The sequence below is a fragment of the Oratosquilla oratoria genome, chromosome 1, assembly GCF_046742065.1.
Source record: "Oratosquilla oratoria isolate Oo_2021 chromosome 1, ASM4674206v1, whole genome shotgun sequence".
In the NCBI taxonomy this organism is placed as follows: Eukaryota; Metazoa; Arthropoda; class Malacostraca; order Stomatopoda; family Squillidae; genus Oratosquilla; species Oratosquilla oratoria.
This window is the reverse complement of record NC_134777.1, coordinates 133,022,511-133,166,689: the sequence shown is the minus strand read 5'-3', so window position 1 is coordinate 133,166,689 and position 144,179 is coordinate 133,022,511. Positions and strand designations below refer to the sequence as shown.

Sequence of the window (144,179 nt, the reverse complement as noted above, 5' to 3'; positions counted from 1 at the left end):
TTCTTCTCCCTCATCACTTTAACTGTGTCCTTAGTTTGTTCTTTCACCTGTTGTTTTACTATATCTCTAAATTAAATTTTGTCGTTCTTTTGGACTTTTCTCCAACTCTGTATCCCTTTTGCTATGGACTCTTTATTCTCTTTATTGTTGTTCTTTAATTCGTCATTCTCATCCTTTACTTCTTTTAGCTGCCTTTTTAATTCTTCTATTTATTTAGGTTTTGGTTCTCCTTCTTTAGTTCTTCCAATTTATCAACTCTTTGTGTAATCCGTGTAAGTTGACTGAACCTAACCTCCCACTATTCGTTCATTTTCTCTAGCTTTTCCTCTAGGTTTGCTAATCGGGGGAGGTTTGCATCTCCTCCCTCAATAAATCCATGGAAATAATTATCTTCATCTACCATTGCGCTACTCTTATCTATATTTCTATTTTTTACATTTTTACTAATCTCTTCGATTTCATCTCTATCGTCTGCGCATCTATTGACATTCCGACTTCCGGGACCCGTTCGTCCCGTTCCTCTTTTCCTTCCATTTTCCTCAGTAATCCCTTCCCTTCTCCTTTTTCCTCACCTTCCCACTACACCGCGAGCTTTCCCCTTCCCTAATACAACACAGGTACTCCCTCGTCGTTGAGATCCACGAAATTTGAAGTTTTTCCTGGAGTTCCAAACTTAGCTGTCACTTCGTCTGTCGTGTGTGTGTGTGTATAACCATGGTATTGGATCACGTGTTGCATTTGCGATCGACAGCTACTGTAAGAGGCTGGTAGATAAAGGTAGACAAGTAGGCAGATAGAGGGGTAGGTGGTGAGAATTTAATTTTTAAGAGTTAGATATTTGGTAAACACAAGCAGCGACGGAGTTGCATAATCTCGCTCACCGTCTTAAAGTTTATAAACAACCGCTAGGGTACAGATTTTAATGCTGTGACAATATGTAAACTACGCTATTCCGCTGCGATGTTGAGGTTGCCTGTGTAAGCAGTTTTGCTTATGATGTAACAGTCTTTCTGATTGGAGAAGGGTTGAGAAAAAATATATATTGGTACATGGGAGAAAAGTCACGCCCTTGGGGGAGGCACTTATTTGTGACAATCAAGATTATAGGATGAATTAAGTAGTGACGTCGGAACAGAGGTGACTTGGTGAGTAGATTGGGGATCCCAGGCGGGACTCCTCTGGTGTACCTAAGACAATAACGTTGTAGAGAATTAGTGAAGAAACGAAGAAAATTCTTTCCCAGTTTAATTTACCCCACCCAGAAACATTACTAACTTGATACAGAAGATTTGGTGAAGGAAAATGAAGGAAGAAATATATCATAGAAGGGAACAGTTAATCTGAATTAAACTAGTAATTACGGAGAGACCGGAACTGAAAGTGATGGGGATGACCGCTATAGTCAGTGCAACGAGAAATGACCGCTAAGGCGGGGCTAGGAGATTTCCCGGTGTTGCCACACATGGGCATCCAAGGCGAGAACGTACGAGTGTGGATATGCAATGTTTTCTGTATGCAGTGTGAGGGGGGCGGGGCCAGAGATTAGATGTAGCGGCACCGTCGCTCTCTCTTGCTCATATGGCATGTCTAGACTCGAGGAAACGAAACCTTTGTATAGAAAACATTGCTTTGATTTTTACCTCAGTGGTGGTGTGTGACAAAAAAATATATAATTATATGTGGCAACATTATAAAATTATGAAATAGAATTATAAAATAAAATAAAATTATAAAATAATTATATGTGGCACCACAGGGGGACTCCCGGTGCTCCGCCCTAACAGCCATTTTTCGATGCAACGAATATAATATCCTACATTAGAGCTCAAGAGTTCGTGTATGGCCCTATCTATGGGTTATGTTGTGACCTTGCTCACCAAGGTTGGAGTACCGGTTTGCAGTGTGGCGATGCTGAAGTTTTCAGCCTTAGGCGGGACTCGAACTTGTATTGCTGGATTGGCGGTCGAGCGCGATACTCCACACATCATCGAGCAGGTGTGTGTTATTTCCCTAGTTGTATCTTACGGGCAGTGGTGTATCTTACGGGTTCGTGGTGTCTCGTCTCTGTATCCCGCAGTGTCTAAATTGTTCCTAAATTTGTGTATGGTTTTTGCACACACCATCACCTCATCCAGTTTGTTCTAAACATCTACCACTCTGTGGAGAAAGCTGTTCTTTCTCAGGTCTCTTCTATAACGGTCCTTTTTGAGCTTCCTTCCATGTCCCTTTGTATTTCTTGTGTTTGTGTTTACAAAATTGTAGTGTACAGGAATGGAGCAACGCTTGTTGGATACCGTCTCCTATTTTCCAAATGTGTGCAAGATTCACCATGGTCTTGGATCACGTATTGGACTCGTAATCGACAGCTATTACCCTACCGGAAGAGAGCTCAGAGCTCATAATATGACCGATCTATGGGTAATGCTGTGGCCTTACATGCACACACACACCCACTAGAGTTGAAGTAACGACTTGCAGAGCAGCGATACTGAAATTATGCCCTGGGCGGGATTCGAACTCGGACCGCCGTAGTGGCGGCCGCGAACGCTACCACTGCGCCGTCGAGTCGTGGAGTATGATTCACCATGGTCCTGGATCACGTGACTCATGATCGCCAGCTATTTCCCTCCCAGAAGAGATCAGAGCTCATAAGTGCGTGCGTGTACATTTGTGTGCGCGCGCGCTCGTCTACCAGTTTTGCAATGTGAAAAATGCACAATAAATGAAAACTTAAGGAAATACCTAACATTGGAAGTAAATTATATAATACAAAATGGACACGGAAACGTGCCGAGTTGTTTTTCAAGCGGTATGAATTACTCTGTAGTAGGCTTCAGGAAGAAGCACATTTCCAATACAAAATGACTGGTCCAAAGCAATTCAGTATTACGCACTGAACACATATGTGCCAGCCGGCCGTGACGTCTTGCATGTGTAGTACGGGTACAAAGAATATTCAGTAACAAATAGGTATGAGGTTACCAACTGGCTGTTGTTATAATAAAATTCAACTTATGGAGGAAAATGTTGAGCGTTCCCGACTACTGCGTGCGCGCCGACAGGCGTTCGTCGTACAGTACTACGTCGCACAAGCCGTTACAAAGATTCAAACAGCAAAAGATCTCGTCCCTTCCGGGTATGCTTGCGGATTGAAAATTGGGTAGAGTAAACGGTGGGAAAAATTAAGAATTACTGACGATCTCACGATGCTGAGAAGTGAGTGAGGTGGGACTCCATATATATCTCGGAGTTTGTCATTTGTGCGTGAACATGTAGTTTCCAAACATTTACAATGAGGTTAAAATTATTTTGATTCATTGGTGTTTGATCTCTTGTGGACAGTTTTGTAAAAATGATTTCTTGTGATATTACTATAGTCCACACTAAAACTGTGTTCATATCAACGAAGCCATGGAACATTTTAAAGGTTTGATTATGACTAACATTGCACATTCGGTTTGTGCGGGCTCGCTCATTCTGCACACTCTTAAAAGAAAAAGTAAACTATCTTGTATACGCAAGTTATACAAAACAATATGATAACTAATAAACAAACAACAATTGTTTTCAAGTCACGTCAAGTAGGTTCAGGATGTGACAGCTCGGCAAGGAAAGATAGGATGTGGGGAATTTGGAAGGGAACAGACTAAGACAAAGCAACATTACCACCTGCTTCGGACGCCGCCGTACACTGTTGCAGCAGTATCAACCAATTCAGAAGTCCTACTTTGAGGCTCACTTCACACGTATCGACTTCTCGCCGTGCGCTATCCACGACACGACGCCGTGCTTTCAAACATGGGTGTCAATAGACATTTACAGACGTCACAACCACGTGTGAGAGCGTCCATAGACACCCCAATGATTATTTGAGAGCACGGCGTCGTGTTGTGGACGGCGCAAGGCGAAAAGTGGATACGTGTGAAAGAAGCCTTAGTCGACATCTTCATTTAGCCGAATTCGGCACGGTAACGCAGTTCTCCTTAACCCATTAAACTCCGATGACAAGATGTCTTGTCATTTGGTCAAATAAAACAAAAAATCATAAAACACCAAAATGTTTGATCAAACACCAGAAAAATATGACGTCAGTCCTCGCTTCGCTGCGAGCGAAGCGAGGATTGACGTCATATTTTTCTGGTGTTTGATCAAACATTTTGGTGTTTTATGATTTTTTGTTTTATTTGACCAAATGACAAGACATCTTGTCATCGGAGTTGAATGGATTAAGAGTGACTGATTAACCTGTATGTAACAGGTCCCTTCTCATGTTACAGCGCAAAACCCACCGCAGGATCCTGGGTGACCACGTAACACGAATGCAAACCCAATGACCTTGAAAAACAGTCCAGACCCAGACATACAATTTGTTTCCCTTTGACTGCGGTCACCGTGTTGTATCAGAATGTCATCATAGGCATAAATAGATTTGCCCTCCCACGCCACAACAAACAGTTGTGGCGTGGGAGTACAAGCACCCACTACCTTGACACTGGGAGGCGCGGGCGGCCCAGGCGATAGGTTCATGGCTCAGGGCGAGCCCGAGTTAATGTTCAAATCGGGCAGCTGATCCTCAGGCCTATTTCCTCATTTCTTTAATTACAACTCGATGCAAAAGCTTGAAGGAAAAGAAAATACTGGATTCGTCAACGTTATGCCTTGATACCCTCACACAGTGAGAAAAAAAAAGTTAGTTCTTAATAGTACAGATGCAGTAAATTATATATATATATATATATATATATATATATATATATATATATATATATATATAGTTGTTTTGCAGATTTGCCCACTGACATCAGCAAGCGTTCCTACGCATATACCTTGGCTGCCACCAATCTATTTCATTCAGCTGACGGAGGGGGAAGTGACCGACTTCCTACCTTGTAAGGATGAACTGGAGGGCATGTTAAATGAACAATGACAAGCGGTCCGGAATGAATTGGGATAATCAGATATTGTACAATTGCAAGTCACTACGCTGAAAAATACGAAATCCTTTCAAGTGGTGAGTTGGTGATGGTAGCGATGGGCGGGTATTAAGGCGACGGTGGGGGGGGGGCTTGGTTGTGGTGAGTGGATGGGTGGTGGTGATTGTTGAAGAGGGTGGGGCAGTGCGTGGGTGCGCTTTGTGTCGTCATCGGGAAGTGTAGTTGGGTGAGGAGGGGTCGGTGGTGGCGGAAGGGTGGTGGTGATGGTTAAAGTGGTGATGGTGGTGATGGTGGTGAAGATTGTGCCCCCTCCCCCCGGCATCTTCGCGAATCGTGATGCTGAGGTTCTCGCCAGTTTGTGGCGCGTTGATCAGTGACGCAGACCCGACCAGACCCACCACACTATCGCATCTAATGGCATCTGTAGCCAGACTCTCTATTCATCTGTGTGCGCGCGCACGTACGAACAGGAAATAAAAATAGCTAAATAAATAAAAACTAAATAAAGGATAAAAGGGTCCCGAGATTCTTGATTATGGATCTTCTGAAAATGGGTAAAGCATTTCAGTGAAAACAAGAAAAACATTATTGAAAACAAAGTACACCCCAAATTGGAATATGCACGTAAGGTGTGACCTATATATATATATATATATATATATATATGTATGTATATATATATATATATATATATATATCTGAAAACAGAATAGAAAGGGCAGCAACCACGACGCACTAAACGATGAAAAGATCAGAAAAGAAAGAGGCGTCACCCTTAAAACTTGTTCTAAAAGGTGTGGACAAAACTGGGAAAAATCTTAGTACGGTTTTGTATTTACTGGCCGATATCCAGTGCTTCTATCCATGGGGCCGAAGAAGAGGTGGAGTCAAAAGTTGGTCAAGGGGAGGTTGAAATGGAGTAGCAAAAAGTAGGGACAAAAGTGGTCACTTTTTTTTTTCAAGTGGGGTTAAGTTTCCCATGTAATAGAGCGCTAATACACCCATGCGCGCCAGTCACAAGAGTGTGCGTGCGTACGTGTCGAACAGTCTGCATATGTGCCCGAGGTCGATCCCCAGACTCGGGCTCCCTTCCGTAACAATTTCTTCTACTCATCTTGGTGACACCCCATCGGTACCCAAGGTATCCACAGTAATTATCAGTCTCATTGTACAATCTCCCCATAACTTTGTTGCAAGTCTTAACCCGCCCTACTTCCTCGGTCCTAAAATGAAAGAGAGGTATGGAAGCCGGATTAAACGGAACTTTAAAATCAACGGCGGAATATCGTGATTAAGCACACATGTGATTCATCGGACGCTTTTCCGTTATCAGACACCTGATACAACGGAAATGCCGTTAATAGGACGTCAATAACGACAATAACATACCAGATTTGGTTAAATTCGTTCACCAAAATTTCTAGTTTGTCTCGGCAAACACTGCGGAACAGTTTTCTAAATTTATGCAATCTTCACCCCCACGAGACATTTTCTTACGGCGGCTATTCATATGTTAATGGATGCACTCCCCCCCCAAAAAAAAAAATCCTATTTCTGTTCTCTAATACATCTTCACCAGAAAGAGAACAAATACCCATCTTCCAGACATGTACCTTTAAAGGATCGAAGATAAAGAGGCGACAGGATTATATGCTCTTATCCATTCGAGGACTTTTCTTATGCCACGCTGATATGATTACAGTAATCAAGTCACTGAAAGGGATAAATTCCATTGACAGAAGAAACCTCTCGATTAAGGATGTGGGGGCTTAAAGACGTCATGAGAACAAATTCTGGAAGACAACATGTCTAAAGGATGTAATGCAATACAATTTTCCGTATGGATGCATAAATACTTGGCGTAACTTAAAAGGTGACATAGCCCAAGCCGTAACAATACACGAATACAAATATAAATATAACTGGAAATCGAGGATATAAATTAAACTGTACATGAATCCGAGGCTAGGTAGGATCAAATTGGAACGTAGGAGACGGGACCCACCGAGCGTTGCTCCTTTCCTGTATACCGCGGACACACACACACACACAAACTTGGAGAATAGGAGACTGTATACGACCAAGTTGCTCCTTTCCTGTATACTACAATTAGGCAAATGCGCACGCACACATACAATCACACACACGACTCGTGGCGCGATGGAAGTTCCCGGCTGCCACTACGGAGGTCCGGATTAGAATCCCGCCCAGGGCTAAAATAATTTCAGTACCGCTGCGTTGCGGGTCGTTACTCCAACTCCCGTAGATGTGTGCGCGTAAGGTCAGCATTACCTAGATCGGTCATACATGAACTCTGAACTCTTCCGGGAGGGAAATAACTGTCGATCACGAGTCCAACACGTGATCCAAGACCATGGTGAATCACACACACACACTCAGACCGCCACGCCGCTTCTGTACCTCTTTGGGAGCACTGATAAGACGCCAGGTGAGCACCACTACACGAAGAAGGGACCCACAGTGGAACATCGTCGACGCTTATTTTTATTTTACTCTTTCTTTTGGCTGATGCGGATTTGTTCTACTTCCACCTGGAACAAAATAATTTTTAAAAAGTTTAAGATCACCACCATTTATCACGTTATGAAATGTCCTTCCCATTTTAGCATTTTCCTGAGAGAAGAGGGGTGCAAGAGCGAGAGAGAAAAAGAGAGGGGCAGAAGGAAGAGAGAGAGAGAGAGAGAGAGAGAGAGAGAGAGAGAGAGAGAGAGAGAGGGGGGGGGAGAGAGCTTGACAATACTGTCCCTTGGAGAATTAGACGCGATCGGCTCTGTGCTGTCTCAATTCTTCACCGACCCGTTGATGACTTTATAATCTACTTTGTCGGTGACATCTACCTCCCAAAAACCGATCGATTTTGTTTTGCGTTTGGCAACCTTCGACAAGGTTGTTAGTATCTGGAAGCAAAAGATATGACCAGATTTATTTAGTTTTCTATTCGCTTATCTTTCTACACTGGCCGAACGGATTAAAGCGTCGCCACTTGCAGCGGAGGTCGAAGTGACGGCAGTTTGAACCCTGCCACCAACGAGTTGGACCAAGGTCACGGTTAATCAAATTCCACGCTAAAATGTCCTCTGCAAGGGGCACCGTCCTAGCCTCCTGATAGGGGGAGTTCGCGATGTTAAACCAAATAATGTACTTACCTACCTTTTAATTTATTTAAGATTGAAATTAACTTTCTTGGCGGATGTTTGTCGTGGCTGAACGTTTCTTGTTGATATAGTCGGTGTAAAGCCCGTGTCCACAATCCACTTCTAATCAGATCTACCTCGACCACCTCCGTCGCTACGACAACTTCGTGTATTATAATCTGGATGAGGTGGTCAAGTCTCCACTTTTGAGATTTCGCTTTATATATTCTCTCCATTAAATTGTTCATTTCTCACATTGCTTATCAAGATGAACGTCGCCACGTCGGAAACCGAGGAGACTTAATCCGGTTGAATGAAACGGTCTATCGTCGGTCCCGTAGCTCCATTCAACAAGCATGCCCCCGCCGCTCCTCAACGGATTAACCGGGGCAGAATTCAAACCTCTTCGCGCCGGTGACGCGCCACTGACGTCATCTACAGTTTCGACTCCCGCAGGGCCGGCTGGTTCAGGACTCGATAATAATCGAGGGCAACCCCCATCCACCCTCTACTCCTCGAGCCCCCCGCCCCATGCCCTCTTTGTAGCGGGGTGTCAGAGGCTAAGGTGTTAATTAAAGACAGAGTCAAGACTATCAGCTTCTGACAAGATTTCCTTATCAGATGAAACCCGCTCCTGTACATCTATGTATGTCAACAGTTCCATCGGAGACAAATGCTTGGCAGAGACAAACAGACGGACACACTCAAACACACACAGATAGAGATGGGGAGGGAAGAGAAAAGGAGAGAGGGGGGAGAGAGAAAGGAAGAGAGAAAGAGAGAGAGGGGGTGAAGGAGGGAGGGAAGAGAGAAAGAGCGAGATGAGATAAGAAGAGAGGAAGGAAAGAGAGGGAGTGGGGGAGGAAGGGAGAGAGAGAGACGCCCCCTGACTACTAGCGATAGGGTAATAATGCAACTAATCTAATCAATTTGGTTTTCCTCGACGGTGGGACTTGTTCATTGTAATGCAATTGGCACATGAGGCCTAACAAAGAAGTCAAAGCCTTTCTGGGAAAATGAGCACATGAAACACGAACAAAGCACGAATTGTTTGATATCCGTTGTCAAGTGCAGTAAGCAACAGATTGCATTGTTTTATAAAAAGCCTATACCATGCTATTTTGACTACTTGTCTAGTGTCTTCAACATTTCCTTAACATGGAACTATTTGATACAGCATCTACCCAGGCGTTAAGTACAGCCGTAACATATTCGTTAATTTTCCTGTCGAGCAAGTCTATCAAACTCGTACTAGCCATCTTCGTTTCACCGGTTCGCTTGCACTACATGCACTCAAAGTGAAACACAAACAATTATGATCTTATTCCAGTAGATTCGTCTATACCCAACATAGATCCATCATCACAAACACTGCCACAACACGTGCAGCAATCCTATTCCCAAAGAAAGGCAAGTGTGCACAGACAGGCCTCGCCATCAGTGCTTAAACGGTCATACGGATTCTTGCTTGGAAATATATATTTGGCGTATACTAGTTACCCTCAATGCAAGTGCCCCCAAGTTATCACTTTACAACATAGCATGACGCAAAATGTGAACCAAATTACCACCCTAAATTCCAACTCTCCGCTGCAATCACTTGTTATATATGCAATCCATTCACGGATAAACAAATAGAAGTTATGTCCCGCAGTCATTTGAACTTGCCGGGGAGTTTGTCGGCTTCATGTCGTGTTATTATTATTGTTGCAATTATCATTACTATTACATTTATCTATGCTAATGTTCATTTTGCACATGTTCATTTTGTATATATAACATCTCCAAGGAACTTCATCCAATGAAAGTTATCGATTACACTCACACTGGCTCGCATGAAGAAGGTTCGTTCGAATCTATTATTGTATCACATGTGCGAAATTTCTTTCACCAATATTTCTCGATACTGTATTTCAATTAGGATATAAAATACTATGAACTTATAACATTGCTATTTGGGTATCCACGCATAAATTGTTTGAAACCATTCATAGTAAGATGACTACTACTTTGGCACTCCTTGAATGACTCAGACGCGTGGGCCCGTTTCCGTAGTTCCCTACAACGCCGTCCAGGATTTGAGCAGCATGACTCATGGTTTCTTCGAGATGAAATACTTTCATCGATGCAACTTGACTGCACAAGATAATAGCAATCACGTACTTTTATTAACGCTGTGACGGATCAGTAATATTTTACCTCCCCAACCCTGCCCCCACAGAAAAAAAAAAAAAAAAAAAATCTTCAACGTATGGTAATTGTGCCGCGGCATTTTATCGCATTAGCGGGAAAAGGCCACCAGATAGTCAAAGGAAATGTTTGGTGTACGTTAAGATAAATTTGGCTGTGCTAGATAAAGACAGTTTCACTTTTTTCCTAATGGATATAATGATCCAGCATGGCATCTATGGTGTCATCGGAAAAATATAAGGTGTGACTCATCCGTCTTGAAACACGTGCTTTGCTCGTGATGTGGTTTCAAGAAAAATTTCCGCCATAAACCGCCAAAGCGAAGTCATAGTCTGAATCTGGCTAAAATTAACAACCACTTTTCTTATCTATTATATAATTATAATGTAAAAATTATACTTGGCCAATCAATGACAACGATACCCGTAATAGCCAATAGTAAAAATAACAGACCTGTCTTGGATCACCGTAAGGAGATAGTTGCATTTCGGATTCCAGTTTACTCGAAGACTTTGTTCGATATTGTTGCTCGTTATGTATCATGCAACACATTTCTTCTCTCCCTTTCGTTATTAAGTCTTGGTTTAGCATATTGTTCTTAGTCCAATACATATTTTGTACAGGCAATACCTACATTAAAAGTCAAATGAAGATCTAGACAATAAAATAGAAACAAATTACGAAAAGCTTCAATTATCCAAACAGTTTACTATAAAAAAAAAACATTTGAATGATGCAGAAGAGAGCTGGGCTAACACAGGAGTAAGATTACAAGAATACACAGACATTTGGCATGGCCCAGGTACTCGCTGCTCAACCGACAGAACCGTGAAAACTCCACTAAATTACCTTACTTCATCTCTTCACGTGGAAGGTGGGGGGGTAATCAGACTCCCCCCCCCTCATTCTTCATCCACCTACCCACTTCGTACCTTAGAATACCATTTTTCACATTATACGACATAATGATATATGTATACAACCGGTAATATTCTTGGGCAAATGTATTTTTCTATTGTACATACATATACATACATATATATACATTATATATTATATATATATATATATATATATATATATATATATATGTGTGTGTGTGTGTGTGTGTGTGTGTGTGTGTGTGTGTGTGTGTGTGTCTGTGTGTGTGTGTGTGCGCGCGTGTGTGTGTACAACACTGAATGTCCCAGTGCCTCCGCGAGTCTCTCGATATTGATGGCTTAGAATTAGTGTATTGTGGTTGATATGTATGTATATATATATATATATATATATATATATATATATATATATATATATATATATATTATAAACCTCAGTTACACCACTACATTATCAAACCATTCTTCAACTCCAAATGCACCATCTATTTCATCCATCCTCACTAAATAGTGCAGGGGGGGGGGGTTCAGCTTTACATTCCTAACCACCAAACGAGGAAGACCAAATTAAGACTACGTTTGTGTCATACTGAACACTCCAGACTACGACAGATTTGATGATAAAAACGAATCGTTATCATCGACAGAAAACGTAAAGCCGGGTCCACACTTGTTGCATTTCCACGTATCGTATCATCTTTGCGTACTATCTAGTGATACCATACGGTGCAACAGGGTATTGTACCCACTTGTTGCGTATCCGTATACAGCAGGCGGATACGCAACAAGTGGGTACAATACCCTGTTGCACCGTATCGTATCACTAGGTGGTACACAAAGATGATACGATACGTGGAAATGCAATAAGTGTGGACTCTGCTTTAGCCTCAGAGTAGAGCGTTGCTTCTCGATCGGCCTTAACGGTTCCTCCGAGCAAGCACCCCCTACCCCCCATGCAACCCTTCATCCCATTCCAAACACCTCTTGATATCAGTCAACTTCCTTCCGCCACGATTTCTGCTGGCGTCCCTTTCATCTCCTTCACCGAGGAGATAACTCTCTGAGTGGGATCAACACCAGGGAAACGTGCCACGTGCACATTTTGCCGGAGCTGACGTTTACAAAGTATGTTAGTAACAGCCCAAGACAGTGTCGTACGGAGGGAGCAGCCGCTAGTCAGATACAATGTTCTATCAGCAACACCCTCATCGTTCTCCAGAAGAATTTGGTCCCACAGACGTCGAGACTCCCCTAAAAGTCGTACAGATGGACAGACAGCACAAGCAAATTCAAGATCGGATCTTAGTACTACAAGAATATCGACAACGCCATATGTTCTGGGAGCCCATAAAACCATGGGCAATGACAATCCTTCGAAGAACTTCATGGTTATTATCTACCACTGTTATGCACTATACTACCCAGGCATGCGAATCTTTCTAAGACCTCAATGGCCTCGCCAAATGTTCCCAAACGCCCGATCCTGTTTTGGTACAAAAGGCCTGGAATTCTTGCGGTCACGCCTCCCTGTGCAGAGACTCTTGGGCTGCTGCGAACCTCCCAACGAATCCACATTAGTCAACAACTCAGTCCAGTACCGTCTTTGCAGGTGTTGAAAACTGTCGGTGCCAGGATGTACCTGACTCGCTTGAATTATAACGGGTAATTTTCACCCGCAGACTCCTCAATGATGTTTCAAATTTTCTACCAACCTAGCTTTTAATCAAAAGAAACACAGATGGCAAAATCAACGAGTAGTTGACAGGCAGTATGATAAAAAGGTAACACAGGAAGAAAACATTTCGAGGTGTACAAGTATATGTAACTTGATGCTAGTGATACAGTTTTTTTATTATTGTTGACATCATAACCGTCACAATAAATGTATAAACTGAAATCGATGTGGAAACTTCGATTTTTTTTCTAACATTTATTCTGACCACGATATTCCTCCATTTTGTTTTTCTTTCAAAAAGATATGCACCCATCATATTTGGTAAGTGACTATTTCATTTCTTGTTTGGTGAAAATCCTTGGTGCCAAGACGCACAGTATGCATCTTGTACGGACAGCAGAGCTGCGAGAGAATGAAAGGAGGTGCTGGTTGAAGGTAATGTTGCCAGCGCTGCTGAAATTTCTGAATATTTACTGGAAAATATTGACTTATCGTTTGAATTCAAGAATATATATATAATATATATATATATATATACACACACACACACAGATTATTGTCGAGCTTTTCCAATCGGAGACTTCAATCCCTTCGACCCCAGAAGTAAACATTTATTCATCGACCCCTGGGTATTGACCACTTTGAGAACCCCTGAATTAAGAGGAAAGAAGCTTGCACCTCATTCATAGATGACAAGACTCTTTACCCCAGAGTACAGGCCACATTGGGTCAGTGATCTTCGCAGAAATCCTAGCAACCAGCAGATGCACCCAACGAAGCACTATTTTTTTCAACAAGGGCAAACCCTAATGAAATTCACGTTGGCTTTCCACAAGAACACGAAGCTCTAGGATCCGATCAGCTGTTGACTGGACGAGAACTACCAAGGCCTCTGGAACCTTAGATGAGAATGAATCTGTGCCAGCAACAGATGGGCAATACAGAGCAATGTAAACGCGGTAATTGTTGCCGTTCTGTCGGTTCCTTTCCCCATTCTTGTCAGGGACGACCAGACCCTTTTACCAGTCAGGGGGAATGGCACCGGACTGACAAACAGCAACTGATGGATCATGGTTTCACTCAAGCTACTGAACATCCACGACTATTTCCCGTCCTTGTAGGGTCGCCACACACAGCAAACAAGCGGATTAGAAACTACTAGGTTTGTGGCAACCAACCCATTGGGAATTCGTCTGTCCTTGCGAGGATACTGCCTTTCTTCCATTTGGGTGTCCAACACGTTTGAAACCAGAGCCAGTTTAGCTGCCTACAACCCAACTATGCGGCACGTTACTGCACTGGGTTACGGGAGTAAGGCAATTGTGACATCCAGAAGAGATCAAGTGCCTCCGTTAAAACACGAACCTCTTTGTTTGCTTATGACGATTACAGTTTATTCGACGTTAACGCAAGTCACGTGGGTACTTTGAAAATTCACTCACCCTTACCACCTCGTCCACTCCCAACGTGACGTTACAGTCGAGCTTGCCAAGGGTAAAATGACGCCTCTTGGCAACCGTTTCGGTAAGTACAAGTAGTTTCATATTGATGAAGTACGGTAGTTTTCTTCATGGGGGAACATTCCTTCAACGACAATCTCGAATATTGCGTTCACGGCATTAAATGAACCCTTATACTCGAGGTTCGTTCTTTGTCTAAAAAAAATTAAACTACGAATGGCCGTAGTACATAAATTCCATCTCTTGTTTACATCTGAGATCCTGAGAGTTTTAGATATGATCCCCAACTTTTAACGGTGCCAAAGTCCACGACCTCGGAGGCTATGGCGTACGTCGGTTACACACATTTTACGATATATTTATATATCAATTTACTTTTAATTAATTATCCATTTGTTGTTTCATACTTCTCGCACCCCGACACCACCTTAGTGGGCAAGAAATTGTTGTTCGTGTGTAAAAGTTCAGTTCACTGACGGTGTCTCTTTCAAGGTCGGTGAAAGTGAAAATCAAGAGGGCACGCCACTGGCATGACAGCCACGCTGCATTCAATAGTCAAAGCCACTGCCACAGTGCATGAAACGGAGGTGGACTGGGTCGTCATAAATGTGGAAAACTGATAGTTTATTATATTGTGCTGTGTACCAGCACAATGTATTTGTAATGTTAATGTTGATGCTGTGTACTAGTGTAATGTATATTTGTAATGTTGATATATGATGTACCAAGTATGCATCTCCCTAGTGCAACATGTCTGATGTCCATTCATGCAATGCCATCTGTATGGCAACATTACACGGGTCCATAATCTCGCTGTTCAATTTACTCAGTAGCCGACCAGCTTGTGTATACTTGACATTCTTATGATTAATTGCCCAGCTAGAATGGAATTTTTCTTACAGTCTGGAGTTTTCTTCCACCCTCACAAGTACCGCATGCTCTTTAACTCTACAAGAAACATATGGTCAGCACCGGCAGGCACAGTGCAAACAACTTTCCATACTTAGATCGAACACCTCTTAGACATTCTATCGTCTCAATTATACAAGAAATAAATACAAAAATATAGCCGCTTTACATGTGCATAAATTGTATTTTATATGGAACAGCTTCATGCAAGAAACCATTGACTCAAAATGTAAGACTGTTCTTGTAAATTGTACACGAGAACATCTGGACATTTTGAAACCCGTGGGATCTTTTGTGTATTGGCATTCCTTTCGAAAAACGACCTGCCAGAGAGCGTTATAGTAGGTGCGCAGGTGTTGCTTATAGCTACCGGGACTACCCGAAGCCTCCTACAACTATGTACTATGTTGTCGCTGACTGATAAGGTAATCACGATAGTTTATCTGGCGGCAAAGCTGGAGCTTAAACACAACATGTCACAATCCCGACAGGATCAACCACATAATCAGCCGTGGCCGTTGGCAGCGTCGACTGCTGGAGGTGGCGTTCACCTTCAGTAACAATGTTACGATATGACGCGCCCAACTGATAACCTCATCATAAAAAAATGTATGGCGTCAACTCGATTGAGAAACTAAAACTTCATGACATCTCCTCCCCTTTCCCCCCAATTAACAGACTAGGAAGCTGGGCTGAGGAACGGAAGAACGATCGATCAAGAGAAGGAAGCAAAGGGCAGCATACAACCAACTAAAGGGACGTCAGCAGGAGCGCGAGGAGAGGGAGGGAGGGAGGGGGAGGGACACACAAAGATGAAGAGAAGAGGAGGGAGGGAGGGGTAGATAGAGAGAGGGGGGAGCAGAGTGTAAGCAAGGAGAGTAAAGGGGGAGGGCCTCAAGAAGGATGTTGTAGTGGATGGGGAAAGGGCAGGAAGAGGCAGGGGGGGAAAAGAGAGGATGGAGGAAGGGGGCAAAGAGGACGAGGGACGGGGCGGGGAGGAGAGGTGGGAGGGACGGGGCAGGCAGGCCAAGAGAGGTGGGAGGGTAAAAGCAAAATGAAAACGTGAATATTGAGATAAATATTGTTAACGAGAGAAAAATGGCCGGGGAAGAATTGAACGGGGATAACGATGATAAGTAGACAATGGGGGGAGAGGCGAGTGGGAAGTGAAGACAAGAGCCCCACCACCCCCCGGAGTGGGAGCTAAGCACGAAACACTAACGGGGGAGGGGGGGGCGGATAAGCGGGGATACGAGGAAGGGGGAGAGGAGGGAAAGCAGGTGGCAAGGGGGAAAGCGGGAAGTGGGGAGGAGGAAGAGGAGAAACATAGGGAAGGATGAGCGATGGGAAGAAAGTGAAATATGAAAAAAAGGAGGAAGGAGAGGAAAGAATAGGAAGGAGGGGAATAGGGAAAGGGGAAGAAACAAAGCGATGGGGAATTAGGAGGGGAGCAGGCGGGGGGAAGAAGAGGAAGCGGGGAGAAGAAGAGGAGGCGGGGGGAGATGAGGCAGCGGGGAGAAGAGGAGGCGGGGGGAGAGGAGGCAAGGGGAGATGAGGCAGCGGGGAGAAGAAGAGGAGGCGGGGGGAGAGGAGGCAAGGGAGATGAGGCAGCGGGGGGGGGAGAGGGATAGGAGGAAGATGGGTGAGTAGGAGGAAGGGAAGGAAGGAGGAAGAGATAGGAACAAAATGGAGAGGAAGGAAGGAAGGAAGGAAGGAAGGAAGGAAGGAGGGAGGGGAAGGAAGGAGAGGGAAATGAAGATGAAAATATGGAAGAAAAGGAAGTTTGAGAGGAAGAGGATTCGGCTGCAGGAGGCAAAAGAGGTCATCATCGTATCAAGGCAGGCTAGAACTCCCAGCGGTGCCAACTGGCAAATTTTAGGTTTCAGGTGGAAATGGGCAAACACTCGTTTACCAACAGAGTGTTTGAAACTTCATGGATGGGGGTGACTGGTGGTACGGGACATGGAACTGCCTAATATAGGCCTTAGAATCTCTTGCAGTCTCCTCCATTCTTCGGTACTTCTGGGAAAATCTACTAGGGAGGGAAGGGAGGTGTGGCATTGAGTCTGGAGCCACAACAGACCGGGCAGAAGTTATAATGAACGTCGCGGGACAATGGAGGGGTCGTCGTTTTAATCAGGCGACATTATTCAGGCTCACAGCCCTGCGGCGGCGCGGTGCAAGCAGCAGCAGGGGGGCAGCAAAGAAGGCCATCCCTGAGGGCCCAATGGAGCGGGGAGGACACTCCATCATTTCTCGATATTCGTGCGACTCCCAATCCTGTTTCTCCCAAATCCCACGCCGCAAATGAATAAAGAAAACAAACAAAATAATAATAAATGATAACACTAATAATAAAATTATGAGTTGACAATCATACTTTATTTCTCTAATATTTCTTCTGCCAAAACAGTGTTGGGAGTTTTTATACCCAGATTCCTCACATTACACTGAAATGTATAATCGGTAACAGAAGGTCATGTCCCCTCTAAATTCTTGTCTGGGGTCCCAGGTCGAAAATCACTGGAATGGGACCAGAACGGATCAGAAGTGGTGTGTGTGTGTGGGGGGGGGGCTGCGTGCCTGCCTGTGACGTGGCAAGACAACCCCGGGCAGCCCCCCCACCCAACCCGCCAAGAATCCCCGCGGCCCGGATTCGCTACTTTCACGATCTTGTTTAATTGATATTTGCCGAAGTCCCAGCTTCGGAATACCATGTTAAAATTGTGTATTAGCACGATTGCTGGTGATGCAGTGAACAACGTTTGAAAAGCGTAATGCCTAAGACTTCCCCGCCAACGTACTCCCGGTCCTCGCCGCTGAAAACACAAACCATTGATGGTCAAGAGCCACGAGAGAAAAGGAAAACGGGAGAAAAAGTACATGAAACCTGGTGCGACGGAGGAGCAGGAAGGAGGAGGCGAAGTAAAGGAAAGAGATGAAAGAAGAAAGCCAATGTGGTAGTGGAGGTTGTGGGTGGGTGGAGGAGGTGGAGGTGGCGGTGGTGGTGGGTGGGTGGAGGTGACGGTGGGCAAGTTTCTCAATCGGCTGCTGGTACTCAAGGTCACCGCCATATGTAGGAAAGCCGAAAGTACAAGCCCGAACTAGGTTTGGACTCCAAAAGTTAACAGGAGAACGATCGAGTGCAACACGACCGCAAATCCAAGAACATAAGAATGGAGGAGACTGCAAGAGACCCTAAAGCCTACACTAGGCAGTTTCATATCCCTTCCCACCCGCCACTCCCATCCATAAAGCTATCTCATTTTCTCTACTATTTGTTTCAGCTCTCACTACATGGTTATCAAGTGTTCCATTAGTTAACCCACTCTGTGGTTGAACCAGTTCTTGCCTATTTCATTTCTAAACCTAAAATTGTCCAATTCAAACCCATTACGAGTCCTGCACTGCTGTCTTAATATGGTGACCGGGCGGGGGGGGGGAGGGGATACTCCTAGCAGGAAGGCAAAGGAATAACTTGGGAAGAGTTAATCCGGGTAGGCGGCTAAACGTGGGAAGGAGTCGGCTGCCCACCTCTGGATTTTATTCCAACCGAAGACTGGATTTGATGCATACGACGACGACGACGACGACGACGACGACGACGACGACGAGGAGGAGGAGGAGGATCAAAAATCGCCCGTTCCCTCGGTTGCATAGAATTCATGTCCTCATCCGAAACTACTGACGACGAGGGAAGTCGTCGACTAGTTTTCCATACCTGAACAAACAACAACACACTTCCCTCCATACTCCAAGCAATCAGGTCATGGTTTCATGTTCGTTTAAATTAGCAATATCATGGGATGCGCACCCACACGTTCTGTCCGCGACCACACTCGCTCACTCACACAAAGTGAGAGACTATGATGATGAATAAAGAAAAAAAAAATCGCCCCACTGAAATATGCTGCGGTGGTGTGGTCATTACATAAGAATGCATATAAATAACAAAGAAAGAAAATAGAAAGAGAGAGAGAGAGAATCAAAGTGCATCAAAAAGGGACCGCAAGTCTCGTTGACTAAATATAGGAAGAAACTGAAGCATTAGAAAACTAAGGGAAGGGATAAGGCATTATTCAAGAGACGGGGTCAAATTTGCCCAACGCCTTCAAGTGGGTTTGAAAAACCAGAAACTGAAGATGAGGCGTTTGAAAGGACATTAAAAAAAATATATACATACAAATAACCAGTGGAAAAAATGGAAAATGTAAAACGAGTGAATAAGCTAAGTCTGGCCAATGGAAGAGCAAGGACGGGTACACACAAGCGAAGCTGTACACTATATTATGTGAACACACACACGCACATACTGTCTGGATAATGTGAATAAATGCAATTTTCTGTACAGATGCGTACACTCCTAAGAACCCTTGATGCATCCCAAGTTGAACACCCCACCCACCCACCCCTCCCTCCCTTCGGTACATTAATGACGAGCATGGAGCTACAAGCAAACGACGTCAGGCAAGGCTGGGACAAAAATGACAACACCTGGAGGTAAACTGTCCGAAAATAATACAATAATACCTGCAGTAGCGCTTGTCACTTCACAAACACGGCCCGCTTTCCACGGCCATGAACCATACACCGCCTTTCAATTTATTTCGAGTCGCTGAATTCATTCCTCCTGTGGACCAGTTCTTCTGTTATGAGACGCTACAGCCACCGCAGTGCGTTAACAAGGCGGAAGTACCGAGCCAGGAGTGCCCGCACTCAAGACGCTATGACGCATTATTCGATGCTGCGCGAAGCACCTTCGGCCAAGGACCACATGGGGCGCAAGTTCATGAGTCTGCAACCCGATAACTCCCCACCACCACCTTATGTGGTACGGCACGCCTATGCGGCAGTCTCTCGCTCACCGTCCTTACCCCCTTCAAATCAAACTCCTCTCGTCATTTTACAGCGATGGTTCACAATTATCTTATATATTACGTCCCTTTTTTGCTTCCAGCAAACTCACACGACCCCTTTTTTGTATTCACATGCAATTACATCGTTTCTGTTTATATCTAAATAGAAAACTGGTTGGGGTGACTGATGGAATTATACTTTGCATGTATGTAACGGCAAATACTTCTTGGCATCCTTTTATTATTCTTATTAAACTGATTTTTGAGCAGATGGCATTACACCCACCCACCCTTATATCCTCCTCACACCTTCCTTTGGCAGGGGAGCGTCCCCCTAGTTTGGGAACCACTGTTTTACAACTTCCAACGTAGTCGATCCTACAGACTGAACAGACCATGGCGCAGAGGAGAGGGAGGAAGGGGAGGGGGACCACAAGAAGAGTGGAAGGAGAGAGGGGAGCGAGTGTGTAGTGGAAGAGGGGGAACAGCCACGGAAATTGAAAAAAGCATAGGCCAGCCCCTGTAGCCTCGCAAGAAGTTTATTAACAAAAGTAATGCCTAAGTTCAACATAAAACATACGATGGCCAGACTACATAAAACCATGTTAAACCACGACCGAAACGGAGAAACAGGATATGCACAAACTGGGCAACATTAAATGATATCTTGGCAGAGGAAACGAGGGACTGGAGAACACAGAGTACCGAGTGGAGTCACTTGCCCTTTCACGAGCGTTGCTCTCAATTTTGACTCGCTGGCTAAGGCCGGTGTCACACGCCGCCGCCGCCATTGTGGCTTCTTGACGAGTGCTAAACCAAATTCTCCCTCAAGATTCATTAGACTCGAAAGGTTTAGTATTCCGACTTCGGGAAAATGGTGGTCGTTATATAAAGGTGTAGATTTAGTCGCCAGGTGATTTTATCAGGATAACTGAACTTGTCCATCATCTGACTGCATCTGGCGTTGTAGCAAAAGCAGCACTCGTTATACACCCTTCAATTTGGTCCCGTTTTAAAACTTAGGATTTGTAATATAAAATAAACACTGATCAGCAAATGAGATGAAATAATTTAGACTTCCCCAAAAGTAATTTGGATTTATCTCGTTACATACAACTACCCCTCAATTTGAACCCAACAGCAGCCGTGCAGAAGTCACCCTGCAGACTTGCCGACAACTAGTCGACTCCTATAAAACTCACTTATTTTTCTCAATATTACCGTAAACAAATTAACTGCAACTTACTTTATCGTACCTGCAATTTTGATAACCATTGGCCATGTCAATATGAATAAATATTAGATATATTGACACGACCACTCGAGCTACGTGACGTCAAAGTGAGGGACCAAATCATTTCTGTATCCTTCGAAGCCAAATGACGAACGATTCGAGTGTCATCAAAATTGTATTAGTTGACAAGCAAGTGTGTATGTGTGCGCGAGACTAGTCTTCGATCACATGCTGTATTCATGACCGACAGCTATTCTCCCCCACCCCCCGATAAGAGCTCTTGGCTCATATATGGTCCGATCTATGGGTAATATAATCCTACTTTTTACACACACAGAGTAAATACAGTATCGCTGCGCTTCGAGTCGTTACTCCAGCTCTCGTGGGCGGGGAGTTGTGTGTGTGTGTGTGTGTGTGTGTGTGTGTGTGTGTGTGTGTGTGTGTGTGTGTGTGTGTGTGTGCGCGCGCGCGCAAGGTCACAGCATTACCCATAGATCGGTCATACGAGCTCTGAGCTCTCTTCCGGGAGGGAAATAGATGTCGATCAAAAAAATATCTCACACACACACACAGAATATCAAGAAAATATACAATTGGAACCAAGGAAGTAAAGAAAGTAGGATCCGAAAAAGACTTGGGAGTTATTATCACAAACGACTTGTCCTATGATACACAGATTAACAAAATTGTCGGGGAGACTTACAACTTGCTAAGATCAATAAAAGTGGCTTTTGCTTACCTGGACGAAGACATGATAAAAAAAATATTGGTTACATTGATAAGGCCTAGACTAGAGTATGCGGCGACATTGTGGTCCCCCAGTACCAAAAAGAACATAAAGAAAATAGAAAGAATCCAAAGAGCAGCTACAAAAATGGCACCTGCACTTGCGTAAACCTATCATACGAGGAGAGATTGGCTAAACTGGAGCTACCAACACTGGAGCAAAGAAGAGAGAGAGGCGACCTACTGACCATCTACAGAATCATGAAAGGCACAGAGATACTTGATAGAGAAGAACTACTAAACTGGGACAAGAGAAACACAAGAGGACATGGAAGGAAATTAAGAAAACATAGCTATAGAAGAGAACTGAAGAAAAACAGTTTTCCACATACAGTTTTAGACACTTGGAACATACTGGATAATGAAATAGTAAGCGCAAAAACCATTCACGACTTTAAAAGCAAACTAGACACTGAGAGATACAATGGTGGGACAACACGAGCATAGCTCCCCTTCCCGCAAAATACAACTAGGTAAATACACACACACACACGCTGAGCTGGGAGTAGTTACTCCGACTCTCGTGGGCGGGGAGTTGGGTTTGTGTGTGTGTGTGTGTGTGTGCACGTGTGTGTGTGTGTGCACGTGTTAGGTCAGAGCATTACCCATAGATTGGTCACATATGAGCTCCAAACTCTTCCGATAGGGAAATGGCTGACGATCACGAGTGCAACACATGTTCCAAGACAATGATGAATGGTGAATCACACACAGACACACACCATACAATTTGTGGCACAGTTGGTAGAGTTCCCGGCTGCTACAACGGAGGTTCGGGTTCGAATCTCGCCCAAGGCTGAAATAATTTCAGTATAGCTGCGCTGCGGGTTGTTACTCCAACTCTCGTGGGCAGGTAGTTGGGGGTGTGCGCGCGTATAAGGTCACAGTATTACCCACAGATCGGTCATATACGAGCTCTGAGCTCTCTTCCGGGAGGGAAATAGCTGTCGATCACGAGTCCAACACGTGATCCAAAGACCACTGTGAATCACAGACCATGGTGAATCACACACACACGTACGTTACCTACACAAATATTGGCAAACTTCGAAGTGTTCCAACTAGGAAAACTCCATTGAGGAATTTGATCAATGTAGTCCTAGGGGGAACGAATTACAAGAAAAAGGTTCCAAGGTAGATGCAACTCTTCCATGGAAGAAGTAAAATTACAGAGTTGAAAAGATTTAGGGGTTTAATCTCCCCCCACGAGATAAGATTACTTGATCTAGAGCGAAAAAAGTGAAACAAACCAGGTTCAGAGGGCAGAGATTACTAATAGAGGGAAAAAAATCAACACCACGGATAAGAGCAAGGATAGGCCAACAACAAACACGGATGAGATAATTAACCTTTAAAGATGTCATGGAGTGACAGAAGAGATAGCCTAGAAATAGTAATAAAATGTATATAAAAAACCAGCAATGTAATTGACAAGACTAGATGCATAATACCCTTTGGCTGGTGAGAAGACCACATCAACTAATGGAAGTTATGCCAGGAATAGATCCAGTGATTATGGAAATTACCTCTGATTCTAGGGAGGGACTCTGATGTAACACATCAGATTGATAACATGATTAGGTTGGGTCAGCATAATAGGAATTGTGTGTATCCAAGGACAATAAAAATTCAAGGTGCAAGCCAAGGCAAATGAAGTAATCAGATAGTCCTGGAAATTACTGCAAAGTTTAAAAAATAAATAAATAAATAAATAATATATATATATATATATATATACACAGACGCTCCTCTACTTACGTTCATTCGTTTTACGTTTTTTCGATTTTACGTTTGAACTGACTAAAAAAAAATGGTAAAAAAAAAAAAAAAAAATTGAGTGAATTTTTTAGTTTAGCACGCTCTCCGTAGCTCAAACGATACTTACGCATGACGCTGCGTCCATTGTTTACATGGCACAAACGACAGACTGAACGTGCCTTGCCTCGCCTCCTCCTCCATCTCAATTTATGTTGCTTGAATTTAATTTATTTGAAATTAATGTTATTATTTTACAATGTTAAGTGTATAATTAATGATTTAGGGGTGTTTTATAAGATACGGTAATAGAATTTACGGATGTATAGTAGAGTAACAACTTACGTTCATTTTCAACTTACGTTCGGCCATTCGGAACGTAACTAAAACATAAGTTGAGGAGCGTCTGTATATATATATATATACACACATATATATATATACATATACATATACAGTCGTACCTCGGTACTCGACCATAATCCGTTCTGAGGTGGTGGTCGAGCACCGATTTGTTCGAACACCGAAACCAATTTTCCCCTTATCACTGTCTTTCTTTGGACCCATTATTAAGGGCTAGAGCAACACGAAAAAGTTTAAATCTGGGAAGAAATACTCGAACAAACTGCGTACGTCTTACTCCGCTGGCGGTCTGAGTCGAACTGACGCTTACCCGCTGTTCGAGCTAGTCGAGTACCGAAAATCTGTTCGAGGTCCGATGCATTTTCTACTCGAATTTTTTGGTCGAGCACCGATTTGGTCGAGTATAGAGGCGGTCGAGTACCGAGATACGACTGTATATATACATATACAGTCACTATACGAGTTACAACCACCCGTACTTACGACCACATCTAGCAGATGCCTATTATGAGTTTACTGTACATGTCTGGCAGCACAGCGCGTAAGATAGTTGTGGCAACCAGCATTGCGTACGGCAGTTATGGCAGAGATGGAAAAGTTGCTATACACGTGGTTGGAAGATAATAGGCAAAGAAATGTGAGAGTGACGTTGCAAGCAGTGCAAAGTAAGGCTACAAGTTAATTTCACATGTTGAAAGAACGTGCAGGTGAAGAATACGCTTCACATGAGTTCATAGTGAGTGCTGGGTGGTTTCGCTGCTTTCGAGAGCGTTACCAGGTTCACCACATGTTGTCGAAAGGTGAGGCTGCTAGCAGTGATGCGCCTGCAGCTAAGGCATTTGTGGAAGAGTTTGATAAATTATGGATGAAGGATATTTATGTACTTACAACCATGTCTAGCAGATGCCTATTATGAGTTTACTAATACGAATACAGTACACTATAATAAGTATTTTCTTAAACTTACCATATTATATTAACAACTAAGCAACTGAAAACAATTGTATACAACTGTAGGAGAGAAGCCAAACGAAGAGTATGGGATCCAATCTATTTAACGTTTCGCCCACCAGGGCTTCTTCAGAAATAACATAGTGGACAAACATCTGACTCCTTATATAACCCGAGCTTGCGGGGAGAAACGAACATGAAACTGGTGTTAAAAAAAAAAAAAGTAGAGACTGAACACCTCACACCAGGCTTAATGACCCCCTTATGGGTCGATAGCCTTAAAAAAGTCCACTATGTTGTTTCGGGAGAAGCCCTGCTAGGCGTAACGTTAAATACATTGGATCCCATACACTGCGTTTGGCTTCTCTCCTACAGTGCTGTTGCAGTCGTTGCTGCTTTTACTCAATGCTGTATACAAAGATAAATGTACTGTACCTATATTTCACATTTAGAATGGATTGAAATGGATGAGAAAAATAGATCTTAAAATTCACATATATTTAGAGTACATACAACAAATGAAGAATTAAGAAAAAATTATTAAAAGGAAACTACAATCTAAAAACTTAAAAATGGTAAGCAATGTTATATTAAATATGTGTGTGTGTGTGTGTGTGTGTGTATACAGGTGTAGTATATACATACAGTAACTGCATACGTATATATACTGAAATACAGTACAGTATTAAAACATTAAAAAAATTATAAAAATGAAACTAAAAAGCATTGATAAATAAACAGTAAACAGCTTGTATATAATAATATTCAATAGAAAAAGTTACTTAAAAATGCAACAGATTGATATCATGTATCCTAGAGTAGAACCTTCTTGTCGGTCATTTTGAATAGGATCCGACTTACGACCAATCCGACTTACGACTGGTTGATCGGAACCTATCTAGGTCGTAACTTGGATAGTGGCTGTATATACATATATATATATATATATGTATATTATATATATATATATTATATATATACACATATATATACACACATATACTTATATATACACGCATATATACATATACACATATATATACACACATATATATATATATACACAAATATATATATATACATATATATATATATACATATATATACACACACACAAATATAGATATATATATATACATATATACATATATATACATATATATACATACATATATATACACACACAATATATATATATATACACATATATATACATATACATATATATACATATACATATATATAGACACACAATATATATATATATATACATATATATACACACACACACAATATATATATATATATATATATACATATATATACACACACAATATATATATATATATACAATATATATACACACACAATATATATATATATATATATATGTGTATATATATATCTATATGTATATATATATATATATATATATATATATATATATGCTAATGAAGTTGAGCAAGCAGACACAGAAGCTCTTACAGGAAGCCAAAGCCAAAAATTAAACTACGATGGAAGATTTTTTTTTTTTTTTTTTTTTTTTTTTGTTGTCAATCACAATGTGTGGAAATTGTAAAAAAAAAAAAAAAAAGTGCAAAGGGAACACTACAAGGAACCTTAAGTGTAGCATGTGCCAGAGTAGCCAGGCTGGGAATAAATGACTACTTAATGATTAACAAGGTATTTTGTGTTTGGTGTAAACCACTCCCCAAAATTTCTAATCTACAGTTAGGGAACAATTGAGGCCCCGCATGGAGAAGTGTCCCATGCGACACAATGGCCGGTTTTGAATTACGCACATATAACACTATTTTGGCCCTTCTACTTCAATCCGAGCATGTCGAAAAGGACAAAAACGTGACCTGCAATATGGTTGAAACGCTCCTAAAACCTCACGCTCGCTCGGCCGGCGCAGCAAGTCGAGACTTGGCGTGGAGTAGTGTGGCAAGCACCCGGCCGCGGTGTTGTCACACTCATGCCATCCAGAAGAGCCTACAGTCCAGACTTCTTTGACCTGTCCACATTCAACCTCCCCATGAAGTACCAATATGACAGGTTGCTCACGAGGGAGAAGATCACTGACCTAGTACCTGACTGACGAGTTCAACGCCCAGGCCGATAATCGTCAGTGGTGGCGGGACCTGTTGCTTCGGCAGCAGGACTTCCGCAACCAAGGTGCTCAGGTGTCCTCCAACAGCGAATACGATGCTGATGACCCAGATAACATAAACATGGAGTATGATAGCGTGCCAGCTCCTAACATGGCCTAGCATGTAGGTCATCTGGTTTTGTTGGTTGTTTGTTTGTCTATATGTTGTTTTTGTTTTGATCTCTCTGTAACTCGCATCAGTGGTTTTGTCTTGAAAAATACATTAAAACAATGTTTTCATTATGCTCGTAGCTTCAAGGACAACAAAGTTATTCATGTTTTACGTTTCCAAAACTTTGGAAGCGATTTCTGGCATTTTAAAAATTGGCGCATGGGACACTTCTCCACGCGGGGCCTCAATTGATGCACCTCTTGGAGAAGAGACAGAGGATATAATGGGTGGAGGGGTAATGATTGTTGTGAGAAGTGACAAAATTGGATGAAGCAAATCTAAGCAAAGGCAAGGCTGGAGCAATCCACCAGAAAATTAGTACTAAAGGGCATAATAAAAGAACCTTCACGGTGGCATATGTTCCCCCAAAGACAAGAGCTTGGAATGAAGCCGAATATCAAGAAATGGTACTGGATATGATTTCTCTTAAAGAAAACTATTGAACAATGTAGCAATTCAGTCCTTATTGGAGATCTTAATTGCAGCAAGGTCAGCTGGGAGGAAAGGGAAGCAAGTGGCAAAGCAGATTTCTGGGGAAATACCCTGTTAAGTAAAGCAATGGAGAACACAACATCAGCTCCTTGAATCATGGCCATAAAAGGTTTCACCACAGGAAAATGTAGGAGACAAGTTTTGAATTCTATCAAAATTTCAATTTCTTTCAATTGAAGTGACACAGCCCTTAGTGCAACATCACAGTATAAAGGATATTGACTTTGATGACCTTGTGCAGGAACTCAATGTGCCTAGCTTGCCATCAGACACCATGCCTCCAAGATGCTGATAGAGGTTCTCAGAAATTCATCCAAATCTGTGGACTGTTACCAGAAGCTGTCTTCCCCTGTCAGTCACTGCTGCTATGGCAGAGACCTTTTCAAAATTTATGCTAATCAAAACTTACCCAAGGTCTATCATGTCACCAATGTGTTTTATTAGTCTTTCTGTGATAAGTATTAACCACACAATCACATGACAAATTTATTATATAATTGATAACAGTGCATGAAGAAAGGGAGACAAGATTCTAGATATATAGCTCAGTTCACATGTTTTCTTGTTTGACATTCAATTGTATAATCTGGTTTACTTTTTTCTTTCATATAATTGCTCTGTTGTGTTCTACTTGTGTTATTTCATTGTGTAAATACACCATGGGCAATACAAGATTAAGGCATTCTGTCTGTACATCATCAATAATTTATGTTTTCTAAATACAGGTAAATCTCCATACATGTACGTTATGTTCCCTTTCCATGTTTTCACTTTAATGTAGTCTATTACTGAAGCGAAAGTATTCTAGTTACACGATTTCTCAGATTAATGCTAGGTGAGAACCATAGGTTTTGCATTCAAACATCCATGCTTAATACTGGGGGGGAATCAAAAGCAATGTTTACATTGCTACATCAATGGTACCAATAGACAATCCTCATAAAGCACAGGAACTAGCTAGAAATCTTCAATCTCAATGTGGCCCTTACTATGGTTAAACAAACTATCATTACCTCCATGTTTTGGGAGCACACATACATCACACAATCACAAATAGTTAACATCACTTGACTCGTACCACACGGCTTGACAGCACAGTGCACTCAACATGTGATCAGAGTCCAAATTCTGCCTAAGGCTGAATTTTGCAGCATCACTGCACTACAAGCCAGCACTCTGATGGACAAGGAGTTGGGAGTTTGTATTTACCTAATTGTAGGATACAGGAAAGGAGTAATGCTCATTGGGTCCTGCATCCTATTCTCTAACTTTCTAACATACTAAGACTCAAAAGTATGTAGAGTTCCAACTTAATCTATATATTTCATTTCCAATTATCATATCTAGATTTGAATTCATGTACTGTTTGAGCTTGGGCTACATCACCTAAGCTATTCCACATATTTATGCATCTACATGGAAAACTTTCTTCACATCCTTAAGATAGGTGGTCCTTCAATATTTACTCTCATGACCTCTTAAAGCTCTCCCTTTTCTAATCAATCTCCTTTGTCAATGCAACCTATTCCCTTTAGTGACCTGAATACTTAATATCATCTCTTTTACTTTGATCTTTCAAAGCCGCCAGATTGGTTGTTGTCCTTTGTATTCACTTGTTCTTTCTTATATCTCCCTCTTTGTGTGAGGACAATATTACTGACACATATTCCAGTCTAGGACATATCAGGGTTTTGAGGAGTTTTTTCATCATCTCTCTATCCATATTGTGGAACACCACTCTTAATCTTCTGCAATAGTCCATATGTCTCTCCCACAATCATGCTGACATGTGTGCCAAGTGAGAGGTTGTCTTTTAACAACACTCCCTTCTACTCTTTTGCTTTTGTAATGGGTTCACTTCCCAAGGAATAGTTTAACCACTTCAGTATGATGATGCCTCCATAGGCATCATGAGGCATGAGTGGGTACACAAGGATGCCGATGTCAATCTTGATTATGTATATGAGGCCCCGCATGGAGAAGTGTCCCATGCGACACAATGGCCGGTTTTGAGTTACGCACATATAACACCATTTTGGCCCTTCTACTTCAATCCGAGCATGTCGGAAAGGACAAAACGTGACCTGCAATATGGTTGAAACGCTCCTAAAACCTCACGCTCGCTCGGCCAGCGCAGCAAGTCGAGACTTGGCGTGGAGTAGTGTGGCAAGCACCCGGCCGCAGTGTTGTCAAGGTCAAACTCATGCCATCCAGAAGAGCCTACAGTCCAGACTTCTTTGACCTGTCCACAGTCAACCTCCCCATGAAGTACCAATATGACAGGTTGCTCACGAGGGAGAAGATCACTGACCTACAGTACCTGACTGACGAGTTCATCGCCCAGGCCGATAATCGTCAGTGGTGGCGGGACCTGTTGCTTCGGCAGCAGGACTTCCGCAACCAAGGTGCTCTGGTGTCCTCCGACAGCGAATACGATGCTGATGACCCAGATAACATAAACATGGAGTATGATAGCGTGCCGGCTCCTAACATGGCCTAGCATGTAGGTCATCTGGTTTTGTTGGTTGTTTGTTTGTCTACATGTTGTTTGTATTTGTTTTTATCTCTAACTCACATCAGTGGTTTTGTCTTGAAAAATACATTAAAACAATGTTTTCATTATGCTCGTAGCTTCAATGACAACAAAGTTATTCATGTTTTACTTCTCCAAAACTTTGGAAGCGATTTCTGGCATTTTAAAAATTGGCGCATGGGACACTTCTCCACGCGGGGCCTCATATATTTTTGTAGTTGTACACAAGTTACCTCCGGATTCTGTGAATTGGTTTGATCAGCAGTAACTTTTATATTTTATAATACGAGTAGTGTGATGCATCATACATATGGCAGTCAATGTTGTGCACAAAAATTTGACTTGTACTGAAGTGGTTCAGGATGGCCTTTTGCTGCTATTGCCCATTTCTAGTATTTTGCATTTTTTGGTATTGAGCTTCATTTCCCATTCTTGGCTCCATGCAAATATGGTGTCAAGATCTTTTTGCAATTGTCTACCATCCTCTTCATATTCCACTATTCTAAAGACTTTTGCATCATCTGCAAACATGTTGGCAAAACTTGTTGTTCCTTCCATCATGTCATTGACAGACAAAAATCATGTACATGTGTGTGTGTGTGCACATGTACAAGGTCACAACATTACCCATAGATCAGGCCATATACAAGCAGTGAGCTCATCCAAGAAAGTAATAACTGTCAATCAAGCCCAACAAATGTTCAAAGACAGGTGAATCACACACACGGGAATGAAGCATATTTAAGTTGCCAACTGGGCATTGCAATTGTTTATGCATATTCAAATGTAGCCAAAAACCTTATCAATATTTGAATCTAATAGATTCTCATGCGTCTTGGGAATGCATGCACATGCTCTCACAAGTTGTGTTACTCATGACTTTTACATTATACTCTTCATTATAAAAAACTCATTCTTAACAAAGGTTACTCTCTAGAAACTTAACCCCTCTCTTATTTCCATTGTTACATATGGGGAGATTAAATCTGTTGACACAAGGTTTTTGGTAACATATCCCTCAAGTAAATTGAGAATTACCTGTACACCTAGGTCTCTTAAACACTCACCAACCACCACTTGTGCAGAGGTTTGGGCCCAAGACACACTTCAGGAAATGGTGGCATTCTATGTCCTAGACCCAAACGTTCACACAAGTGGCAGTTGGCAAGTGCTGAATTAAGAGACCTAGGTGTATATCTATTTTTGTCATTGCAATTATTTCTTTTAAGTTTGTACTGCACTGGTGTATTTTTTTGTCATAATCAATAAAATGTATGTGCACTGTTGAAATTTGTCTACTTTCATTTGAGGTAGGGAGGTGGGGGACCATTACTGGGGTTTCACCAGGACACCACACAAGCAAGAAGTGCCATTGAATACCATAAATGCATGAAAAAACAATCATATGAAACAAGCCAATCTTTCATAATCCCCAAGGAATTCATGACCTGTTGGAAACCCATGCCATAAGCTATTCTGGGAATTTATATACAATTATGATCACAGCATGACCCATGCTGCAGTTCCCATGTCACTGATTTTTCTTTCTTTGGCGAGTACATGCTTACTCATTACCAACTACAAATTCAACCTTCATGTTAGTAAACAAAAGTCCATGATACATTTTCACATTTTTGTAGCAAACTGAATTTCACCCATGTGTAACACATATTCAAATTATTGTACAACAATGAATTTACACATTACTCACAGTCTAGTAGAATATTTTATCAATTAAGTCATCGGTTCATATGAACTCAATACAAAATCCAATTCATTAAATTCAAGTTTTACTTTTTTCTCAAATACAATTCAACTCCAATTCAGTAACTTTTAATCAACTCGGATCCCCAGCTGTCTTGCACAAATGCATTGAGATTACCAGAAGATTGAGGTCTGCATACAGTAAATTCCAAGGAATGATAAGAATTTATGGTTCTTATGCTGTATATAGACCTGAAATATTCCAAGCAAGATTCTTTTCTTGCACTAAGTGCAAACTGATTATGTAACAACCTTATCAACATAATGTGCCACAGCAACCAAGATCCTACAATCATATATATAATTTTTTTAAGATAACTGCACAATTACCAAGATCATACTTACCATGGGTGAAGTGGGTGATATTAGAGTATACATGTTGGTGAAATTCAAAGGGATGGATCTGACTTTCCCCCTCCCCCTCCTGTGTTAAATGTGACCAAACATGTTACCAACAATCCCTTGTACATCCACACTGAGTTAATATGAGCACTTGGTGATTAGAATAATTTTTGACAATTCATTTTGCCATGTTTAGCACCAGGAGGGATGGGGGTTTCTGTAGGGACCACAACTACCAAGCTGTACCCATATATACATTAAATTAGCTACTCCACAACTTAATTTTTAAACTATACATAATATGGAAAAATATCTCCAAGAGACCTGTATTTCTCTTCTCAGAGATCTATGGCCCCACCCAATATCCATGGCCTGTTACCTGGGAGCTATGGGTCTCTTACAAGAGACACCTAGGGCAATGGAGTGACAGATTGAATCTTTCCTTGACAACAATTATTTTTTAAGTTCTTGACCTCAAATCAAATTCTGGGGCTATGGGTGTGATGATTACAAATAATCTGAAATGTTAAGGTCATATTCTAGATATAGTTAAAAAGGCCAATTAAGAGGTGGATCTAATTCAAAGTTCATTTGATTATCTCAAGTATTTACCTTCAGCATTTTGTACAAAACATGCAAGACCACATTTGAAATATACAGTTCAAGTTTGGTTTCCAGTGACAACACTGAATGGTTCTGAGAAGACCTACAAAACTAGTACCAGAGATCATCGCTGACAATTCTTGAAGACAAGACTATTTAATGTTTTAAGATTTTAAATAGTTATGAACTAACTGATAGCTCAAAAAGTTTCTGGCTAAATAAAAATGAACCATGGTGACTGAGAAAATGTTAAAAAAAAAATGAAGAAAAAAAATTCTTCTGAAAGTGGTGGACTGTTGACATTGCTGACAATTGTGATTAAATCAACCACAAAATATTTTCAAGAAAAATTATGATAAAATATTTCAAAACAAGTCACAAAATAACTGGAGGCAAGCAACTAAGCACCAGCAGGTGTATATTTAGCTTTGCTTGATATATTTATGAATCCCTTTGTCATGGTGCCAAACCCCCCACCCCCAACACACACACACAATCGTCCTCCATTCTCAAAATGAGAGTTTACAATAACTCCTTGTGAACATTCAGAGGGGAAGAGCTGATCAATGGAGCACATAAAAATTCATGCACATATTCTAATGCCCTTTCCTTTCCCTCCTATAATGGACAGGGGACAGCCACTCCTGTAGGTCAACCAAGTAAGAGACTCATCCCACATCCATCTGTTGTCCTTTACTCTGTGGATGAAGGGTCATCCCCGTCTCCTCTCCCCCACCCACCACATTTGCTCTAGTCAGAGACAATACTGGAAGACAGTGCCTTCACAGTAGGGCCCAACCCCTTCATCACATGACAAACCCCCCCTCTCCCTCATCCACTACAGAACTATACAGAGCTGATAAAAAATTCTTTGGACTACATCACTTCCTCATCCAATTACTTAGTCACAGACTGATTCCATAAGAACCCTAATGGGTCTGTGACATCAGAATGGCAGTGAATACTGGGTACAATTCCAGAATCATGCAAGCATGGATATTTAACATTCAATTTGCATTGTCCAACAGCTCCTAACCTACCCATTCCATTGAAAAAATAATTTTTCAAATGCAAGAGAAGAAAAAAATGGATTTGCATGATACTGGAACAGAACTGAATATCGATAGTATTTTGACTTTGGGTACTGGACTCTGAATTTATATATTCTTTTCTTGGTTTTTCCGAATTTTAATCCAGCACAAGACATTTGGCAACACACTACATTCACCACCCACTCTGATCTGAATTAGTTTTTCACAACTTGACTGAGAGAAATACTGTCCAAGGTCCAACTCAACCCTTGTGACTTGTCTTAAGTATTTTATTTTTTACAATACTGTTTTCACCTTCTCCAAGATCAAAGGGATCTATTCCCTAGTATATTATTATATTCTTACCTGTGACTCAGTCTACATTCTTTACATTTGATAATTTCATCTGTACAAGTATGGGCTTGAATTGTTTGTAAAATTATTTTATATTATGATGAAAAAAATCAAATAAAATCATATTTCGTGGCAATCTTGTACATTTCAATGAGATCACCTTGAGATGATCTATATGCCAGTGTGGGTAGTTACAGTAGGTCTTCCATGCAAGGAATCCGCTTCATTGCTTTCCTCTACAAAATTCCCATTGCCCCTCCATTCTTTACAACCACTCTCCATTCAATGAAGGAAAATACAAATCTGAATCATGGTTAACAAAATGCATTTCATGACAAATAGGTCATCTCTTCTACCAGCTTGGAAACCACCAATTTAAAATTTACACAAGTATGAAGACAATCTAGCAATACTCCAGAAGCACGCATACAGGGATATTTAACCTGAAACTTACATTCTCCAATAGCTCCTAACCTCACTTAACCATTCCATACAAAACTTTTATATTTCAAATGCAAAAAAAAGGAAAATGTATTTGTATGTTACTGGAATAGATACAATAATTCTGAAGAGGAAGAGAAGCCAATGCATCCAGAATTGCCCACCCATAAACCCCCACCCACCCACACACAACTCTAGTGGCTAAATCAATTTATCCATGCTTGTCTTCACATGAAAATGTCAATTTACTAAGCACATGCATCCACCCACTTTTCCAACACCAATTTAATCTACCCAATTAACAATGTGTCCTTAATTGTATTCTATTGTTCTCATTCAGTAGTCTACCAATCTTCTAATTCGACACCTTTCTACAGCCACTCCCTAATCTATGTCGAGCTTACGGTTAGTCATCCATTTCATTCTAACATTTCCTGGCCTGATGTGCACACCCACTAGCCAGCAGTCTAGTCCCTGCCCTTCCTCCCTCGCCGCCCCTTTCTCTCTCTCCCATTTGGCCTTGCCGCTTTCCAATAAAACCTACTGGCTACAGATAATTAATAAATCCCTTCACATTTGCAACCCGACAATTGACTTTCCAAGTTGCTTGCCTCATTAACGTCACGGACGACTTAGGTCACTTGTCTCCATGGTAAGTTTTGAAAACTTACGGTAACTTTTTTTTCTGTTTAAGTTAATTCTAACATGGGTATTTCGTGATACTGTCAAAAATGTGTAACGACATATACTCCCATTTTTGGTGGTACTTCGTTTCACCATATTTGTGCAGAATGAAGTACGCTTGCCAAAGGGAAAGTCTTTCTGACAACGATCACGAACACACAATCCACTTTCCCAGTGGTTTCGCCTGGAACTCCATATACAATTGTTCATAAATATATACTATTGTAACAGCTTTCAACCGTGCCATTATCATGTTAGTCATCCTTCTTACCTTTATAATGAGCTCCACTTCAGGCACAGACCCATTTTCCTGACCGTTTGTTTCATCAGACATGCTTGTTGGAAAATTAGATGTAGTCACAACTCTTCACAACAATCGCCAAACTGACACTGCCTCGGACACGATAAGTTCGAAAGAAGATAAGCAGGTTGTCAGAACGAAACTTTCTTTCACAAATTTCTAAAACACTCAGATACTTCAACATCTATAGTGACAGTAATATTATAACGATCCATAGACTCACAACTGGTGGTCTCCTTTATATAGGACAACTCAATGAATATACAAGAAAATATTAATTTCATTTCATGTCCAGGCAGTCTGGTGTCTACTTTCTTCACGCATGCGCACGAGTTTCTTACAAGTAACATCAGTTGCCATTGGCTCTTTATTTGGCGCAGACTTCAAAAGTATTTCCTTTAAAGAAAATGTTAAGGCCTAGCTTTAATATTTTGTCTAGGTGTTTATTTTTCGCTCTCCTGCATAGGCCAAATACTTTTTCAAAAGATCCTCCTATTTTTTTTAATATGTTATATATAGTCTAAGAGTTAAATTGTAGTATAATCATAATGCTTTTACGATTTTTCTCATAGTATTAGTTTTTATTATTTTCAATTATCCCAATATTAATCGACTATATATTTTTCTTGTCTACCTTCCTTGTAAGGGGAAAAAGCCTTTGGTATATGTATATATGTATGTATATTTTTCACTTAATGGGTTGTTATAAAAATAAATTGCAAATAACGCACTGAAATTGTATTTACTTAATTGTAATATACAAAGTTAGAGCTATGCTTATTCACGTCTCTATATAACCCCAATAAAGAACATGAGTACCAAATCATCTAAGTATCCACGAACAGAAAAAAAGTATACCAAACCTACATATAAACAGAAAATGAAGATGACCTGAACTCTATAGACCAACATAAAAATCCTCACACTAGTCGTGACACAAGATACTAGGCGGCGTGTACCCAGACAGGCCATGGTGATAACACCAAAACTACAAAACAACTACAAGGCAAGTCAAACTCCATAGACGCAAGAATGCATGACAAATTATGTTGGCCCTTTTTAAGTATGCACTTGAATATATCACTTAGAAGACTTATTGTATGAGTATACCACTTTCCAGCCATTTCTAAATTATTGTGTTCAGTTATCTTCATTTACTAAATGTATTGACTGGCGTATCAGCAGAGTGCGGCATCCCGTATCCTGGTGCATGAGAGTGGGATATCCACCAGGTAAAAATGGTATAAACCAATTAATAAATCAACCAACCAATCAATCAGCCATTTCGATTCCACTGCTGAACAAAGACATTTCTCGTGTCATTCCACGACTTGCAGGAGTACGCCAAACTGTGCCACTTCACTCATGCAAACTTCTCTATCACTACCTGTCTGGTCTGGGTTTGCCACGCTTTACATCTCGCGACATCAAGTCAGTAACGCACTTGCCCATCATGCCTTTACACCAATTTCCTTGCCTACTCCCATCTCTTTTGTCGCCTTAATATTACTCCAGTCTCCTCTCTCATCCAACTTGCTCTTTCGTCTTTCAGAGTAATTTCCATAATTTATCTTTCCATTGTCTTCTGTGCACTCAGTTTTATCTCCTATACTTTCGTCAGTTTCCTAGTCTCACATCCGTAAATTGCAGACGATATATACTTTGTATTTCTGACATACATGCAGAGCCTCTCATATCATATTTACCAGACATTTTCTAATCAACAATGATATGCCTTTTTACACTATTCTCGTTATCTTTAGTCAGTTGGAGCATCTAGACGACATGTGTGTACTCACTATTGATTATTTTTACTCTTAAGTTTCGAGATAAATATACGTTTATCTTGATACCTATACTCTGAGACTTGCCTTGCTCAGGTCACTCAGTAAATCTTGATGAATTCTGTTGTTTCTTAATTAAGAACAATGCCATCCGTAAATCTGAGGCGATAAAAATATTCCCCATTAATCTTCAAGCCTTCCCCTTCCCAATTCAATCTTTTGAAAATCTATTTCAGACAAGCTGTCAATAACTTGAGTGTTATTGTTCCGCCTTACTGAACTGTATTCCTTTTTAAGTAAATATATATTTTTCTTGTATATTTACGTTTCACTTTTAAGTGAAACGTAAACATACAGGGGTGGAAAGGGAGCTGGGAGATAGGGTTGATGAGAGAGTATTAGGATGGTTTGGACACATGGAAAGAATGAGTGAAGAAAGATTAGTAAAAGAAGTGTGGAAGGCGGAGGTGGAATGAATGAATATGAGGGGGCGTCCTAGGATGAGATGGATGGATGGGGTGAAAGGGGCTTTACAAAAGAGAGGAATGTCTGTACAGGAAGGACGGGAGAGGACAGAAGATAGGGGTGAATGGAGAAGGGTTGTGTATAGATGATGCTGTGACGCATGAGGGGGAGTGGGTGGGCGATGGGGGGTGAGGAAGTATGTATGAGAAAAAAATTGACGCAGCCCGAAGGAATTTCTCCCCGTCTTCTCCTTTCCTGCATGAGGGGACGGAGAGGGGGGGTCGCCGAATTTATAAAACGGCCTTGCTGTTGAATGTGCTGTGTCTTGCGACACTGCCTCTGACCCAGGGCAGTGGACAGGATGCAGGGATGACCCGTCATCCAGGAGGTGCCAAGATAGGAGGGAGGGAGGAGGGTGGAGGGGAGTGGAATATATGGGAAATGAAATGGGTGGGAGTGATTTCTATGCCTTTTTCTGCCTTTTTCTCTTTTCCCCCGTGTAAGGGGGAAAAAGCCTTTGGTATATGTATGTATGTATATTTACGTAGTCAAATTACAGCAGTACCCTTCATATAAATGTTCCCGGGAGCAGTTATATTGCGTTCGTTTGCACAGTGAATTTAGTATTGTAATTTCATTGATTGCATTTTGTCGATTGCTCGATTAGTTGATTCGTCGTCTTCAAATGGTGTGCAGTCGAGTAGTGTCTGAAGCTAACATGTTCCGTTGGTTGGTGTTCATCTAAAAATTTACCTAGTCTCTGTAAGAATCTTGGAAAATAAATATTTTGCATAGATTTGATAGCAAATTAGATGGCCAGATTCCGGCTTTACACCGGACAGTCCTCTATTGTAACATCTTGTCCTTATCCATCACAACCTCAAATAAATAGATAAATTAACAAACATTTAAAAAGCCATTAATAAACCTATGAATATGAAACATTAATTCATAAATAAGAATGTGAAAACTTACGTTACCACATTGTAAAGTATTTACATACTAAAAATAAAAATATCAATGCGTGAGTTGCATCTCTCACAACGGGCACGACGTAGTGTGGTTGGGCGATTAATTTGCGATTTTGGAAATCCAAAAAACCTTAAAAGAAAGCCTTCCTTTAACTCTGACTGGATCTAAGAGTTAGGATTCATTGCTATAAGCAGAAAGGAACAGTTTCATATTTTTGTACACTGTGTCGCTGTGATGTGGAGATAGGAATTAAGGGGGAGGCTGCAGTGCTTATTTTTATCTTATTACGTTCCTCTCTCTAGCCTTGCTGGATAATGCTCCTCTGTCCACCCTACAATGACAAGACATTCATTTTCATCGGCCACTTTTTTCATCCTACGTATGACAAGAGTGCGCTTCCAAGAACATATTTTCTCATACCACAGAATGGAAAATGGGATCCTGCAGGGAGGCGTTCTTATTCCTACTCTCTTTAACGTGCCCGTGGAGAACCTGGCCCTCCCCGACCTTGGGGAAAATGTCCGCCTCCTCTGTTATGCGGAGGATCTCGCGCTGGTGGTCATGGAGACTGCTGCCTCCTTCAAATGGATCAGCGGGTGCACAATCGCCTCTCCCAGGAATGCAAATGGCTTGGATTGAAGATCTCGACGGCCAAGACCAAAGCAATGAGCCTGAGGACGCGGACCCAACGCCTCTCTCTTACTCTTCAAGGTGACATACTTGCCTGGGTGCCCACAATCACCGGGCATCGGGATCTACTCCAAGCTCTCCTTCACTCCGGAGGTCTGGTACCTCCGTGAAGCCACGAAGAAGAGATTAAGTCTCCTCAGAGCCATGGCGAGACCCCGGCTGGGTGCTGGGGACAAGGTCCTCCGGACGTACTACATTCAAGCGGTTACTTCAGTAGTGGACTGTGCCGCTGTGGTTCTCATATCCTCAGATCGTGGGAAATGGCCGGAGACGCAGATTTAGAGAGAGTCAGAAAGACGGGAAAAATCGTGAGAAGTGAATTGAAACGGGAAGATGTAGTATGAGAGAAAGAAATGGAATAGATTGTAGTAGAAGACAAAGCATGTGTAAATGTACATGTGGGCGTGTTTTTTTTTTCTTTTTCTTTTTTTGCGAGATGTGTGCATCCTATGAATGGACTTCACACCCGCATGTAATAATGAATATGCCGATGGAAAATATTCATTTGGTTATAAACGATTTCTCGTGTATAAGGCACGGGGAAGAGGCGCAGAAGACAAATCAGTAGGAGTGGACGGTGAAGTCTGTGTGTGACATTGTCTTTCTTGATATCGGGATGTCGTAAAGTCACGTGAAGCAAGTGGCCGGAGCCTACTCCTTGACATATTTTTTGTAATCGATTACTTTGTTTACTTTTAAGACAAGTAATCAATTAGTAATCGATTATTTTTACCTGTAAAAAATTATGCAGCGGTATATTTGTAAAGTATAAGGTACACATTAATGGTTTTAGTGTAGTTTCTCTTTCTCAGCCTTTAACCCGTAACTTTTAGTATTTATTAAGTTTAGTTTTATATAAACTCAACTTTGAGGACTGACAATAAAGCGAATATTTGTTTTTCCAAACCAACATCAATAATGCACTGCGAATTACGAATATTCACGAAAAAATATTTTATGAATCAATATGAATAAAAGTGATATGTTATTTTTGTTCATTGGCACAGAGTATTCCTTTTATAATAATACACTTAAATAAGTAATAGTACTGGAATTATTTTCTAATATACAATGTAACTCGGTATCAATTATGAAGTAGGAAAATCAATATTAACGACTTTTTTATTAATCAATGTGTGATTGTGTGTGTGCGTCTGTGTGTGCATTTACCTAATTGTAGTATACAAGAAAAGGAGCAACGCTCACTGGGTACCGTCTCCAATTCTCTAATTATTTATCCGGCCTAGCTTCAAAATCATGTACGGTTCCAACTTAATCTATATCCTTGATTTTCAATAATCTTATATAGATCTGAACTCGTGTATTTTTTGAGCTTGGGCTAATTATCACTTCTTAAGCTATACCAGATGTTTATGCATCTATATAAGAAATGTATTTCTTCGTATCCCTTAGACATGTGGTCTCGTAGTGACGTGAGCGTCCTGGAACTCCACGATGTCAAGTTCCCTTGGACATTCGTCATAGCAGCGGTACAGCAACCCATTCTTGGCTACGACTTCCTCCAGCACTACAATATGGTAGTTAGCTCCAAAGAATAACGGCTAGTACCACGGCACAACAAGCATACCAGGAACCACCACTAACGCAACTTCCCACCAGATATCGTCACTCCAGCCCGATGGCGATTATGCACGCATCCTGCAGGAGTTTCCCTAGCTAACATCGCCAGACAAGACCAACACCACCACCACCTCTCACAACATCATGCACCACATCCAGACATCTGGACCGCCAGTATACAGCAAGCCTCGACGACTTTCCCCAGAAAAGTTGGCCGCTGCCAAACAGGAGTTCCAAGAACTCCTAGACCAGGACATCATCCAACCATCGGAGAGTGCTTGGGCATCACCACTCCACATGGTTCCCAAGCCATCCCCACCGCCCAACCAATGGCGGGCTTGCGGTGACTACCGTCAACTGAACCGCATCACGAAGCCCGACCGCTACCCCATCCCTCACGCTCAGGACTTCCACTTCAAGCTTCACGGGAAACAGGTCTTCTCTAAGATCGACCTGGTCAGGGCGTTTCATCAAATCCCTGTAGCGCCGGAAGACGTCCAGAAGACTGCCATAGCCACTCTGTTCGGCCTCTTCGAATGGAATATGATGGCCTTTGGCCTCCGGAATGCCGCCCAGACGTTCCAGAGGTTCATAGACCATGCCCTGAGAGACTTCGACTTCATCACCGTTTACATCGACGACATCCTCGTAGCCTCCGATACTCACGACCAGCACCGCCAACACCTCCGCCTCCTCTTCCGCCGCCTCCAAGATTATGGCCTCCGGGTACACCCGCCCAAGTGTCTCCTCGGAGTTTCATCTCTCGACTTCCTCGGACACCGTATCTCAACGGCAGGCCTGTATCCTCTCCCTCAAAAAATCGACACCATAAAAGACTTCCCACAGCCAACATTCATCAAAATGCTCCGACGATTCCTAGGAATCGTCAATTATTACCATATGTTCGTCCCCGACGCAGCTGCAAAACTCGCTCCCTTGAACGACCTCACCAAGAACCATTCCAAGCGGTCGGTCAATCCTGTGAAGTGGTCTTCCGAAGCGACCCAAGCATTCGGGCAAGTCAAGGCGGCAATCGCTGAGTTCGCCCCGCTTGTCCTACCCGGTAGCTCACGCCCCCACATTCCTTACCACCGATTCCTCCTCCTCAGCAATTGGCGCCGTCCTCCAACAGAAGATCAACGGCCAGCTCCAGCCTATCGCCTTTTTCTCCAAACGTCTGGACCCTCCTCAAATTCGCTACAGCACCTTTGACAGGGAACTGCTAGCCATAGTCTCGGCCGTCAAGCATTTCCTTTACTTCCTTGAAGGCCGGCCTTTCGTCATCCTTACAGACCACAAGCCACTCGCCCATGCCCTAGACAGGGTCTCCGACCATCACTCCCCAAGAGTCTCCCGGCAGCTGTCATTCCTCTCCCAATTTGATGCTCGAATTGAGTATATCAAGGGAGAGGATAATCAGGTGGCCGACGCCTTGTCTAGAATCACCTCCAGCATCCTCCCTGACCACAACATAGACTACTCACGCATCGCTGCATCTCAGAAGAACGACAGTGAACTCCGCCTCCTACGTATGCACGACACCTCATCCTTACAGTTAAGACAGCTTCCTAACAACCCCGTACCATTGTGGTGTGACGTCTCAACAGGCAAACCCCGCCCGTACATCCCCGCCTGCCACCGTAAGGACGTCTTCTCCTCCTTCCATGACCACAATCATCCGGGCATCCGCGCGACACAACGCCCATCACGGGTCGAGTCGTCTGGCCAGGCATCAACAAGGATGTCAGACAATGGACCCGGACCTGCCTCCCCTGCCAGACGGCCAAGGTTACGCGCCACGTCCACGCACCACTCCAGCGTTTTCCTACACCCACGGCACGTTTCCAGTCAGTCCATGTGGACATTGTGGGCCCCCTTCCACCTTCTCGTGGCATGCGTTACCTCCTTACGTGTATCGACAGGTACACCAGGTGGCCAGAAGCGATCCCCCTTCCAGATATATCCGCCGAGACGACCGCCCGTGCTTTCCTCTCCGGTTGGGTATCCAGATTCGGCGCACCTCACATCATTGTCACCGACAGGGGCCCTCAGTTCGAATCTGATCTATGGTCCAGCCTCCTCAGGTTCCTTGGCACCAAACGCAACCGGACTACCGCTTACCACCCCCAAGCCAATGGACTCGTGGAACGGTTCCACCGCCAACTGAAGGAGTCGCTTAAGGCACAACCTTCATGCGACTGGGTCGACGCCCTTCCCCTGGTGCTTCTCACGATCCGCGTCACACCGAAGGTCGACAACGACATTTCCCCATCTCAGCTACTTTACGCTGAGAACCTTCGCCTCCCTGGGGAAATTACCACGCCTGCCGTCGGCGATCCTGACCGTCACGCCCTCCTCCAACTTATCAAGGAGACATTCGCCAACACCCGTCCAACACCCCCTCGCCCACCACAACCTCAACCGGAGCACCTTCCCCCGGCCCTGTCTACAAGTGACTACGTCTTCCTCAGGCGAGACTCCAAACGAACTGCTCTTCAACGCCCATACGATGGCCCCTTCCGAGTCCTCACCAGATCAACAAAACACTTCGTGATCAACCGAGATGCCAAACCGGATCGCGTCTCCATCGACAGGCTCAAGCCGGCCCACCTTCCTACCACTCCCCCTACCAAAACTCCAGGGCCACTACAATACCTCTTACAACATGGTCCTAACCCCATCCTCACCACCGAACCAAGTCATTCCCCACCCTGCGAAAAACTCTCCCCTCCAAACCAATACTCCCCTCCTCCCCCTAACTCCCCACCACCACAGCACCTGCAGCAGCCCCCCCCAAAAAAAAAAAAAACTCACACAGATCACGCGTACGCGACGGCGAACCCTTATCCTTCTCCTATCCCACAACCACACCCTTCTACAACTGTTCCCGGCACCCCCCAGATCTTCCCCACCCCACGCCCCCGCTCTACCATGCAACGCAACAATTCTCACCCAACCTTATGTCTCCACAGCTCCATACTCAACCGACCTCCCATCGCCAGGCTTCGGACCTCGACAACACCACCCTGCACTCGAGCCCCCCTCCATCAAGGCCCTCCTCGCCAGACATGCCCCCTGACGGCATGACCACTCGTTCGGGGCGATTGATCCGAAGGCCAGACAGGTTCAAATACGTGGCGCGCGTCGCTCCCTATCCTCCTCGACGCCCGCTTTTGAAGAGGGGGGGGGGAGTGGTGTAGTGACGTGATGCATCCTAAGACCCGTCACACACTAATCAAAGAAATCTTCCAAGTTCCTGAAGTTGGCAAGCGTAGTTCGCAAGGGTGTCCCTGCCAGCCAGCGGTCAGCCAATCAGGAACTTGGAAAGCTCCTCACATTCCCCCCAGCCTCCTTTAAAAGGTCGGCGTTTCGCCGAGATGGGCAGAACAGTACCGACCAGACCGACCAGCGCACAAACTACATCTCGTCCAGTCTTCTAGCTGTCCCATCGAGCCTCGCCGTCATCATCTGCTACCGCCTCGCTGACGTTAGGCTCCACGTCCAGCTACAACCATAAGCTCCACTAAGCTGTGGCCTTAGTCCGAGCTTCTCCTATATTTCTCATGTGACACTTCTAGTGTCGCACCTTGTGGCTAATTACCAAAAGAAAGAGATTAGATATTTTGTGTTGATTTTCATTTGTCCTGTCGTTGTTCCGAACTAAAACTACTACAGTCTTTCTTAATTTGCTCCCATGACTTCTTAAATTAAGTCCTCCCATATTTAATCAGATCTCTTCTGTCAACGGAATCTATCCCCTTTATTGACTTGAATAATGTAATCATATCACCTTTTTCTCTTCGATTTTTGAAAGTTGGCACATTAATTTTAGTCTTTCCTCGTATGGTTTATCCGCCAGGCTGGGGAACAGTTTGGTTGCTGCCCTTTGTATTCTCTCGATCTTGCTTATATCCTTCACTCCATGCTGCTAACATATAACCCAGTCTTGGGCAGATTAGGGTTTCGATGATTTTATTATTATTATTTTATCATCTCTTCACCCATAGTGTGATACACCACTTTGATCTTCTGCAGTAGTTAGAAAATTAAATATCAGTTTTGTAAATCATAATACATCAAAGTAATACTTTTTTCTTGACGGAAATCGGTAACAGGAAACGTTGCTAAAAGCTATGCACAAACGAAGTCGCGTTGACTCCTTTAGATGCCATCTTTGTTTTGATAGATTCTGAAATCAATGACGACGACAACCCCGATGACCTCTATAATTACAGGTACTGCATTAGTAAATGCAGGTTAGGTAGGTTATATTAGAACAGACGATTTTATCGCGCTTTAATTTCTTCGACCTCCGCACCAAAACAAAAATGGCGTCTCAAGCAGTCGAAGCGGCTACATTTGTTTGTGTATAGCAGCTTTTTTGTTACTGATTTCCGCCAAGAATAATGTATATTGTGTTGATATGTTATAATTCATAAAATTGTGATCTGATCTTTATTGCTATATCGCGTAGGTGTGCACTTTTAGAGAATTAGTAACTTTGTTATTATTATTATTATTATTATTATTATTATTATTATTATTATTATTATTATTATTATTATTATTATTATTATTATTATTATTATTATTATTATTATTATTATTATTATTATTATTATTATAATTATTATCATCATCATTATTATCATTATACGTTTTTATTCTTCCGTTTTTATTTATGAATGCTGGAGAGAGGGTAGAGTGCCGGAGGACTGGAGGAGTACCTGTATAGATCCTCTTTACAAGGGAAAAGGGGACAAGTGTGAATGTAGTAGTTTCAGAGGGATTAGCTTGTTAAGTGTAGTTGGGAAGGCTTATGGGAGGATCTTGATTGAGAGGATTAGGAGAGGAACAGAAGGAGTAATTGGTGAGGAACAGTGTGGATTTAGGACAGGTAGAGGTTGTGTAGATCAGATCTTTGTGGTAAGACAGATATGTGAGAAAGCTATGGGAAAGGGGAAGGATGTTTTTTTGGGCTTTTATGGATCTGGAAAAGGCTTATGATAGGGTAGACAGAAAGGCACTGTGGGAGGTACTGCAGATATACGGGATAGGAGGAAAACTGGGAGCTGTCAAGAGTTTTTATGAGAGTAGTAGAGCTTGTGTCAGGATTGGAAATGGAGAAAGTGAGTGGTTCGAGGTAAAGGTGGGACTTCGTCAGGGATGCGTTATGTTGCCCTGGCTGTTCAACTTATACATGGATGGGGTGGTGCGAGAGGTAAATGCAAGGGTAGTGGGTCAGGGATTGGAGATGGTTAAAGAAAATGGAGAAAAGTGGGAGGTGAGCCAGCTGTTGTTTGCGGACGACACTGCGCTTGTGGCAGGATTGAGGAAGTTGGTGGCAGAGTTTGGGAGAGTATGTGATAGAAGAAAGCTAAAGATAAATGTGGGTAAAAGTAAGGTGATGAGATGTACAAGGGGTGAAAGTGGCAGTAGACTGGAAGTGAGCATTAAAGGAGAGCGACTGGAGGAAGTGGATAGTTTTAGATACTTGGGTGCAGATGTGGCAGGAAAAGGTGGAGTGAAGGTGGAGGTAGAATGTAGATTGAGAGAAGCGAGTAAATGCCTTGGTGGATTAAAGAGTGTAATGAGGAATAGACATTTGGGAATGGATGCGAAGAGGAGACTGTATGAAGGAGTGGTTGTGCCAACAGCACTGTTTGGGGCAGAAACATGGAACATAAGAGAAGAAGAGAGAAGGAGTTTGAATGTGTTTGAGATGAGGTGTCTGAGAAGTATGATGGGGGTTACTAGGCTAGATAGAGTGAGAAATGAGGAGGTGAGGAGGAGAACAGGGGTGGAAAAGGAGCTGGGAGATAGGGTTGATGAAAGAATATTAGGATGGTTTGGACACATGGAAAGAATGAGTGAAGAAAGACTAGTAAAAGAGGTATGGAAGGCAGATGTGGAGGGAGAGTGAACATGAGGGGACGTCCTAGGATGAGGTAGATGGATGAGGTGAAGGGGGCTTTGGGGAAGAGGGGAATGTCTGCTGAGGAAGGATGGGAGAGGACAGAAGACAGGGGTGAATGGAGAATGGTTGTATATGGATGATGTGATTGCATGAGGTGGAATGGGCAGGTGTGTGTGTGTGTGGGGGGGGGGGTGATGTAGTATGTGTGAGCAAATTTTGACGCAGCCCGAAGGGATTTCTCCCCGTCCTCTCCTTTTATGCAATGGGGTGACGGAGAGGGGGGGTCGCCGATTTAATGAAGCGGCCTTGCTGTGGATGTGCTGTGTCTTGCGACACTGCTTCTGACCCAGGGCAGTGGACAAGGTGTAGGGATGACCCGTCATCTAGGAGGTGCTCAGATAAGAGGGAGGGTGGAGGGGTGTGGAGTGTATTCAGGGATGGAATGGGTGGAAATTATTTTATGCCTTTCCCTTTTTGGCTACCTCCCTTGTAAGGGGGAAAAAGCCTTGGTATATGTATGTATGTGTATGTGATGTAGATTACGCCTTCATGGGAACAAACTTGTCCGGTCCTGAATACCACGGATGAGATAGTAATTTATTCAGATATACAGGGTGCGGCTGATATAACTTCCACATTTCAAAGGGTGATTGAAAAAAAAAAAAAAATGGTTCGAGGTATCACTAAAAGCATTGTATTTCCCATATATATATATATATATATATATATATATATATATATATATATATATATATATATATATATATATATATATATATGTATATATATATATATATATATATATATATATATATATATATATATATATATATTACACTAGGTTTTATCAATCATATCGTCCAAATGGTGGCCTTGACGGGCGATACACATATGGAGCAGTTCTTGAAAGTTTTCCATCATGTCGAAAAATCCATGCACGACCTCTTCACAGCCCAGAGGTGACCGTTTGGTGTGCTGTGTCGTCTATCGGTATCATTGGGCCTTACTTTTTTGGAGAAGGTGGTGTCACAGTTATTGTAAATTCCGACCGATATTGCGACATGTTGGAGAATTTTCTGCGGCCGAAAACCGAAGAGTATAGGGAGGAATACAACCCAGAGGACTTCTGGTTCCAACAGGACAGAGCTACGGTCCATACAGAGCAGGTCGCCCTTGCGAAATTTTGCAGATGTTCCCGGGTCGAGGGGTCTCTTTATACGAGGCATTTTCCGTGGCCATCGCCCTCGCCAGATTTAAGTCTCCGTGACTTTTTTCTGTGGTGCTACCTCAAGGCGGAGGTTTTCAAACAACGCCCTCGGTCTTTGGACCAACTGAAGGAGACCACTCGAGAAGAAATTGAAGGAATCTCGCCCGACATGATAGTGAGAGTAATAGAAAACTTTCAAGAACGGCACCAAATGTGTATCGTCCGTCAAGGCCACCATTTGGACGATGTAATTTATCGAACCTAATGTTATATATATATATATATATATATATATTATATATATATATATATTTCTGGTGATACCTTGAAACTTTTTTTTTTTTTTTTTTTAAATCGCCCTTTGAAATGTGGGAGTTATATCTGCCGCACCCTGTACATACATAGTGCTAATTGGGAAATTCTACGTTCATTAGGATATTTTTAATTGGTATTCAAAAGATGTTTGTTCGTGTTTCGGGTAATTCGTGGACAACACACGGTTTCATTCCATCCCTTTTTGGCCGTTTAAATGTTACGTTGCATTCGCGGGATCGGAAGCAAAGGGAAATAAGTAGGTTGAAGTCCAAATCAAGTCTGTTTTACTGATCTATGAGATAATGATTATTTAGATTTTTCACAATACTTATACTTTATAACTCCTTCTTAATCTGTACTCAATGTCACATAGATATGATCAGGACCGGATTTACATGTTGTGGGGCCCCGGGCCCTATCAAGTTCACCCCCCTCCATCAAAATGTCCCATTTTTCATGAAACGTGCTTTAAACCACCTCGGAATTTGTTTACAGTCGTTGCCAGATTGGGCTACAAGTCGCAAATTGGGCTACTTTTGAAAGCTCGGCGCGACTTAAATTTGAGTTTTGCGACTTGCGACATTTTGGGCTACTTTTGAAGTAAGTTGGGCTACTAATGAGAAGACTGGTAGTTATTATTTCTGCATTCATGGCATATTTTTGGCGACAGCTGGCATTTTTTTCTTGGTAAAACCAACCAGGCAACCCTAGTCCGATTTGAGACTGCTACGTACGATGAAAATTAACAGGAACGTATTCAACGTGCCAGATCGTCCTGCTCGCTTCTCGGCCCGCAGACGCACAGTACGAAATGTACGTATTCGAATATGAAAATTAACAGGAACGTATTCAACGTGCTAGATCGTCCCGCTCGCATCTCGGCCCACAGAGGTTCAGTACGAAATGTACGTATTCAATTAATCAGCCTATGTGACGGTCGATTGAGGATCATAGTGTTGTGAGCTCCACAGATCTAGAAATGAAGAGGTGGTCAAACTACTCGAAAACGTTTCAGTCTGCCTGGTTAAAGGCTCCCCTGTTTGAAAAATTGTTAGCAGAAGTGAAAGAGGATGGAAAGAAGGCATGTTGTAAATTTTGTAGAGCGGACATGAGAGCTCACAGAACGGATTTAAAAAAAAACACAGTGAGTCGTTATACAAACAAAATGTATCGAAAGTAAGTGACAAGCAAATGAGCATCAAGTCTGTTCTATCAAAGAAGGAAGATAAACTTAGTAAATTTGAAATTCGTCTCTGTATATGTGGCACGTCATTCTTCTATTCAGTCAATTGATCATCTGAGTGAACTCTTAAAAATAGAAATGCCATCAACATCAAGTGCGACCTCCTGCAATATATATATATATATATATATATATATATTATATATATATATATATATAGATATATACATATATATATATATATATATGTATATGTGTATATGTATACGTATTTTAAACACACACACACACATATTACACGGCTCGGTAGCGGATTGGTAAGGCACTGGCCTCACAAGCCGGAGAACCGGGGTTCGATTCGCCGGCCGGGCGGAGATAAGTTGGGTTTGTCTCCTATCACGTGTAGCCCCTGTTCACCTAGCAGTGAGTAGGTACGGGATGTTACTCAAGGAGTTGTGACCTTGCTGTCCCGGTGTGTGGTGTGTGAGTGGTCTCAGACCTACCCAGAGATCGGCAAAAAATGAGCTCTGAGCTCACTGCCGTAGGGTGGTGTCTGGCTGTCTCGAACAGAGGCTGCAGCGGATCCGAGGTGAATACATATATACATATATATATATACTTTTATATTGGGCTACTTTAGCCAGAAATTTGCGACTTTTAGTCCTGCATCTCGCGACTTTCGGCAGTTTACATCTGGCAACCCTGTTACAGTCACAGTGCCGCTCGACTCTTAGTCACAGTTAGCTGGTTAGTCGTTTTCTTTGTCACGATACACAAAAAAGTGTTTATACTATCGTAATGGAGTCAATGCGGGGCCCTGAGCCGCGGCCCTATTGGCCCTGCCCTAAATCCGGTCATGGATATGATACATGTAATGAGTAGTTCCCATCCATAGAAAACATTGGCTTGGGAGTAAGTATGTAACGCCCCACCCCCCCACCCCGTACACGTATGTACGCCCCTTTTCCCTTGACTCTGTGTATCCCATTGCATATGAACCAAAGTTTGCCAATATCTTTGCCTTGAGTTACCAGACAAGAATAACCTACGAATACAGAAGAAGCGGTGTGTGTGTGTGTGTGGGGGGGGGGGGTTAAGTATTTAACGCTCTCGGTGGCACGAGGGAAACAAGTGAGGTTACGGTGCTAAACCTTCCGGCCACCTTGTATCATTCTATTTCTACACATGATAATCACTGATTTGGTTCTATTCCCTGATATCTAACCTACTGCATCCACCAATTTATCGTTGGGAGAAGGCAACTCTCGGCCACAATCCCTTTCATTTACATCGATTTTGACTGGTTTCTACGGCCGGACACGCATGGTTACTGGCGATCACTACGTTCCTAGCTGCGAGTGAAAATGTGTTGTCTTTGTGGTTTTTCTTGAACTCCCTATCGGATCTGTCAATGGGCGGACTCGTAGTTGAATGCATATATAAATTGACTAACTACTATGTTTCAAATATTCCCATAATCTCCAATATTTTCCACTAATACATTTGAACCTACTTGCCAATGGGCGGACCCGTAATTGAATGCCTTACCAGGGTTGCCGCGTTTTCTACACTGTCGTGTAGAATGGGATAGTGTTGCCATACCGGGGCATACATTTTCCTCGGACGTGTGCCGACTTTCATAGCAAGATATAGGCCTACTTGTCAAACTTTGACAAAATGTTGGTTCTATTTTTTCATATATTCTTGAATGTATATAAGGCCCTCATGCCCTAACATATTCAGTGAAATATAAACATTCCTTTTTACATTATTATCGCAAAAAGATAGCTGAAACTTTAGCGTAGAATTTTTTTCTACACCGTAAAAACGTATCTTTTGGGGTAGAATATATTGTAAAGAGGGGAATGTCTGTTGAGGAAGGACGGAAGAGGACAGAAGACGGGTGAATGGAGAATGGTTGTATATGGAAGATGTTGTGATGCATGAGGTGGAATGGACGGGGGGATGGGGGGTGAGGTAGTATGTGTGAGCAAAATTTTGACGCAACCCGAAGGGATTTCTCCCCGTCCTCTCCTTTATATGGGGGGACGGAGAGGGGGGTCGCCGATTTAATGAAGCGGCCTTGCTGTGGATGGGCTGTGTCTTGCGACACTGCTTCTGACACAGGGCAGTGGACAGGGTGCAGGGATGACCCGTCATCTAGGAGGTGGTAAGATGGGAGGGAAGGTGGAGGGGTGTGGAGTGTATTCAGGGATGGAATGGGTGGGAATGATTTTATGCCTTTTCCTTTTTGGGTACCTCCCTAGTAAGGGGGAAAAAGCCTTGGTATATGTATGTATGTATGTTCCATTAAGTCATATTTTGATCTACCATCTATTATTTGTTAACTAGGTATATGATTTTTAAACAACAGCTTGAGTTTTTAATTTTTTTGAACAGCCCGCTGATATGTAGAAAAATTTTCCTTGCGCAATTTTGGTACAAAATTCTACGAAACGGCAGCCCTGTGTCTTACTCCCGCGTCATACCCACCGGGCTTCGGGCGTCTATGATTGTGTTTGCCTCCTTGTTGGAGTCCCCATCTGCCACTTCGTAAATTAAGCTAATTTTTCGCTACTTCGTTCTGTATTATGGTGTCTAGGTGATCTAAAACGCTAAAAAATACTTCTCTACTGGAATCCAAAACTGGGTGGTGGGAATTTTTCTCCACCAAAATTTACGGTTCCTAATCGGAACCTCATGACGTAATGGAGGGGTGGAATATGAGATGCCATTTCACCAATCCCTACCTGCGATTAGTCACGTATATCTTAAAAAATGAACATCCAATCAAATTCCTGGCCCAACAATAGTGTAGTAATTCTTCTCATTATAGTATACAAAGTATATGTGTTATAGTATAGGCATTCTTCTCTTTATAGTATAAGCAGTAATTATTCCCTATATATTAGAAGTAATAATGGACTATGGACTAGCTAGGACATACCAGCCGCTCGCGCGGGACCGGTTTGTGTGGGAGATGAAGACTGTCTGTAAGAAAATGAAAAGATAGTAGTGTATAAAACAGGGCTATTGTCAATAAGAGCTTTTTGCGTGGGCAATTAACTAAGGGCGATTGATGGTGGTGGCTCGGGAGAAACGGGCAGGGAACTTGGACGGCGGCGCCCACGCCTTCGATTAAAATCACCAAAATTGAGAAAATTGTAGGAGGTGTAGTAGTAGAGAAAGGTTAAAAAACAGAAAAATCTTTAGTGGGGGGTAAACTGAAATGAGAAGATTAGTATAAGAGAGGGTTTGAAAGGAAGCAAAGTTTAGTCGAAGAAAAAGTACATGTAGATGTTTATGTGTGGGGCGTGGTTATGCTCGTGAGAGGTGTGTATGTATCTTACGAGAAGTGAGTAGAGTTCACTTTCCGCGTGTGGCGTTACTGATTAACCCCAAGCTAGGTAGCGCGTTCCTGATTAACGCCAGGTGAGGCATGAGCGTTCCTGATTAACCCCAGGTGATGCTTGAACGTTCCTGATTGACCCTAGGTGATGCTTGAGCGTTCCTGACTAACCCCAGGTGAGGTTTTAGCGTTCCTGATTAACCCCAGGTGAGGCAATGGGCGATATCCGAAGCGTGGTCAAGAGAGTGGATCCAATGGCAGTGCGAGGGGGGCAGACGGGCGAGTGTTGGTTTACCTCCTTCCTTCCAAGCAAAACTTTGAAAGTAGATAATTGCGTGACTCGGGAAATGTATGTATTTGTCAGAAGTGTAAACTCGCTCATCAGCGTCAGCGAAGAGGCCAGGCGTGTGCGGGACGGTCGACAGGAGAGGTCTGGCACATCCTCTCCCATGACCGGCCGGCGAAGTGTTAGGGACGCTAACTGAGAGTTTGATTGAAGGGTGAGGATTGACCTCTACTAAGCTAGCGAGAAAGTGTGTATGTATATATCTTTTCTTCCAAGCACAACTCTGAAAGCAGAGAATTACATGACTTGGGAAACGTGTGTATTTGTCTTAGGTGTAAGTCCGCTTGCCACGTCAACGAAGAGGTCAGGCTTGTGCTGAGTAACTCCGTGATGACAACAATGTCGTTGCTGATTGTTTATCGTGCTCAACATGCGCTGTATCACTCGATGTCTTTAAATTGAGTGGTATTGATCAAAGACAGGAAACAAATGACGAATTGGCAATTTTCAAGCTTAGACTAACTAAGTTGACCTTACCCTCTAACTTGACACTCTTCGACCTTTTGTCTCGTTATCAGTACGAGATAACGTAGCCTCTTATTTGCATAACCTTTCCCATCCCGGTGTTCAGTCCACCTCTAAATTAGTGAAACAACACTACTTCTGGCCATACATTGACAAAGATGCGAAGAAATATGTCAGAGAATGTCTAAAATGTCAACAGCCTAAGACTGCGCGCCACACCATACCTGTTTCACCTATATCTACTACTGACCGTTGATATCATTGGACAACTGCCGCCTGCTACCCTTCCTAACTATCCTTATCCTCTCCCAAACAAATATTTATCGACTTGTATCGACCGAGCGACTCGTTGGACTGAAGCGATCCTCCTCATCGACACCACTGCCACTTCAATAATAATTTCTTTCATGGGTGGATGGATATGTCGTTTCGGTGTCCCAACTGCACACCATCACTGATAGATGTTCCCAGTTCGAGAGCGAACCTTTCTCTGAGCTTTCGTCTATCATTGGTTTCCACCACATGCGTACTGCTAGTTATCACCCCCAAGCTAACGGAATGATTGAACGTTATCACCGCTCTCTGAAATCTGCTCTTCGCGCTAGGCAGGATAACTGTTTCTATTCCTTACCCATATTCCTCTTTGGCCACAGGTTGACGACTCACGTCACTAAATTTTCCCCCATTTACCGCAGTTACCGGCGGTCATATGTTGTGTCCTTCCGTTCCCATCACTAAGGAATACACAGCCACGTTGGATGACGCAACCATCCTCCACCTTGTCAAGGAGATGCAGTCCATCAGTTTTCATGACCTTGTGTCCAGTGACTGTCGTACACTACCTCAACCATATGTGCCTCATGACATCACTCTTGCTCTAAGGTTTGGGTGAGAGTTGACAGAATTCGCAAGAGTTTGGAGGCTCCCTACTCTGGTCCTTGTGTCGTTCTCCGCCGTGAACCTAAGTCCTTCATCATTAGTCTCCCTCAGGGCGAAACTTAGGTTTCCATAGACCCATTAAAACGGGTTTTTCTTCCTATTACTAGTCGGACTCAGTCTCGCATAAATGACGCCCCAGTGCCCAGCGCACCTCTCATGACCGACGTCACTGACTCGGCCACTTAGAGCACGACTGACCTTTCCTCCCTTCTCCCGTCCTTCCCTGCGCTACCCCTTCGGGCAGCGACCGTCCGCTTCCGTGATCATTCTGACTTTTTCAACTATTGATCCTTTTCCTTTTCCACACGCTCCACTCTTGAGGGTGGGGGGAATGTGTGTAGTCATTCTTCTCTTTATACTAAAGCCATTCTTCTCTTTATAGTATAAGTAGTCATTAGTCCCTATATAGTATATGTGGTAATTAATCGCTATATAGTAATTGTTTTATGTATGTAGCCTGCGTAGTCATTACGTAATTGTTCTACGTGGTTTACGTGCGCCATCAGACCTACGCAGTTCCCACATACGTACTCCGTCTTGCGCTATGGCCATATCTGTATTCCATAGGCAATCATATATTTTGATTGATTTATGGAATTTTTGGCTCGAAGGCCAAACGCCGGAGCCGGTAGGCCATTCAGCGCATATTTATCTTTTAGATAAAAATTCAAGTAAAACGGTTAAAACAATAAACATTCATGAACACACATCAACAACATACGCTCACAAGCATTCATATACACAATTTTAAATTTCATAAAATAAATTTATGTCTTTTAAAAACTTTAAAACATTCTTCACACGAGCTTCCTCCCCTAAAATTTATTTAAAAGATAAATCTGTTAAAAAAAATTTGCCCTGCGCTTATTAGAGAATGCTCCACTTGCCATAAAAAATCTATGAGTGATGTAGGAATGGCCAATTCTTAATCTTGTCAAGACAATACTTGACCTTCTGTCCAAAGGAGGACACTTCCAAGGGTTCACCAAGGGGTGAATCTCTTTTAGTTTATAATTGCCGTCCAGCCTTGTCCATTCTTCTTGCCACTTCCCCATTGTGTAACAATGAATCACTCCTTTGAAGTCCGTATGTGGGTCTTTTCGGTCTGTTACATGGTTGAGCCTAGTGGCGGCTTTGGCTGCAGCATCGGCCTGTTCATTTCCACAGATACCCACATGGGACGGCACCCAGCAAAAGTTTACTTTTATTTTCTTTCTGTTGTTGATTAGAATTAACCAGTCCTGTATTTCTTGGATTAAAAAGTGAAGAGGCCAAAATGTATTTACAGAGGTTAAAATGCTCATGGAGTCTGTAAAAATAACAACGTTCTTGTTGCATGGAACAGAATTAAAAAAAAATTGAGGGCGTTGCTGACTGCCTGCAGTTCAGCCGTAAAAACAGAGCTAAAATGGGGCAATTTTCTCTTTAAAACTGTGCTATCTGATACAACAGCACAACCAACACCATCTTGGGATTTTGATCCATCTGTATAAATAAAAATTGCATCAGCATGTACTGATAAATGTTCTAAAAATTCACTTTTTAGCTCTACAGCAGTTCTATTTTTCTTCTTTTTAAGAGGACATATTTCAGTGAGGCATCGGTTCCAAGGAGGGAATTTGGGAGGCGTGATCTCAGAAATTGTATTAGGAGCAAGTCCTACCTCCTCTGTCCCAACTTCACATCTCACTTCTAAAGGTTTTGGCAGAGTACTTTTCCTTGGAGCTCTGTCTACCGGCTGCTTTACAAATTTGAAGTTTGGAATCTGTTTGGATGTCAAGACACGAGATATATATCTGAGGCTTAATTCCTCCCTGCGAATATACAGGGGAGGAATTCCTGCGTCCACATACAAGCTATCCACTGGAGATGTTCTATAGGCTCCCGAACAGATCCGCAAAGCCATATTGTGGACTATATCAAGCTTCTTCAGTGAACTTTTACATGCCGATCTATAAATTTGACATCCGTAATCCATTTTGCTAAGGCACAATGTTTGGTAAAGCCTTATTAAAGTAACACGATCTGCTCTCCAGTTGAAAGGAGACACTAACTTTAGTATATTAAGTCGCTGTTTAACAGTGTATACAACCTCGTTTATGTGATTTGTGAATGTCAACCTTTTATCCAAAACCAGACCCAAGCATTTTACTTCATCTTCATACGATAATATGACACCCTCTAAGAATAGTGTTGGTATTTCTTCCTTGCGTCTTAGTCTGGAAAACCTTATGGCTTTGTTTTTTTCAGCAGAGAATCTGAAGCCCCTGCAATTAGCCCATGCTGTTGCTAAGTTAATAACCTCTTGAATCTTTTGGCTCGTTTCTAATGTTGTCGATTTGCTGCACACAATAGCGAAGTCATCAGCATATGCCAATCCATGAACTCCTGTGGGAACTTGTTCTAATAAACTATCAATGGCTATGCTGAAGATTGTAGGACTCAGAACACTTCCTTGGAGAATCCCTTCCTCTTGAAGATATGCACAAGAGAAAGAAGAGACCACTCGGACTTTTAGATAACGGTCAGACAAGAAGTCCTTTAAACAATTGAACATATTACCCCCGATACCCCACTCTGCAACTTGCTTCAGAATGCCTCCCCGCCAGGTAGTATCGTAGGCATTTTTCAAGTCAAAAAACACACCAATGCTAGAGTTCTCAATTGCGAAGGCATTCTCAATCTCACGAGTGATAAAAAGTAAGGGGTCCAGAGTGCACTTATTTCTTCTAAATCCAAACTGTCTGTTAGATAGGAGATTTTTAGATTCCAAAAACCAAATTAAACGCGTATTAACCATTCTTTCATAGATCTTACAAATGCAGCTAGTGAGAGCAATAGGTCTGTAACTTTGTGGGTCATGAGAGTCTTTTCTTGCCTTTAAGATTCCTATGATGATTGAAGTCTTCCAAGATTTAGAAGATCCAGAAGACCAAAATTTGTTCAGCACATTTAAAAGGAATTTCTTCGACGATATGGATAAGTGACCAACCATGGAATAAAGAATGTCATCCTCTCCAGGAGAGGTTGGGGAGGATAAAGATAAAGCATGATCCATTTTTTCCAAGGTGAAGAGAAGATTATATGCCTCCGAGTTTGTATTGGTAGGAGGAATAATCGTGGTCTTGGCTCTATTTCTTCTTAAATTATCTGAATAATGTAGTGGGCTTGAAATATCAGCATAGTGTCTTCCAAAAGCCTCTGCTACTTCTCTTGTATCTGATATAAAAGAGTCATTTATCTTCAGAATGGGTAATGGAGATGTAGTAAACTTTCCTTGTAATTTTCGAATCCTATTCCATACTAAGGTAGGGGAAGAGTCATATTTCAATTCGCTAATATATTTAATGAAGGATTCCCTCCTTGCTTTCTTGAAGATTTTCTTCTGCTTTGCTCGAGCTCTTCTGTACGTTATCTTGTTGACTAGACAAGGGTATCTCCGATATCTCTTATAGCAAGTTCTTGTAATATTTCTGCTTAAAGCACATTCATCGCTCCACCAGGGGACTACTGGGCGTTGAGGTTTACCAGCTGTCCTAGGAATGGAAGAGAAAGCACCAGAGAGTATCATGTCTACCAGGTAGTCATATGCATCAGAGTTACTACCAAAATCACTAGTTTTATAATTAATCTCTGTGGATCTCCTAAATAATTCCAAATTAGCCTCTCCTATCTTCCATTTAGGTAAGCAAGAGGAGGGAGTGTTCTTTAAATATTTGATATGGATAAGCCAGTGGTCGCTACCATGTAAATCTTCATCTATTGACCAACTGTAGTCTAATCTTAAGGCTGATGAACAAATAGTTAGGTCTATAGCAGAACTTGAGTTGTGAAAGACATCAAACCTAGTTTTGGAACAGTCATTCATCAAAATGACATCGTTATTATCAATAAATTCTTCAATTATATTGCCCCAGGGGTCACACCTTGATTCACCCCATAGAGGATGTTTGGCGTTAAAGTCATCCATTAGAATAAAAGGCTCAGGGAGTTGGTCAACCAAAGATTGTAGGTCATTTAACTCAAACTGACGGGGGTGGTTATATACGTCTACGAGTCGATCTTCCAGTTCAGGTTCCAAATATAAAGAACATAAAGTGATCCATTTAGTGGTAAAGATTTGTACTGCACAAGCCTGCAACACCGAATGTAGATGGACACTTCTGTGGTTTACAGATTTCTTAACAATGATACCAGTACCTCCATGGGCACGGCCCCCAATCATAGATCTGTAAAATTTATAATTAAGTCCAACATTAGGGGATAAATTGCCAAGCATAGTTTCTTGGAGACAAATAGCAGACACATCATGTTCTTTAAAGAGAATCCCAACTTGCTCTCGATGAGAATTAAAACCTTGAATATTCCATTGAATTATGGACACTATACTGTTTTATTTTTCTTTTTTGGGTCTACTGGTCTGGTAAGAGAAGTCTGGGAGAGGGTTTACAGGGTGGGTTCTTTTCTAATTTCTTTGCTTTCGCGGGTGGCATCCTCCTCTCTGACAATGGTCCGACCGACGATGTAGAGTCCGGGTTATTAGTTTCTTTCTTAGATTGCTTATCACGATTTGGGGAAGAAGATGGAGATGAGGGTGGACTGTGGAGTCTTTTACTGCGCACAGCTTCAGACTCCATAGCTTTGCTTCTGTGCGCCTCAACTGAGTGAGGCACATCAGCCCGTGATCCCTTTATTGGGGAGCCCCCCAAGTTTGGAAGGTTTACTGATTGATAGGAGGCTTTATTAAAGGAACCCTGTGGGGTCCCAGCAATGAGAACTTTAGGTGCCCCTCTAGATGGGGCAGGAGGCATTCCCTCAACTGGGGATGGGAGAACCTCCGCAGAGGAGGGTTGACGAGTACTACAATTTCCAACTTGTGGAGAAGAACGATTAGTTCTAGTAGTGACTCTTTCACGCTGAGGCTTGTGTTCAGCATTTCTTTGATCCTCATTGCTTCTGTGCACCTCTACCGAGTGAGGCACACTAGTCAGCAATCCCTCTACTGGGGAGTCCCCCAAGTCTGGAAGAGAGATTGCCTGAGAGGAGGCTTCATTACAAGAATCCTGTGAGGTTTCTACAATAGAAACCTTAGGTGCCCCTCCAGATGGGGCAGGGGACACCCCTTCAACAAGGGGTGAGGAAACCTCCGCACGGGAGGCTTCAGAAGTACTAGAAATTCCTACTTGAGAAGAAGAAAGACCATTAGGTTTCATAGTAACACTTTTACACTGAGGCTTGGGTTCAGTGTTAACAGAAGAATTCATATTGGCATTTTTATTTCTATTGGGTTCTACAGTTGGCTGATCCACTTTACTATTTGTTTTAACATCACTGTATCTTTTGGAATTACTTAATAGTCTTTTAGCATGTCCTACATTTATATGTTCTGCATGAGCTTTTAGTAGTATTTCCTGTTCCTTCTTATAAATTACACAATTCTTATTTCTGGCATCATGCTCTTCTTTACAATTTATACAAACTGTTGGGCGGGAACAATCCCCATGTTCAGGCTGAGCACATATCAAACACACTTTATCCCTTGCACATCTGCGGGAAGGATGGCCAAAACCATAGCACTTAAAGCACTGAAGGGGACGGGGCTTAAACTGCTTCACATAAACAATCTCTTTTTCTATCTCTGCATAATGAGGTAGATCTTCACCACAAAAACTTAGTATAATCATAGAAGAACGAGGGATTTTAGCAACATTCCAAACATTAGTTGGGCACATTTCTAAAATTTCTTCTTCATCAAAGTCATACAGATCTCTATTAAAAATTACCCCTTTGGCATAACTAAAGGTATAGTGGGGTTTAACTTCCTTAATGTCCGATTTCTGTTTCAAGTTAAGCACCATGGCAGCTTGTTCATAAGATTTTACATGAATTAAGGAGGAATTTCTTCCAAATCGTGATACCTGTGAGTTATTCAAATTACCAGAGCCAAGGTGACTCTTCAAGAATCTTCTAAACTCGAACAAGTTAGCACGTTCTTTTGCAAGAGTGATAATGAGCCACTTAGCTGGGTTGGGAGGTCTCTGCACACTTTCCTTCCTTTCCTCTACCGGGATTTCTGGATAAAAAGATATCCAAGTTAGGTGGCACTCTACCAACAAGTTGGGCTGAAGATTCATTCTCATTACAATTATTATAATCCAAGCAGGCAGCAGCTGCATCCTGATTAGAAAGAAATGAGATCCAGACTAGCCAAGTTTTAAAGTTGTCAGTTAGTTTAACTCTGATCTCTTTAATTTGTCCAAATTTACGGAACTTTTCATATAAGTCTGTATAACTCCTATCAAGAGAGACATATTGTAAATGTAAGATTCTATGACTTTTAGGGGCAGTATTTGATTGATTGATTTTATCGAAGTCCTTTTTCAAGCCGGAGTCGTCAACTGGGGTTTTTTATTTTTGGTGAGTCAATATTGTCAACTTTAGGATTGGCAATATTAGGAGAGGGATTGGGGGGTTTAGGAGGAGGATCAGGTAGTGGTGGAGGTTTAGAACATTCAGCTTCAACAGCCGCCATGATCGTGTATATTTATGAGGCCACACCATATATCAAGAAATAAAGAGCAGTGCATGGAAGAAGATACTGCAGTTGCCTGATGCCGCACGCAATAAAAGAAAAGTCTCTGCAGAGTCGGGAAGTTCCAGAAACGACTATTTACATATGCAGGGCCTCGGAGGTGAGTTAGAGACTTTGTCAACCCGGGGTTTGTCCTCTTTTGTTTTGTCCCAGTTAGGATGGGTCCGGCGTAGTCACTCTGCATGTGTACTGGATAGGGAGAAAGGAAGTCTGCAGCCTAGTACCTACCTCACAAACATGCATTCCCCAGTCGGTGGGCTTTCAGCCCTCGCAGGGAGTAGTGACCTCGCGGTATACATCCCCACTTGACTGGGTTCAGACATGTAGCTTGGAAGGCACCAAGATACCAGAACCTTCCTTAACAAGTATTAGAGAAAGATGGTGAAAAGGAGAGTAGGGTAGCAAATATGAAGGATAGGGATAGGGGAATTCACAAAGGAAAAGGGTGAGGGACCCCCTATCTATTCACTACCCCAAAAACCTCATCCTAAAACAACGGTCATAGGATGAGGGCGACAAATCCTACGAGTATTCCAGTCCATAATCAATACCAAGCTAGGGTCGTCAACAAAAAGACTTTTGGCTCGGTTTTCGTCTGGTAGCTCGGGGCTGACCTCTCCAGTATGGTTGTACCTGGCTGGCGCAGCTCAGCCCGTCCTTACTACACGGAACCCCCCCCCCCCCACTACATCAAAGTACTGGGCCTCGGGGGGGGGGGTCATGTATTTTGTATAACGTTACCCCTAATAATTTTGTATGCAGGTTCCTCATTTATATATAAGCGTTTCCCTTGTTATATTTATTTTGTTATATATATACCTATCTATATTGTTCTACGTACAAATCCCACCTGGCAATAGGGTGCCAGAATGAGTGCCATACCCCCTACCCTATGCTTCAGACCTACGCCTCGGCAGTGTGCGTTAACCTCTTGTAGTGGCCAGTAATTGCTGGGTCGAAGAAAAACAAATGTACTACTTGTGTTTCACTTACCACGCAGAATTCCTGTCACCACCACAGACGCCATCTTTGTTTTGATAGTTTCGGAGGTCGAAGACGACGACGATCCTTTTGACTTCTAGATTTACAGGTACCGCGTGACTAATCGCAGGCTAATTAGATAGGTAGGTCGCCGTAGGTAGGTGAGAATAGACGAATTTATCATACTTAATTTCTTCGACCTCCGCATCTACCAAAACAAAGATGGCGTCTCGAGCAGTCGAAGCGGGTACATTTATTTGTTTATAGCTTTTAGCAACTTTTACTGCTATTGATTTACACCAAAAATAACGTATATTGCTTAGATGTAATATAATTTACAAAAATATTATTTAATTTTCTATTGCTATATCGTAATAGAAAATTTACCAAGAATAGCTTGTTGTTTAACGTATATATTTCTTGATATCCCATAGTATGGATTTCAATACTTTGTAGATAATGCATGTCAGCCTTGCTGGATGATAATTGCTCACATTGGATTTGTATCCTTTCTAAGTAGCACTGACATTTTCCATCCAATTTCTACTTGTCAGATAACAACCTTCCTTCAGCTACCGAGCGTTTCAAAAGATTGACCAATACTTCACTTTGCTCATCTTTTAGTTCCCTCAAGATTCATACATTGTCAGGACCAGGTGATTTATCCATCTTTAATTTGTTGAGTTGCCTTATTACTGCCTCATTAGTTATAACAACTTTTTCCAGTGGATCTTGCAATTGGTATGGATGGTAATTCCCTGGTTGGTTCCTTAGTGAAAATGTTGAAAGGAACTCTGATTTATCTGTGGTTTCTAATATATTTTTTCCATTGATTCTAATCTTCAAGTCTGCAATATTGGTTATTCTTTTGAGTTTGCTCTTTATAAATTTGCTTTGTTCAGAAATCTACTTCTCTGCTCCTCATAGATTATTTGTCACGGCCCCTGCCTTGCTGTGGCACTTAAATTCTGTGTATTTACTGTGTATCTTGTCCAGCATGTTTTTATTTTTTATAAGGATTATTGCTTCTTTATTTAGTTTAACCATTCTAGTATTGTTATGTAATGAAGTGCTTTCATATAGCATACTGATACTTGGGACAGTTCTGCCTCTTTCAACTTTTTTTTGTGATTGCCATCCATTTTTGTTCTACTTCAATCTTCTGAGTACCTTCTATCCATTCAGGAGTAAATTCCACTCTTGTTTTCAAATAACTCCCTTTATCATAAAAAGATTATTATTTTGGAACTTTTTTGATGCAGCAGATATAATGGAATTCAATCACACAGTGATCACTTTACTCAAGTGGAGATGATAGTTCAAAGGTGCTTATCATGCTTTCTTCATTCATAAAAACTAGGTCCAAAAGATTTTTTTTTTTTATCCTCTGTCTTGTTGGCTCCAGGATGTGTTAGTGCAAGTTTGTGTTTCAATAAATAGATTCTTCACTTGTATCACTTATCCCTGGTGTGTTTCAATTATTCCAGTCTGTTTTTGTGTAGTTGGTCTGTAATCATCAATAACCACATTAACATGTGTAACTATATTACAATATGTTAATCCCTGAAACAAAATAGACAAGTCAAGTCAATTGTAGAATCCCCCCCCTCCCACACACTAATGAACTGTAGAATCTCCACCCAAACTACACTCAATTGTAGACACCCCCCCCCCCACAAACACACACACACTAATCAACTATAGACTCTCTAGCCTAATAACGTGGCTAGGTTAGGTCAGGTTATGTATGTATCATGAGTAATAATCAGTTGTAGAAGATTAGGTTAGAATATGTATAATGAGCTGTAATCAACTGTTGAATGTCCAACCCAACAACACTCAATTGTAGTCTCCTCCCCAAGCATGCATGTGTGTGTCTGTGTGGGGGAATTCAATAATTGGTTTAACAAATCACATGCACATGACTGAAGATGTCCACAGACTCTTGGTACCATTTCAAGTTGACCATCCCTCCCCTAGACCAAACAACTGCAAACACCTTCCCCTTACTCAGCATTATGTCCCAGTCACCTGAAGACCCCACAATGGGAAAGTTACCCAAACTAAGTGCACAATCTTGCGAAGTATATCTTAAACATTCTCATGCCTTCCAGAAGACACAATCAGTATAAGAGAACCACACATCACATCAAGACACATTTACTGGTAATTACTAGATTAATGGTAGAATGCCTATGTAAAACTTTACAGTAATACAAATGTAATTACTAGTTGTAAACATTATGCAGAAATGCAGATCTCCTGATTAAAGATGGGAAGGCTTTAGAGGTCATGGGTGCAGATTAAGAAAGACCACATGTCTAAAGGATTTGAAGAAATATAGTTTTCTGTATAGATGCATAGATACCTGTAATAGCTTAGGAAGTGATATGGCTCAAACTCAAACAATACACAAGTTCAAATCTATGATAATTAGAAATCAATGATATAGATTAAGTTGGAACTGTACATGAATTTGAGGCTAGGTAGAATAAATGATTAGAAAATAGGAGATGGGACCCAACAAAAGTTGCTCCTTTTCCTGTATACCACAGTTAGGTAAATAGAATTATGTAAATACATGCATTTCTGTGTCAGTAGCTGTGCCGCTAAAATGGGATTGCACCCAGGGGACTTAATGCCCCTGGGTGAAGTAGAAAGTTGCCAGTAAATGTATCCAAGCACATTCAGCTGGGTTTATTTCAGTCATTCTGTATCCACAAAGCATACCACCCAATGTAAGCCCATTTGTACACTGCTACGTATGTAGTGGCGGTGGTGTAAATGACCAATACATTTACAAGTCTCCCATTATCAACAAGTGTGTTGTGTTCTTTTGTGATGCCTTCTCTATGAGTCTTCTTAGACTGGTATTATTTTCAGGGGTGCTATTTGAACCTTAAAATACACATCCAATCACAGCTAGAAGTTGTATCAAAATTCACACAGATTCCTGGTAATATAATTCAAGGGTTACTTCTCTACTCTTTATAACTCATCTTATATAAATGACAATACCTCTTCCTTATTCATCATCAGTAATTGAATATAATTTGTAGCCATTCAATTTTATTTTGTCTTCTGCTACCTTAAATCTTGCCATCTTTGGCTTCACTTCAGCTAACAAAATAATGTATGTTTTCTGACTGAAGTATTCTAGCTTTCAACTGATACCTTGTTTGTGAAAACATCATTTGTATACCAGCAAGTTAACAATTCTTTTTGATCCTCAGCACCTTTCTTTTTCCCATAGGACCTCTCACCTGATAGATGAATTTTCCCGATTTGTCTTCATTTTCCTTTATGGGTTTGTCTGCAAGTTGTTTTTGCTTCTTTCTCTGTGTTTTTATCATATATTATAATGCCACATCCACATAATCCTCATTCCTGATGAGTTTCTTCATCTCTGCACTTGATTTTTTATTTTATTTTATTTTATTATTTTTTTTTTTTTTCTTCCTTCCTTCCTACCAAGCCTAATAACCTTGTGGATGCTGATATTGTTAGTATATAACTTTGTACCTGTTTCAAGCATTAAAAACTATGAGTCTTATTGTCTTTGATGTCCTTCCATGGCATTGCTTTCTGGAACTCTGTATACCACTGTGTTGTTCTTTGTTTCCTCTTCATCTTTAATTTCTTCTAATTTGTTTTCCATTATTGTATACCTTCTACTTGAGTATCTTTCTTTTGGTTTTTGTGCAGTATATCTACCCTATTTTTCAACTTTCTTACTTTATCCTCATGGGATTGCTTCAGTTCTTCCTGCTTGGTTTGCATCTTAATTACCTCGCCACTTTCACTTACTGCATGTCCATCATTGACATCAATTAACTTTACTTCCATGATAACCTGTCTGTTTAGCTGTACTTAGTTGATTTCCATTTTCTTCAATTTATTGAATATTTCAGCACATCCTTTCTTACAATTTCCACAACTTCAATGAAACTGGTCCCCTCCTTTGTCTGTAATCATATACTTATACACAGCACTTAGGACCTTTTCACACACTGTGTGATACCACAAATCACAAATGTCACATGTCATTGCCCCATCCTTGATCACTATACCACACTTACCACTTTTCACCATATCCTTGCTGGTAACTACTCTCTTTTTACCTTCCACCAAGTCCTTGGGCTTGGCAGATTTCTTTACATCTGTACTTGCCATGTGTGCTATTTGCAGATCTACTGCTGCAGACTCTAAATGAAGCCCAAACAGCTTATCAACTCTCAGCTGATGAATTTTGCTTTAATTTATTTTGCCCAACACTCAATCACCACAACTTTTTACATTAATATTATGCATTCCATGCACTAAACAATCTCTGTAAAATTTTCTACCATGTATGTAGAACTTCAGACTTTGCTGAAAAAAGTCAACAAAGTTTAATTAAAGAATCAGCATTTTTTCCCAGAAAATATTATTCTTGTACAATTCTCTAACAGGATTAGTGATTTCATATACAGACGCTCCTCAACTTACGTTTTAGTTACATTCCGAACGGCCGAACGTAAGTTGTTACTGTACCATACATCCATAAATTCTATTACCGTATCTTATAAAACACCCCTAAATCATTAATTATACACATAACATTGTAAAATAACATTAATTTCAAATAAATTAAATTCAAGCAACATAAATTGAGATGGTGGAGGAGGAGGAGGAGGCAAGGCACGTTCAGTCTGTCGTTTGTGCCATGTAAACAATGGATGCAGCATCATGCGTAAGTATCGTTTTAACTACAGAGAGCACGCTAAACTAAAAAATTCACTCAAAAAATTTTTTTTTACAATTTTTTTTTACAGTCAGTTCAAACGTAAAATCGAAAAAATGTAAAACAAATGAATGTAAGTAGAGGAGCGTCTCTATAAAGTTAGTATTTGACAAGTTATTTAGCTTGTTTCAGTAATTGTTGGCTGAAGGCTTGTGGATGGTTAGAAACAAAATCTGATTTTTCTCATATAAAGTAGGAGTGCTGAGTGACATGTCCAACACGTCTAACCGCTGCCAACTTAATTCCCCATCCGAGAGTTCCTTGGTGTGGTGGATAGGCTTAATTATCTTAATGATCACAAAAGTTATGTTGATAAAGATGAAAATCTGCAGGGTCATCCATATTGAACAGGTTTTTTGCAAAAGATGAGACAGAGCAGCTTGCGCACACATGCAGTGACAGGACCCACTGCTAACTGGCATGTTCCTGATGGGTGAACCGGGAATTCCTCATAGATATGTGGAATACCATCATAATGATGGCATTGACCATTGGGTACTCAGTGAATGTACCAAATGAGGTGGCATCAAGGAAATATCTCACCAAAAATCAGTTGGTGGGGAGGTAACATAAATGTCACAATTCCTTCATAGCAAACATGACTTACACAGCCAAAATAAAACTGGGCTTTCCTGTTGGATCATTGTGCTAGAGGTGCAATTGTATTGCCTTCTGTGCCTATTGGCAGTATAGCACCAGATGTGAGTAAGCACTAGCATATTTAATCTTGGACACTATAGAGCTTAAAGAAAAGGTCTACATTTACCATGTGAGAACTCATAGACGACTACAGGCCGGAAAGTTTATTGTAAAAACTCGACAACATCAATTGGGACATTGTCGGACTAAGACTAAGCAAAGTCCAAAGAGAGGAAGAAAAGCTAATGCAGCTACAATATAGTCACCACCTATTCTATTATAGAGTCAAGGAGAAGGAAAGAATTAGTGGAGTAGGATTCTTGATGAATTGAGAGGTTACTGGTAATATAGTGAAGTTTAGTAGTATATCATATAAGGTAGGTTAGATTGTGATAAGGCTAAAAAAATAATTCAGGTTTATGCACCAACTTCAGAGTTCAAATGATGAAATTGAGTCCTATGATGATCTAAGTAATTGGATCAAGAAAAAAGTAAATACACATTGGTAAAAGTTGACTTAAAGTAGGGAAGAACATAGAAGATGAATTGTGCATTGGGAAGTTAGGAATAAGGATGAGAAATGACAGACAACTACAACATGAGAATAATGAACACTTTAAAAAGTGTGAAGTTTGTAAATGAACATGAAGATGAAAGCAGGATTGTTAGCAATGTTATGATTATAAATAAAGTAGATATAGATAGTGCTCATTGAATGGTAAATTGCACAGCTAAATTCAAATTTGGAACCAAGAAAAACAAACTAGTCTTAAAAGAGAAACCTGGCGAATGTTGAGGATAACAAGAAGGATTTTCAGTCAGAAATTAAGAATAGATTTAAAGCATAAAAAAAAAAAAGGACACCATTGAAGATATGAATTAGAATTTGGTGAATGTCATTAGGGAATCTCCAGAGAAAGTAGGAAGTACAAAAAGCATTAGAGAAAGCAAATACTCCAAAGCTACAAATGACCTAATTAAAAGAAGGGCTACATAGATTAAGGGCAGGAGAGGCAAAATAGAGTAGAAATAAACAAACTTGTCAACAAAAGACAGAAATCAGAGAAAAGAAAGAGAAACATGGATGAAATATAGGAAATTACTCAGACAGTGTTAAAGGGACCAATTCCAGACTAGCTCTATTGAGGCAACAAATAAAAATGGAGAGATAATTAAATTCAGAAACAGAATGGTAGTCAAAGAGTCTTACCAAGAGCTTTACTTATTAAGCACCATAGTTGAGTCCAGGGTTGCGGAGTCGGATGGTAAAAGGTCCGACTCTGACTCCTTTGATTCCTCCGACTCAGACTCCTTTGATTCCTCCGACTCTGACTCCCGACTGCGACTGCGACTCCTGACTCCTTAACTCCTTGACCCCTATGTGGGAATCTATTCTGCAGATCCATATACTAGCCTCCCACACCTATTCAGCAAGCATTTTATAAATATTTTTCATGTATATTATTTTTTACGTGGAACATTCACTTGTATGATAAATATATTCACATATACACTCAACCAGCTTTATATATATATATATGCACACAAGCACGTATATTCGTATAAACATATATATATTAAATATATAATGGTATTATGCTCATGATCATCTACCAGCTTATGAGCACTTTCAAATCTGTCATGGCAGAGTTGCCACTTCAAGCTATATATTTTCTTTTTCTTTTGTGCCCCTCCCCTCCACCCCAAAATAAATCATCTGTTATTTCATTTGTCCAATCTCATAAACCTTCTATCACAATATTAGGAAAAAATGTGATAAATCATGATGAGGAAAGGTTAATGGAGGATGCCCTACCTAGTACTTGCTGGAGAATTAATTTCACCATGTTATCATAAAAACCAGGAATCAGTTCAGGAAAGAGAGAGACAACCTTCCCCTGTGCACACTGTTCATAGCTGCTGTTGTTCCTCCCCTTTTCAGTCATCACCAAATGCTGTGACATATGCTCTAATGTCATTCCTATCTGGCCTCTGAGACTGGTCAAAGTTTATCTCAGGGCATTATCCCAGCATGACATAGCTCCTACAAAACAGTAAACCACACTAAAACACTTCCATTGACTTTACATACATGAAGACATACATGCATTGTGCATACGTAGTGGATATATACTATTGTCTACACTGTCATGTACGTGTGTACATGATGGAGTTCTAGATGTTAACATAATTTGAATTAATTAGACTGTCAACAAAGGTAAAGTAGCTAGTTTAAATTATTTAAAGATAAAAATCATCTCTGTCACTTGACAGTTGACAAATTATTCAGGAATTTAAATTAATTATTATATTTGTTGAGTATTTATTAATAATAGAAATACATTCCACTGGCTATAACTCCCATAGTATAGAATAAATGAAACATTAATACAAACTACATTCTGGAAACTTCTATAAATGGTATATATCCTGTAACTAGCTATAAAACTATTCTATATTGGATGGTTATTAAATTTTCTCAACACAAAACATATCAGATTTTTTAGATTTTTTAAACTTGGAATAATGAGACCTACTGCTTTCTATTTGCACAATAGCAACAAATTATTTCACAGTGCACATCTATAGACAGTATTTTACAGCTATTGTTGGCTTGCCAATTACTGTAACGGTAAAAATGCAGACAAAGCTTTCAAGAATATAACAAAATATATGTACTGTACCTTGAATACACCCGTATTATTACGTTAATAACTAGGTTAAAGATTCAATCTATAGAAATTTCTTATAATAAAATATTTTATATGTTCCTTGAATCTACCAGTATTATTACATTGATAACGAGGTTAAAGCTCAAATCTATACAAATATCTTATTTGTAAACATAAAAAAAATAGGCTTTATTCATAATTATAGAACTTATAGACTACTCAATTGAAATTTGCAAGTAAAAAAAATAGTTTGTACTTTATATAAGTAGGGTAAACTGATATCTTAATGTCATGAAAATGGTTGTTTAGACTAGCCTATGAGAAATATAGGTTAGAGTCCTAGACTACCCTATGAATAGAGGGAGCCTATAGTCTAGGAAAAACAAATTCGACCCTAAAATTTATGGTAAAAAGAAAGGTAAATGTGGATTATAAGGTTATTTTGGGATTATGTTTTTTTTTTTTTTTTCAATAAAAAAATGAAATAAATAAGAATAAAACAATAAAAATAATTAAAGTATAAAAACAAAATAGAAAAGAATCATTTGTTTTTATTATTACATTAGTTTTATTTTTTATTTTCTTTATTTTTTATTTTATTTTATTATTATTTTTTATCTTATTTTATTTTTTATTTTTTAAAAAGAACCCGATAATCAACATGTACCAAAAGAAATAGGTTTTATCTGTATATATGTATATATATATATATATATATATATATATATATATATATATATTGTATATATACTGTATATACACACTCTTCATCAAAGTTTTAAAAATAATACAAACTGCTAATGATTGGCTAGGTTAGCCTATGGAGATTGCCTAGGCCAACAAACTGAGAGGCTAGTTTAGCCTATCTCATAATCAGCATTTATCATACAACAGGTAGGACCTTACAAGTAGCCTAGGCTACATCACTGGGAAAAGTAGGAAACTTTGGCAAAGTAATCTAAATTGTTCTTGCATCCAATGCTTATTGTTTACCAATTCCTACAAAAAAACCATAGCCAAATCATGCAAACTGTATATCTTGTAGGTAATATTTAAGGTCCGGTAGTCACTCAATAGGCTACTATCAATAGTAGGGTTTTCCAGACTATTCCGTATACCAGTATATCAATATTTGTCTTTACCAAGGTCACATTACACAATGTACAAGATTTGGCCTAAATATTTTTGTTTTACTATTATTAAAAGATTAAAAGAGGAAGGGAAGTTGATTCAAGTAGGGAAGAAAAGGTAAAAAGCAAAAATGAAAAGATGGAAGAGGAAGCGATAAGGGGAAGATGGGCAGAATATTTTAGGGAACTGTTGAATGTAGAGGAGGATAGGGAGGGAATGGTGATAGCAGTGGGAGGTGCAAAGAAAATGACAGTGATGGGTGAGGGAAAAATAAGAAAAGATGAAGTGGAAGTAGCGATTAAAATGATGAGAGCAGGTAAGGCACCTGGGTTAGATGGGTGTCATGCGGAGTGTCTGAAAAAGGGAGGTAAAGTAATAGTAGACTGGTTAGTGAGGTTGTGTAATGTGTGTCTAAGGGAGGGTAGAGTACCAGAGGACTGGAGGAGTGCATGTAGAGCTCTGCTTTTCAAAGGAAAAGGGAACAAGTGTGAATGTAGTAGTTTCAGAGGGATCAGTTTGTTGAGTGTAATTGGGAAGGCGTATGGGAGGGTTATAATTGAGAGAATTAGGAGAGGAACAGAAGAAGTAATTGGTGAGGAGCAGTGTGGGTTTAGGAGAAGTAGGGGCTGTGTGGATCAGATTTTTGTGATATGACAGATTTGTGAGAAAGCTTTAGGAAAGGGTAAAGATGTCTTTTGGGCCTTTATGGATTTGGAAAAGGCTTATGATAGGGTAGACAGGAAGGCACTGTGGGAGGTTTTGCAGATATATGGTATTGGGGGAAAGCTGTTAAGAGCAGTCAAGAGTTTTTATGTGTTAGAATCAGAAATGGAGAGAGTGAGTGGTTTGAGGTAAAGGTGGGACTATGTCAGGGATGTGTCAGGTTGCCATGGCTGTTCAATGTGTATATGGATGGGATGGTACAGGAGGTAAATGCAAGAGTAATGGGCAGGGGACTGGAGTTGGTTGCAGAAAATGGAGAAAAGTGTGAGGTAAGTCAGTTGTTGTTTGCTGATGACACTGCACTTGTAGCAGGGTCAGAGGAGGCATTGGGAGAGTTAGTGACTGAGTTTGGGAGGGTGTGTGATAGGAGAAAGTTGAAGGTGAATGTGGGTAAAAGTAAGGTGATGAGGTGTACAAGAGGAGAGGATGGTGGAGAGTTGGAAGAAAATCTTAAAGGGGAGAGGCTGGAGGAAGTGGATAGTTTTAGGTACTTGGGGTCATATGTGGCTGCAAAGGGAGGAGTAGAGGTAGAGGTAAGCTGTAGATTGAGAGAAGCAAATAAATGCCTTGGGGGGTTTAAAAAAGTAACGAGAAATAGACATTTGGGAATTAATGCAAAGAGGAGATTGTATGAAGGGGTGATTGTGTACCGACAGTGCTGTGTGGGGCAGAGACATGGAATTTGAGAGAGGCAGAGAGGAAGAGTTTAAATGTGTTTGAGATGAAATGTCTGAGAAGTATGGTGAGGGTTACAAGGCTGGATAGAGTGAGAAACGAGGAAGTGAGGAGAGCTGGGGTGGAAAAGGAGTTGGCTGAGAGGGCTGATGAAAGACTATTAGAATGGTTTGGACACATGGAAAGAATGGATGAAGGAAGACTGGTGAAAGGGGTATGGAAGGCAGAGATGGAGGGAGTGAATTTGAGAGGACAACCGAGGATGAGATGGATGGATGGGGTGACAGGGGCGTTGAGCAAGAGGGGAATGTCTGTGGAGCAGGGAAGGGAGGTGGCAGAAGATAAGGATGAGTGGAGAAGGGCTGTGTATAGATGATACTGTGATAAAAAGAAAGGGAAGGGATGGGAGGATGGGGGGGTTTGGGGAGTGGGAAAGTGTGAATGATACTTTGACACAGCCTGAAGGGACTTCTCCGCGTCCTCCATTTTCTATGTGAGGGGACGGAGAGAGGGGGTCGCCAATTAAGTGAAGTGGCCTTGCTATGGATGTGCTGTGTCCTGCTGCATTGTTTCTGACCCAGGGTGGTGGGCGGGGTGCAGGGATGACCCGTTGTCCACGAGGAGCTAAGATGTGAGGGTGGAAGGGATGATGGGTGGGAGTGGGTTTATGCCTTTTGACTTGGCTACCTCCCTGATAAGAGGAAAAAAGCCTTTTGTATATAGATAGATAGAATTATGGTTATGGGTTAAAGCATAAATATCTGGTACACTTAGGCCTAATTTGCAATTGTCTTTATAACAAATCAGTTTTAAATTAGATTAAAGTGGTTCGTGATTTTCTTTACTCTGATTTCTATTTTTCATTGCTTCACTTGTAGGCCTATCATATTCACTAGTAACCATGATCAGTAGCCTGCTTCTATTTCGTATATTTCAAACCACTAAATTTCTTTGATAAATGTATGATTTTCATATTCTGAAATAGCTTTATCATAATCTAGCATATTTCTATTAAAGGAAAATGTGATAAAACTACCGAAAATGAAGGAAAAGAAAATTAATTATTGATGGATTGTTTTTTGTTTCCATCTGGAGAGACCACTTAGTGTACATATACACTGCACATACAGTACTCACTATTGCCTCCAAAAATAAAAGCAAAACCATACAAAAACTGCTAAATTGTACAACTGGTAAAACCAAACAGGGAAACCATGTTAAAGAAATAATTTTATTGGACTTAAGGAGTCGGATTCGGATAAAAAATTCCGACTCCGACTCCGACTTGTAGTACTCTTAGAAATCCGACTCCGACTCCAACTCCAGCTAAAACCTCCGACTTCGCAACCCTGGTTGAGTCAGTAAATTCATGTGTAGACATTATTAGTGTACCAGAAGTTATGAAGGGTGAAGTAGCATTTGCTCGAAAAGATTATGAAATGAGGAAAAGTACCTGGGTAAGATGGTATACTGATAGATCTTCTGGAAGATGCAGGGAAAAGTTCATCGGAAATTAGCTCTGTTATATGCCCAGTGTTTATGTTAGGATGCTATTTCTGAATCATGGGTCAATGCTATAATGATTTTACTTCAGAAGAAAGGAGACCACATAGCCTTCAACTCTGTCAAACAAATACCAATGCAATACTAAACTCACTATGCAAACAGGGCACAAATGAATACATTGTAAGAGTTCTAGAAAACATGTATGCAAAGTGTACTGCAGTAATCTGACTACATAAAGATACAAAAAATAAATAAAGATAAAGAAAGGGACACAGCAGAGTAATACAATTTCACCCAAATTATCTACAGCTTACCTGTAGGAAATTTTCAGAAAGTTGATTTGGGAAGAGTAAAGTTTGAAAATTACATACATATATCAAAGGCTTTTTCCCCCTACACGGGGGGTAGCCAAAAAGAAAAAGGCATAGAAACCACTCCCACCCATTCCATTCCCTATATTTTCCACTCCCCTCAACCCTCCCTCTTATCTTGGTACCTCCTGGATGATGGGTCATCCCTGCATCCTGTCCACTGCCCTGGGTCAGAAGCAGTGTCGCAAGACACAGTTTGAAAATTTTGAAAGTTTGAAAATTAATGAAGATTATTTTAATCTAAGGTTTGCAGATGACACTATCCTTATTTCAGAAAGAGCAGAAGACTTGCAAGACAAGTTGAGTGATCTGAACAAGGAAAGTCTCAAAGTAGGTTTGAAGATGAATAATGGTAAAATCAAAGTAATGTTCAATATGAAAATTCAAAGTAAAGGCACTTTAATCAATGAAGAATGTTGAAAAGTTGAAGAGTATAACCATATAGGCCAGATGGTAAAAATGACTAAATATTATGATAATGAAATAAGAAGGAATATTACAAAATAATTATGGGTTGGAAAATGTTTGATAAGTATAAGAAGATTATGAGAGACTCTGCCTCTGTTTGAAACACAAAGTTTACAAGCAGTGTATAATGCCAATATTAATCTATGGATGTGAGACTTGGATACTGACAAAAAAGATGGAGACAAAGCCAAGGAGTGCATGGAGGAGAATGGAGAGATCAATGGTGGGTGAATGTTGAAAGACAGAAAGAGAGCTAGTTGGATGAGAGAGCAGACTGGAGTGAAAGATGGATGCAGTAAAAGAGAGGAAGTGGAATTGGGCATGTAAGTTAGTACAAAAAGTGATGGGCAATGAAGCATATGTCTTACTGAGTAGGTGCCAAGAGATGGGGGAGGTGTGTAAGGGGAAGACCAGATAGAAGGTGGAGGGATGAGATAGAGAAATTTGTAGGAGTGATGTGGCAGAGGTTGGCACAATTTTGCAAATAATGGAATGGTATGAGAAAGGTTATGTTCAATAGTGGACCCAAGATGGCTGATTGATTAATAGATTGTCTTAATTCTTGTTCTGCAGCAGTACAATGCTTACCTTAGGGTAATAACAAATAATTACACCAAGATCATCTTCCTTTTGGTTAATATTTCCCAAAACTGTTATTTGTATTTGTATGCATAATATTAAGAATAATAAAAACTGTTACCCTGTTCTTTATCAAACAAATTTGGATACAATTAATTAGGATTTCTTTCTTATAAATGAAATTCAGAATTGTAACCGCATTTTGAAATATTTCCATCACCTGATAAACAGGTGAAATGTGTGTTGTAGGCCAGTAAAAAAACATTCATGAAATCAGATATTCCAGCTCTGCATTTGTGTATGCAGCATCTGCCACAAATGAATATATACATATATACACACACACCTCTTTTCCAGGACTTGATTAACCATCATCTTTGAATGGAGGACCCATTGATCCTGCAAATATGCCATGTGATGACCCCCAATAGAAAGTAATTTCAAAAGGTAAAATATGTCACAGGAATAGAAGCCTTTCCAGTGTGACTTGTGTAATGCATCTTTCTGAAAAAAGTAATCTCAGATAGCATAAAATGACCCAGACAAGAGAGAAGTCATTCCAGTGTAAACTGTGCAATACAGCTTTCTCACAGAAGTATAATCTTAAAATTCATTTGAGGACTCACACAGGAGAGAAACCTTTTCAGTGTGATGTATGTAATGTAGCTTTCTCACGTAAAGTTGATCTTGAACAACACATGAGGATCCACACAGGAGAGAAGCCTTTCAAGTGTGGCCTATGTGATGCAGCTTTCTCACAGCAGTCAGCCCTTAAAAGGCATGTCAGGACCCACACAGGGGAAAAGCCTTGCCAGTGTGACATATGTGATGCATCTTTCTCATGTAAAAGTACTCTTAAAAGCCATGTGAGGACTCACACAGGGGAAAAGCCTTTCCAATGTGACCTATGCAGTGCAGCTTTCTCACAGAGGTGTACACTCAGAGGCCATTTGAGGACTCACACAGGAGAGAAGCCTTTCAAGTGTGAGGTGTGTGATGCAGCTTTCTCACACCAGACTGGCCTCAAAAGTCACATAAGGAACCACACAGGGGAAAAGCCTTTCCAGTGTGACATATGTAATGCATCTTTCTCACTTAAAAGTACTCTCAAAAGCCATGTGAGGACCCACACAGGAGAGAAGCCTTTTCAGTGTGATCTATGTGATGCAGCTTTCTCACTTAAAAGTACTGTCAAAAAACATTTGAGGACCCACACAGGAGAGAAGCCTTTCCAGTGTGACCTATGTAGTGCGGCTTTCTCGTGGAAGCATCGTCTCAAAAGTCATTTGAGGACACACACAGGAGAATAACCTTTCCAGTGTGACCTGTGTCATGCATCTTTCTCACTTGAAATTACTTTCAAAAACCATGTGAGGACTCATACAGGAGAGAAGTCTTTCCCATGTGATATAGCTTTCTAATGTAAACATGATCTCAAAAGGCACGTCATGATCCACACTGGGGAAAAGCCTTTTCAGTGTGACCTATATGATGCAATTTTCTTACGGAAGGATTGTCTTAAAAGTCATGTGAGCACACACACACACACAGGAGAGAAACCTTTCCAATGTGGCCTATGTGATACAGCTTTCTCATAAATCTGATCTCAAAAATACATGGGGATGCACACAGGAGAGAAGTTTTTCCAGTGAGACCTATGTGATGGATCTTTCTCACTTAAAGTAACTTAAAAACTATGTAAGGACCCACACAGGAGAGAAGCCTTTCCAATGTGATCTGTGTGATGCAGCTTTCTTGCGTAAATCTCGTCTCAAAAACCACATGAGGATGCTCACAGGAGAGAAGCCTTTAGTGTCAACTTATTCCATGCAGATGTATAATTTAATTTCTTTCTTACTAATAGTTTGATAGAGCTAATGAAAGACTATTGGGATCATTTAGGGTCATGGGAAGAATAAGTACAGAAAACTACCCTCATCATTCCACTCCTATGGAGTGAGAAGTGAGAAATCCCTGGTAGGGTACAGCCCTGTCAGTTGAGGCAAGCTTCTGTTTATTTCAAGGTTGGGATTTGGTTACCTTCCCACCTGGCCAGGGCAATCAGGAATTAATGGAGCAACCCCATAGGTGGTCCCAGGAATTGAACTCACGACCACCGGTTAATGAGTTCAAGACAATATCCACAGGGCTACTGCACAAAGTGTCATTAGTCAAGTATCCATATCTGAAGCCTTCTTATTCTTTTGGTTTTCATATAAAATTTTGCTTGTGTACTTGTAAGAACCTTGGAAAATTCTTTATACATTTGACAAACTAATCAGTTGGTAGTTTGTACAGATTTTCTGTCTTGTGAAGTAAAGTCACCATATCATCACACCACAATTAAGTAAAGCTTTCCTGATGTATACAGCTCTGAACTTCTCTGCATTTTTCAGAAGATACATTGATATGCCATCTTCTACAGGAGGCATCCTTCGTGTACTTTCTATAACTAAAACTTTTTTCATTTGTAACTTCTGGTATGCTACTAATGCCTATTGATATTTACATTACCTGAGTAAAAATCTTGCCTTTTTTATGATTTTGTTCCTATTTCAATCAAAAATACCATTTTCTGACCCTAAACCTAGTCTGCTTTGGGCCTGTGATACTTTTGCCTGAATTAGGACATTTGGAAAAAGATAGTTGAAGTTCTAATATTTTAAGGTATCCATATTCCACTAAAAGCAAGTCTTGAGTGGTACAATTTGCATCGTATGAAGTCTGTAGTTGCATGTCTGAAGAGTGTCATACATTGTCTATGATACTCACTATAAGCCTGCTTACCATTGTTCAAAGATGTGTGATTACAAATGGGTTGTACATCACAGGTAATGTACAAATCAGGAATTGCAGTTGATTGTTTTTGGTCATTTTCTATGCTTGAACACTGGAGTACATACACAATTCTACATACATTGCCCATATAATCCCAGATAATCTTTTGAGTGGTTATTTAAACAAAGTTTGAGAGAAGAATAACATCTATTTTTGCTTTCCTCTTAGTCTTGTTAACATTATGTACTCATCACCTAGTTGGGAGTCTTTTGGGTTGTTTAAATCATTGCCATTTCACTTGCTTTCCTTTCTTTGCCAAACTGATTTGTGGTTTTATAAACAAGTGGTCAGATTGCCAAAGAAAGCATTGGGCCACAGATAGGTCATGGACAAAAGTAAACAAAATCCAGGTCAGTCACATTCAATCCTGAGGTCAATGGTCATTGGTCTTGACAAAATTTACAATAATCAAACCACTTTGATTTTGTTTACGCAAAATAAATTTGTGCCCCTGAAGGTGATACAAAAGAATACTACTACTCCCAAATGGATGACGGATAGGTTAAAAAATTAAATCAGAATAAAAAGAGGGCTTTACATCAGAATAAAAAATGGGGATACACACCTTATATCTAAATATATGGCTAGACTAGTTAAAAAGAATATGTGTACAATGAAACATAACTACAAAATAAAGGTTGCTAGACAAGTGAGATCCAACCCAAAGGGCTTCTTTAATCTCTACAGAACAAAATATAAGGAAATGATAGATCCAATTAAAAATGACGAAGATGTCTTGATAGCTTCGGAGGAAAAATGAGTGAGGCCTTTAATATTTTCCTCATGGTTATCAAAATAAACACCATGTGAGGACAGAGCCTTTATTAGTATATTGTTTTGCTTGTTACAGCTTTTTCAAGTACAGTACATAGTCATAGTACACATGACTGAGATTAAATATATTTTCAAGAAATCCATCATATCCGGAGATGTCCCAAGAGAATGGAAGCTAGCTAACATTACTCCCATATTCAAAAAAGGTGACAATAAGAAGCCAAATAACTATAGGCCTATAAGTTTGACTTCAATCGAAGGAAAAATAATGGAAACTGTCATCAGAGATGCTATCGAACATCATTTAGAAAGTAACTTTTTGATAAATGATAGCCAGCATGGTTTCAGACGGAAACGTTCTTGCGTGACTAACTTACTCGAATTCTACAACACAGTTATCTCGAATTATGACAAAAGAAACAATATAGATTTAATATATCTAGACTTTGCAAAAGCTTTTGATACCATCCCACACGAAAGACTACTTACTAAATTAGCTTTACACGGAATAAGTGGTAGCCTATTAGGTTGGACTAGTAATTGGTTGAATGGTCGAAAACAGAGAGTTGTTTTAAATGGAAAAACTTCTAGATGGAAAAATGTTACAAGTGGAGTTCCTCAGGGTTCCGTTATTGGGCCACTTCTATTCATAGTATATATAAATGATATAGACCATGGACTAAAATCTACTGTTTCCAAATTTGCTGATGATACAAAATTGTGTGGAGTGGCAAATGATCACTCAAACCAATTAGATATTCAAGAAGATTTAGATAAATTACAGCAATGGTCTGAAAAGTGGCTAATGAAATTTAACACAAGTAAATGCAAGGTACTGCACATGAGTAAAAATAACAGTAAGTACGATTACAAGTTATTTGGAAATTTGTTAACAAAAGTGGATAGTGAAAAAGATCTCGGCGTAATTATCAGTAACGACCTCAAATCATCCAAGCAGTGTATTTCAGCCTCTGAGAAAGCAAATAAGGTTCTAGGACTGATTGCGCGATCTTTTGATTTCAAAAGTCCATCACTCATTAACAAGCTATATAAATCGTTAGTTCGTCCACATTTGGAATATGCTGTTTCCGTATGGTCACCGAATCTCATTAAAGACATTGACAGACTGGAAAAAGTACAACGGCGAGCCACAAAACTGATTCCACATATCCAAAATAAATCATACGAAAATTGACTAAAACATATGAATCTGTTTTCCCTAAAAAAGCGTAGACTCAGAGGTGACTTGATACAGGTCTTTAAGATTTTAAAGGGAATTGACAACATCAAAAGTGACCAAATTTTCACATTGAATGAGAATCAGACAAGAAACAATGGTCTCAAACTGTCTGGAAATAGATTCAATTTGGAAGTAGGTAGAAACAACTTTGCCAACCGTGTAGTTAATGAATGGAATAAACTTCCTGCACAGGTAGTGCAATGTAGTTCAGTTTGAAGCTTTAAGAATCATTTAGATAAACACCTAAGCAAGATGCTGTGATTATAATTTATTTTATATTATTTTTGTTTTGTTATCATTTGTCTGTCTGATTTTCATTTATTATTAGTGATATGTCAATTTATTATTATCTACTATTTACTTGTTTGTTTATTATTTAACTATACCTATGCATTTATTTATGTATTTTATTTGTTATTTACATTATTATAGTTTTTATTTAATATTATTATTATGATTTTTTTCACATCCAACCTAGATATGGACCAAAAGGTCTCCTGTCAGCATGGTCCACCTTCGTAATCCTTTGTAAATAAGAGAAATGTGGGGAGATAGGGAGGGGAGGGGGTTACTGAATACTAGGAAAGGTTAAGAAGGTGGACCAAATTTCTGGACACAGGAAAGGTTAAGGATAAGATGGAACAATTGTCTGGGTGAAGGAGGTTAGCTCACAACCATGGAACATAAGGAAGAAGAAAATAAGAAGGGTGAGCAGTTGTCTACTGAGGATGGACAGTAACCTTGAGAGGAAAAAGGGAGTTTGGAGGGCAACTAGGGATAGCTAAAATTTTGTTGGCAGTGGGTATTAAAGGAATCAAGTGGGGAGAGATATTGAATATACCCTTATTTTGTTCAAATGTGTTGGTTCCTTGTATGATGGTTGCTCCCAAACATTTTCTATGGATCTTGTTGGGCCCATGTGCCAGATGTTCTGCATTCTCTCAGTCCATCAGGTGATTGCCACTGTTCCTATGTGCAGCACATATTGGTGACATCATGGCGGACATCATATCAGTGTTCTCAGATCCGGGTTTTAGATCATGTGAAGTTTCCTCAATGTAGGATTTTTCACATCCTGAGCACAGAATCCAATAAACACTGTCTTAACTGTCTGGTGTTTTGCTGATGTTTATTCCTGTCCTCATGATGTCTTTAATTGTCCCACTGGTCTGGCACACTTACTTCTAAATTGATGGTTTTTAAAATTCGAGTCAGGTTGGTGATGTCACTGGTTGGTAACACGAGTTGTTTGGCTGTCCTGCCCTGCTGTCCACAGCCTCCCAGAATCTTAATGGCCTGTTTCCTGCATAAATCTAAAAAGAAATCAGGAAATTTTAATTTTAAAAGTCTCCCTGATATACCAGTACTCTTCTTCAAGGTATTCTTCACTGCATGTTCTGAGTGCCTGATGGAAAGATGGAAGGATCCTTGGATAACACCTAAGAGGTCAAATGTATCTTCTAGATATTGTTGGGTTGGATGTTTGCTGAGAGCTATGGTCAGCAGCCCTTGTATATAGCCTTGCATGAATTCACTGTCATGATATATGTAATTTTTCTTGATCAAATCAATGTTCTGGTTTTTCCTGTGGATGCCTGAGGCTGAGCACTTTGGTCTCAATGTCGGATAATGCCCTGTTGGAGAGATTCACTATGCTCCCAGGTCTTCCCATCTTCCCATGGATTTCCAAGCACTTTCAGTGGAAAGTCTTTCCAGTTCACGCAAGTGTCAATTTTTCTGCTGGATGTTAAATATGGCGATGTTCACGCTAATATCTTAGGTGATCAAACCAGGCATCATATGGGGGAACTGTGAGATAAACTTCTTAGCTTTTTCTTATGGTATTTACAGAGGGTCTTAGATGTGGTACCTGACTGTGACCTCATCTTCAGTGGGGACGAGTAATGTACACACTAACATCAACATTAGTAGGGAAGTAGTAGTCAAACAGATTGATAGACTTAGCTACAGAATCCCTGATTCCAGATGAAATTTTTCCAGGAGTGCTCAAAGAGTGTAAATTTGAAATCTGTGACCAGATAACAGAAATATTTGATAAATTGGTAGACGCTGGATTCATACCTATTTCTTGGGGGCAGGCAAACATTGTTCCTGTCTACATAAAGGGTGATAAATCATCTATGCAAAACTACAGGCCATTCAATTGTGATGCAGACAAGGTCATTATATTAAAACAACAGGGCAGGACTTGTTGTAATGGATTTGAATTGGAGAAATTTGGATTTATATGCAAGAACTGGTTTACCAATGGAGTGGTCAATGAATGGGATAGACTTAGTAACCATGTAGTGAGCACTGAAACTATTGGTTGTTTTAAGAAAAAAGTTAGACAACTTTACGGATGGGGACGATAGGTGGTAATGGACATGGAACTGCCTAGTGTATGCCTTATGGTGTCTTGCAGTCTTCTTTCTTATGTTCTAATGACCTTCTGAATCCGCACAGCAAAAGTGTGTGATGCCCTTAGGCTGGCAGAAGAATAATTGAAAAGTGGAAAAAATGGAAGTGGTTGGACTTCCCAGGACTGTTCTCTTCACTAGGATTTTAATTGATGTATTGCCAAAAAATAGATAAATAAGAAATGGAATTTTTTTAACATAATGAAGTCAGTATATTAATTGTAGTAATGATTAATTAAATGTAGTAATGATTTAATATATATTACTATGATCACACTAGAATTTATAGTGCCTTGCATATACTGTATTACTGGTAACTCTTGAATGCACATCTAAGGCAAAAAGGTATTTGTTTTGAAATCTAGCATAGCCAACTGTCATGGTGCACCTAATAGGTCTTGCTTCCAACTCAGATAAGAGCAACAGCAAGATAGACTCACCACTCACTACTACAATCACACCAGCTACATCAGAAGGGCAGTGGTCTCTTTTAATTCAAATGCTTTGTATTTATTGTTTGAGTCTTGCAAATAAAATGTATTCCTAAAGTTATCTGTGGTTAACCTTTGGCAAGAGAGGGAGAAGTTTCCCTGCCTATTCTGAATCCCATTTCAGGGCCTGGCAACCCACGTTGCTTCATCTTCTGCTAAGGAATAATGGCAAGACCTTAAAGCACACCAGACCTCCTGCTAGTGTATGAATGGTCAGTAATGCCAGACCCACACTGTGGTTACCATTAATTTTTTTATTATTGTTATTATTATATATTTACAAATCCCACTCTGTAGGACTTTGTAGCATGTAATTTAATGAACCATGCCCTTGGCCCAACTTGCTGATTTGAACTGTCGTCACCTCGACCTCACAACCCTCACAGGCTATTCTTCCCCACACACACAACCTTGGTAGTCCCTTTCCCATGCAAGCTTTAAGAGGTTGTGAGAATGTATACACATCTAAAGGATGTAAAGAATTGGTTTTCAATACAGATGCACAAATGCTTGGAATGGCTTAGGTGATATAGTCTAACCTGGAAAAAAATTCAATATCATAGCCAAAATATACAAAGGATGACTAAAATCTATTTATACATGCTTATATTCACATAAATGACAATGCTCCTGCCATTCTTGCATCCCTGACTACCAAGGGTGTCCTAGACAGGTTCCTGTCTTGGGTTGCAGAGTACCCCACAGGCAATATGGCGAGAGTGCGCTTCCAAGGACATCTATCCTCATACCACAAGCTAGAAAATGGGACTCTGCAGGGAGGTCTTTTTAAGGCACTCATGGAGAACCATGTTCTCGTTGACCTCTGCTATGTGGATGATCACGTGCTGGTGGTCACTGGGGACGGCTGTCTCCTTCAAAGGGATCAGCGGGTACACAATCGCTTCTCCCAGGAATGCAGATGGCTTGGATTAAAGATCTTGACAGCCAAGACCAGAGTAATGAGTCTGAGGATGGGGACCCAATGCCTCTCTCTTACTCTTCAAGGTGACATACTTGCCTGGGTGCCCACAATCACCAGGCATCTGGATCTACTCCAAGCTCTCCTTCACTTCGGAGGTCTGGTACCTTCATGAAGCCACGAAGAAGAGATTAAGTCTCCTCAGAGCCATGATGAGACGAGACCCTGGCTGGGTGCTGGGGACAAGGTCCTCCAGACATACTACATTCAAGCGGTATGGTCAGTAGTGGACTATTATGCTGTGGTTCTCATATCCTTCAGCTTGTAGGATAAATTCGAGGTCCTCCAAAACCGGGCTGTCTGCATCATCACTGCAGACCCTCCATGGACCCGTGTGGAGAATCTTGGACAGGAGACAGGAGTTACCTCCCTTCACCTATGGGTGGAGAAGCTCTCTTCCTGTCTTGTCTGGCTTCTGACTGGTCCAAGGGAGAGTGAAGTCAAGGTCTCCCTTCTGAGTGCCCTGGACGTCGAGGGAGATACTGGTCATTCCAGGAAGGTCCAGATGGTGTGTGCCATCCACACCTTTGAATTCTGAGAACTGGTTTGGCTTTGGACAGACTTCATTCAGACTTCCCCTGTGACAATCTTCCTGCCCCAGCTTCCAAATCTTCCACCTCACCAGGAGGAAGGTCGACTGTGACCCAGCACGATTACACCCCCTTGGTCCTTGAGGCCATAAGGTCCATCATTCCCCCAGAGAGCTTGTTATACTACACTGATGGCTCTGGGCCCCCTCACAGGAGAGGCTGTGGTGTGGCTTCTGTAGCCACCAATGGGGTGGTGACCATGCTAAGGAGAGTAAGTGATGGTGGCTCCACTCTACAAATGAAGCTTGCCACCATTTACAAGGCCCTACGTCATGCCCTCTCTGCTGGGTCAAAGGCAATGCAGGAGGCATTAGGGTTTTCACAGCAGGAGCTAGTTGACTCGTATTGCTCGAGGGCAACTCCCTTCTCAGCGACTTGATATAGTTTATGAAGCAGGTAAAAATATTCTTCTGGGGCATATCATTTTTTCATCTATTCACTCCTATTTGTTGCACTCTCCTCACTAGTGGACAGATATTCTACATGTATTCAAAGCTTTCTTTATTTCATCCATAATATAATTCTTGGTCTTCCTCCCAACAAGCTAACTCCATCAACTTATGCTTTAGTCTTCACCTGTTCATTTTCACCACATATCTAACCCACTTCAGCACTCTCAGATGTACCATATCAGAGATATTTTTGAACATAGGTTTGCATTAAAAAATGTAAAGTTTTTTTTATTCTATAGAATCTATACAATATTTTGCACTCTGGAATAAAAATGTGAGCCAGTTTGCTCAACTTCCAGTCAAATGTAAAGTCTCTATATACCAAGGAGTTCTTCCCCCTTATAATGAAGGTAGCCAAGTCAAAGGCACAAACCTACTCCCCTCTCATAATAAATGTACATGCATATACCAACAGCCTTTTCCCCCTTACAAGGAAGGTAGCATAAATCCACTCCCACCCATTTCATCCCCAAATCCTCCACTCCCATTCACCACTCCCTCCCTCTTTTTTTGGCTCCTCCTGGATGACGGGTCATCCCTGCATTTCACCCCTCCCCTGGGTCAGAAGCAATGTAGCAAAATAATAAATGTAAATAAGTAAAATTTTTAGAGATAAATTTTTTATTTGTTCCAACATACATAAATCTATAAAAAAAATTATTAAATACACCACAAAAGGGTCATTGTTATATTTTATTTGGAATAAATTATTTTCTCTCATGAACAATGTGAAAGTAATGCAAAGGATGGGCAAAGAAAGAGCTGCTGGATACAGTGCTATTGGAATGGTTTGGGTATAAGGAAAGAATGAGAGGAAAGACTTAAAGTGTGGAAAGCAGAGGTGGATGGAGAGAACTTTAAAGGAAGACCAAGAATGAGGTGGATTGATGAGGTAAAGGCCCTGGATGCATAAGGAATGTCTGTGGAGCAAAAGAAAGGAATGGAAGAGCTATGGATGATTTTTTTTTCTTTTTTTCTCCTATATAATGAAGCACTGGCAGTTGGGCCCTGTTATGTGAAAGTGCTATACATCACTGCATGGCCTTTGACCTTAGCAATGTGGAGGGGGATAGAAATTGTATATGAAATGGCTTTGACTTGGTCATCCCCTTTGGTATGTATATGTACAGTACAATGTATCTTATCACAGACTTTTGCTTACATTTCATATCTGAAACATCTTTGAAGCACCAACAATAGTTTGCAAGCATGTCCACATCCCAATGGCCATTGTACCTATCCTCCATAACTAATGTCTTGGCAAAAGTGTTGACCTTGCTCATAGTTGTTTAGAAAGTAATAATAATAATAATAATAAAAAAAAAAAAAAAAAAAAAATCAAGATCATTCTTAAGTTTTTCTTAAGTTCATACTTATGACTTCCGTGGTTACCCAGGAAATCTGTAATGATGTCTTGTAATGCAAACTAGGAACTAATTTTGTTGCCTTTGTGATAATACTGAAAATCTTTAATTAATTCTCTGATCCAGGGGTCATCAAAATCTTTGGCTTGCAGTTTGGTCTCAATGACAAGGAATACATTATTCTTCAGAAACTTAAAACTTCATCATCTTGTCATTCAGAAATATCCAAGTTGTGTGACACCTTCCTTCCTGTCACACTACCTGGATCCCAAAAGGTGGACACATCATCATCATCTTGCAGCTACCGCACCAGAGGCTCTTGATGAATATTTTGCAGCATGTATATGAGGCAAGAACTTTGTCCTGACCACTAAGCCTGATCCCAAAGTAGGCATTATAGCTCTTCTTGACAAATATTTTATTATTTATCTCCCAAAGTCATTTTGCCAGAGATATAGCATGACCTGTTTGCCTCATCATCAAGTGAGGCACTATGGTGACATGGTTTGCCTTCTGGGTAATGGTACTACTCGAAGTAAAGATGAGAGTTAACCCTGAGTAGACAAGGCTGAAAATGTCTTCAAATCATGGATGCATCATATGAATTGTATCTGGCAGGAATAATAATTGTTGCCTGAAGTTTCAATGAATGGAAACCTGCAACTCCAAAGTGGTCATCAAGCCCTTCCATAGATCTTCCTGAGAAGAAACATTAAACTGCTGTCCAATTTGTATTGGTGTAGGTGGCCCCATTGATGGATGCCTGTAGTAGTCCTGTGAGATCAATAGCATGCCTGTCTTCAAAACACATTACAGTATACCTGCACCTCTATCTGGAGGTGCAACCCTGAGGAGCTGACACTCTCTTCAGGCTTGGCCCTCTATCAACTAAGATTGTACTTCCCCAATGTTTTCACACAAGGAGAGCTGACAACTGACAACTTGCTCCCCTTCCACTAATGTGCACCAGTGACAGAGAAAGTCCCACACTTGTATAATGCAGACAATAGTAATTTCTTCCCAAAAAGATCTATGGTAGGGCCTAATGACTGCTACTTGCTACTGCAGGACTGTGATTTTTCAGTCAGTGAAACTCAAGGCAACAGTTATTATCATTTGTATTGGTTTCTTTCTTCATCACTGACTAGTGCAAGACGAGTGGAGAGAAGAGCAGTCATTGGTTGTTGTTATTGTCATTTCTCAGATTGTCTGGCTGAGCAGTCCCTTCTCCCTGAGGAATGCCATGGCTGGAACGGGGTTTTCTCACAAGTCCTTTATAGAGTGTATATTGTGTTGTTGGCATGCATGATTGTGTACAATGCAGTCTTCTATAATGTGTTGTATAGCATGGGGTGATGTGCAGTTGTCTGCAATGCTGTCATCCAACTTCTTCTGGTAGCTTAAAAGGGCTAGATGGTGGCCGCATCAGTCTGGCCAGGTGGAGTCTGTCCTTTCAGAAGAGGATTCAAAGAGATGGATATTAGGGGGTCTGGCAAGCAGTCATTAATTGTCAGATTTCCTTATGTAAAATGGGAAGGTGGAGGAATGGTTGACAGCCATGAATGTGATGAAAAATCTTGAGCCCAGATGATTCTCTGTGCTATCTATGTCGCAAGGTCACCACTAGCATGAAAATATTGTTGGTCCTGTTTGCTTGGAGACAAGGGAGATGGATTGCTAATCTGTCTGCGTTTGCCAGGGATGATTCAAATGACTGATGAAGAGCGAGTGTGGCTATGTTATGTTACAACATTTGCCCTCATTAATTGCTGAATCAATTTATATTAGCAGTGATCTTGCATATTCATTCCCAACATATTCTGTTTTGTTTCAAGTGTAATTATTTATTTATTCATTTTTTTTTTTTTTTTTTTTTTTGGCACAATATGGCACACTACCTATAGCCTTGCCTCTTAAGACAAATACTGACTATGTTCACCATAGAAGAATTAATAGATGGAAATATGATAAAGATCCTGCAGAAGGACCACTGTGATAACAGACAGCAAAAATTTAATGGAATAAAATTATATAAAAATTTTACTTGTATCAATTACCTAACACTTAGGAACTCAGCATGTATTATCAAATTGGCAAGGGCAATTGTATTTTTTAAATCAAGCCATGTACTTCAAACCATTATCAGAATACATGATTCCAGAATTGCATTATTCAAACATATCAAATGTGAAGCTACTTATGCTGACAAATCAATCAACTGTTGTCTCCAGTTTCACTGGCCAGAAATCTGCAGTCACACAACAGCTGGGAATGATCCCTGGGTATTCCAACTAATCTCTGGGAAGAAATGTTTATACTGTATTAATCACTCACTCAAGGTAGTAGAAGGAGGGGGGGCTGTCATCAATTGTGTTTAAAGGCGGAGGACAGTCAAAGCTGATCATGGGAGGTCTTGGACCTGTTGCAAACACCAAGGCCCTTGGAGCTGCACCTCCAAAGAGAAGTGAATGGTGGTATATTTGTCAGCAATAAACTGCTCCTATCCTTAGGAATAATATTGCACTAAAGATTTTTGTCATAAAAATGGTAAAGAAAAGCTTTAAGGCAAGTAGTAGAACATATGGAAAATATGAGTGTGATCAACTATTTATCTTGGAGTGGAAATTAGTTTTCAAAATAAAAGAATGCTGAGTGACTTGGTCAGATAGGATATCACTCAGTCTCTTAAAATGTTGACAGCATAAATCATGCAGTCACATGGGAAATGCAGGACTAACTCATGCAGATACCTGTCATTGGTACCTTGATAAATTATATGTATCAATGATAAGTAACAAATTCAACCTGTCTCCAACATACACTAAAATATCTTAAATATATTCTCAACTGTAAAAACAATGTGTCATTTAACTTTTTTCCCCTTTTTGTCTTTGTCAACCTCTGCTGACTTGATATATCCACACTGTTCTAGTATTTGTCTGGTAGCATTGTTTATATGTTTGAAACGGTCTGGCCCTAAGAGAATTCCACCAAACCATCTTGAAACAACCACCAACACATTTCTTGCATCTACAATCTGAAAGTAAAATTGAAACATGTCATAACACTTACAATTTCAAAATAAAAAAGGGGATGACATTAAACAGGGCAGGCATCATAAAGAAAAAATAAATAAATAAAATGAATACATATACAAAAGGCTTCCCCCCTTATAAGGGAGGTAGCCAAAAAACAAAGGCATAAAAACCACTCCCACCCATTCCATCCCTAACATACTCCACTCCCCTCTACCCTCTTCCCTACCTCTTATCTTGGCACCTCCTGGATGATGGGTCATCCGTGCATCTTGCTCACTGCCTTGGATAAGAAGTAGTGTTGCAAAACACAGCACATCCACAGCAAGGCCGCTTTATTAAGTCAGCAACCCCCCCCTCTCTTTCCCCTCATGGAGAAAAGGAGGATATGGGGAGAAATCCCTTCAGTCTGCCTCAATTTACTTCTTGTACATACTCCTTCACCCCCCCATCCACTCCCCCTCATGCATCACAGCATCGTCCATACACAACCTGTCTCCATTCACCCCTATCTTCTGTCCTTCCTCAACAGACATTCCCCTCTTTCCTAATGCCCCTTTTACAATCACTTCTTTATACAATCTCCTCTTAGCATCCATTCCCAAATGTCTATTTCTCATTACACTTTTTAACCCGCAAAGTGTTTAGTACGTATATATACGTTCGGGAGGGAAAGTGTTTAGTACGTATATATACGGATCATCTTTTCTTTTACTTCACGGCACCTAAACTTGTAGAAATGGTTCAAGATGTCTTTTCTATTCCTAAATATGATTTTGAAAGCTCACTCTGATTTTTATTGTATTGCTGTGGTCTATTTCATTGAATGTATCCATGACCACGAGTGATTTATTGAAGAAATAGGTATTTTTATAGAAATATATCAGTGGTGTCATGATTACTTATCAATATACTCAAAATCCTGTTTAGTAGATCAGCTATTTTTATATTATTCCAACTTGAATAGCAATTTCAAGGTATTTTGTGTTCATGCGTAGAGTCATCGTCGGTTGTGTTGGCACCCCTGCGGCGTGATAAGCCGGCCATGCATGCTATCCAGACGCACTGTCACATCTTCCCTGCTCGCACGTGTTATCCTGCACCATGCCCCGGGGCTTGACATCGGCGGAAATAGAGAGTGTTCTTTATGACGATAATGTCACAGTTACAGGATTTTTTTCCCCCATGGCCGTTTATAAATAGGTAAACTTGAAAGTTTAGAGGTACAGGAATTTCCCCCCTATGGCCGTTTATAATAAGGAAACCTGAAAGTTTACAGGCACAGGATTTTTTTCCCCTATGGCCATGGGATGCGTATTTGCGTGTTCAACAGTTTACAAAGGATTACAAAGGCGGAGCATGCCGACAGGAGACCTTTTGGTCCATTACTAGGTCGGATGTGGGAAATATATATATATATATATATATATATATATATATATATATATATATATATATATATGTATCTGAATAAAAAAAAAAAAACTGGTCGGCAGTTGTAGGTACATTAGCCAATACACTTTTCCCTATGTAAGCATCAATTGCCACATTATCTGTGCTGTGTTTCATTCACATGTGCGTTCGTATCATTCACTCATTAATTTCTGCCTCGGAACCTGAGTCCTTAGTTTCCCAGCCGTACGGATTTTCATGGGATATGCTACAGTCCAGAGGTAATACACAATTATCTCTTAGATATACTTGTAAAATTGGGATGTTATGTGAACTGTACAGTAGCAGAGCAATACCAAATTGGTCGGCAGCAAATGCAAAGACACGGAAGCTACATAATAAATGGGAAAATGTGTGGGGTACCACACCCCACACAGCAGGCAGGCGAGAGCGGGCGGGCTGTGGTATGCAGGAGTACCAACATAAAAAACATCAAATTGGTATAATGGCTTATTTGAGCAGCTGTGTACAATTTTGTTGTTGTTGGTGTTAGAAAACATGTTATGCTTGTGCAATGAAGGGATAATATTGTGCTACTTATATACACATACAGAAAATATAGTCTGTACGAGCGCGATAAATTTGGTACTATGATATGACTATAGAAAGGCTAGACAAACAATCCTAAGATATATTTTACAAGAAACTCAAACTAAACAATATATAGTCACGGAAGAAGCATTCAAAGTGTGTCGGAAATAATAAATAAGAAGCGGAGATTGCATAGTACTATTCCACATGTTTCGTCTTACGCAGCACCACTCTAGTATTGCAGCCAAGCGTGAAAGAAATCACAGGAAATGACAGCCTACAGGAAACACTCAGATATCGCATTTATATTGTTGAAATCAGCTATTTTTTTCCAATTTTATTAGACAATAATATTATTTGGCCAAAATCCAACCCCACGTGACCTGTTTCACTCCTATAAAGCAACACTGTACGGGTTAAACCACCAAGGCATTCACTCGTTTCTCTCAATCTACATTCTACCTCCACCTCCACTCCTCCCTTTAGGAAGTGGATAGTTTTAAATACTTGGGTACGAATGTGGCGGGAAAGGGGGAGTGGAGGTGAAGGTAAAAAAAGATTGAGAGAAGCAAGTAAATGCCTTGGTGGATTAAAAACTGTAATGAGAAATAGACATTTGGGAATGGATGCTAAGAGGAGATTGTATGAAGGAGTGATTGTGCCAACAGCACTGTATTGGGCAGAAACATGGAACATAAGAGAGGAAGAGAGAAGGAGTTTGAATGTGTTTGAGATGTGTCTGAGAAGTATGATAGGGGTTACTAGGCTGGATAGAGTGAGAAATGAAGAGGTGAGGAAGAGAATGGGGGTGGTAAGGGAGTTGTTGTTGTTGTTGTCGTTCCCTAGACTGTCTGTCCGAGCAGTCCCGTCTCCCCAAGGAAGGTCACAGCCGAAACTGGGTTTTCCCACAAATCCTTTATAGAGTGTATGTTGTGTTGTTTGCGTGCATGATTGTGTATAATGCAGTCTTCCATTATGTGTTGTATGGTATGGGGTGAAGTGTTACATCCTGGGCAGCTGTTCACAACACGGTCGTCCAGCCTCTTCTGGTAGCTTAGAAGTGCTGGGTGGTGACCGCATCGCAGTCTGGCCAAGTGGACTCTGTCCTTACGTGGGAGAGAGGATTCAGAAGGGTGGATATCAGGGGGTCTGGCATGTAGCAGTGTGTTGTCTTTCAGTGTGTTAATGGAGCGGTGAGTGATATGATTATGAATATGTTTCCGGAGGCTGGTATTTGGTGGTTGTGGAGGAAGAGAAGAGAGTATCTGTGTGTAATAAAGGTCTATGGGTGTAGTTTTAATGTTTCTTGGTGTGTGTGGGTGTTCTGCTATGTAGTGTAGCGGGTGTGATGTGTTCGTGGTGGCTGCAGCAAGTGTTTGTGTGCCTCTCATGTCGAGGTGGTCCTTGACTTTGAGGACTTTTGTTTCATGGTGTAAATGGTCTGTAGGTGATGTATTTGTGCAGCCTGTAATTGTTTTTAGGGCTTTGTTTTGTATGATTTGAAGGGTGTTGTGGTGTGTCTCACTGAGATTAGGAGCCCATGCAGGACTCGCATAATTCATCACTGAGCGTATGCATTGTTTGTATATTGTTATATTAGTTTCTTTGTTTTGTCCAAATGTTGTTCCAGTGATTGACTTGAGTGCGTTAAGTCTAGGTGTGCATTTGTTTTTTATGTTTGTGAGGTGTTGTTTGAAAGACATGGATGTATCGTATGTTACACCAAGAATTTTCGGTGTGTTTGTGTGTGGTATTAGAGTGTTGTTGATGTAGAGATGAGGTATGTATTTGTGTTCTTTTGTCCAGTTGGTGAGAAGTGTTGCTGTAGATTTGGTTGGAGCTATTTTGAGTCTGTTTGTGATGAACCATGTGTTGAGTGTGTCAAGGTAAGGCTGGATTATTTCTGCAGCTTTGTCTGTGTTATGATGTGTGCATGTGATTGTTATGTCGTCTGCGTAGGAAGAGATTTGTATTTCTGAGGTGTCTGGCGTGGGTAAGTCATGCATGTATAGATTAAATAATGTGGGGGATAGAACTGAGCCCTGTGGTACTCCGTTCTTAATGTTTCTGATGTGCGATGATTGGCCATTATATGACACATGAGCATTCCTGCCTGCCAGATAATTGGCCAGCCATCTTTTGGTGTTATTGTGCATGTCTGTGTTATATATTTTATTTGTTAGGTTGTGGCGGGGGATAGCATCAAAAGCTTTACTAATGTCCAATGTTATAAGAAGTGTTCTGTGGTGGGGCCTATCCGAATTGATGCCATCTAAAATTCTTTGTGTGAGGTTTGTCAGAAGAGTGTTTGTGGAGTGTAGTGGCCTAAAACCGTGTTGTGAGTCAGCAAGGGGAATATATGGTGTGACAAGTTTAAGTATTAGGCGTTCAATGACTTTAGAGGGGGTGCAGAGAAGTGTGATTGGGCGGTGCGATGTTGGGATTGTTGGGTCTTTGTTCGGTTTTGGAATGGTGATTATTTTACCATGCTTCCAGATGTCGGGTATAGTGTTGTGTGAATAGCTGTAGTTTGCAATGTTTGTGAGTGCGTGTATACCTTGTGGTCCAATGTGTTTTAGGTGGATGTTGCTTATGTTATCAGGGCCACAGGCAGATGAGTGCTTGAGACTATGCATTATGAGTTTTGTCTGACTGTCTATGAAGGGTGTATAGTCTGAGTCTGTGGGAAAGTCTTTCTTACGTCGAATGGTGCGTCGGTCGTCAGGGTGAGATGTAAGATGGCTCGTCTGTGCGAAATGACGTATGAGTGCGTTTGCTTGTTGTCTGTTTGAGGGTAGATTATCTGTTGTTGTGATTATTGCTGCGTGAGAGCGTGTAGTGTTAGTGTTGGATAGTGTGATGCTGTTGAGTGTTTTGTACAATTTGCTGGTGTTTGTTTTGTGATCAAGTGTATTGATAAAGTTTTGCCAATTTTGTGTTTTTTGTTCATGTATTTTATTGGCAATCACAGTGTTTAGTGTTTGTATTTGGTCTGCTATGTTTTGAGGGATAGGTGTGGGGGTATCGTGTTTAAGTGTGTCACGTTGTCTGATGAGGCCTTGGATTTCTGGTGTGAAGTTGGGGTTGTGTGATTTTCTGTTGCCTCTAGGGATGTATCTCTTGTCTGCGTTTTGTATGATTGTATTAAAAGCGTGCACAGCATTGTTTATGTTTGTGATTGGTGTACTGTTAAGTGTTTCAAAATGTTGTTCTGTCTCTTCATTAAAGGCTTCCCAGTTAGCTCTCTTGTAATTGGTGTAAGTGTGTCTGTGGCCAGCTGGGGTGCATCTTGTTTTGGTGGTGATGATGATTGGAAGGTGGTCAGAACCAAGGGCTCCGACCACTCTCCATGATGTTGTTGGGGTTAGGCAGGGGGAGCAAAAGGTGATATCAGGAGAGGAGGGAGTGTAGAGGGCTTGGTATGGGATATGTGTATGATTATGCGTGTTGTTCATGATAGTCAATGAGTCGAATTGAGTCTGTATATCAAGCCCTCTGTCTGTGTCAGGGTTGTCGACAAACCAGGCAGACGACTTGGCGTTGAAGTCACCACCCATGATCAGGTTGGGGATTGAGGTTAGTTGGCTGAGTTGAGGTCTGAAGGTGTTTGGAACTGTGGGGGATGATTGGGGGGGAATGTACATGTTAACTATTGTTAGTGTTGAATTGTTGCCTGTGCGGATACGAATGGATTGGGTTTCAGTTGTGTTATCTGTGGTAGGGAGGAGAATTTTGGTTGTGGCACTTGTGTCCACAAAACAGATGGAATGGTGGATCAGGGTGATGAGTCCACCGCCATTGCCGTCAGTCCGGTCTTGTCTGATGGTGGTGTAATTATGAAATGATGGTGTTTTGTGTGAGTGTCTTAATTTTGTTTCTTGTAGAATTGCAATGTGTATGTTGTGTTGTTTGTGTATGTTTGTGTTGTTTGTGTTGTTTGAGAAAGAGCTGCAACGTCTACGTCGTGGGACCACCCCCCAACCCCAAGAGTTGGGGGCCAAACAGCGGCAACTACCCCTGGCCATCAGCTCTACGCAGATGGCACCGATCCCCAAGGAGGAGCTACGCCTACCTGGGGGAGTACCACAATCCTTTTTTTTTTTTTCCAACACACAATGTTACGTTTTTTCTGCACTGAGGGGTCATTTTCCGGCGATCACCCCTCTTCTTCTACTTTTAGCCGGAGATGTAGAGAGCAATCCTGGGCCCACCACAAAATACACATGCCCAACATGCTCTAAACCCATTACTTCGAGCAGACAGACAAAGGGCTCAGTTCAGTGCAATATGTGCAAAAACTGGGCCCACCTCACTTGTACAACACTTGCTGACACAAACCAATACACAAACACTTGGACATGTTCTACCTGCCCTCCAGTAACCCCAATCCCACCTCCCCAACCACAGCCAACACCCTTACCCACTCCCAATTTCCCTTTGCCCTTACCCCCGATTAGTACTCCCCTTCCTTTGTCCCCGATCTCTCCTTTCCCCCCCTCTGACCCAGATCCTACACCTTCCCCACTACCACCCCAACCTCAACCCCAAACGGCAACATACAACACATACAAAACACACAACATCAACATATTACAACACAACATTGACGGAATTAACACTAAAAAACATGAACTTGGTAAGGGAGTTGGGAGATAGGGTGGATGAAAGAGTGTTGGGATGGTTTGGACACATGGAAAAAATAAGTGAAGAAAGACTAGTAAAAGAGGTGTGGAGGGTAGAAGTGGAGGGGGCGACCTAAGATGAGATGGATGGATGGGGTAAAAGGGGTTTGTGGAAGAGGGGAATGTATGTCGAGAAAGGATGGGAGAGGACAGAAGACAGGGTGGAATGGTATATGGATGAGGTGATACATTAGGTGAAATGGGTGGGGGATGGGGGGTGTGGTAGTATGTGTGAGAAAAATTTGATGCAGCCTGAAGGGATTTCTCCCTGTCTTCTTTTCTGCATGGGGGGACGGAAAGGGGGGTCGCCGATTTTATGAAGCGGCCTTGCTAAGGATGTGCTGTGTCTTGCAACACTGCTTCTGACCCAGGGCAGTGGACAAGATGCAGGGATGACCCATCATCCAGGAGATGCCAAGATAAGAGGGAGGATAGAGGGGAGTGGAGTGTATTAGGGATGGAATGGGTGGGAATGATTTTTATGCCTTTGTTTTTTTGGCTACCTCCCTTGTAAGGGGGAAAAAGCCTTGGTAAATGTATGTACTTTAACCATCTCCAATCCTTGACCCACTACCCTTGCATTTACCTCTCACACCACCCCATCCTAATCCTAACAAATGCTCTACTACTCTCATAAAACTCTTGATTGCTCTTAACAGTTTTCCTACTATCCCATATATCTGCAATACAGTGCCTTCTTGTCTACCCTGTTATGAGCCTTTTCCAGATCCATAAAAGCCCAAAAAACATCCTTACCTTTTCCTATAGCTTTCTCACATATCTGTCTTACCACAAAAGTCTGATCTACACAACCCCTACCTGTCCTTAACCTACACAGTTTCTCACCAATTATTCCCTCTGTTCCTCTCCTAATCCTCTCAATTAAGACCCTCCCATAATCTTTCCCAACTACACCTAACAAGCTGATTCCTCTGAAACTATTATGCTCACACTTGTCCCCTTTTACCTTGTAAAGTGGAACAATACATGCAGTCCTCTGGCACTCTACCCTCTCTTAAACAAACATTAAATAACCTCACCAGCCAGTCCACCATCACTATACCTCCTTTTTTTAGACATTCTGCATGACATCCATCCAACCCAGGTGCCTTACCTGCTCTCATCATCTTAACAACTGCCTTCACCTCATCTTTCCTTATTTTTCCTCTATTTTCCTCACTCATCACTGTCATTTTCTTAGCACTTCCCACTGCAACTACCTTTCCCTCCTTATCCTCCTTCACATTTAGCAACTCCCTAAAATACTCTGCCCATCTTCCTCTTACTGCCTTCTCTTCCATTATCATTTCTCTATCTGCACCTTTTACCTTTTCTTCTCTACTTGATTTGCCTCCTCTTCCTCTTTTAATTTCTTTCCAAAACATTTTTTTATTACTTTCAATTTTTTTTTGTCATACTCTTACCCCATTTCACATCTGCTCTCCTCTTTGTGTCCTTTCTCTTATGTTTTACTTCTCTTTTCCTTGTACCTCTCACATGATTCCCTTGTTCTATTTTGTAACCAATCTGTGACAACTCGTTTCTTCTCTTCTAAAACCTTCTTTGCTTCCTCATCCCACCACTCGCTACTCTTCCTTCTATTTCCTCCCATCCTCCTTGTTCCACATACCATCTTTGCACACCTTGTGACTCCCTCCTTGAATCATCCCCATTCCTCCTCCACTCTTGGTTAAATAAAATACTCATAAATGAAATAAATAAATAAAACATGAATAATAATACATACCTTCGTATACCACCAACTTTTCCCCCTTACAAGGGAGATAACCAAGAAACAAAGGCATAAAATCCACTCCCACCCATTCCATCGCCCACATCATCCATGCCCATTCACCCCCATCCTTCCCTCTTATTTACAAATATAATAATACTGCATAAGTTTGCTAAATATAATAGTGTAATCAATCTACAAACAAGTACAGTATCATCTACACTAAACCAATAACAGCTTGAGGGATCAATGATGGATATCTAAAAATGGTAGTCCTGCAAGACAACTAAGAAAATCATCTCCCTGCTGCCTATCTTAAAACCCTGTCAACATTCTAACCTTTTTATATTAGGAAATAAATTCAATTGTTTCTTTGATTTTCACAGAGTTGAAAACCTGCAATCCATCAGTGGCTGCCATGGTTCTCAGAACCTACCATAGATCTCTCTGGGAAGAAACTCTGGATTATTGTCTATGTTGTATCAGTGAGGGACTGTTTTTATGTCACTGGCTCAAAGTGGTAGGAAAAGGAGAGCAGTCACCAGGTGTCAGTTCTCCATGTGTGAAAAAGGGTAAGAAATGTAGTTGAAATTTGAATAATGAGAGATCTTGAGCCCAGTCCAAAGACCCGGTGTCAGTGAGTTTTGTTATCCATCTTGAAGAACCACCATGTGCGACAAGTTATACGGTGCCGCCTACGTAGGCGGCATGAGGAGCAAGTGGATATGCGAGGCTGCCATATCGGCGTCTTGATTATATTTATTGTAGTTGCCCCTGCATAATGACATACTCTCTAAACTGTCTTCATCACATTTTCTATGGTTATCAAAATTCACGGGTGAAAGAGAGAACGATCGATATAAGCGGTGACTATTTTTTATGATGCAAGTATTATGACGAAACATCGTACCTCTGGCAGCTCATGCTGCCCGCGAGATTTTAGCCCGTAGTGAAGTGGTTAAGTATTAGGGGTTCAATGACTTTAGGAGGGGTGCAGAGAAGTGTGATTGGGCAGTGCGATGTTGGGATTGTTGTGTCTTTGTTCGGTTTTGGAATGGTGATTATTTTACCATGCTTCCAAATGTCGGGTATAGTGTAGGAATGCTTACGTGTTATATAATGGCCAATCATTGCACATCAGAAACATTAAGAATGGAGTACCACAGGGCTCTGTTCTATCCCCCTCACTCTTTAATCTATACATGCATGACTTACCCACACCAGACACCTCAGAAATACAAATCTCTTCCTACGCAGACGACATAACAATCACATGCACACATCGTAACACAAAGCTGCAGAAATAATCTAGCCATACCTTGATACACTCAACACATGGTTCATCACAAACAGACTCAAAATAGCTCCAACAAAATCTACAGCAACACTTCTCACCAACTGGACAAAAGAACACAAATACATACCTCATCTCTACATCAACAACACTAATACCACACACAAACACACCAAAAATTCTTGGTGTAACATACAATTCATCCATGTCTTTCAAACAACACATCACAAACATAAAAAACAAATGCACACCTAGACTTAATGCACTTAAGTCAATCACTGGAACAACATTTGGGCAAAACAAAGAAACTAATACAACAATATACAAACAATGCATACGCTCAGTGATGAATTATGCGAGTCCTGCATGGGCTCCTAATCTCAATGAGACACACCACAACACCCTTCAAATCATACAAAACAAAGCCCTAAAAACAATTACAGGCTGCACAAATACAACACCTACAGACCATTTACACCATGAAACAAAAGTCCTCAAAGTCAAGGACCACCTCGACATGAGAGGCACACAAACACTTGCTGCAGCCACCACAAACACATCACACCCGCTACACTACATAGCAGAACACCCACACACACCAAGAAACATTAAAACAACACCCAAAGACCTGTATCACACACAGATACTCTCTTCTCTTCCTCCACAACCACCAAATACCAGCCTCCAGAAACATATTCATAATCATATCACTCACCGTTCTATTAACACACTGAAAGACAACACACTGCTGCATGCCAGACCCCCTGATATCCACCCTTCTGAATCCTCTCTCCCACGAAAGGACAGAGTCCACCTGGCCAGACTGAGGTGCAGCCACCACCCAGCACTTCTAAGCTACCAGAAGAGGCTGGATGACCGCATTGTGAACAGCTGCCCAGGATGTAACACTTCACCCCATACCATACAACACATAATGGAAGACTGCATTATACACAATCATGCACGTAAACAACACAACATACACTCTATAAAGGATTTGTGGGAAAACCCAGTTTCGGCTGTGGCATTCCTTGGGCAAACGGGACTGCTCGGACAGACAGTCTAGGGAACGACAACAACAACAACAACCACCATGTGCAGATACCCATCATTGATCCCCTCATATATTCATATAAGGAAAGCTTCTAATGACTGTTCTCCCTCTACAACAAGCTAAGAAAATAGAAAGGTGTGTAACTGACCACTGCAGAAATAAACTTAAGTTGAAGCACAGGAGAATCCAAGTTAGATTCCAAATTACAAGACAATGGAATACTATACGAGGAAGCAAAAAGCAAGTTGAAATAATGAATCAAACTTCCAATTCACCAAGGAGAAGGACTTAAAATAAGAGAAAGGAATAACTTGATATGTATTGAGGGAGGCAGCCAGTTTTGGAGAAGAAAATTTTCATGTATTGACTGCAACACCCCAAAAGCATAGTGCAATCTTCATCTACTTTCACTTGAGCTCAGATAATGAAGGGTCACTTTACACATACACTAAAAACTGAATACCATTTATAATAAACTCAAGGCTGTACTGGTGCAAGAGAATGACATCTCACCTGGAGTAAATGTAACATTCGACCTCCGGCATGTGTCTCACCATCATCATCACAATCCTGCAGGAAAACTTCTGACCTTGATCCAGCTATACGATAGGCAAGCATATTATGTGTGGCATTTGCAATTTTCTTGTTGGTGTAAAGCTTGCTTACAACCTGTCTACAAAAAATGCAGAAAGAAAAATTAATTAGTTCATACTTCAATATTTTCCACATTTTGAGCAACATGATCAAATTACACACAATGAATAACCACTCTTAAGTTTCTAAATCATCCATGCATATTTACAGTCCTCTTTTATGCTTCCCTAATCTTGGAATCTATGGGAGGTAGAAAAGAGGAATTTAAACAAGTTTGAGATTTTGTTTTAAAGAAGTATGGTGGGGGTTAAAAGGATGGATAGAGTGAGAAATAAGGAAGTGAAGTGGAGACCCACACCACACCAGCAACAATCACTGGATTGGCCCATACATCTTTCAAGTAAGGAATACTGTAATGCTGTGTGATGTTGATGTGGTCTGTGAGGATGGTAAAATGAGAAAATAATGTGAAAATGCAGAAAAAAGCAAGGATGAAAAGAAAGTAGGCAAACAGAGTACATCAAAGATTGCAGAGATTGTTAGAGCATAAAGAAAGAATGTGTGAAGAAAGACTAGACAAAGATTATGGAAAGGACAGTGGGAAATTGAGGGAAACATTAAATGGGTGTCAGATGGGTCCATGCTTTTGCTTGGTTTCCTCCCTTACAAAAAGTAAAAGACCTTTTGGTATACATACATAGAAATATATACATACATGTACACATAAAAACTGACAAGGATTGTGAATCACTGCAGGAAGACCTGAATAAGGTATGGAACTGGAGTCAGAAATGGGAAGTGGACTTCAATATTAAGAAGTGTAGCATAACGGAGTTTGGAAAAAGCAAAAACAGAATATCAGGACAATATAAAATTGGAACCAAGGAGGTAAAGAAGGAGAGATCCGAAAAAGATTTAGGTGTAATTATCTCAAACGACTTGTCCTATGACAAACAGATAAACAAAATTGTTGGAGAATCCTACAACTTGCTAAGATCAATAAAAGTGGCATTTACACATTTGGACGAAGAAATTATTAAAAAAATATTGGTCACACTGATAAGGCCTAGGCTAGAATATGTGGCGACACTGTGGTCACCCAGTACCAAAAAGAATATAAAGAAAATGGAAAGAATCCAGAGAGCAGCAACAAAAATAGCACCTGCACTTGCAAACTTATCATATGAGGAGAGACTGGCTAAACTGGAGTTACCGACTCTGGAGCAAAGAAGAGAGAGAGGTAACCTACTGACCATCTACTGAATCATGAAAGGCACAGAAATACTTGATAGAGAGGACCTGTTAAATTGGGATAAGAGAAGCACAAGAGGACACAAAAAAAAAAAAAAAAAAAAACATAGCTATAGAAGAGATCTGAAGAAAAACAGTTTTCCACATAAAGTGGTGGACACATGGAAGAAACTGGACAATGAAATAGTGTGTGCAAAATCCATTCATGAATTTAAGAGCAAACTAGACACTGCGAGATACAAAGGCGGGACATCAAGAGTGTAGCTCCCCTTCCCGCAAAATACATACACACATACACCAAAGGCTTTTTCCCCCTTAAACACGGGGGGTAGCCAAAAAGAAAAAGGCATAAAAATCACTCCCACCCATTTCATTTCCCATATATTCCACTCCCCTTCACCCTCCTATCCTGGCATCTCCTGGATGACAGGTCATCCCTGCATCCTGTCCACTGCCCTAGGTCAGAAGCAGTGTTGCAAGAACATAAGAACATAAGAAATAAAGGAGACTGCAAAAGACCATAAGGTCTACACTAGGCAGCTCGGTACCATAAGGCCTACACTAGGCAAGACACAGCACATCCACAGCAAGGCCGCTTCATAAATTTGGCGACCCCCCTCTCCATCCCCTCATGCAGGAAAGGAGAAGACGGGGAGAAAGCCCTTTGGGCAGCGTCAAATTTTTTTCTCATACATACTTCCTCACCCCCCCATCCCCCACCCACTCCCCCTCATGCATCACAGCCTCATCTATACACAACCCTTCTCCATTCACCCCTATCTTCTGTCCTCTCCTGTCCTTCCTGTACAGGCATTCCTCTCTTTTGTAAAGCCCCTTTCACCCCATCCATCCATCTCATCCTAGGACGCCCCCTCATATTCACTCCTTCCACACTTCTTTTACTAATCTTTCTTCACTCATTCTTTCCATATGTCCAAACCATCCTAATACTCTTTCAACAACCCTATCTCCCAGCTCCCTTTCCACCCCTGTTCTCTTCCTCACCTCCTCATTTCTCACTCTATCCAGCCTAGTAACCCCTATCATACTTCTCAGACATTTCATCTCAAACACATTCAAACTCCTCCTCTCTTCCTCTCTCATGTTCCATGTTTCTGCCCCATACATTGCTGTTGGCACAATCACTCCTTCATATAACCTCCTCTTAGCATCCATTCCTAGATGTCTATTTCTCATTACACTTTTTAATCCACCAAGGCATTTACTCGCTTCTCTCAATCTACATTCTACCTCCACCCCCACTCTTCCCTTTCCTGTCACATTCACACCCAAGTATCTGAAACTATCCACTTCCTCCAGTTTCTCACCCTTAATGCTCACTTCCAGCCTGCTGTCACTCTCTCCCCTTGTACATCTCATCACCTTACTTTTGGCCACATTTATCTTCAGTTTCCTTCTTTCACACACCTTCTCAAACTCTGTCACTAACTTCCTCAATCCCTCCTCTGATCCTGCTACAAGCACAGTGTCGTCCACAAACAACAGCTGGTTCACCTCCCACATTTCTCCATATTCTTTAATCATCTCCAACCCCTGACCCACTACCCTTGCATTCACCTCTTGCACCACCCCATCCATGTAAAGATTGAACAACAAGGGCGACATAACACACCCCTGACAAAGTCCCACCTTTACCTCAAACCATTCACTCTCTCCATTTCTAATCCTAACACAAGCTCTACTACTCTCATAAAAACTCTTGATTGCTCTTAACAGCTTTCCTCCTATCCCATATATCTGCAGTACATCCCACAATGCCTTCCTATCTACCCTGTCATAAGCCTTTTCCAGATCCATAAAAGCCCAAAAAACATCCTTGCCTTTTCCTATAGCTTTCTCACATATCTGTCTTACCACATAAATCTGATCTACACAGCCTCTACCTGTCCTAAAACCACAGTTCCTCACCAATTACTCCCTCTGTTCCTCTCCTAATCCTCTCAATCAAGACCCTCCCATAAGCCTTCCCAACTACACTCAACAAGCTGATCCCTCTGTAACTATTACACTCACACTTGTCCCCCTTTCCTTTGTAAAGCGGAACTATACAGGTACTCCTCCAGTCCTCTGGCACTCTACCCTCTTAAACAAACATTAAATAACCTCACCAGCCAGTCTACCATCACTGTACCTCCTTTCTTCAGACATTCTGCTTGGCATCCATCCAACCCAGGTGCCTTACCTGCTCTCATCATCTTAACAGCTGCTTTCACTTCATCCTTCCATATTTCTCCTCCATTTTCCTCACTTATCACTCTCATTTTCTTAGCGCTTCCCACTGCAACTACCTTTCCCTCCCTATCCTCCTTCACATTTAGCAACTCCCTAAAATACTCTGCCCACCTTCCTCTCACTGCCTTCTCTTCCATTATCATCTCTCCATCTGCACCTTTTACCTTTTCTTCTCTACTTGATTTGCCTCCTCTTCCTCTTTTAACTTCTTTCCAAAACATCTTTTTATTACTTTCAAAATTTTGTCATACTCTTTCCCCATTTCACATCTGCTCTCCTCTTTGCTTCCTTTATCTTATGCTTATCTTCCTTTCTCTTTACTTTGTACCTCTCATATGATTCCCTCGTCCTAATTTGTAGCCAATCTATGAATGCCTGTTTCTTCTCTTCTACACCCTTCTTTGCTTCCTCATCCCACCACTCACTACCCTTCTTTCTATTTCCTCCCGCCCTCCTTGTTCCACACACCATCTTTGCACACCTTATGACTCCCTCTTTGAACCATCCCCATTCCTCCTCCACTCCTAGTTCTACTCTATCCTTTACTCTCTCCCACTCCTCTCAACTTCCCTATCCTCCTTCACATTTAGCAACTCCCTAAAATACTCTGCCCACCTTCCTCTCACTGCCTTCTCTTCCATTATCATCTCTCCATCTGCACCTTTTACCTTTTCTTCTCTACTTGATTTGCCTCCTCTTCCTCTTTTAACTTCTTTCCAAAACATCTTTTTATTACTTTCAAAATTTTGTCATACTCTTTCCCCATTTCACATCTGCCTCTTTGCTTCCTTTATCTTATGCTTATCTTCCTTTCTCTTTACTTTGTACCTCTCATACGATTCCCTCATCCTAATTTGTAGCCAATCTATGAATGCCTGTTTCTTCTCTTCTACACCCTTCTTTGCTTCCTCATCCCACCACTCACTACCCTTCTTTCTATTTCCTCCCGCCCTCCTTGTTCCACACACCATCTTTGCACACCTTATGACTCCCTCTTTGAACCATCCCCATTCCTCTTACACTCCTAGTTCTACTCTATCCTTTACTCTCTCCCACTCCTCTCTCAACTTCTTATACTCATTCTCCTTTTTTCCCTTTTTTCTGCAAAATACAACTAGGTAAATACATACACACACACACACATTCCAGCAGCAGTTGAAGTAGGATGTACAAAAAGGAGCTCCAAAGCATTAAGCAGTGCTTCATTGACAGACGAATTTGAAACTGGCACTAGTCGTGTTTACTAAAGCGGGAAGGGAGAAGTGTACTACAAGTGACCAAAATGCAAGTCTTTGTGTCTTTATTTATTTATTTATTTTTTTTGTATCAATTACTCTAAGAATAGAAAATAATGGCGATTTAAGGAAAAAATAACCAACAAAGAGATGCCTGGACAGTAGGGTGGAATCACCTCTGGTGGTGATCCCCAAAAGGACATGCCTGAATAAATCCCCAAAGATGTACCAAAGGTTTGAAGAAAAAAAAAAAAAAAAAAAAAAAAAAAATCCAGTTTGGACAGAGGGTGGAATTATGAATGGAGGGATAAAAATAGAGAGCCCAGGTATAAAATGGTATAAAAATATAGTGAGAAATAAGAGAGATCAACAATTTATTGGATGAAATATTTGAATTGAACTAAAAAGTGAGTACAGGGTGTATAGAGAGCCCTGGTAAGTGTTAGCTCTGTTGCCACCATTACTTTCAGTTCCCTTTTCTCCTTCATTACTGGTATTAATTCTATTAACTGTTCCTTCTATGACATAGTTCTTCATTCACTCTCAACTTTCTTCACTTTCTTTTCATCATTGTATAATTGTAAGTCACTCATCTGTAGGCCCCATGCCTCTTTCGTCCTACTTAGTCAAGTACCACGTAGTATCAGTATGGGGTGAATTAAACGTAAATTTTCTTCTTCATTTCTTCTGAATAATATTACACTTCTACAACTTAGTTTGATTAAGTACACCAGAGGACTCCCACCTGGGATCCTTATTACACTCACCAAGTGAAGTCTGCTTCGACATCACTTTTAATTCATCCAATAACTTTGACCATTACAAATAAGTGCCACCCTTTAAGGGCGCGACTTCACTTCCGTGCACCAATAATTTCTCTCCTCCTCCACCCTTTTCTCCAATCAGACTGTTATACTGTCTCAGACAATACTGCTTATGCAAGCAATCTTGTCATGAAGTAAAGTGGCTTTAGTGTTAACAAAGGAACTAAATATGATCAAAGGAGAGAAAAAAAAACAAATGGATATAAATAAAAATGAGGCATTAAAAAAAGAAATGAAGGACCAAATACAGGCAGTGACCAAGAAATTGGAGATCAAATAAAATTATTTCCAAGAAATAAACAGTGGAAAGGAGAACAGGAAACTCAAAAATTATCTTTTAACCCCTTCAGTGTCAACGGCATACATTATATGCCGCAAATGAAAAAATTTGCCAAAAATAGGCATTACATTGAGGGTCAAATCTGTGGTAATGACCAAGCAGCCATATCCATTGGCTATAAAAGACACCCAAAATTTATTTATTGACAAAACTGGCAACCCAAGCAGCAATTTTTTGGGGGGTAACTTGGGGTATAAAATCGGCCTTAAGGACGTAATTTAGGCAACTCTGGTGTACGAAACGAAGTACAAGAGTGAAGTTGTTAGGCAGGCGCTATTTGGTATGTATTCAGATGTATAGAACTGGCAATTTCACACGGCCAATTTTCGTAATAAATGCGTAATACAAAATGTGGCCGGGCAATAATGGTGTGATGGATGCTTACTAAAACATTTACCAAAACAATAAGAAACACCACAATCACCCATCCTCTATGAAATGAATTTTTTATTTTTTTTATTTCATAACAAAGTGATAAATATTTGCCAAAAATTCAACAAAAACTATTTATAAACACATATTCCGTAAGTATCAGACTATTATGGGTGACTACACTGATCTAAAACATCAATAATGTAAAATTCCTTCACTCTCTGAAATTCTAACATAGCTTACCCCAAAAATATGACCTCGTTCAACCCATGTGAGGAGTGAAAGAAAGTCTACGGATGTTCTACCACACTTTCACATGCATATCTTTAGAAAATCTATCCAGTTTCTCCACTTCTAGTCTAAGATGAATCAAAATAAGCAAGATTTGTTAGTTTTACATCATTTTGAGTTGATTTAAGCAATAAAAAAATACTTTGGCTCAGACCCTGTATAGGTTAAAGAAATAGTAGAGCAACAAGTCAAAGAAAATACTAAGGAAACTGTAATTAAAGTAATTAAAGAGAAAGGAAATTTGGTCAGGGACACTGCGGATAAAAAAAATGCATTGTAATCTATGGTATTAAAGAGAAACACAATATCCCTAAATATCGGAAAGAAAAGGAGGAGAAAGAGATTGCTACAGAAATTCTGAACAAGATTCAAGAGGGACAGAATATAAAGAAATTGAGGAAACAGAATAGGAAAATACTCAAAAGAAAAACAATATAGGCAACTAAAAGTAAAACTTAGGTCTCAAATGATAGCAGAGGAAGTACTATCTAGAACAACAAAACTGGCAAACAGTGAACATTACAAAAATATATGGATAAAAAAAGAAATGAATGATAAAGAGAGAAAGAAATAGAACTTAGAAATGAAGCAAATGAAAAAAATTAAAAGATAACCAAGACTAAAAAGAATTTTTTTTTTTGGAGAGTGGTGGATCTGAGGCTGACACAATGGATCAAGAAAAAGGATACGAAATAGACAGAAAAGGATGAGAAAGGAAAAAATTAAAGATAGCTTATACCAACATAGACGGAATGAATTAAATGACTATCTGGGATTAGAAAAACCAAACATAATGGGAATTGTAGAAATAAAATTAAAGTCCTCTACCACTAAACACTGTGGGACAAGGTCTATACAACCATTGGATGAAAAATACAAAGGAAAAACAGGGTGGGGGAGTATTTTTTGACTAGGAAAGACTTAAATGTGACAAAGATAACTAAAGGAAAAAACAATGTGGAATCAATTATGATAAAAGTTGAAAACGGTCACATGAAAAGTAGAAAATTTGTAGTAATGAATGTGACCCCTAAAACACAGTTCTGGACAGAAAGTGATCATTCCAAACAGTTGGAAGACACAAAATATGAACTAATTTACTGAACGAGGAAATATAGTAATTATGGGTGATTTTAACTCAAAAGAAATATGTTGGGAAGAACTGACAGTGAAGGGTGGAGAAGACCTCTGGGGAAACATACATACATACATATACCAAGGCTTTTTCCCCCTTCCAAGGGAGGTAGCCAAAAAGGGAAAGGCATAAAAACACTCCCACCCATTTCATCCCTAAATACACTCCCACCCCTCCCACCCTTCCTCTCATCTGAGCACCTCCTGGGGAAACATACTACTTGATATGACCATTGAATACACAATGACTCAGTGGGTAAAGGAAAATACCAGATACAGAAACAATGAGGAACCATCGAGACTAGATTTAATACTTACGTCAGAACCTGAAATTGTGGACAGAATTGATTACAAAACTCCAATAGGGAAGAGTCACCACTTACTAATAGAATTCAAACTAAAAGAGCAAATGTACTTAAGAAGTAATGAGAAACATAAAAAAGGAACACTAATGTACAACAAAACGAATTTTGAGACACTAAAAAGTTCTTTCAAAATGCAAATTGGGATAACTTCCTAAATGAAGAAACAAAGATGGAAGAGAAATGTAATATACTAAAAGAAATTTACAATGAGGGAGTGAACAAATATGTACCACAACAGAAGCAAGAAAGAGTATACATAAACAGCTGGTACAACAAAAAATGTAGTGAGGCTCAGGGTAAAAGAGACAAAGCTTGGAAAAGATGGAAAAAAAAAAAAAGTGAATGACAAATATATATCAAACTAGAAATAATTATGTAAAAATACACAGAGATGAAAAGAGAAAATATGAAAGAGATATATTAGAAAAATGCAAGGAACCTATTTTATAGGTAAACTAAAAAACAAACAAGAAATAGGGAGACTGCCCCAAGGGAATTTCAAATGTAAAGAAGTAGAAATGGCTGAAATTATGAACAATAATTTCAAATCAGTATTCACAATTGAAAGTTTACAAAACTGTGAGGAAATAGGGAGAGAGAGATACCCCACCAATGAAGGAAAAAAACTGTGACACAGAAGGAAATCAGACCAAATAAAAAACCTTGATGTCAGAAAATCACACAGTTTGGATGGAATTGCAAATTGGATCTTAAAAGAATGCTTAGAGGAGTTGACGGACAAAATATACAATATAATTAAATACTCACTCAAAGAAGGAAAGGTACCACAGGACTGGAAAAATGCAAATATTGTACCAATATATAAAGGAGGGAACAAGGAAAATCCAACCAACTACAGACCGGTCTCCCTTACAAGCACAATAGCAAAAATATGTGAAAAAGTTATCAAAAGTAGATGGGTTAAACATCTGGAAGAAAAAAATATACTGAATCCAAATCAATTTGGATTTAGACAAGGAAGATCATGTACAACAAACTTGATCTGCTTCTATTCAAGACTAATAGAAATAATACAAGGGGTGGATGGGCAGACTGTGCTTTTCTAGACCTACAAAAAGCATTTGATAAAGTACCACACAAAAAAAACTAATAAGAAAAATAGAATTAGACTGGGAGGAAAATAAGGGTAGTAATTAGAGACAAATACTCAAATTGGGAAGAAATGATAAATGGTATCCCGCAAGGTTCGGTATGGGCTCCAATCATGTTTGCCATATATATGTATGTATGTATAAATGACATGGATGAAGGAGTGGAATGTTATATGATCTTCTTCGTAGATGAAGCAAAAATACTAAAGAAAGTAATTACAGAGGAAGATTGTGAATCATTACAGATAGACCTAGACAAAATCTGGAAATGGAGTCAAAAGTGGGAAGTAAACTTCAATATCAAGAAGTGTAGCATAATGGAGTTTGGAAAAAGTAAAAATAGAACATCAAGAAATTATAAAATTAAAAAAGTGAAATTAGAAAGAGATCTTGGAGTAATAATCAGCAAAGACATCACCAGACAAACATATCAATAAAATAGTCGGGAAAACCTTCAACCTCTTAAGGTCAATGAAAGTGGCATTTGACTATTTGGATGAGGAAAGGATTAAAAAAATATTAGTTACACTAATAAGACCAAAACTGGAGTATGCAGTAACACTATGGACACCCAGTACTAAAAAGAATATAGAGAAATTTGAGAGAATACAAACAGCAATGACAAAGATGGCACCAACTCTCTCCAAATTAACATACGAACAAAGATTGTCCAATTTGGAACTACCAACTCTGGAACAAAGAAGAGGAAGAGATCTACTATTCATAGAATCATGAAAGGAATGGAAATCCTAGATAGAGATGATTTATTAAAATGGGACAATGCAAAAACAAGGACATGAAAAGAAACTCAAAAAGGATAATTATAGAAGAGATCTGAAAAAGAATAGCTTCCCACTTAGAGTGGTGGATACCTGGAATAAATTAGATAAGGAAACAGTGTGTGCAAACACTAAGATTTTAAGAAAAAACTTGATGCTGAAAGATACAAAGATGGGTCACCACGAGCATAACTCCCTTCCCCTATAATACAACTAGGTAAATACACTTGACTTTTCTGTACCCTACAATTAGGTAAATACGCACATTATATATATATAATAATGATTGCTGCCTTGAGTTTCATTATGTGGAATAGCTGCAGCCCCATGGTAGCTGACAACAGTCCCTAGGCCCTCACCACAGTTCTCTTTGGGAAGAAACTTTTGGACCATCGTCCATGTTGTATTGTTATGGGACTATTTCTGTGTCACCAGCTGAAAGTGGTAGGCGGGGTGTAATCATTTGTTGTCAATTCTCCATCAGTGCAAAGGTGTAAAAAGTACAGCTCAAGTCGATAGAGATCAATCAATACACTGCCCCTGGTTTATCTTACATAAGACTTGCAGCCTTCAGGTAACCAGCAATGGCTTTTGGGCAGGTCCTCATGTCACTCAGGAAAAAAAGGCTACATGGTGGCAATAGAGATAAATAAGGCATTAGATACAGTTCTCAGACACATACTATCAAAAGAGATCATTGCTACACACATCCACCACAATGACAAGAATTGGCTAACAAACTTCTTAGCCAGAAGAGGGTGCAGAGTATCCTAACACAACTATCTGAGACCAAAAGATGATTGCCAATGGAGTTCCCAAATGAACAACACTTTCACTTACACTAATCAGCAGACATACTTTGTGGCTAAGACAGAAAGAGGGCCTCCCTGAATAAATAAGACATAGTGGGCTAAGGGGTGGACCAGATGCCTAGTACATACCTAGTTTGAGTCCTGACCCCCTACAGAAACATTGCTGAACCCTAACAACTATGAATCAAAGAAGCACCTCATTGTGAAATTGAATGACCAACCCTTCCATTGGGAAAGATCCTTAAAATCATTGGCCAAACTTTTGATACATACCCTTTAGTCCACACATCAAGGAGCTAACAGTGAAAATCAACAAGATAAAAGACATACTAAAGCCAGTTGCAAACACAGGTTTTGACCAACAGAAGGAAACTCAAATCAGTCTAAAAACAGTTCTTAAGAAACACATGACAATGCCTCCCTTGCAAGGTTCCCCACAATCAAGAAAAGAAATATAGACCCCTTATAAACTATACAAAACAAAGCATCAAGAATAACAGATTGCACTAAAACCACCTTAGCAGAACTACACAATGAAGCTATTATTATTCTCACTGAATAGCACTTCAAAATAGTGGGTACACAATTCTATGCAAGAGCTCTCAGCACCATGCATCCATCCCATTATGTAACATGAGCTCAATCAAGTGACTGGAAAAAAAGGGAACATACAATGTAAACATCTAAAACAACCTTCCACTAGCACCATGCAACACATCCATAGACACCAAATACACACTCAGATCCTGAAACAACCACTAAGACTGACCACTGAACTCCCTACAGACAAATCCCTCTCAGAAGTAAGAACCACAATAGCACATCTGTGTTCAGGTCATCCAGCTTTCAAACAACAGCAACAAAGAACAGATCTATCCACCAATGCAAATTGCATCATATACAATCACCAAAGAGAGGACATTGAATAACTCACCTGATACTGCCCTACTTTGCCTTACTCAGACAACAACACAATATTTCTTCCTTGAGTGACTTGTTGACCAAACAGTTGATTGTTGCCAGTTACTTGGGAGCTGTGGGTCTCCTGCAAGAGAGACCTCTAGAAATGGACTAATGACTGATGGAACAGCATCATTTCTGCTTTTTATACTCACTTGACTTCATCTTGTGACGTAACAGCAGCAAGGTGAGGCTGAAAGTGACTCTTCCTATCTGATATAATTTCACCTGATATGATAGTTGGGCAAGCGTCATGGCTCCCAACTCCCATCTCTGACATTTTCTTTAACAACTGAAATATACAAAAGTTACAGCACAATACATTCAAATACAGAACTCAAAATTCAATAAGGCAATTTTTCTATGTTTCTGTTTTCTGTGATGAATAAAACTTACCTCTGCTTCCTTTTTCTCCTTTTCTTTGTTTACTCTCTCCTCCTTTTCTCCTGTTGTAATTAAAAACTGTCTTATTTGCTCCACCCACAAATATATTACACTGTCTCCTATATTTTCTCTGGAATAAGCAAATTACTATATAAAAATATGAAATTATTTCCAAAATATTCTTACAATTTCAATAACACAGAAATAAATCCTTAATGCATATGGCAACAGTCAATATCACGATATGTGTGAAGCCTGGTTTAGGATTTTCATAATTTGTTTAAAAATTGATTCCCATGCTCAATTCAGAAAAAAAAGAAGAAAAAAAAAAAAAACACACACACACACACACACATGAAATTAAAAAGTCCACTACCACCCAACAGTGTAGGACATGATGCATATAATTATTGGATTAGAAACAGAGACAAAACAAGGGGGTGGAGTTATGTTCCTGACTAAGAAGGATATAAACGTGAGGTGTGTCACATATGGAAAGAATACAGTAGAGATGATTATGATCGAAGTGGAAGACAGAGATAAGAAGAGCAGAAAGTTTGTGATAAATTATGTGCCTTCAAAAACAGCCTCGTGGGAAGAGAGTGAACATAAAAGTATGTTAGAAGACACAAGGATAACATTAAATAAGATAATGGAAGATGGAGGAAGAATAGTTATGATGGACGACTTTAATTGCAAAGAAGTCTGCTGGGAAGAGATGACAGTAAAGGGTGGAGACGGCTCATGGGGAAATGTTCTACTCGAGATGATTATTGACCATACAATGACACAGTGGATACAGGAGAACACTAGGTATAGAAATGAAGAACCATCGAGACTAGACCTAATAATAACATCTGAACCTAGAATAGTGGAAAAGATTGAATATACAACACCAATAAGTAAAAATGACCACATATTGATTGAACTGGAACTAAATGAGGAGAAATACATGAAAAGAAATGAACAATATAGGAAGAATGATGTATGAAAAAACAAACTTTGATCAAAAAAGAGAATTCTTTCAAAAAGAAAACTGGGAAGGAATATATAAAGAAGAAAACAGTAGAAGAGAAATGGAATATTTTTTGAAAAAGATTTATAAAAAAGGAGTGGAAAAGTATGTCCCAAGACAAAAACAAGAAAAAGAATATGTAAAGTGCTGGTACAGCAAAAGTTGTAGGGAGTTAAAAGACAAAAGAGAAAAACTTGGACCAAATGGAAGAAAGACAAAAGACCTGAAAAATGAAAAATATATACTTGTTATAGAAATGAATATGTACAAAAGTGCAGAGAGGAAAAGAGAAAATATTAAAAATATGTCATAGAAAAATGTAAAGATCAACCAAAACTATTCCACAGATTTGTAAACAACAAACTGAAAAACAAACAAGATTTGGAGAAATTAAGACAAGGAGGAGTTGAATACACAGAGGAAATAGATATGGCGGAAATTATGAACAAGCATTTTAAATCAGTGTTTACAAGGGAGAATATACAACCGGAGGAGATCGAATGGAAAGAGAAAGTCCCCCTATGAAAGAAATAGAAGTAACAAGGAATGAAATAATGAAACACTTGAGTAATCTTGATGTCAGAAAATCACATGGACCAGATAAAATAGCAAACTGGATTTTGAAAGAATGCAGGAATGAACTGGCAGACAAAATACATAGCATAATAATATAAACAGTTCCTTGAAAGAAGGAAAAGTTCCAAAAGATTGAAAAAAACAACAAATATTGTACCTATATATATAAAGGGGGAAATAAAGAAGACCCTACCAACTATAGACCAGTCTCTCTAACAAGTACAACAGCAAAAATTTGTGAAAGAATTGTCAAAAGTAGATGGGTAAAATATTTAGAAAAAAACAATGTGCTAAATCCAAGGCAATTTGGAATCAGACAAGGATGATCATGCGTCACCAATTTAATATGTTTCTATTCAAGGCTAATAGATATAATACAAGAAAGAGATGGATGGGCTGACTGTGCATTTCTAGACCTAAAAAAAGCTTCTGACAAAGTACCACATAAGAAGTTGCTTAAGAAATTATAAACCGAAGAAGGAATACAGGGCAAACTGCTTAAATGGATGGAAGACTTTTTGCAAGGAAGAAAAATGAGAGTAGTGATAAGAGACAAACACTCAAATTGGGATGAAGTAATAAGTGGTGTTCCACAAGTAACAGTTTTGGCCCCAATAATGTTTGCTATATATATTGATGATATGGATGAAGAAATTGAAAGTTATATGAGCTTCTTTGCAGATGATGCAAAACTATTAAAAAAAAAGTGAACACGGAAGAAGATTGTGAATCACTACAGAGTGATCTAAATAAAGTCTGGGAATGGAGTAGGAAGTGGGAGATGGAGTTCAATACTAAAAAGTGTAGTATAATGGAATTTGGAAAAAGCAAAAACAGAATAACAGGATCATATAAATTGGGAGAAGAAAGTATAAAAAAAGTTGAAAATGAGAAGGACCTGGGAGTCATTGTTATGATTAATATGTCACCTGAGAAACATCTAAATAAGATTTTTGGTGAAACTTATAATTTAATAAGAACAATCAAAGTGACATTTACATACCTGGATGAAGAAATGGTGAAGAAAATACTAATCACTCTGATAAGACCAAGATTGGAATATGCAGCAATGATGTGGTCACCAAGTACAAAAAAATGTATAAGAAAAACTTGAAAGAATACAAAGAGCAATTACGAAATTGGCACCAACACTCTCAAAACTATCATATGAAGAGAGACTAGCAAAACTTGAGCTACAGACACTAGAGCAAAGAAGAGAGAGAGGAGATTTGATAGCTATTTACAGAATCATGAAAGGCATAGAAATTATTGATAGAGAGGATCTAATAAAATGGGATGATAGAAATACAAGAGGACATGGAAAGAAAATCAAGAAAGACAGCTATAGAAGAGATGTGAAAAAGAACAGCTTTCCTCACAGAGTAATAGATGGTTGGAACAAGTTAGATGAGAAAGTAGTGTGTGCAAAAAAGCAATACATGAATTCAAAAATAGTTTAGATAAAATGAGATACAAAGACGGGACACCACAAGCATAGCTTCCCTTCCCGTAAAATACAACTAGGTAAATACACACACACAAAGAATGGACACGAAGAGATTTGGCGTCTTACAAATAAATTTCTTCAATGTTTCCGCATAGCTCCTGACGTTTTGGTCCCTTCAACCAAGGAGCATTCAGCTCATACTTAGGAGGAGAACTGCTTGGATAATCACTAGGCATTGTCACCTGAGTAAAGATACAGAGTTGAACACAGTGAGTAAAAAAAGAATCATCTTATTTAAGGAAACACATTAGTATGGTATGAAGATAAAAATTAAATTGCTCATTGTAAAATAACTGATTAATACAGGTTGGGTAATCACCGGCACCAGATGATTTAATTCAACTGAAAAATACCTTTGGTAACCATTTTATACTGGTTTACACATCTTTTGATTCCAGCTGCATCTAGGCAATTTCATTCTACTGTATAATACCCATGAGTAGAAATCGGGCTTAATCTATCTTTATCTTGACTCCATTCGTACTTGAGGCACCTGTATTGTGATCCTAGCTAATACCATGGTATTCAATATTCAGTTGTGTGACCAATTGCTTTGTGAGGGAGTTTAAGAGAAAGTTAAAGTTATCTTATCCAACCCCTTCAGTATTGTCCTTCACAGATTCTAGTTTTGCCAATGCCAGACAATTTTATTTTGCTGAACACTATAAAATGATAATGTCTGAATTTGTACATTGGCATGACTTTGTTAAAGTTAAAAATACATTAATATTTATATCTAGATCAACTCTATAACATATTTTGGAACCAATTTATTGGATATGGAACCATGCAGTTTTTTTCTTCATTTCTGTGAGGCACAATGCCTACACAGAATATGACATCTAGCAGCTGCACTGGTACAACAGTAATGACTTTTATGAACCTTAAAAAAATATTTAACAAAGAATACAATAAAGCATACTATATTAACTGTGTACTCTCTATGGTAGGCTACAGTAGGCTTCTGATAATCATGCATCAAACACCAGTAGGCTACTGTTAAATTAGGACATCACATTTTATGATATTCTGACCATCTACTGGTATGCCCCTTATCTTTAATAATGGTATGCAGACCTTGTGCACACACTTTACAGTACTTGTAACTGAAATACAGCATGGCAGTATCATTCTTCCATAGCAGGCAGAGAGGATGAAACAGTTATTTTGCAGGTAAATATTTGATACTAGACATACTTTTTGTCTTTGTTTATTATCCTAAAATTCTGGCACTTTATTGTACATTTTTCTTACTCATACCAAGCATAAATTTCATTCCTTCATGAACAATACTTGTGCATAATTCAGCTATTTTCTAAAATAATTTCTACAACCATTTACATGAAGCTGCACATTAATGTGCATTAAATCACATTTTATCCCTTAAAATATATCTTAACTCCGTCAGTTTTTACACCATCCCTCATCTGAACATAATTGTCTGGAATAAGCCAGGATAATCTATGTGGAGTACTATGTCTGGTTTTAACAAGTTAAAGGGTTTAGAATAAAAAATCTTTAAAGACAAACTTTTAAGATGGCTGCTTTGTCTCCTTCCCGTATGTCAATGCTATAGGAACGATTATGGGGATCTTCTATATGGAAATCGGTGCCATATATGGAACACAAAGCTTCAACTTCATCAGCCTGAAACATCATAAGAATCATTATGAATTCAAATATTCCTGATAGTCAAAGTAATTGATTCAATGAGATACTTGTGGGGTTATTCCATTAACCCAAAGAACAGTAATGACTAAATATACATACTGTACATATACCAAGGGTTCTTTCCCCCTTACATAGGAGGTAGCCAAAGTCAAAAGGCATAAATCCACTCCCACCCATTTCATCCCCCCATACTCCACTTCCATTCACCACCCCTCCCTCCCTCTTTTCTTGGCTTCTCCTAAATGACAGGTCATTTCTGCATCTCACCCACTGCCCTGGGTCAGAAGCAATGCAGCAAAACACAGCATACACAGCAAGGCTGCTTCATTTAATCAGTGACCTACCCCCGCCCTCAATCCCCTCATGCAGAAATAGAGAAGACAGTAAGAAATCCCTTTGGGATTTGTAAGACAAAAATGCTTTTGCACATGGAATTCAGAAACAAATTGCCCTTTCATCATATAAAATGGGGTCCTTACTGGCTGAGCAGCTTAGTCAACGTTGATACTTGGTATGGGTAGGAGCAGAGGCAATTCAAGGCTCCTTGATTTTGTGAGTTCATAGTATGGACATGGTTCGGTTTAACGTCACAAACTCCCCCTATCAGGAGGCTAGGTCAATGCCCCTTCCAGAGGACTTCATAGCATAAAATTTAATGAAACAAGCTCTTGGTCCAACTTGCTGGTGGCAGGGTTTGAACTACCATGATCTCAACACCCACGGCAAGCTGTGGCGCTCTAACCCCGTACTAATAGAATTCGAACTCAAAGAGCAAATGGATTTGAGAAGAAATGAGAAACATAGAAAAGGAACCCTAATGTACAACAAAACAGATTTTGAGAAACTCGGAATATTCATTCAAAACGCTAAATGGGATAACTTACTAAATGAAGACGCAAAGATGGAGGAGAAATGGAATATACTAAAAGAAATTTACAATGAGGGAATAAACAAATATGTACCAAAACAGAAGCAAGAAAAGTTATACATAAAATGCTGGTACAACAAAAATGTAGTGAGGCTAGGGATAGAAGAGACAAAGCTTGGAAAAGATGGAAAAAAACAAAAACAAGTACCGTATCTCGCGTATAGGTCGCATTTTTTAAAACTATATATTTCCCCCAAAATCAGAGGTACGGCCTATCCACTCAACATTATTGAGGGACAGCTCTAGCCTACTCTGTCACTGAAGTCGCAATGTGACAATGATACGGAATTTCAGTGGTGTTCACACAATATGCATCAAAAAGCTTTTCAAACCTTTTGCATGCAGAAAAGATATATATATATATATATATATATATATATATAACAGGTTCCTACCGACTCACTGCTTAAAACTGAACTATTGTAGCTAGAAAATTATATATAAATTACAATAAAATCGTACAATATTCTCTTTTCCAACTCTCGTATGTTTTAGTGTTTATAAGCAATGAGACCTTGACCCTTTGTTTACCGTACGTTACCGTACATCACCTGTTCCACTCGTGGCTGCGTTTCTATGATATGTGGGCAAATTATGTTTTCGTAGCGTAACGTAACATACCGTAACGTAACTTAAAAAAATCTATATATGATTTTCGTAATAAAGAATCATTATTTTCGTAAACTTCCATTAGGCCTACCGTACTGTTAGATCTACAGTAGATCATACGGAGTTTTAGGCCTAATAATTGCAAACCCTGATCATGAGTACGTAAGAGAAAGACTTATAAAGCAGATTTTAAGCCGAAAGTGGTGGATTACGCAGAACAAGGAAACAGATATGCAGAAAGGGAGTTTGGGGTTTCAGAAAAGGTAGTGATGGGATGGAGAAAACAGAAACATCAATTTAGAGAAAATTTCCTCTATACTTTTGTATAGTGTCCAGTTGACAGTTAAACTCTTGATTTTTATTGTCAAGTTGACTATAACTTTTTTTTTCGCAAGTGCATTTGTTTACGATAATCGTATAAGAAACACAACCGTTATGTAAGTTTGCATTATGCGCACGCGTGACAGTCGAACAATATATATGTGTTCCGATATTAAAATTTTGTGCGTAAAATTTTGAAATAATGATATATATCTTATCATTTTTTATGTTGGAATGGGTCTTGTAAATCGCCAGATAATAGTGCGACCTATCCGCGGGTCAACCGTAAATAACCACTTTGACAACCACAAACTAGCATCCACTGGTGCGACCTATACACGAGTATATTAGGTAAGAAATGATTATGTAAAAATGCGTAGAGATGAAAAGAGAAACTATGAAAGAGATATAATAGAAAAATGCAAGGAACAACCTAAACTATTTTACAGGTATGTAAATAGTAAACTAAAAACAGAAATAACGTAGTATGTCTGCGCCAAGGTAATTACGAATATAAAGATAAAATAGAAATGGCTGAAATTATGAACAAACATTTCAAATCAGTATTCACAATTGCAAATTCACAAAACTGTGAGGAAATAGAGAAAGATACCCTCCGATGAAGGAAATAACTGACACAGAAGGAAATCAGAGACCAAATGAAAAAAAAATGATGTCTGAAAATCTCACAGTCCGGATGGAATTGCAAACTGGATATTAAAAGAATGCATAGAGGAGTTGATGGACAAAATATACAATATCATTATATATTCACTCAAAGAAGGAAAGGTACCACAGGACTGGAAAAATGGAAATATTGTACCAATATAAAAAGGAGGGAACAAGGAAAATCCAACCAACTAGAGACCGGTCTCCCTTACAAGCATATATATATACATATAGTATATACCAAATGCTTTTCCCCCCTTATAAGGGAGGTAGCAAAAACACAAATGCATAGATACCACTCCCACCCGTTCCATCCCTATTACACTCCAATCCCCTCTTATCTTGGCACCTCATGGATGACGGGTCATCCCTGCATCTTGTCCACGGCCCTGGGTCAGAAGCAGTGTCACAAGACACAGCACATCCACAGCAAGGCCGCTTCATTATTTTGGTGATTCCCCTGCCTCTCTGTCCCTTCATGCAGAAAAGGAAAAGATGGGGAGAAATTGCTTGGAGCTCTGTCAATTTATTTCTCATACATACTCCCTCACCCCCCAAACATCCCCCATCCACTCCCCCCTCATGCATCACAGCATCATCCATACACCTTTCTCTATTCACCCCTATCTTCTGTCCTCTCCCATCCTTCCTGTACAGACATCCCCTTCTTTCCTAATGCCCCTTTTACCCCATCCATCCATCTCATCCTAGGTTGACCCCTCATGTTCACTCCTTCCACCTCTGCCTTCCACACCTCTTTTACTAATATTTTATCACTCATTCTTTCCATGTGTCCAAACCATCCTAATACTCTTTCATCAACCCTATCTCCCAACTCCCTTTCCACCCCCATTCTCCTCCTCACCTCCTCATTTCTCACTCTATCTAGCCTAGTAACTCCTATCATAATTCTTAGGCATTTCATCTCAAACACATTCAAACTCCTTTTCTTTTCCTCTCTTATGTTCCATGTTTCTGCCCCATACAGTGCTGTCGGAACAATCACTCCTTCATACAATCTCCTCTTAGCATCCATTCCCAGATGTCTATTTCTCATTACATTTTTTAATCCAAGGCATTTACTCACTTCTCTCAATTGACATTCTACCTCCACTTCCACTCCTCCCTTTCCTGCCACATTAGCACCCAAGTATCTAAAACTATCCACTTCCTCCAGCCTCTCTCCCTTAATACTCACTTCCAGTCTGCTGTCACTCTCTCCCCTTGTACATCTCATCACCTTACTTTTGCCCACATTTATCTTCAACTTCCTTCTTTTGCACACCTTCTCAAACTCTGTCACTAACTTCCTCAATCCCTCCTCTGATCCTGCTACAAGCACAATATTGTCAGCAAACAACAACTGGCTTATCTCTCTTCTCCATTTTCTTCAACCATCTCCAATCCCTGACCCACTACCCTTGCATTCACCTCTTGCACCACCTCACCCAAGCATAAATTGAACAGCCAGGGCAACATAACACATCCCTGACGAAGTCCCACCTTTACCTCAAACCACTCACTCTCTCCATTTCCAATCCTAACACAAGCTCTACTATTCTCATAAAAACTCTTGATTGATCTTAACAGTTTTCCTCCTATCCCATATATCTGCAATACCTCCCACAGTGCCTTCCTATGTACCCTGTCATAAGCTTTTTCCAAATCCATAAAAACCCAAAAAAACATCTTTACCTTTTCCTATAGCTTTCTCACATATCTGTCTTACCACAAAAATCTGATCTACACAATCCCTACTGATCTACACAATCCCTACCTGTCCTAAAACCACACTGTTCCTCCCCAATTACTCCCTCTGTTCCTCTCCTAATCCGCTCAATCAAGACCCTCCCATAAGCCTTCACAACTACACTTAGCAAGCTGATCACTCTGAAACTATTACACTCACACTTGTCCCCCTTTCCTTTGTAAACTGGAACGATACAGGCACTCCTCCAGTCCTCTGGCACTCTAACCTCTATTAAACAAACATTAAATAACCTCACCAGCCAATCCATCATAACTGTACCTCCTTTTTTTCAGACATTCTGCATGGCATCCATCCAACCCAGGCACCTTACCTGCTCTCATCATCTTAACAGGTGCCTTAACTTCATCTTTCCTTATTTCTCCTCCATTTTCCTCACTCATCATGGTCATTTTCTTAGTGCTTCCCACTGCAGCTACCTTTCCCTCCCTATCCTCCTTCACATTTAGCAACTCCCTAAAATACTCTGCCCACCTTCTCTTCCATTATCATCTCTCCATCTGCACCTTTTACCTTTTCTTCTCTACTTGATTTGCCTCCTCTTCCTCTTTTAATTTATTTCCAAAACATTTGTTATAACTTTCAAAAATTTCTGTCATACTCTTACCCCATTTCACATCTGCTCTCCTCTTTGCCTCCTTTATCTTATGCTTTACTTCTCTTCTCTATACTTTGTACCTCATATGATTTCCTTGTCCTAATTTGTAACCAATCTATGAAAGCCTGCTTCTTCTCTTCTACAACCTTCTTTGCTTCCTCATCTCACCACTCACTACCCTTCCTTCTATTTCCTCCCATCCTCCTTGTTCCACACACAATCTTTGCACACCTTGAACAATCCCCATTCCTCCTCTGCTCCTAGTTCTCTCTCCTTCACTCCCTCCCACTCCTCTCTCAGCTTCTTATACTCCTCCTTTTCTTCCTCATTTAAGCAGTTCACTCTAAGTACCTCCCTACCTTGTGCCCTTTTCCTCTTTCTCCACCTGTTCTCCATTCTCAACTTACCTTCCACCAAAAAATATTCTGATATTCTCCCATTCTCTTCCCTTAGAACATATACATCCTTAATGCTTCCCACTATACAGACCTAGACAAAATCTGGAAATGGAGTCATCAAGAAATGTAATATAATGGAGTTTGGAAAAAGTAAAAATAGAATATCGAGACATTATAAAATTGGTGAAGAAGTCAAAAAAGTGAGCTCAGAAAGGGACCTTGAAGTAATAATCAACAAAGACATGTCACCGGACAAACATATCAATAAAATAGTTGGAGAAAAATTTAACCTACTAAGGTCGATGAAAATGACATTTGATGAAGAAATGGTAAAGAAAATATTAGTTACACTGATAAGACCAAAACTGGAGTATGCTGCAACACTATGGACAACCAATACTAAAAAGAATATAAAGAAATTAGAAAGAATTCAAACACCACCTTACTTTTGCCCACATTTATCTTTAGCTTCCTTCTTTCACACACCTTCTCAAACTCTGTCAGGGATTGAGGATGTTAGTGACAGAGTTTGAGAAGGTGTGTGAAAGAAGGAAGCTGACGATAAATGTGGGCAAAAGAAAGGTGATGAGATGTACAATGAGAGAGAGTGGCAGCAGGCTGGAAAGAGCACTAAGGGAGAGACTGGAGGAAGTGGATAGTTTTAGATATTTGGGTGTGAATGTGGCGGGAAAGGGAGGAGTGGAAGTGGAGGTAGAATGTTGAGAGAAGCAAGTAAATGCGTTGGTGGTTTAAAAAGTGTAATGAGAAACAGATATCTGGGAATGGATGCTAAGAGGAGGTTATATGAAGGAGTGATTGTGCCAACAGCATTGTATGGGGCAGAAACATGGAACATAAGAGAGGAAAAGAAAAGGAGTTTGAATGTGTTCGAGATGAAATGTCTGAGAAGTATGATAGGGGTTACTAGGCTAGATAGAGTGAGAAATGAGGAGGTGAGGACGAGAACAGGGGTGGAAAGGGAGCTGGGAGATAAGGTCGATGAAAGAGTATTTGGATGGTTTGGACACATGGAAAGAATGAGTGAAGAATGATTAGTAAACGAGGTGTGGAAGGAAAGAGGTGGAAAGAGTGAATATGAGGGGGCTTCCTAGGATGAGATGGATGGATGGGGTAAAAGGGGCATTACAAAAGAGAGGAATGTCTGTGGAGGAAGGATGGGTGAGGACAGAAAATAGGGGTGAATGGAGAAGGGTTGTGTATGGATGATGCTGTGATGCATTAGGGGGAGTGGGTGGGGGATGGGGGGTGAGGAAGTGTGTATGAGAGGTAATTTGATGCAGCCTGAAGGGATTTCTCCTCGTCTTCTTTTCTGCATGAGGGGATGGAGAGGGGGGGGTCACCAAATTAATGAAGCAGCCTTGCTGTGGATGTGCTGTGTCTTGTGACACTGCTTCTGACCCAGGGCAGTGGACAGGATGCAGGAATGACCCATCATCCAGGAGGTGCCAAGATGAGAGGGAGGGAGGAGGGTGGAGGGGAGTGGAATGTGTAGGGGATGGAATGGGTGGGAGTGGTTTCTATGCATTTTTCTTTTTGGCTACCCCCTGTGTAAAGGGGAAAAAAAGCCTTTGGTATATGTATGTATGTACAAACAGCAACAACAAAGATGGCATCAACACTCTCCAAATTAACATACGAACAAAGATTATCCAAATTAGTACTACCAACTCTGGAAAAAAGAAGAGTAAGAGGAGATCTACAAACTATTTATAGAATCATGAAAGGAAAGGAAATCCTAGATAGAGATGATTTGTTAATGTGGGACAACAGAAAAATAAGAGGACATGAAAAGAAACTCAAAAAGGATAATTATAGAAGAGATCTGAAAAAGAAATGCTTCCCACACAGTGGTGGATACCTGGAATAAATTAGATAAGGCAACAGTGTGTGCAAACACTATTCAAGAATTTAAGAACAAACTTGATGCTGAAAGATACAAACACAGGTCACTATTAGCATAGCTTCCTTCCTGTATAATACAACTAGATAAATACAACTAGGTAACCCACTCAGTCAGCGAGCATAAATACACACATTAAATTCTTTCCCTCAAAAAGTCCTCTGTAGGGTGTCACTGCCCTAGCCCTCTCTGAGAGTGGGAAGTTCATGATATTAACCACTTCAGTACGACTCAAATTCCCGCACACAGCATCGGCTGCCATATGTAATTTGCACCACACTATTCACATTATAAAATATAAAGTGACTACTGTATTACTTGTTCTCTTTTACTCTGAGTAATAATAAACAGAAAACATGATCAAACCAGTTCACAGAACCTGGGAGTAACTCATGTACAACTGCAAAAAATATATCTATGATCAAGATGCCGACACTGGCATCCTCATGTACCCACTGACACCTCATGCCACCTATGTAGGCATCATTGTAATGAAGTGGTTAAACTCAATCATGTACAATACAAACTTGTGTCTGCCTGTATTACCTCACTGTAATATACAGGAAAGAAGCTACACCCATGAGGTGTCTATTGTTTTAAACTAATGTATGGTTCCAACTTGGTTTTGCACTTTACTCAACTATTTATAGAACCATATTTCTTCATATCCCACGAACATGTGATCTTGTTTTTTTAATTTGTTCCTCCAACCTCAATGCCCATCATCCCAATTACAGCTATATGTGAGACAATGGGGTCTGTCTTACTATAGCTAACAGAATGACCGGGATTTAGACACTAAGATTAATAGAAAAAGAGCAAATCAAGATGAAAGAATGTCATGAATGAAGTTTCTCAGGATGTCAGTTCCGAAACCATTGCTGCTATTAGTACATCATTACTACTGTAAATTAAAACATGGAACAACATCTTTTACACTTCAATTATTTTATGGGTTTACTATTAGGCTTTCCTTCTTAAACACTAATAACTGCTCATGCTCCATTCAAGGTGAAATTTCTTAATACTTCAACACTTTTGCCTTGAATTCATTCAATACATTTATAACTGATTTATAACTGATTTTAGATTTATAACTGATATTAGATTTGTTACAGCCATATAATGATATATGTCCACTTTAGATTCAAGTAATACAGATAAGGAGAAATTGGTCACTTGAGTGGATAGTTGCCAATTTATTGGATATCATTGCGACAGAGGTCCACAATATGCATTGTTGTTTTTGCATTCTAGATCAACTTACCTCTTCAATTACACCAACTTTTCTTAATTACAACCCTTCCACAAATGTTTGATTTTTGTGATTAAATTTTCTTTGGCCATGACATGTACACATGACCCACATAAACATTGATGGCTAGGAAATAAGGAAGGCGAGTGTTGTATATCACTTGAGAAACTAAAGAGCACTGTTGTTATTCATCCACATCATTATTATACTGAGAGGAAATTTCATGGGAAAAATAATCTTTCAAAAAGAAAAAAAAGTAAAAATAAGTCTAACAATATTTACCAAGGTTGGGGCAGGTTAGGTTGATTAGAATAATTTACATCTCACTCTAGGCCCTAGGGTAAGAGTGTCAGAAATAGACATTCTATACATTTACTCATGCAATTCTGGTATGTCAACTAAAATTCACCCTTTTTCTCACAAAACCTAAGGGGTGTGGATATTCCCCATAAAAATCAAAGTTATTTGAGGCAGGAATCAATATTAGATTCATATGTATTACTGTGTAAAACATTTCCCAAGGTCCTTGACTGGGGTAAAGTGGAGGTCTTCTGTGGAAATTTAACCGTTTATGATATGCAGTAACTAAGGACATTTGTATATAATAGTCAATCAAATGTTTTCGTCAAGCATACTGGTTACTCTCTGCAAATTTGCCTTTATGCAAATATTAATATATGAAGATGTAGGTCATGTGTTACAACAAAAAAATATTATATATATATATATATAATATATATATATATATATATATATATATATATATATATATATGTATATATATATATATATATATATATATATATTACATACATTCATAATGGAGTAAAAAATTGGCAAAGGAGAGCTCTGAGGTGAAAAAATAAAGCCTTGCACTCAGTGACCTCAATTAATAGGCAGATGCTGTTTGTATCAGTCCTATGGTACATATATTACAATTTTGGCTGCCTATACAATTTTATCAAATTTAATTATTGTACCTATAATATTAAACGTTATCGAATAGGTAATGGCGTTCCAGCATAATATAAATATGCCCTTCCTTTGACAATACCAGGATAAATTACTACAAATCTGAAGCCTAAGATATTGACTTCCATCCATAAAACTATTCCTGAAAGGAGTTTCATGAAATACCAGTATAATCATGGTCATGATGTCAACAAATTACGATGATAAAGAAACTGATTTAAAAATTCACGCCAATTAGCAATTTCAGTGATGATGAACTGAATTTAATAATCAAATCTGGGGGTTATCTTGGTGGTTATCACGAAACTTCTTCAAGAATACGGCTTAATAACTGTAACATTCTTACTATTGAAGAAACATCAAATGGCTTACCTGTAATGAAATATTGCCTTCAGCCATTGTGTCCTTTTACCTGATGCTTACAAGTTTACATCGGATGGCAGTTATATATTTTCTGGTCGTGGACAGAAACTCGGCTTTTATATCCTACCAAAGAGGTTTAATGCTAGCATTAAAACTCCAAGTTTATTCATCCATACCCGCAAGACCTGCAGGTACCAATGTACACATTTAGCTGTAAATCTTTCTTTGTAGAAGTGGTTAAATAACACACCTCCCCCACGTTAACTAAATTCATTTTAGTTATCTTGATAGTTATTTTGTAAATAGAGATATACAACTCTGGGCGTATGACATCCGTTCCACAAACTTTTCCTTGATTCACGTGAATAACATGATGTAATACCCGCTTCTCATGTTTGGCAGGACAATTCTTTAAAATAGCAAAATTAGTTATAAAAAGTACCTGTTTTTTAAACACAACTATCAGTAATCTACAATTCATTAAGTTTCGGAAACGTTATTTCTTATTTTGTTTCCGACATTCATGCTTTAGTCAAGCTGGCCTCAGTCGCTTGTATTTTGATGATTAGACGAAAATTTATTTTGTTTCAGTTGTGTTTGTGTTAATCAGTTTCACATTCCTGGTCGTAGCTTCTAAGGTTGATTATTATCTCATTATTCAATTTCTGACGTGTCTGTTTCAAGTCAAGTGGGAGCATATTCAATAGTTCTGGGGGTGCAATATTTAGAAATTCTATCATACAGTAATTATATTTGGGCCGTGATTCTAACGTCATGCACTATTCGGATTATCGAGAGTTGAAATTGTTTATCTCTCAAAGAAGTAGGTTTTTCAGGATACCGATGTTGTTGTTGTTGTTGCTGTTGTTTTGGACGTAAAAACCAACAACCCAATAACATCAATATAAAGATAAACTTGTAAAGAGTAAGCCCATAAATTAGTTTGTAGATATAAATCGAACCAACAGTGACGATTATCTAATTAAGGATAGATAAATTAAACAGGCACGCTGTCGCAATTTCCATCATTAGGTAGCGAGCAAAAGAATGGTGCGAACTTAATTTATGTATTCTAACTGATTAATTGTGATTTTGTCAATGTAAAGCTTGGGAGTGTATAAGACAGGAGTTACCGACCTTTAAGCTGTAGCAGAGCGTCTAAGTACCTTTTCTCTTCTAACCGTTAGGATACTTTGGTATTACAGTCGGCCCCTCCTTTAGGGTTGGGCTTATAATACTTGAGGTCACTGATTTGTCCTTGGTGAACTTTTAATTATTATCTTGACCAATCACAAGTCTTTATACGTTTAGGGGAAAACGTTTACGTTGGCGATTTTTAATTATGTTTACAAATTTTCTGAGTTCGCTGTCCCTAAACAACGTACGTGGTTCGTGTCTACTTCTTGGGAGGTCTTCTCTACAAGGCAAGTTAGATACTTGTTCTGTCACACTTTAAGTATTGTGGCACCGTCTGGGATCCAGACAGTAACAATAATATATACAAATTAGAATCCACACAAAATAAGCCAGCAAGATGGATCAGACGTGATTACAGACACACAAGGATAAAACAAGACATTAAACTTGAACCACTTGAAACAAGAAGACGAATACGCAGACGACAAATGATGTACAAAATCACACACGATTCCGCTGATATAAACAAAGAAATTTACTCACACATAACAAATACACGAATAACTAGAGGTAGTCACAACCTACGAGTAAAATACCACAAATATCAAACAAGCATAACCTTATTCAAGTGCTCACCCCCCCCCCCCCGCGCAGCATCCAAGAGTGGAGTCATCTCCCATTCCATTCTTGATACTTTTAGAAATAGGATAACCCATCGCTAACCCCCTCTCCTCAATCCTAATTCCGATCCTACCCTTATTCCAACTCTACTCCTAGTCCAAATCCTGTCCCTAATTATCAGCGCCCGCAAATCATGCCATCCGTGAGCGGTCCTCTGCCGTTTAGCGCAAAGTAAGAAAAACAAAGAAAACAGGTATGTTAAAGAGGGTAGGACTAAAAACGACCCCCTGTGGTATGAGGACATTTGTCCCAGGCAGCGCACTCCCGCCATCCTATCCGCCGTGAGGTAGTCTGCAATCCACGACAGGAATTTGTCTTGGGAGTCAAGGATGCTCGCTAACTCGTGTTTTTCCTCTGCCTTGGGAGTCAAGGATGGCAGGGGAATTCGTATACTCGAGCTTTTTTCCAAATGCAGAAACACTACAATGGCAGGCTGGCTGGCTGGCTACCAACCAGGCTATGTAGGGTGGCCATACAGTTGTCGGTTGCTGCCTCTCCCTCTATAAAACCATAAATATTGTGGCGTGAAGGTCCCATCCATCACAAGAGGCGATGGGGTACCATCCGCTCAGAAATGGATCTAAATTGGACAAATTTAAATTTAAGAGGGAAATAGGAAAGAACTGGTTTACTAATAGGGTGGTCAACGAATGGAATAGACTTCGTAACCATGTTGAAACTATTAGTTATTTTATGATAAGATTAGACAACTTTATGGATGGGGATGACAGGTGGCAATGGACATGGAACTGCCTAGTGTTGGCCTTATGGTCTCTTGCCGTCTCCTTCATTCTTATGTTCTTGTGTTATGTTCTCAGTGGTCTTGCCAATGCAAGACGCAAGGAAGATAGGTCAGCTGTGAAGGATCCTTGGACTTAGCCTAGAATCAGGATCACCTCCGCCTTTTCCCAGTAATGCCAGATTTTTAATTTATAGTATTTATTATGCAGTTGTAAACGAAAATGTGTAGTTAAGAAGAGCAATTTGTGCAACTGAAATAAGGTAAAAAAAAAAAAAGATATATATATATTCCGAAATCACAAAATCAAGAGATTCCCCCCCTTATAAGGGAAGTAGGCAAGTCAAAGGCACGTACCTACTGCCACCCATTCCACCACCCTTTACCCCCCTCTCATCTTAGCTCCTCAAAATTAATCACAAGACAGAAAGAGTGACGGAAGAATACTCTCCCTTATCACTGGTTGGGAGCAGGAGAGCACTGCTTTATTCAAGGTGAATTTCAAGTGAAAATATTCGTATTTGAAATAAGATTAATGTTGATTTTTACACGGGGTGAAGGAAGAATTATATATTGTATGTATCTTGTGGAAGTCTTAAAGACTTTTAATGCTAAAATTCCTCTACAAAATATAATCATAATGTATAAAATTATTAGTAAAATACCCCCAGAAATGCTTAGAATCCTTGTCTCTGACCATTTTGTGCAGTTCTTTAGAATAAGCCCTGATTTTGTCTATAGGATGTCATCCTATATATATTTGATTTTCAGCGTTTGATTCATGTATACAGTACACTGCACTTGGCAAATAGACTAGAACGGTTGAAATTCGTCTGTTACTTTCATCCTACTCATGTTTTGATCCCAGCGTTTGAATGTTGTCTACTGGCTATCATCGTACACTTTGAATTTAATTTTCATCCAACTCCAGCGTTAGAATTCTGTCATCGTACATATAATTTATTTTTATTCAAGTGTTTGATCTATATGTACGAGATCCCATACTGCAACAACGTGGTTTAAGCGTTTGAAATTCGTCTGTCCTACTCTTAACTGTCCCTGGAGTTTGAATTTTAGTCTATAGATTGCCTTCGTAGACTTTGAATTTAATTTTCATCCTACTCCTGCATTTGAACTTCATTAATTCATGTCGTCCTGCACATTACTTTTTTATTCAAGGGTTTGATTTGTGTATGTGAGATCCCATCTTGCAACAATTTGACTAGAACGTTTGAAATTCGTGTCCTACTCTTAACTGACCCCATCGTTTGAATTTTGTCTGTAAGTTGTCACTATATATTTTTAATCTAATTTTCGTCCTGCCCCTGCATTTCAATATCATTAATTTACCTCATCCTATACATAATTTTATATTTATTCAAGCGTTTGATTTATGTGTGCAATTAACACTGTAATAGAGCGTTTGAAATTCGTCCGTCATTTCATCAGACTGATCCTAGTGTATGTGATTCGCCATGGTCTTGGATCACGTGTTGGACTCGTGATCGTCAGCCACTACTCTCACGCATGAGAGCTCAGAGCTCATATATGACCGATCTCTGGGTAATCTTGTGACCTTACATGCACATACACACCCAACTCCCCACCCACGAGAGTTGGAGTATCGACTCACAGTTCAGCGATACTAAAATAATTTCAGCCCTGGGCGGAATTTGAGCTCGGACCACTGGATTAGCGATTGGGAACGCTAGCACTGCGCTGTAGCACCTTGTTTGTGTGTGTGTGTGTGTGTGTATTCACCTCGGATCTGCTGCAGTCTCTCTCGAGACAGCCAGACAGCACCCTACGGCAGTGAGCTCAGAGCTCATTATTTGCCGATCTCTGGATAGGTCTAAGACCACTCACACACCACACACCGGGACAGCAAGGTCACAACTCCTTGACTAACGTCCCGTACCTACTCACTGCTAGGTGAACAGGGGTTACACGTGAAAGGAGACAAACCCAACTTATCTCCGCCCGGCCGGGGAATCGAACCCCGTTTCTCTGGCTTGTGAGGCCAGTGCTTAACCAATCCGCCACCGAGCCGTGTGTGTGTGTGTGTGTGTGTGTGTGTGTGTGTGTGTGTGTGTGTGTGTGTGTGCATTTATGTCGTACATTTATTATGTGTGTGCATGTCTAGATTGTGGCTCCTGCATTCTCCTCACCTGCGTCGTCGCCGCCTGAGGCCGAGCCGGGTGGGCCTGTGTGCTCGAACCTCGGGACGATCGTCCCCGGCTGAAGCTACTTCGAGACAAGGTCTAAATATACAGGTCAGACCGTTTGAATTCTTCTGCGCAGCTTCTGACGTCATTAGGCTGGGTCCATTTTCTCTTTGTGAAACACTGAAGAAAACTGTGAAACGCCAAGGAAGACAGGAACTATAATATTTTATATATTATATATATATATATTATATGTCATATATATTATATATTCATATATATAGACAGGAACTATAATATTTTATATATATTTATATATATATTTTATATAATATTTGTCAGAATATAACTAATTGCGTTATTCCTTAGATCTTGCTTCGAGACCTTTAGCAGCGGTGAATGCCGGCGGGTGATATAGCTACGACGACCCCTGGACACGGTGAACCAAGCGTGAGGACGTGACAGGAGGGGATAATATGTCTAATGAGTATGTAAGATAGGCATCCCCCATCCCTAGCAGAGCGGGTTCCTTGGAACCGGCGAAGCCAAGGCAAGGGGACTTCGCCGGGGCGAGGCTGGAGGGGTAGTGCCCCTCCAAGATTGCGTAGTCGTCGTAGGACTAGAAGGAACCGCTTGCCGTCGAACATGTTTGTTATAATTTTCTTTTCTCTTCAGATCCCAAGGCCAAAGGATAACGATAGGACAGTGTTCGCCGACCATTACCAGAAGCCATACCATTGCCAATGCCATGTCCGCACGAGCCTAGGAAAAATAGGCTATTTTTACTGTGGACAACGAGTTTACATTTACCATTACCATGTCCGCGTGGGCCTATGGAAAAACAGGCCATTTTTATTGCGGACATCGAACTTGCGATAAGTCTACCATTACCATGTCCGCGCGAGCCTAAGAAAAAGAGGCTATTTTCTATGCGGACCAGTTTGCCTTTACCGTCGCCATTCATCGTCTTGAGCGTTTTTTATTTTTTTTATTTTTTTTAACGGTAATTGATCCGGGAGGATCGGGATATTTCCCTCAGCTGAATAAAATCACCTGGCGAAAGCAAGAAGGAAATGTATCGAGCTCGCCGTCGCCCTCGACGTTTCGCATCAGGAGGAGGAGGAGCGGTTCTTTGGGTCTCTGGAACTAAAGAAACTTTTGAAACCTTTGACGTCGACGCGGAGTTTCTTCAACTGAATGAAATCGCCTGGTGACGCCAGAATTAGATATAATAGTGCGTACACGCCAAAGGGCCCAAATTTTTTGTTTTCAGTTTGGGGTCGAAATTTTATCGCAGTCGCCGTTCTTTCGTTCCTTTGCCAATTCACTTCTTCGCCAGTTCGTGCAGTCACCAGCATGACCCTCGGTCGAAGAGAGAGAGAGAGATTAATCTCTTTAGGTTCATTGCTTTACGTGTGTATGTGTGTGTGTGTGTGCGTGTGTGTGTGTGTATGTGTGTGTGTGTGTGTGTGTGTGTGTTTGTGTATATTTGTACATTAGGAAGGTATAATGTAGTAGCACATTTGTAAAATGAGACTTATTGTCCCACTGTCGGAGGATGAGATAAGACGGACAGAAAATCTGCATATTTCGACCACTATCTGTGGTCCTCTTCAGCAGGACCACAAATAGTGGTCGAAATATACAGATTTTCTGTCCATCTTATTTCATTCTCCGACAGTGAGTCAATAAGTCTTATATTTGTACATATTTGTGTATTGTGTGCGTGCGTGTGTGTGTGTGTGAGAGAGAACATAAGTAAATAAGAATGGAGAAGACTGCAAAAGACCCTAAGGTCTACACTAGGTAGTTCCATGTCCCTTACCACCTGTCATCCCTATCCATAAAATTATCTTATCTTCTCTTAAAATAATAAATTGTTTCGATGCTTACTACATGGTTACAAAGTCTATTCCACTCGTTAACTATTCTGTTGGTAGACCAGTTCTTCCCTCTTTTCTTCACCTAAATTTGTTCAATTTAAATCCACCACTACGAGTCACTTAAGTGTGAATGATCCTTTGCGTGAGGGGACGGAGAGGGTGGGAGGTCACCGATTAAATGAAGTGGCTTTGCTGTGGATGTGCTGTGTCTTGCTACATTGCTTCTGACCCAGGATAATGGGTGAGATGCAGGAATGACCAGTCATCCAGGAAGAACCAAGAGAAGAGGAAGGGAGGGGTGGTGAATGGGAATGGAGTATGTGGGATGGAATGAGTGGGAGTGGATTTTGTGCCACTCTTTTCTGGCTATCTCCCTTGCAAAGGGGGAAAAGCCGTTGGTATATGTAATGTGTGTACTACGAGCCACCCTGGTTAAAGCCTTTGACCCATATGAATACCTCCATTGCATCACCCTGCAGAGAGTGTAAAGTGCCTAAGCCTGTCTTCGTATTGTAAATTTCTAACTCCTTGTATCGTTTGTTTGTTTGTTTGTGTGTGTGTGTGTGTGTGTGTGTGTGTGTGTGTGTATTTACCTAGTATTTACCTAGTTGCATTTTACGGGAAGAGAGCTATGCTCGTAGTGACTCGCATTTGTATCTTTCAGCATCAAGTTTGATCTTAGATTCTTGTATAGTTTTTGCAATCACTGTTTCCTAATTCAATTTGTTCCAGACATCCACCACTCTGTATGGGAAGCTGTTCCTTTTAAGATCTCTTCTGTAACTGTCCTTCTTAAGTTTCTTATCGTGTCCTCTTGTTTGTTTGTTTGTGTGTGTGATTCACCATGGTCTTGGATCACGTGTTGGATTCGTCATCGGCAGTTATTAACTTCCCGAATGAGAACTCAGTGCTTATATATGACCGATCTATGGATAATACTGTGACCTTACACGTACACACACACCCAACTCCCCGCCCACGAGAGTTGGAACAACGACCCAAAACGAAGCGATACTAAAATTATTTCAGTCCTGGGCGGGAATCGAACCCGGACCGCCGTATTGGCAGAAGGGGAACTATCTGCACCATGAATTAAGTGTGTGTGTGTGTGTGTGTGTGTTTGTGTGTGTGTGTGTGTGTGTGTGTGTGTGTGTGTGTGTGTGTGTGTGTGTGTGTGTGTGTGTGTGTGTGTGTGTGTGTGTGTGTGTGTGTGTGTATGTGTGAGTGTTCGTGTCTGTGTGTATTTACCTAGTTGTATCTTTCGGGAAGGGGAACTACGCTCGTTGGTGTCCCGCTTTTGTATCTCGCAGTGTCTAGCTTGCTCCTAAATTCGTGTATGGTTTTTGCACACACTATTGTTTCGTCCAGTTTGTTCCAAGTGTCCACCACTCTGTGTGGAAAACTGTTTTTCTTCAGATCTCTTCTATAACTATCCTTTTTGAGTTTCTTTCCATGTCCTCTTGTGTTTCTCTTGTCCCAATTTAGTAAGTCTTCTCTATCAAGTATTTCCGTGCCTTTCATGATTCTATAGATGGTCAGTAGGTCACCTCTCTCTCTTCTTTGTTCCAAAGTCGGTGATATTAATTTAGCCAGTCTCTCTTCATATGACAAGTTTGAAAGTGCTAGGGCCCTTTTTGTGGTTGCTTGATTGTTTCAATTTTCTTTGTATTATTTTTGGTACTGGGTGACCATAATGTCGCAGCATACTCCAGTCTAGGCCGTATTAGTGTGACTAATATTTCTTTAATCATTTCTTCGTCTAAATAGGTAAACGCCATTTTTATTGATCTTAGCAAGTTATAGGATTCTCTGACAATTTTGTTTGTTTGTTTATCAGAGGACAAGTCGTTTGAAATAATTACTCCCTGGTCTTTTTCAGATCCCACTTTCTTTACCTCTTTAGTTCCAATTGTATATTGTCCTGATATTCTTATTTAACTTTTTCCGAACTCCATTATGCTACATTTCTTAATGTTGAAGTCCATTTTCCACTTCTGACTACATTTCCAAACCTTGTTTAGGTCTCTCTGTAGTGATTTACAGTCCGTTTAAGTTTTCACTTTCCTCAACAATTTAGCATCGTCTGCAAAGAAGCTCATGTAACATTCCACATCTTCATCCATGTCATTCACATAATTAGTGAACATTATTGGAGTCAATACAGATCCCTGCGGAACTCCACTAATCGCCTCCTCCCAACCTGAACACTTTTCTCTGAGCACTAGTCTTATTTTTCTACCATGCAGGAAATCCTCCATCCAGTTTAGTAGGTTGCCTTGTATCCTTCCTATATTATATATATATATATATATATATATATATATATATATATATATATATATATATGTATGTATATATATATATATATATATACGTATGTATGTGTATATATATATATATATACGTATGTATTTGTATATATATATATATATATATATATATATATATATGTTTAAATGTGTGGTACTTTGTCGAAGGCTTTTTGTAAGTCTAGTAAGGCACAATCAGCCCATCCACCCCTTTCTTGTATTATATCTATTAGACTTGAGTAGAAACAGATTAAATTTGAGGCACATGATCTTTCCTGTCTGAATCCAAATTGTCTCGATTTTATTATATTGTTTTCTTCCAGGGTTTTTACCCATCTATTCTTGATAATTTTCTCACAAATTTTGGCTACAGTGCTTGTTAGGGAGACCGGTCTGTAATTAATTGGTTCCTCCATGTTTTCTCCTTGATATATGGGTACAATGTTGGTATTTTTCCAGTCATTTGGTATTTTTCCTTCTTTAAGTGAGCATCTTATTATGTTGTACATTTTGTCCATATGATCTTCTTTGCATTCTTTTAGTATCTAGTTTGCAATTTCGTCTGGGCAGTGCGATTTCCTAACGTTACGGTTTGTTAATTGCTCCAGTTTTGTGCTATTATTATTTCCCTCGTTGGGAGAGATCGCACCTCACTTCCTTCTTCTCAATGCTGTACGTTTTCTCTAATGAGAACCGACTTGAAGTGATTGTTTATGACTTCGGCCATTTCTAGATCTTCTGTGTATTCTGTATTTCCTTGGCGTAGTTTCACCATTTCCTGTTTATTTTTGAGTTTACAATTCATATATATATAAAATAGTTTGGGTTAATCTTTACATTTTTCTATTATGTCTTTTTCGTATTTTCTTTTTTCTTCTCTGCGCACTTTTACATATCCATCTCTGTAGTTTATATATATTTGCCATTTTCCAGGTTTTTTATATTTTCTCATCTTTTCCAAGCTTTATATCTTCTATCTTTTGCCTCACTGTATCTTCTGCTGAACCAACATTTAATGTACAGCTTCTCTTGTTTCTGTCTTGGTACTTATTCATTCACTCCTTCATTATAGATTTCCATCAAGATCGCCCATTTCTCTTCCACTTTTGTCTCTTCAATGTAGAATTTTTCCCAATTTGTATTTTAAAAGAAATTCTTAAGTTTTCCAAAGTCCGTTTTGTTATACACCAATCTTCCTTTTCTGTACTTTTCATTTCTCTCCATATATATTTCTTCCTTTAGTTCAGTCTCTATTAGTATATGGTCACTCTTTCCAAATGGTGTTTTGTATTCAATTTTTTCAACAATTTCAGGTTCTGTTGTAAATATTAAACCCAGTCTCGACGGTTCTTCGTACTTCTGTACCTGGTATTTTCATTGACCCATTGTGTCATTGTATATTCCATGGCCATGTCCAGTATAACATTTCCCCATAGATCATCTTCTCCCTTCACTGTCATCTCCTCCCAACAGATTTCTTTGCAGTTAAAATCCCCCATAAGTACAAGGTTAATGAATGCCCTATATCATCTAACATATATGAATGCTCACTCTTTCTAAGATCCCGTTTTCTGGGGCACATAAATCACCATAAACCTTCTACTTTTCATGCCTCTGTCTTCGACTTTTATCATGATCATTTCCACACTGTTTTTACCATCAGTAGCCTTGGTCACATTTAAGTTTTTCTTGGCCAAGAACATGATTCCTCCTCGCTGTTTCTCGTTTCTGTTTTTAATCCAGTAATTGTATAATCCGTGTCCAGCACTATTAGGTGGTATTGGACCCTTTAATTTCGTCTCCACAATTCCCATTATGTCTGGTTTTTCATCTGACAGGTAATCATTTAGTTAATTCAATCCTGAGATTAATCCGTCAATATTAGTATAGGCCACTTTTAATTATTTTTCTCCCTTTTCCATCCTGTTTTCTGTTTTTGTTTAGCTTACTTTGATTTACCATTTTCTCAGCCTCATGTCTATGACCCTCCAATAGAACTCCTTGCTTTCGGTCTCCGTTCTCTTTGCGTTTTTTTTTTTTTTCTTTCTTTAGCTTCACCTCTTAGTGTCTTCTCTCTTTCTATTTCCTCAACACTCATATATCTTTTTATCAATATATTGTTGTAATGTTCGCTCCTTGCCAACTTACTTGCTTTTTCTGATATGTGTGTGCGTGCCCGCACACACATACACACAAGTTCATGGTAACGCAATAAAATTATGTGAACGAATTAAAGTTACAGAAAGTGTGAAAGCGAGGAGGCAGAATTAGTCAGGCGGTGGGTGAGGTGCGCGGAGAAATTGACCAATGACGTTAGTTTGACTTACCAGCGACGTCATGTTGTCACAACAAACTTGTGTTGCCTTGGCCCTACACGCTCGTCTCTTCTTCTCCTTGAGTTGATATTGACAGAATTTAACCTTGTATCATGTTCACAAATTAATAAATGAGGAGTTAGTTCGATTTGTGTTATACTTCACATATACTTCCTAATTATTTATCACTTGGCATAATTATATTTACTTATTTCGAATATTATGTTTACTGCATTTTGTCTGTAGTTTTAAATCCTTGATGTTATGCTATATATTTCTCGTTTTTTATTTATATAATTCAGAATAATTATTTTCACATTTGTGAATCAACATGATCTTTGATCACGTACCGGACGCGTGATGGGCAGGTGATAGTGCAATATGTAATTATAGCAATACTTAGATAATCTATTAACATCGCAAGCATATATTGTCATATTGTATCGCACGTTTATCACATTACTATATACAATAATGCAATATACAATTGCGCTATCAATTACTTAATACAATATCACTATGATTACTTATTACAATACTACAACTAGCAAACGATGTGTTTTACACCGTTTTACATGAATTTGGCTGAAATATTGTCATCATTATAATTAAAGTTTTTATTTTTATAACTACTTTTCTTTCTTATCTCCTCTTTGTTCTTTGTCTTTTTATTCTTCTTAGCTAACATTGTCATTGTTACTATCATTAGTAGTATCATTAATATCGTTGATTATACTATTACTCTTAATATTACTATTATCGTCGTATTAGGATGGTTTGGACACATGGAAAGAATGAGTGAAGAAAGACTAGTAAAAGAGGTATGGAAGGCAGATGTGGGGGGAGTGAACATGAAGGGACGTCCTAGGATGAGGTGGATGGATGGGGTGAAGGGGGCTTTGGGGAAGAGGGGAATGTCTGTTGAGGAAGGACGGGAGAGGACAGAAGACAGGGGTGAATGGAGAATGGTTGTGTATGGATGATGTTGTGATACATGAGATGGAATGGGCGGGGGGATGGGGGTGAGGTAGTATGTGTGAGCAAAATTTGACGTAGCCCGAAGGGATTTCTCCCCGTCTTCTCCTTTTATGCATGGGGGGACGGAGAGGAGGGGTCGCTGATTTAATGAAGCGGCCTTGCTGTGGATGTGCTGTGTCTGGGGACACTGCTTCTGACCCAGGGCAGTGGACAAGGTGCAGGGATGACCCGTCATCCAGGAGGTGCTAAGATAAGAGGGAGGGTGGAGGGGTGTGGAGTGTATTCAGGGATGGAATGGGTGGGAATGATTTTATGCCTTTTCCTTTTTGGCTACCTTCCTTGTAAGGGGGAAAAAGCCTTGGTATATGTATGTATGTATTATCATTTTTATCATTATTAGTAGTAGTATTATTATTACTATATCATTATTATTCATGTAACTTAGGATGCATTGTCCACGGACTGGTTTATGAAATAGTGCAAAAAATAATGTAAATTGAAATAATTACAGAAACGCCACAACATTACTTGTTATATTTACTAAACTACTTCGAAATTTCGCTCGCTGGAAAATGTGTTGTCGCTAGATGTCTTTGTGCGTATTAGGAGCGCAGCCGTTCGTGACGTAGACTACTGTGATGACAACGCGATACATACAAAAGCAGTGTATCGGATATTGCGGTCCTGGACAGGACAACACGCAAGAGCCGCATTCCCCACTATAAAACTCAAGACACCTATAGGGCTGGAAATGAAGTAAGTTTTACAGAGTTGTGTTGAAATAATTTAGCGCGTTTTTTCATGTTTAGACGGAGAATAGGGTACACATAATTTGTAGATAATATAGAAAATATATATGAAGTAATTGTTGTATATAATGAATTACTTTTTGCTCGTATTTTCTACCTAAATCAGTGTTTTCAACTGTCGCCGCTAACAACCATAGAGGCATAACATTAAAATAACTGTGTGGTAGTCTTAGCAAAAGAACAATTGCCAATAAATACAGAAGGAATTGAAATATGAAACTCCATAGCAACATTATTTCAACACTGAATTTTCTCGCCTGGTAAATAATAACGCGAGGACCACTGCTATTTCCAGTTTTCCAGCGTCTTTATTTCATTAAAAAAATTAAAGGAAAGTTCAACAGTACACTATGATATTCCGGAAATATATGTTTATTTTCATTATGAATACTATGATGTGTTTTAGGAAACGTTGGGGCAGGTAATAGTCACTGCTGGGAATCGGGGAGGAGTGCAGGATTCGAACTCACACTTTTATCGAACACGAGACCAGAGCATTCAGATGACCAGAAATACGCCACGAGCTAGAATTTACTTCTGAGCCCATGTTCCTTTTTTAATAGACCATCGATTAGGATTATTATCCGTACAAGTTGAAAATAGGTATTTCTGCATTTCTAAAATATTTCATTAACACAATCTCTACAACAAAGACACAATAATTATAGTCAATATATATATATATATATATATATATATATATATATATATATATATATATATATATATATATATATATATATATATATGCAAAATAACCACAGGAGAAGAGAAACTTGTATACAATACTTTCGTATATTGCATCTTCACGGTGATGTGATTGATATATATATATATATATATATATATATATATATATATATATATATATATATATATATATATATATATATTTGGGATAAAGGCCATTCAGAATACATGTTCTATTGAAGTCGACAGCAGCTACAGCATTATTCAGTTTGCAGTTTGATTTTCCAATTTTTCTAACGGTGTTCCGATCTTCGTAGACGAGGGTGCTAAGTAAGTTTCTAAAATTCATAACAACCCGAGACGTCTTTCAGCCTTCAGTCGGCCATCTTCAGGAGTGTAATTATAGTTGTGTTAGGTTGAAATGGTGATTATATTTGGCTTATGTTGGCACTGGGGGAAGTGACCTTTGTGCGGAAGGTGGCGCTCCGTGGGGTGCTGTCTGCCTAAGTCCTTGTGAAACATATATGCCTCCCCTCTTCCTTCAGCTAGAAGCTCACAAGCAACACACGGAGTGCCACAAGGACATCCCACAGAGCGCCACCTTCCGCACAAAGATTATCTCCCCCAGTGCCAACATAAGCCAAATATAATGACCATTTCAACCTAACACAACTATACTTACACTACTGATGATGGCCGAGTGAAAGCCGAAAGGCGTCTCGAGTTATAATGGATTTTAGAAACTTACTTAGTACCCTCGCCTACGAAGATGCAAAATGCAAACTGAATAATGCTGTATCTGCTGTCGACTTCAATAGAACATATATGTGTATATATATATATATATATATATATATATATATATATATATATATATATATATATATATACACATAACAAAAACACAGTCGGAGAAAATAAACTTCGAATGAAAGAAGATTCTATATTTCGGCTACCAACTGTAGCCCTCTTCAGGAAAGTACTCTCCTGAAGAGGCCTACAGTTGGTAGCGGAAATGTAGAATCTTCTTTCATTCGAGGTTTATTTTCTCCGACTGTGGGTTTTTTGTGTGTTATTTACAAATGTGCTACTACATTTCTGTATATATATATATACATACATGTATATGTATATATATGTATATGTATATATGTATATGTGTATGTATATATATGTATATATATGTATATATGTATATATATATGTATATGTATGTATAAATATATGTATATATACATATATATATATATATATATATATGTATATATATATGTATGTATATGTATATACAATATGTATATATATATATGTATGTATATGTATATACAATATGTATATATCTATATGTATACATATATATATATTATACATATATATATATACATATATATGTATGTATATATATGTGTGTATATATGTATATATACATATGTACATACATATATGTATATATGTATATATACATATGTACATACATATATGTATATATATGTATATATGTATATATATATATGTATGTGTATATATATATACATATATGTATATATATATTTATATATATACATATATGCATATATGTATATATATATATGTATATATATACATATATGCATATATATGTATATATATATGTATATATCATATATGCATATATGTATATATATTATATATATGCATATGTATATACACATATATGTATACGTTATATATATGTATATATATATGTATATATATATATGTATATGTGTGTGTATATATATATATATATATATATATATATATATATATATATATATATATATATACACAATAAAGTAATGTCCTGGCACATTAGTAAAATAAACTTTTTATCCCACAGTCGGAAAAAGGAGACACTAATGTCGAACCGTCTGTATATTTCGATCACCAACTGTGACC

At 40.0% G+C, this 144,179-nt stretch overlaps 4 protein-coding genes across 9 annotated transcripts in view; 2 read left to right on the top strand and 2 right to left on the bottom strand.

Annotated features, from left to right (window-relative positions):
* The window catches only part of Clic (chloride intracellular channel protein 5), a 52,861-nt gene extending 16,590 nt beyond the window's left edge, over positions 1 to 36,271 (bottom strand). Inside the window, exon 1 of one of the 2 annotated variants that reach the window (XM_076188333.1) lies at positions 35,989 to 36,271. In XM_076188333.1, the coding sequence (XP_076044448.1) occupies positions 35,989 to 36,051 (63 nt within the window). In that variant the 5' untranslated portion in view covers positions 36,052 to 36,271. Of the gene's footprint in view, positions 1 to 7,355; positions 7,440 to 35,988 lie in introns of those variants that run through there. The other variant, XM_076188324.1, reaches the window with a different exon arrangement.
* Positions 36,272 to 62,821: 26,550 nt separating this feature from the next.
* Positions 62,822 to 87,473, top strand: LOC143027115 (uncharacterized). 3 transcript variants are annotated; one of them, XM_076188125.1, is made up of 2 exons: positions 62,822 to 63,051; positions 76,709 to 87,473. In XM_076188125.1, the coding sequence occupies exon 2, from the start codon at positions 76,885 to 76,887 to the stop codon at positions 77,659 to 77,661; it is 777 nt and encodes a 258-aa protein (XP_076044240.1). In that variant the 5' UTR covers positions 62,822 to 63,051; positions 76,709 to 76,884; the 3' UTR covers positions 77,662 to 87,473. The 3 variants fall into 3 exon arrangements, with proteins under 3 accessions (XP_076044240.1, XP_076044255.1, XP_076044245.1); XM_076188140.1 differs by having other exon boundaries at positions 62,841 to 62,913; XM_076188130.1 differs by having other exon boundaries at positions 62,864 to 62,947.
* Positions 86,739 to 128,940, bottom strand: LOC143027107 (protein IMPACT-B-like). Of its 3 annotated transcripts, XM_076188118.1 has the most exons (8): positions 128,807 to 128,940; positions 128,566 to 128,679; positions 118,614 to 118,730; positions 117,150 to 117,265; positions 113,998 to 114,115; positions 113,757 to 113,893; positions 101,793 to 101,952; positions 86,739 to 90,536 (listed from the first exon to the last, which is right to left on the bottom strand). In XM_076188118.1, the coding sequence occupies exons 2-8, from the start codon at positions 128,590 to 128,592 to the stop codon at positions 90,363 to 90,365; spliced, it is 849 nt and encodes a 282-aa protein (XP_076044233.1). In that variant the 5' UTR covers positions 128,593 to 128,679; positions 128,807 to 128,940; the 3' UTR covers positions 86,739 to 90,362. The 3 variants fall into 3 exon arrangements, with proteins under 3 accessions (XP_076044233.1, XP_076044212.1, XP_076044223.1); XM_076188097.1 differs by lacking the exon at positions 128,566 to 128,679 and having other exon boundaries at positions 128,807 to 128,845; XM_076188108.1 differs by lacking the exons at positions 128,566 to 128,679; positions 128,807 to 128,940 and adding an exon at positions 124,055 to 124,102.
* Positions 128,941 to 141,383: 12,443 nt separating this feature from the next.
* The window catches only part of LOC143031369 (uncharacterized), a 19,799-nt gene continuing 17,003 nt past the window's right edge, over positions 141,384 to 144,179 (top strand). Inside the window, exon 1 of the mRNA XM_076195099.1 lies at positions 141,384 to 141,519. The gene's annotated coding sequence lies outside the window, so the exon portion shown is untranslated. The remainder of the gene's footprint in view (positions 141,520 to 144,179) is intronic.

Coding starts and splice junctions, on each gene's coding strand:
- LOC143027115 (XM_076188125.1), top strand. CDS start 76,885: ATGACCCAGACAAGAGAGAAGTCATTCCAGTGTAAACTGTGCAATACA.
- LOC143027107 (XM_076188108.1), bottom strand. CDS start 124,087: ATGGGAGAATATCAGAATATTTTTTGGTGGAAG. Junction 114,116..117,149: donor AACATTGAAGAAATTTATTT/GTAAGACGCCAA, acceptor TGCTTATTCCAG/AGAAAATATAGGAGACAGTG. Junction 90,537..101,792: donor GAATGTTACATTTACTCCAG/GTGAGATGTCAT, acceptor TTTTACTTTCAG/ATTGTAGATGCAAGAAATGT.